This window comes from Nuphar pumila, chromosome 10 (assembly GCF_984573655.1).
Source record: "Nuphar pumila chromosome 10, dmNupPumi1.hap1.1, whole genome shotgun sequence".
Lineage (NCBI taxonomy): Eukaryota > Viridiplantae > Streptophyta > Magnoliopsida > Nymphaeales > Nymphaeaceae > Nuphar > Nuphar pumila.
The window spans coordinates 111,286,295-111,430,473 of NC_143258.1; the positions used below are offsets into that span (position 1 = coordinate 111,286,295).

The 144,179-nt window shown below is 38.0% G+C and overlaps 5 protein-coding genes across 5 annotated transcripts; all 5 read left to right on the plus strand.

Annotated features, from left to right (window-relative positions):
• Positions 1-7,379: 7,379 nt before the first annotated feature.
• On the plus strand, positions 7,380-7,865 carry LOC149827913 (VQ motif-containing protein 25-like). The gene has a single exon (XM_090018596.1). It carries the CDS (start codon positions 7,380-7,382, stop codon positions 7,863-7,865), a length of 486 nt encoding a protein of 161 aa, XP_089874722.1.
• A 30,168-nt stretch (positions 7,866-38,033) lies between these two features.
• LOC149827914 (aluminum-activated malate transporter 14-like) lies at positions 38,034-41,872 on the plus strand. The gene is made up of 6 exons (XM_090018597.1): positions 38,034-38,259; positions 38,643-38,783; positions 40,236-40,505; positions 40,599-40,714; positions 40,911-41,054; positions 41,351-41,872. The coding sequence occupies exons 1-6, from the start codon at positions 38,034-38,036 to the stop codon at positions 41,870-41,872; spliced, it is 1,419 nt and encodes a 472-aa protein (XP_089874723.1).
• Positions 41,873-56,646: 14,774 nt separating this feature from the next.
• On the plus strand, positions 56,647-64,100 carry LOC149827915 (aluminum-activated malate transporter 14-like). The gene is made up of 6 exons (XM_090018598.1): positions 56,647-56,872; positions 57,889-58,029; positions 62,436-62,708; positions 62,803-62,927; positions 63,127-63,270; positions 63,576-64,100. Exons 1-6 carry the CDS (start codon positions 56,647-56,649, stop codon positions 64,098-64,100), a joined length of 1,434 nt encoding a protein of 477 aa, XP_089874724.1.
• Positions 64,101-79,493: 15,393 nt separating this feature from the next.
• On the plus strand, positions 79,494-82,657 carry LOC149827916 (exopolygalacturonase-like). Its single transcript, XM_090018599.1, has 5 exons — positions 79,494-79,613; positions 80,402-80,674; positions 81,198-81,487; positions 81,923-82,151; positions 82,304-82,657. The coding sequence occupies exons 1-5, from the start codon at positions 79,494-79,496 to the stop codon at positions 82,655-82,657; spliced, it is 1,266 nt and encodes a 421-aa protein (XP_089874725.1).
• A 6,022-nt stretch (positions 82,658-88,679) lies between these two features.
• LOC149827917 (exopolygalacturonase-like) lies at positions 88,680-106,638 on the plus strand. The gene is made up of 5 exons (XM_090018600.1): positions 88,680-89,219; positions 103,357-103,671; positions 103,771-104,060; positions 105,086-105,317; positions 106,411-106,638. The coding sequence occupies exons 1-5, from the start codon at positions 88,680-88,682 to the stop codon at positions 106,636-106,638; spliced, it is 1,605 nt and encodes a 534-aa protein (XP_089874726.1).
• Positions 106,639-144,179: the final 37,541 nt, after the last annotated feature.

Below are 144,179 nucleotides of genomic sequence, written 5' to 3' on the forward strand. Positions count from 1 at the left end.
CATTTTTTTGGCACCAATGGAGGAAAGAGTACTTAAGTCTTTGCAATCGCATCAAACTCCAACACTAAGTGATGTTGACAAACATGGGGATACGATCCACATATGCTTACATACGTGGTGCTCTTTGAGACCCTCGAACATGAGATGTAGCTACCTCCCTGTTTGAAGGGGGGGGGGGGGCATATAACCTGCTTCACTATTTTGCCAATAAAAACAGAGTTCAGGATGGGACTTCCATCTCCATTATGAACTGTGCTGGCATGAATGAGGTGTGGCTCTCGCAAATCTGATGGCTTAAGGGGGGGGGGGGGGGGTGCATGGTCCCCACGTCCATGCCCAAGTGCCGTTGCATGCCTCCTTCGCCCACAAACACAATCGCCTCCATCGGGCCACCATGTGCCACTCCTTGTGGCCGGTGTGCCTCTAACTTTCTCAACTACTTGTGGGACGATGAGACCTGCTTAGTGGGCTTCCTTGTGGGAGCGCTTTGGGTTCCACTGTCTTCCCTCGACTGTGCTCTGCCACCACCTTCTTCTCGACCATTGCTACGAGCTGTGGGCTCCTTGCCAGAACTCGGGCCATCGACACCACGGACCCTGAGGGTTCTTCGCCGATGTTCGTGCCTCTGGCACCAGATTGCAGGCACTATAATTGCATCTGGACTTATTTCCCTTCAGGTTAGCCTCCCACATACCAGAGAAGTGCGCGTGGGCTCGGGGTCCATCCCCTGGCTGGAGGTTCTTTGCCTGGTTGGTGATCATGGGTGGTGTTTTGAGCCATGAGAACTTGGCTAAGAGAAGCTTTTGCATGGTGGTTTAGTGCGGCTTCCGAATCAACCTCACACTTGCTTTGGTATTGTTTTTTCTTTCAATCTCCGTTCTTGAATTCATGGCAGTAGCTACGCACTCCAGTTTGCTAAGAAGTGTTTGCTAGAGACCTTATCATTACTTGGTGGGTAGTCTGGCGGGAGAGAAATGCTAGAACGTTCGAGGGTTGGAGTCAGCCTGGTTCATCGCTACTCATCCATGTCCTATCATTTATATTTCATATGGTCGTTCTTAGGTAGCCAACTACATATTTACAGTGAATGGCCTTTTCGCTGGTTGCCCTGCTCTTTTTGTGAAGCTGGGGTTGATTCTGCTGATTCTTAATTTCTCTCTTAATAAAATTTGAGTTTACTTTCCCCTAAAAAAAATTCAATTTCTCAAGATTTTTTTGCTTTTTTTGTAACGCCCTAAAATCCTGAACTTATAAATTTTAGGAAAATTTTTAAATTTTAACAATCGATCCTTTTTTAGAGTTGAAAATAATAATTCAACGAAAGATAATGTTCAAAAAGAACAAGTTGATGAACCTTGGATGGATTACAAGTGAATTTTTTATCCAACAAATTGAGTCCTCAAATGTCTTGGATTTGGATCCGCATTTCTATACATTCATTCAAAACTATCAAGGTTCAAAACAAGGTTTTATATAGAAAAAGTTATTACAAAAGCCCTTATACAAAATTAAAAACACGTGCTCAGAAGTGAATAACAGAAAAAGTATATTCTTGATATCATCGCGTCATCACACCATTGCCTGCAGCACCAGACTATTCTTTACTTATATCCTATAAAACGGCCCAGATTCATGAAAGCCTAGTAGATGCATCAATATCCGATAAGACTAACATATGCATTAACATATTTCACAACATTCAGTTTCAAGAGAAGTATAATGAACATCATAATCTTGTTTCGATAATTAACGACCTGTGGGTACTCAAAGAACAATATGTAGAAATAACTGAGACTATTCAAAGGTTTATTATTTCATGTATTTTGATATCCCGAACGACTAGCTGAATCTGTTTCAAATGAGATGGCATAATGATCGAGAGAGAATTTTCGAGCGGCCACTTGTAAAGAGGAGATGCATCCAAACTTCTACAAAAGTTGTGGAATCTACCACCTAAGATAATAATTGGTAGCCCAGTCCCCTAACTTTGATGACCGGCGACGCCGAGCTATGACACTCGAGGAGCATAGTTGTTAACAACTTATGAATCAGAGATTATACCTCTTATCCTCTCTCTTGATAGAACCAAAAGATGAATGGGTGTGTGAGGTCTTATTTTATCCGACAACTCATTCAATATGCTCTAGTCTTTTAAACTAAAATGTGCATCTTACCTGTGAAGACGATTATCTTTGTTTATTTGTTTTTTCTATAAAATGGTTCATTATCGCACAATAAGGTTTGTCATAAATCTCAAAACCATTCATTGATGTACAAGCATGTCGTGCATGTCTGATAGTACCACAATGATGAAAAATGATATTGGTTTCTCAGAAGAAAGATCAATTACAACACTGAAAATCACAATTTCTCTCGCCTTAGGTCGGAGGCATAACCGGGTCATTCCGAAAGCAAAAAGGAAGGACAGACATACATACAACCAAAATCTACGTAGTCGAAGTCTTTAAGTTATATTTGTTTGAAGAGAAGACTCAGTTGTAAATGCTTGAGTCATGCCAATCTCAACTTATGTTAAAGTATGAACAATGTTGGAAAGTGTAATGAAGTGAATTGAATCTGATACACATGCAAGAACACACTTTCAATCAAGTGAAATGCTTGATTGAATCACCAAACCACCCACACAAGGGTCTAACAAATGTTAATATTGCATATAATCACTCAAGAGAGTATTAAAAGACTACAAGACCTTGAAGGTCAATTTATAGGAGACATGAGCACTTGGGGGCAGCCCAAGGTGACTGTTGCGCTGCTCCCAGTCTGACCATTGGGAGCAGCTCCAACAATCACATTGGAGTTGCTCCCAATATTACAAAAATCGAGAACTAAAAAGAAATAAAAAATAAAAAGTAAAAAAATAAAAAGAAACAAAAGAGAGAATTGTCAGCCCCTATTGGGCTGACGCCCATTACAGTGAAAGTATCGAAATACCCTTGCTGGGTATTTTGGTTTACAACACATTTAACATACATATACATATATGTATATGTAACTCTTAGCATATCTTAACAAAAAGGTGTTTTTGAAGAACACTTTTAGGAGCTGTTTGATAAGAATGGACACAACAACCATGATGCATGATCACATATGCATTTTGTTTTGTTCGTAGTATAAGCAGCACATATATATGCTAAATATCACCAACATATGAGCCTGAAACACTTGTTTTATTTTACGCGACATTGGGGCATGCAAACTTGAAAACTCGTATGAAGATTTTTTTAAAATTGAGTTAAAGTAGGGATGCACAAATCTGCATCTTTAAATAAATACTAACATAATCTAAAGTAGTTCGAAGTAGAGAAAACTACATACTCTAAATAAATGCACGCGTAATTGAAATAAAGCAAGAGTATGCAAAACTGCGTACTATATATAGGATCCATATATATTAAAGTAGAAGTCTGTGTATATAACAACGCGATGACAAAGTAAATAGCGTAGAGCACAACTCGGTGTTTGAAACCACACATCAGATTAAGTAAATTGCGTAAGCTGGGCCTAATGTATGAAACCACACATCAGGCTAAGTAAATTACGTAAAGCAGGAGCCTGTGCACATTACAACGCGATGACAAAGTAAATAACGTAATTTAAATGAGACAAGAATACACAAAACTGCATCATTGCGTTAAAAGTGTATATATATTTGATGTAAATTTAATATATATATATATATATATATATATATATATATAAACATTTCACCATCATCATCAAATGCAACTTTTCCTTACCTCGAAGATGGTCTGAATGTCTAATGATTCTAAGCATAGGTTCTTAAAAGCTCGTGCCTTGGCAAACATGTCTTATCCATTGGACCGATATGGAGCGCTAAAAGGATTTTATCGTGTTGCATAAAAAATGATGTTAAAATCCTAAATTTGTGGACAAGGCGACAATTATGTTGTAGGAGTCGAACCTGAACCTAGTTCAAGCCGATCAAACAGAGTCGGGCTCAGTACAAAAAGTTGAGTCAGCTCGGTTCAAAAGAAGACAAGCGACTCGGGGCGCAAGATCGAGCTGATCTCGATGGCTAGTCAAGCTGGTCTAATGAGAACCGAATTGGGCTCGGTGCTAGCCGAGCTTAGCTTAACTATGTCTGACAAGGTAGGCTGAGGGAGGACTGACAGGGTTCGATCAAGCTGCCTTGGTGAAACTGAGTCAGACCCGAAGCACCTGAGCTGGCCCAGGGGTGCTGGACTGAATCGAGTTGAGCTCGACCTTAGTCGGACTTAGCTCGGTTCGGCCTGACTCAAGACAACAACAACATAAGTTGCTGCTGCTCGAGCATATCAAGGGGACGAGGTTGAGGGCTCAATAGTCAGGTTGAGCTGTGCCTGGTCCCAAACCAGGACAGGACCGACCCTAACTCGGTCCTCCAACAGGTTAAGAGGGGAGGGCCGACAGCCAGGCCACTGCTAAAGGCAGTGGTTTCTGCAGCCAGCCGAAAGTGCAGAGGAAAGGGGTAGAGCAGAGCCAAACGCCTCTGCCCGCCATTGGTGGTGCGGTAGAGAGGCGGAACCCGATCCCAACTTGAGTTCAAGAAGACCAACCACCACTGTTAGGGTGACTGAAAAAACAAAAGCAGAACAAATTGAGGGGAGAGTGACTGTGGAGTAGGTGGCTTCGCCGTGCCCTCTAGAAGCTCTGCCCCCATCGAAGGTAGAGAGAAAGAAAGTGAAAAGAAAAGTGGGCCAGAAGGGAAGTGCCTCAGCCACTCTCTTCTGGCCGCCCTACTAAAAGTGGCAGCAACATCCTACGACTGCATTTGTAATAGAGAGAAATCATGGGAAAGGGTTCTAGACACCCTCTTACCTGGCAAGCCAGAGCCACCACTGCTGGTGGCTCTGGTTTGTCGGTGAGCTAGCTGGAAAGAAGAGAGGGGCAGTAGGGTGGCACCCTCCTGTCGAAAAACAGAGAGAGAGAGAGCTCACCTCTGTACTCCAGCGAAGTGAGCAGGGGGAAGAAAAAGAAAGAGAGAGAGAGAGAGAGAGAGAGAGAGCATGTTCGTCTGTAAAAAGAAAAACCCCCGGTAAGGGGTTTAAATAGGGGAGACAAGAGGGGATCCAGGTTGGATCCAACCTGGACCCGACCCAATGATTTGGGTTAGGGATCAATTTTTGGAATATGTTGGGTCCAATAGGACCCAACTCAATCCTCTATTCTAATATATATTCTATATTTATATATATTATAATATATATCCAAAAAGAAAAAATGGTGTTTTGGATTTGGATCTTTAAAATATCCAAATAAAAAATAACTTTAAAAGAGAAAATTTAAGAAGAGGTTTGTAGTTGGATCGGGTCACGTTTGAATTCTGATACCAACTCGTGTATGGGTGTTTCTGTTTTTAATTGGTTTGGGTCTGAAAGGACTTAAACCCTAAGTATTTTATGTGAGACTCATTTTTGTCTTATTTGAATCTTGGATCCAACATAAGTATCTACGTATTTCTTTATATATACATATATTATATATATGAATTAGGTCTTAGCATGTTTTGATTTGGATTGGGTTGGATCCATTTGAATCCAACTCAATCCTAATTATATATATTTATTACACACACACATATATCTATATATATATATCTATATCTATGTCTATGTCTATATCTATATATCTATATCTATATCTATATCTATCTCTCTCTCTCTCTCCATATATATATATATATAATTGCATGGAGTGTGGTTTGGATTTGAATAGAAATCCAAATCCATTTCCAAAACTTATGTCTAGGTTATATGCATTAAATTTAGATTGGATTGGATCCAATTCGGATTCCAATTTTCAATTCAATGCAATGCCATTTGAGTTTTGAGTTGGTTTGGGTCAGAATGGATCTAAAATCCTTATTCTCTTATGTGAGATCCAACTTAGGACTTGTTTGGATCTCGGATCCAAACATAAGCATTCATGTATATATATATATATAAGGTTTTTACAAGTTTTGAGGATTGATCCATCTTTCTGAATCAAATTCTTAATTTATTATGTTTATCGATATGGATTTATATTTGGATCTAAATTGTTTTCTAGGATTGGATCTTTATTTTTTATGGATCCAATTGCATGCCTTAAAGGTTTTGAGAGATCCGGCTTTGAATTATTCTGAACCTGTACTGGATCCACTAAATGGATCCGAGTCTTTATAAGGTTTTCTAAGTTTAGATCTATCCTGGATCCGAACACTTTTAAATAATTAAGGGATTAAGTGAATTCCACATGTGTCAAATGTACTGTTAGAACTGGGTTTCATGATGTCGATCTTTGTGGATCCCTTGTCGAGATCCAGATCCAGAACAAGTTTATAAAAACTAGATACTTTTTAATATCCGAAAGTTCATTAATTCATTCATGATCGATGATTTTTTTATAAAAGTACCGGAAATAGTCCTGTATCATTACTAAAAAACCCAAAAAAAATCACGAACTTTACATTTTGGTTATTAAACTTTTGCCTCTATGGTCCCAATTGCACTTGTTCCACCATAAAACAACCAGTTTTATTTTGATCTTTCTTTTTTAGTTAGAATTTGGCAGCGTGGAAATTTAAAGATACCGACAGTTGTTTTGCAAGATGACTCCATCCCCTCCGTTGGTTGGACGGTCAGATCGAGGGCGTCGTACAACGAGCCATGCGGCGAATCCTGGAAGGAGGAGTGAGACATTTGCCTGCAGGCACAAGTCTCGTGCCCACTCGCTTATGCAATCATATCCCCCAGAATCACACCCACCCACGTGCAAAACCGTAGGTTTCTTGCCGGAAAACGTCAGAACTCGCCGGCAAATAACTGACTACATGCGTTAAGTTACCATCAAGTGATGCTCATATAATATAATATCTAGAAACCATACCAAATTAAAAATATGAGTATCTTAATCGATATAGTAGGTGAACAACTAATAATTACTATAACCAAATTAAATTGATCATGTTGTGATTGTAAACGAAAAGAATGCACTGCTTCAATTAATCAATAATAGTACTTCTACCAAGTGCCAACTTTCATGGCAGCGGTGTACTCTCTGTGTTAATTATCGGTTAACTCTATCATCAGTTGAAGTGTTAATAGTGAAATATAGGTGATTCCATGATTCTAATAAAATCATCATACAGCTAATCTGAAATATAAGTAAATGAATAAAAATTTGAGGGGTCATTACTTTGGAATTTTTGGTTCTTTTGAAATCGAGCCAATACATCGACACCCATCTTCCTCCCTCCCCTTGTCAGACTCCCCGCCCTCTTCATTCACACCTTGTCTTGCCTCTATATATTATCATAGCCTTCTTTTGCTTTCTTCCATTCAGCATATCTCTCTCTCTCTCTCTCTCTCTCAGACAACATGGAAGGTGATCTGAACTACCGGCGGGCGCCCGATTCCAGAAAGCCATGCACCATGCTTGGCACATGCAAAGATTCGCATACAATCACAAAACTAAGACAGGGAGGTCTCCCGAAATTTCCATCCCCAACAGTCAGAATCATTCACGTATTTGCACCAGAGATCATCAAAACAGACGCTGCCAATTTTCGGGAACTGGTTCAGAAACTCACCGGGAATCCGACAACGCGCAAAGCCACAAGGAAGCTGCAACATTGTGTTCGAGCCGAATCATCTTCATCATCATCATCAACAACAACAGCAGCAGTGCCTCGTGTTGCAGAGATCAAGGAGGAAGGGAAGGCGGCATGGGAACCTGCTAATTCGAGCTTCTTCAGTGGCCTTGGTGATATAGACGGCATTCTAGCCGGCCTCATGCACACGGGTTCTTCTGATGGTTCGCAATCTTCAATGCTTCCATTAGACACTTACCATCATCTGTTCTAAGCGGCTAATAACACACAAAGTTATGCAGGGAAAAGTTTGGCTCCCTGTGGGTTTTCATCTCTATTAATGTCTACAGAATCAATAGGTTTGCTAACAATATTTGATAGCGGTGTTTCTGCATGCTTCTCTGTTAGTAGGAAAGATGGCTTGCTTTTGTTTGTCTGTCTCTGTTGATTTTACAGTTGATTGGAGTTGTTTAATTCATGAAAAAGGATATAATTAGCATTCTCTCTCTTCTTTTATCGGTTCGCTTCTCACCTCCCTTACATGGGAAATCTTCATTATCGTAGTAGCAAAGCGTGGCATGTTTTTTGCTGATCGTTGCAACTTGTACACTAGGAAGTTTGATAGAGGCTGAAGCAGCAGGTGGCAAATGGGGCAGTCAGTCCAGGGGTTACAACTGCTTGGTGGTAGAACAAAATTAAGAAAAGAGCATCAATCTCTTCCGAGGTTCACCACTTGAGCTGGCATTTCCCCTCGATAAATATAAAAAAAGGGAAAATTTTGCATACGAATTAAAGGTCATCATGTGCAGAAAGAATTCAGATTAATTAGCTAGTCACATTTACACTATTGTTACTCTAAGTTTTTTAATTACCAGATACAAAGCCTAAGCAACCGTGGGCATCTTTGACATGACGTGTGTACTGGATGTGGAGACAGTTCATTTGCCCAGTACTACCTTTGTCTAGCATTCAGTTGATCCACTCTTTTTTGTTTTTGAGAGAACAGTTGATCCACTCTCGCTGTAGTTTCTTTGTTTTCTTTACTGTTCTCTGCTGTTTTTCAGTTGTTCCCTTGAAAGGTGACTACTCATCACCTTCTGTTGCTCTTAATTCTTCCTACCAATTAATGAAATCTTTTAAATTCTTTCAAAAAAATATACTAGGAATGTTTTGCTGAGTTCTTGTTAGTTGACGACGGTAGTATGTAATTTTTGGCTTAAACAAGACTAGTTTGAACTAGATTTTTGCTGAATATTCTTGATTAGGCTAAAATACTGCATAACTTCATAAAAATTATTCTAGTACATTTTTATGGAATTCTTTGTTTTTTAAATTCTAGTAAGCTTCTACTGTACTAGCAGCTACCAACCTCAGATTTTGCTTCTTTTGTTTGTTTGATATACTAAATTAGGACGCCTAGTTTTTTAATATTTGTTTCCAATCCTATCTTCTGAAATTAATTAGTGACTGATGAATATTAGCAAATGTCAATGACCTAGATTAATCATGAGGAAAAGGTTACGAAGATGAGTAAATGGTGAACAAGAAGCAAAGAGAGGCAGCTGATCAATTTGAAAAATCCAATATTTTTTGTCTTTCATGTCTTGAATTGCATAAAATTTGACTCCAAAATTAAATCAAGGAAGAAATATGAGCAGGTTTCTACTTAGCTGGGCCATAGTAACAATATCATCTATGTATGCGGAAGAAGGTTCAATATACAATGATACACCCAAAAACCTAGCCAATACAAAAAATATAGATTAAAACTTGCTCATAACAATATATTACGATATTGTTGCCCGATATTTACCTATTTTAATAATGTTTACCTGCAAATATATGTATAGGTTAGGTCATGGAAACTCGGGTATTTTCCTGAGGATTTTGATAGGGAACAAAAGATTTGAGATTCCTTAAATCCCTCTTCGTTTGATCCATCTCGATTTCAATTTTTAAAAATTTAACCTTCTTTCTTCTTGTAGTCTAACTTTCTTACTCAATTTTTTATTTTTATATATGCATTAAAATTTGTCAAGTTGATGAAAAACTATGTATACATTGTCGACATATATCCGACATTGATGGTAATTGATAGATTGCTTGCATATTGGTTGTCACATAGGGCTAGACGCTATAATAGCCTTCATCAAACTGGCTCTCACGTTTCCGTACGTAGATGAGGGGAAGGTCAGGTGCAATGCGATTTTACACTTTTTGTGTGCTGTTGCACCTGATCACCCTCCATATGCTGTTGGGGGCCACAGCTGACTGGCTGTATCCCTAACATGGAGGGTGATCAGGTGCAGCAGCACACTAAAAGCGTGCAATCACATTGCACGCTGATCCTATTTGAACATGAACTTGGATTATAGGTATTTCCCTCCCCATCAGTATCCTTTTATTCCCCACAGAGGAAACCCAATCCCCACCTAGAGAGGATCAGGTCCAAGGAGCCTTCGACAGAAAACTTCCCAAAGCTCTTTGGATGCCGTTCATCATGGAAATGGACAGCACCAAAAACTCATCTAAAAGGATGGTATTTACCTAGATGGGCCCCACAAAATTTTCTGATGCCGATGAATAGCATCAATGATGCAAAAAATGGACGGCTGAAAATCATCCAAAACAGGGGACATTCAGTAGGTTTCTAGGTGCCGTTCATTTTCATGATGAACGGCATCCAGGTGCCTTGGACAGTTTTTCTGTCCAAGACTCCTAGGCCCTGATCCTTTCTCATCCCCACCCAATTGGGTTTATTCTCTTTTTCTTTGAGCCTTGTGCATATGAATAGTAGAGAGGATCAGAGTCGATAAACCTTGTGCAAAAGCCATTAGAGGTACACTGCATGCCATTTTTTATGCACCACAAAACTATGTGGTTTGCTTCCAACAGTAACATTACATGGGTCATCCCAAGGGTGTTATAACGTCATTCAAGATGTAGTAGGTAATGAAAAGAGTATCATTTAACATAACAAGGAAAAGAAATGATTCCCTGCTAAGAACATCACGTGATAATTCAAAATCTATTTCAAAATAAGGAATTTTAGTGAAAGAAGTAGAATACAATATGAAAGTCAACAATTTAAAAGATTTATTTTCTAAAAATATGTATTTATCAGGGGTAGCATCAAATTGTTCTTTGTCAGAAGGAGGTATTAGTATTCAGTGAGTGGAGGAAGTTAACAATGCTTGTATTGCTAAATTAGCATTGGACATATATGAGAAGGATTCAGTTTGGGCTTCATTTTCTAGTGCAAAATATTTATGTAATAGAGGCTTCTAGGACTTGCATAAATCCTGCAATGGTTCTGGTGCATGGAAAGGCATAGTGTGGGGGATAGTTGTGTATCCGAGTTTTTGTTTCGTGTGTCATGAAAGATGGTAGAAATATAAATTTTTTGACAAAACACATGGGTTGAAGCTCCTCTTATTTCACTTATTGATGTGAATGAGAGAAGGTGCCTCTCTAAATTTAACAATTTGTTGGTGCAAGAAGGCATGCATATATTCAGTTATTGTTATGATCCTCAATTTCATCCTTACATAATATATGAAGCAGTGTTCATTCATTTGATGTTGGCCATGGTTTAGACGAGATTAGCTAGAAAGAAAATTGTAATCCTATGAATGTCTCTCATCATGAGATTTGGAACTCTATCAAGGTGGATACAACCCACCATCAATGAGTTAATCACATTTGGGCGAAAGGAGTGGTTCCTAGAGCTTCTCGAGTGTTTATACTTGGCATATATGGAAAGATTTCTTATGAAAGATAGATTAAGAAAGTTTGGTATGATTTTTTATAATAGACATTATTTTCGTTGCAAAGATGAAGAAAACCATGGTCATCTTCTGTTTTTGTGTCATGTATATGATGCAATGCATCTAGGCGATCTCGAAGAGAACGTAATGAAGACTCCTTCGGGCAAAGAATACCAGCAAACTTGAATGCGCCAACCTATCTCACACCGGCTTAAATCAAGCCCGCAAGCCAAAAACATCAATTTTTGTGTATTTTGGAATTTATTTTTTAGAAAATAAATTTTATTTTTGTCTAGAAACGAATTTTTTAAAATCTAGATAATATTTAGGATTTTTGAGAATTTTTATAACAAAAATTCTAACATTCGGATCTAGTTCCAGTAGTCCATCTAGGCTACTCTAAGGTGTAGTGGGTATCTCGGTAGATTTTTTATTTTTTGGGCTTAGCTTTGTAAGTGTGGACAAATATTAGACCTTAAATCTAGTTGTTGGGATCTCAAAACAGACGTTGGATCTTGAAATCGTCCATTGGAGGCTTAGGGCGGTTCCTCTTGACACAAAAGAGACATTGGGTCTCTTGCTTTATAAAATGCAACCCTAAAACGTGAATGAGAACCTTCTTCATTATTATTTCTTTAAGCTTATGAACGAAGGATGGGTTTTTCTCCTTCGCTTTGCCTCGAGTGGAAGCCACCCATGGGCCATGGCCAGATGTCGACCATTGAATTGGTCCTTCTGCGTGCTGTTGGAGTTGGGGAATGAGGAATAACAACTTGGCCAGTGTCCCCCATAGCCGGAGCTAAGTTATTTTGCCTCCCCTCTTCTTTGTAAATGTTTATTTTAGAGATTACTTGAACTATTTTTGCTTAAAAGTAGACTGTTAACGTATATCAGTTGAAACCAATTGAGTTTTACTTGTTCGTTGACCGTCTAATGGATTTATGCTCGTATATTTGTAAATTTGTCATTGCTTCATTAGATGCTATCATGTTTAGGACAGATCATTAATTCTTCATGAAATTTTTGTGTTGGTTGATGCACCAAATCACTGATATTCTGCTGAATGTAGGATGCACACCAAGTGTTTGGTGAAATGTCCTATTGACCCAATTGAACCGATCTAGTTTCAAATTCTCACCCATACTTTCCCTTTTCCTATTGATTATCTATTGTTTGCATTCACACCTATTTTGCAGCATTTTGTTAGGCATCATCTTGTTGGTTGTATTCATTTTTGTGCTCCATTAAATAGTGCTCAATCAACACCTATATTCAATCTTTGTGTTGTGAATGTGAGTTGTCAATGTGCCACGATTTATAGCATGATTTCTCAGCTTAGTTTGTTGTTCCTTTGTTTAATTAAATATCCTAGTGTTAGCATGTGCTTGTTGTTGTTTTCCTTTACTTCTAGTTGTTGTCACCTTCTGTTTGACGTTAATAGCACTGCATCTCCAATCTTTAAAATCATTTTGAAAGCACAACACTGTCGCCTGGTCTGAATGGTTCTAAGCCCTACTGGTGCTTATAAGTAACGGTTAACCCATTTTGAATACTAATTTTTTTTATGAGATAATTATTTTTCAAATTGATGTTATTGAACTGAATATTTTTGTGTTAATTTACTTTTGAATGTTGGCCTGAACATTGGTGATCGATTACCTTTGTTTCGTGCTTGAATACTTAACAAACCCATTTGTCATGCACATAGCCTTTGTTTGTCTCGTAGATCATTCTCATATCCCATTGCCGTTTGTTTGGTATATGAGCTCAGCTTACTGAGTTTCCTATTTTGATACGGTCTCTTAGCTGCCAACAATGCCTTGTAAAGGAAATGACCTAGGCATAAATTCAGAGTTCCTCCAGATTGTTCAGGAACTTCAACAACAATACCATGACCAACGACAGATCCGGGTATTAGAGTCCTGTAATTTGAGTAGGTGGATTGAATATCTAACACAACATATTGCTATGCTAGAAGGATGCTATACTGAAGTAGAGGTCAAGAATGTTGTCCAGGAGGAAGAAGATGTTTATGCATGCCTCCATGGTTTTTAGAGAAGGGCCTCACGATGAACCTCTTTACGAGATCCATAGTGATCCGATCTTCAACGAGATCGAAGATAGTGAGGAAGAAGGGAAAGGCTCATATGTCGTTCTCAGTGATGCTGAGCCTCTCATGGGTGATGCAGCTTCCTTTTCAACTGAATTTGACTCGAGTACAAGGAGTGACGTCAATCAGAATGTCTTTATCCCTAATTTTGGTGATATTTACTCAATAGATACAAGTCATCTTATTTTGGGTAGACCATGGCAGTTTCATAAGTATGTTATTCATAATGGTCAGGCCAACACATATTCATTCGAGTACGAAGATAGAAAATTTTTCATAATTATGGCTGATGGTGAATTTATTAGTACTGCTTTTTCTAAATTTTCAGACCATTATAGTATTAAGAAAATTTTTCATAAGTATGTTATTCATAATGGTCAGGCCAACACATATTCATTCGAGTACGAAGATAGAAAATTTTTCATAATTATGGCTGATGGTGAATTTATTAGTACTGCTTTTTCTAAATTTTCAGACCATTATAGTATTAAGAAATGTCTATCATGTTTGCACACTCCCGAAAAGAATGACAAAGAAGATGAGAGTATCTGGATGAAGGAGCGAATTTGGGTGCCTAATGATCCTTAGCTGAGGGAAGCTCTATTAGATGGGGCTCATAAGTCTAAGTACACCATTCACCTAAGAAGCACAAAAATGTTTAAAGACTTAAATGAAGGTATTGATGAAACGATATGAAGTGAAAAGTCACAAGGTATTTCTCGAAGTACTTGACTTGTCAAGAAATCAAGATTTAGCATCAAAGACCTAGCAATTTGATGCAATAGATAGAGATCCCGTAGTGAACATAGGAGGACATCACCATGGACTTTGTGATGAGTTTACCTAAGACTCAACGACATCATAATGCTATTTGAGTGATCGTTGACAGACTCACAAAATTGTCACACTTCCTGCCCATCCAGATTAATCAATCCTTTGAGAGTCTGGCCAACCTATATGTTCGAAAGATAGTTTGACTGTACAAAGTACCAGTCTCGATCATATCGAATCATGACCCATATTTTACCTCTTGATTTTGAGGACAATTGCAGCAAACCTTGAGTACAAAGTTAAAATTTAGTATGACCTTTCATCCAAAAATTGATGGTCTATACAAACTCTAGAAGACATGCTACGAGCCTGTGTTCTGGATCGAAATGGTGATTGAGACATGCATGTGGTACTTGCCAAATTTGTATACAACAACATTTATCAAACTAGTATCAGGATGACTCCTTTGAGGCTTTATACAGAAAGCCCTACTGATCTCCCGTGTATTGGGATGAAGTTGGTGAGCGAACTCTAGATTTACCAATCGTACTGCAGTATTATGCTCAGTAGGTGTAAATGATACATGATAGGATATGTACAACTCAGAGTCTACAGAAGAGTTATGTAGATGAAGGTATCTTCTGTCAAGAGTGTGTTTCGATTTGAGAAAAAAAAAAACTAAGTCCTAGATTTGTTGGTCTTTTCGAAACCTTGAAATATATTAGTAAACCAACGTATCGTGTGATACTACTTCTTCAGTACACACATATCCATAATGTCTTTCATGTGTTTATGTTGTGAAAGTACATTCATGATTCATCACATGTTATTCAATACAAGGATGTAGATATTAGAGAAGACTTGACTATGGAGGAGAGGCTAGTGGAGATTATGGACCAAAGAAAACAAGTGTTGAGGTCGAAGACTATTCCTCTTATTAAGGTGCACTGCCAACATCATGGTATTGGGGAGTATACAGGTCGAAGACATCTCTCTCTCTCTCTCTCTCTCTCTCTCTCTCTTCTCTCTTCCTTCTTCCATCTGCATGCCTTTCCCTTGGAGAGGTGCTTTGAGGCTGGTGTGGTTGCATCTAGGTGGTACATACATAGGAGGAGGAATTCAGTTGGTGTTCACACTTGCATGAGTCTTTTTCGGTTTATTCAATGATTTTAAGGTAAATATATCATAGCTTTGCACACGTGTATGGGGTTAGATATATGAGCATACATTGAGGATGATCCCCAGATGTGTATCAACATACATATCGGCCTAGATTCACCTAGGTACTAATATGATTTTGATCATGGAGGTTTTCATAAACCCAAATTTCTTTTTTGAAAATCCATTTTGAGAAAAATATATTCTCTTAAGTAAAAATGTTGGATCTTGCATTTGATTCATGATATGTATGATATCTCTATATTTACAACATGCATAGATGTGTATATGCATGAATATGATGTATTTTTAATGAAACAAAATTGTTAAATGTATGTTCTTGGTGTTTTTGATGAAAAACATGAAGTTCTTGATGTATTTTCTTGAAAATTGTATATTTATTCTGACCTATTATAAAAATAAATATGGTTCTATAAAATGGTGAATCCATAAATCTTGAAAAAATTATAGAGATGATTCAGATATATGAAAGCAATTACAAAAAAAAACTTTGGACTCAAATAAATCATGGTTTGGGAGATAAGACCTTTGAAAGTTGACATCAAATTTCTTTCTTATCTGAAAATCTATGTAGGTTGTGTGTTTTAAATCATACCTCCCAAAATATTCATGATTTATAGTTAAGAGTTTTATGTGTGTTAATTTGTATATGGAAGAACACATTCTAAAAATCTTGTAAGTTGATTCTTCATGAATTAAAAATTAAAAATCATGGAAGTTTGATCTAAAACCTTTAATTTTTGGAAAATAGTCTGTTAAATAATATAAATAACCTGTATCATGGAATTTTTAATTATTTATGAAAAATAAATTTAAGTTTAGGTTTTTGGGGACTTGTATTAAACATACCAAACCACCCATAATAAAAACCTCAGAATTTATTCTATTTTATATGATGCATGACTGATTTTCCATTGAAAAGAGTGAATCGAACAAGACTGTTATATGAACAAAAAACAATCAGTGTTCTTAAAAGTTTTATTTTCTGATCCATAATGAGTTTAGGTTTGAGTTTTTTCCTATATATAGTTAACATGTGTATGAATCTACACTAAAAGTCTCAGAGCCAAAACCATTCTGTATGATTTATGACAAAATTTCTAATGAGTGAGAAGTTATGTCCGTAAGGCCCGAATTGAGATCTTGTGATTGAATGCATGTCATGATTCTGAAAGTGAATCAGATGGACATGACTTGGTTCCAGAGATGAACCAGATGAATACACGACTTCTAATGTATGTCGGTCTAATGAGGTTGTAGGGTTGTGTCATCACTTGTGAACATATTTTTAATGCTATGCTATAAATTTCTATCATAATGATATAATGGGCAGCATGATGTGTTAATGTTCAACATGAAGTGATGATGTGCAACATGATATGTTGACATGCAATATGATGTTATGATATGCAATATGATTTTATATGATGTTATGATTGTGTTATAAGACATAAAATACATTCATGCACTTGTTGATATTCCAGAATGACCTTGCGATTTAGAAAAACCAATGTGGTGATATAAGTAAATGAATATGTTGTGTGACATGTGATGATGATGTGTTGTAAGGCATGAAAAACATGCGTGTACATGAGATCGCTCCTGAATGAACAAGGGGTTGATGAGAACCCATGGAGTGCTAAAAGTACATCAAGTTATAAAAAAATACATGCATACATAATAATTTTGGAATCGCCTTCATAATCAAGATGCTTGACTGATTTAAAGGTACCAGAGCATACTGAATGAGTTATCAATATGCTGAGTTAATAAAATTGTTTAACTACCATGAATGGGTAGAATGATGCTCATGCCATAAGTCAATGTGTAAAGTTACCCTAGAAGGGTACTTGGGCTATTGAGACATGGAGTGCTAAATGACTTACAACACGTGAAAAATGCAATGATACCTTTAATAAAGATGACCTAATAACATATTCAAACTGTAGCTTACCTTAGAGACGGTAGGTGATACAAAACTTCGCTGGACCATTATGTATTTTTTGAGAGTAAGGCGTCTCACTTGGTTCCTAGTCTTTGGAGTTAGGGGGCCGAACTAACAATGTGTCCTAAGTGGTATGTTAATGTCTTCTGCAGAAGTTTATGATGCATCTTGTTATTGCTACGCTGTCATTGGTAAAACTTTTTCGCGATCACGGACTGTCGATAGTGAGAGCGATTCGATGAGGCACTTAAGAAATTAAAATACATAGCACAGTAAACACCCAAGTGGGCTCTTCATCTCAACGTCTGATCCTGTGAGTATCCACAAGGATACATACAGGAGAGAAACAAAAGCCTTAAACTTGAGCACATTTATTCTATGAAAATTTATATTGAAAACATGCCTTAATAATGCAAATGCTTAGTCATAGATATGTTCATATTTTAAAATATGTTGTATGGATTTGATTGTTATACTTGTTCAGTTGAATGCATGAATTTTATGGTTATGAATATTCAATTGAATGCATTATGATATGATATTGCATTGCACGTGTGTTCTAAAAAGATATATGTTTCATGTATGCTAGATCATGTATACATATGCATGGTTATTGTATTTTTACTGAGATGATGAGTCTGACCCCTATATTACCAATATTGAGGTAATGAGTAGGAAGTTGGAACGATGATATGATGCTGTGGGTGGTGTCAATAACCAAATGCTTAGATTTTGGATTGTTTTGAAAATAATTTAATAAAATTTTAAGACTTGTTATTCTATTTAATTATATTTTCAAACAATTCAATTAAATTCATGAATGATACTGTCTCATTGTTATCTTGGATATTGGATTTTTGAGTTGCAACCAAATTATGAGTTGGACCTGAACCCAAGTTCAATACGAGAATTGGATCTAATCCCATATTGAGTTATCCTATCTGCAACTAACCTGAAATTCTAACCAAACTAAAATAAATGTTTTTTGTTGTATTTTTGAATTTTCTTTGATAAATAGTTCTTGTCCTTGGTTGTCTCTTTTTTGAACTTAGTTCTAGTGGGTTAATATATACTAGTGCTTGCGCATAAGTAGGCTCCCTAGTGCTTAGTTTGGTTGGAGCTTTGCCATTGATAAAGCCTTTGCATAAAAAAAATTCACGTATTTTCGGGTTAAAATTTTGAATCGTTAGACCTATTACCTTAAATGGCTTTTTATATTGTCCAAATAAGAGGAAAAACTTTGGTCTAGAGTCATCAAGCATAAATATGACATACATGGCTGACCCTCTAATTGTGTATGACCCATAAAATTTTTGAAATTTTAATTAAAATAAAGAGGAATTTTAATATAAAAAATCTAAGTTGTGAAAAATATTGATTTAATGTTTATCTTAGCTAATTAAGGTTATTCATATTTTTAGAATTTAAAATTTTAGTATTAGTTAACCTGAATAATTAAACTAGTGTTAAATTATTAAATAATCATAATTAATTAGAAATTATTTTTAATTAACCTTAAGTGACTAATTAATTTTGAATGATTTCCTAAACTATGATTTTAAATTAAAAAAAATCTATTAAAGTGTTATTATAGAGTTTGGATCTAATTTGGATTTGGACTAGATCCTACTAAAAGATCCAAAGTAAAAAAATGTATGAAGTAGAATTTCTAAAAATAAAGTAAGGACTAATATGCAAATTTCATAAATTGAGGTTCCTAAAAATAATATCAACAAATAGTGAAACTAACTAATAATAAAATATATAAAAAAGGTAACTAAGTAGTTAGAGTTAGTTGAAATAGAACATACTAGAGGGTAACCAAGGGGGGGGGGATTTTGGTCTAATCATTGCCTTGGAATTTGTAGCCAATAGAATTCTACCAAGATCCCAAGCGAGATCTCTACAAATCATAGAAAAATCAAAAGAAGAAAATGCTAGAAACCTTAGCATTTTCTTACAATTGATCTAAACCATACATCTCATTGTACTCGTTACTTCTTGCCTATAAATACCACTCCAAAAGGAAGAGGAGAGGCATCCAAAAGCCTTCTCTATCTCCTCTCTATTTTCTCTCCCTTTCCCATGATTTTGGGGTTTACTCATCTTCTCCACTTGAGTGTAGTGTAGGGTGCCCATTTGAGAAACTCTATTCTACACCACTTATGAGTTGAAGATCAAAGAGTGAAGTGGTTCAAGCTATTTTGCAACAACAAAATAAGGTAAGTCAAATTATATTTGATGTATTTTGATAAACTCTTCTTTCTCTCTATCTCCTTAACCATACAAACACATAATTCATAATACATGTGGGATTGGAGAAGGAATTCTCATGGTATGAACCATGATTATTTTTACACTTATGTATACACTCTCTTGACTCACCCATGATTTTGGCAAAAACCATGGTTGAAATTGGTGTTCACCAACTCTAATGGTGTTTCATCATTTTAAAACCATGTTTAATTCAAGAATAGTGATTTATGTGTTTATAAAGTTATCATTATTGAAATTAATAGATATGCATCTCACGAATTATGCTTCTCTCTAACAAAGTCATACTTATGAGATTATCATGCTTGGTAAACCTCTTACAAGTAGGGGTGGCAATCAGGTCAGGTCGGCGGGTTGTCGGGTCAGAATACCTCAACACGAACACAACCCATTTATTAAACGGGTCAGATGTGGCAAATACGAACACGGCCCATTTATTAAACGGGTAACCCGACATGACACGGTTAACCCGTTTAATAAACGAGTTGGGTCGTGTCGACCCGATTACACGACACGGGTTCACGGATTCGTGTAATAAGTGGGGGTTGACGGGTTGACACGACAATCTCAACGACCTAAAAGTCACTAACAACAACAATTTCTTTCAGTACCAACCAAATCACAACCCAATAAGAAACACACAATTCAAAATTGAAATTTACCTAAAATCCAGATCACAGAAAAGAAGAAAAGAACATCAATAAAAAAACAAAGCAAAGAAGAAGAAACCTAGAACATACCGTCGGAAACGTGTTGCTGGTGTAAGAAATCAACATGCAGGTCTTCCCCACCGCTCCATCTCTCACCGTCACACACTTTATAAACCTCGAAGCACTCATCTTTAACGCAGAGAAAGTGAGACCTCCACCTTCAGCAACCAAAGTTCCACAACCCTACTCCTCACCTAAACAACAAAACAACGAAACCCCAACTCACCAAACCCAAACCAACCACGGAAATGACCCCATTCCGCATTCGCTTCACCTAAACAAAGGAACAAAGAGCAAAAAAAAAAAAAACCACATCAAACAAGAAAGATTACCAACAAGAGGCAAAGCCAAAACCCTAACCCTAGAAACGCAGTGAAACAAAATACCGGAAAGGATCGATCTGAATTCCTACCTGATCTCAAAATCAGAGTACAAACTACAAAGAGAGAGAGAGAGAGGAAAGCCGAAAAAAACAAAGATTTTGGGGAGAAATGTCAAAAGTGGAGGGATGTTTCTTTTTGGTAAGAGAATTTCACAAAAAATAGCGAGAAAATCGGAGAAATATGAGAGCGAGAGAGAGAAGATTAGGGCAGAAGGGAACACACCTTTTGGCCGGATCAAACTACTACTGAACTGGTCGCCAACCATGTGACAGCTAAGCCTCCGCTCCTCCTCTCTCCTCCCACCCTCCCCCGCCTATGCATCTTATTAATTTTTAAGGCCTTTATATAAATGGGTTGCAGGTTGACGGGTTCGTGTAAATGGGTTGACTTGCCCGCCTAACCTGTTTATTAAACGGATCGAACGGGTTGGCATACCCCTAACACGAACACGACCCGTTTAATAAACGGGTTAGGCGGGTCGACTCGTTTACGAAACGAACCTATTTAAGCCAAACCCTAACCCGGCTAAGAAGCGGGTTGGCGGGTCAGGTCAGATTTTGCCACCCCTATACATGAAGTTTTTCATTTATGTAGTAGTCTTGAAAATTCGTGTGAATGTGATAAATTCACAAAAGAGAAAACAGTTTTTATGATAGATAGTCCAAAATGATTTATGAATAAAAGAGTAATTGATAGCTATATTTTTTATTCATGTCCTAGTCAAATTTTTGTTTTTGGAATAATCATTTAATGAAGGAAAGAAAGTTGTCTCAAATGATAATGGTAGAAATGAGATTTGTTTAAAAAAGGAAAATATTTCAATATATATAAATATGTATATATTCCATATAATATTTTCTTACATTGCTTGGGATTTTACTCTTGAAATTTGAAACAACAAATGTATTTCAAGTGGCCTCACCATACGAATTTTTTAATCATTCAAGAAGAAGAAAAAATATAAAACGTTGGCATTGACTGGACAGACCCAGTCCGGACCCCAGTCGTGGTCCAGACCAGTTCTGAACCATGCCAAGACTGGTCAGGTCTGAACCAGCAAGCTGGTTCAGACTTGGTTCAGATGGGTCGGCACAAACCAACACGAAACCGAGCAGATCGGTTCGGGCGGTCTGCACTGAGCCAAGTCAAATCAGCCGGACCGAATGGCTCAGTCCAGCCAAGGTATAAACCGGGCCTGGCTGTCTGACCCAGAACCAGTCCAATGCTGGTTGGGCAGACCAGCAGCCGGCGGCTCCTTAGCTGCAAAAAAAAGAAAAGTAAAAGAAAAAGAAAATCGAAAGAAAGAAATGGGAAAAATGAAGAGGTTGCAATTCAAGGATAAGTTTTTGGCAATGGATAGAATGGAGCTCTATAGCTGCACATGCTAACCCACTTTTTCTAAACATATTTTGCCAAAACCTAAGCGAACTATATCGCAAAAATTTTCTTATGTGCATACTTGAAAGGTCTATGCATGAGTCTAAGTTTTCCATACTTAAACATGGGAATATCATTATATCGAGTCCATAGCGAGTTAGATGCTTATGCACCTTCGAAAATAAGAATTCAATTTCCTTGTGATCAATGCAATACGATCTTCATAAAGAATTAACTTGTTTTGCCTATACTTATGTGTATGACCAAAGCAATATAACATTGCACATAGAATCAATACGTATATGCATAGATGCAATATGATATTGCACATGGAAAGATCATATTTGACTATGCTCATACTTGAGATAGATGCAATATGATAAGGCACATGGAAAGAACATTCTTGTCTATGCATATGATAGATGCATTGCACACATTTATACATTTGACAAATGCAAGATGACATTGTATATGGAATGATCACACTTGTCTATGGCATGAAATTTGCAATATGACATTACTCATGAAAATTGTGTTTACCTATGCTCATATTTGTGATAAATACACTTTGACATAGTGAATGAAATACTTATGCTTATGCTTGACACAAATGCATTATGTCGTAATATAGGGAATGTCTATGCTCGGGCCGAGTGTCATATGATAACACTTGTTCATGTTATGCTAAATGCAAATTGCCTATGAAATATTATAGCTATGCGAAAATGAAAGATGCATATGACATGAGAATATACTTGATTTAAAGAACTTGCATAAGTAGCATATGATGCATAGAAGCATGTGATAATGATGTTCATGTTTTTAACATAGATTTTTGCCACCCGAATTAGCTCTAAAGCCTACACATAAATGATATACATAGTATGTTGTAGAGATACATTTATTTGTGTTTAAATATTATGCTATGACATGATACATTGAGGTGTGTATAAACATTATTAGACTTGTGTGTGGTTATGAATTAACTTTTGAAATGCATTGCTGGATTAATACTCTATTGTGAGCCTGGGTGGTGGGTTGTGACCCCACATTGTGAGAGGAAGTCTTACTTTGCATGCAAACATCCACACATTGAAGATTTTTATTGTTGCCTTTATCAGTGAGGTGCTCACGTGGGCTAAAGGCGTCAAAACATGTGAATTGGGTTGGACAAAACCATGTCATGACATGTATACTACCCTGAGGGGAGTATGAAAGTTATTGAGCCTATTTGCCACGTAAAGTGAGGGCATGAAATACTAACTACCTTAATAAAGATGAAATCACCCATGTAACTCATTCACATCATGGTCCACCTTAAAAAGGGCGGAACAGTACAACCCTTAGTGATGATGTTGTATGTAGGTTTGAGCTACATGTCATACCGACTTAAATTAAGGAGCAAAGGCATCCTTGGACCTTTTGTCACTCAGAGTTAGAGAGGTCGAGGTTGCCCAAAAATAATATACCTCAGTTGCTGCGGTAGTAGGGGATTGCAATCCTTTACAGTTTTTTTTTTACTTAATTTGGTCTGGGTGCGACCCAGACCAACCCAAGCTCAGTTTCATGTATAAGGGGAAGGGGTTGTGCCCCTTTCAACTCTTCTCCCTCTGCTGCAGAGGAGTTGATAACTAGAGCCGACCCTCTCTCTCTCTCTCTCTCTCTCTCTCTCTTTCTCTCGGTAACAAGGCCGACAACCATGGCTGCCGACTTTGTGGTTTTTTTTTCCTTCAGCATCTTGCCGGCAACCATGGTTGCCTGCCCTCTGAACGAACAAAAAAAGAAAAAGGGAAGAAGGGATGCATACCTACGGTGGTCACCAGTGATAAACTCCGGTAAGCCCCTCCCCCTCCCTCTGCAATTCTTTCTCGCTTTTTTTTTTCTTTTCTCTTCACCCTCTCGCTCTCTGCGTATCGATGGGTAGGAAGACTTATCATGAGGGTTTTTTATAGGGTCTTCATGCTGGGTGAGGATAAACCTCACCCAATCCGTCGATCATGGAGGGTGAGGTTTGTCTTCACCCCCCCCCCCCCCCCCCGTAGCGATAATGGAGAACCGTCTTCCCCCTATCTCTTTTTTTTACCCTCTCCACCCGACGTTCTCGTCGGGTGGTTTTACAAGTGGACTTTCGAGGACTTGAACTGGATTAGTGCCCAGCAAATGGCCATCTTAGCAACAAGCCCTCAACCTTAATATGCTGACCACATTTTTTGTTTACTGAACCAGCCTTCCAAATGATACCTCATCGTTTGGTTTGCCATTGCTACTGCTTTTCTGATTAATGAAATTATTCTTAAAAAACAAGATTACTGTTTGTATTGCAAACTAATTATTTACTTACCTCTATAGATTGTAGTTTGCTTGTGAAAAATAGTTATGATAATCATGCTTGTGTATGTTGATGATTTCATTATCATTAGAGATGAAGCTAAAGAAATTAAATGATTAAGAACTTGTATGTGAGATTTCAAATGAAAGAGCTCAGGAAATTCAAACAGTTCTTAAGATATGAAATTGATCATGTCAAGGAAGATCTTTTCTTGTTTCAGAAAAAGTATTCGAACAAACTTCTATACAAGTATGACATGGTTGACTGCAAGACAATTCTATAGCAATGGAGATGATCATGCATAATTTTATGCATATTTTTTATAGGTTTACATGCATGATTACGTGTGAAAATGATTAAAAATGCTTGTTTGTGAGTGGTTTCATTGATTTTAATCAAATTATAATTTGAGCAAATTGAGTCATCTTTGAGTCTTTTTGTTAAATTAATTAAGTTTCTAGAAAATACTTTTAGAAAATGGAGTCGTTTGAAAAATTTGAAAAATTTATGTACTTTTGAAAAGTTTTCTAAAAATCTAATTAGACCTAATTAAGAATTATAAATAGTAGTTTAATGGAAGAGGGGGCGTCTCTCACTTTGCCGTTCACGCCCCCCGCCTTTTCTCAATCTCTCTCTTCTCTTTCTCTTTCTCTCTCCCCACTCTCTTCTTCTCTCCCTATCTCTCTACCGGTTCTTCTTCATCTCTTCTCTCTACCTTCTTCCTCTTCTTCTTACCCTTTCTTCGTCGGTATCCTCGTTTCCTTTCGTCGGGGAGGTGTGTGCGACAAGTGGAAAGGCCGTTCTTCAACCCTTCCATTGGGAGCAGATCGTAAGGTTTGCTTTTTCTCCCCCATCTCTTTAATTGTTTTGTAGGTAGATTGATTTAAATAGTTTTTTTTCATAGATTTGCTTGTTATTTTTAGCATAGAATAGAGTCTAAAATTTCGTAGTAGTAGCTCATAGAGTCTCGTAATCTTGAATTTTATATTGCTGCGTATTTTCGGTTTTCATTGAATCACGCATAGTGTTAAGAAAAAAAAAATGAAAACGGTCAAAAGAATAACGCACGATCAAGTTTTAAATCAGAACATCAGCAATAAAACTCGCCGAATCATGTTGTTTAGTTACACAGATCGTGCATAAGTGAAGACAAAACTGCAGAACTGCGTTTCCTATAAATCTACATTTTATCATATTCTGCGGTTTATAGTCTTCACCAACAGTCCGCCAAATTCGCAGTATGTTGAGTCGTACATGTTTTTTGTTGAACAAAAAAAAAATATTTTTTTTTTTTTTGTGATTCATTAGCCTGCAGACCTCTGGAAGAGAAGGCACGGTCTGAACCAAAAACTCCACGCTGTATCATTCCTTGAATTGCAAATAACGTCAATCACGATCCAAAGTGATTGACGATAGTTGCAGATTTAATTACGTGCGTGATTCAGTTGAGTTTAAGTAGTTAGTTTTCTTTTTAGAAAGTTAGATGTATATTATATGCTGAGTTGACTTAGTTAGGTTAGAATTATATTATATTGTTTGGTCAACCGTTAGTAGTGAAATACTTCGTCTTACATTTTTGTAATTAGCCATTATCGTCTATACTAATTAGTCTATTTCATATAATTAGTTTGTTTTGGATGCATTAGTTTCATATTCAAGTAGCATAGTTAGTTTCTGAATTAGTTGCATGATTGTTCGTTAGTTTTACTACTTTGTCTTCTAGTGTCGTTATTTTGTTTAGTGCTTCACTTTTTGCTGATTTTTATTCAACTAACCTTAAGTTTTCGTCTAGTTTTGGTTTGTTTTTGTTTGTTTTATAATTTTGCTTTGCGTCTCCAAAAAGTTCCCTCAAAAGGCCTTTCAAGCTTCTCAAAGAGTCCTTTATGTGTATCAAATAAGCAAGAACATATATCGATTCAAAGAAGAGACTGAAGAGCACAAAGTTTTTTTTTTTTAATTTAGGGTTTATTTTATTTAATTCATTGGGTTTGTAATAAGATCACTTAATTATTTTTATTTGTTTAAGCTCTTTACAGAGGGTCACACTCTTAATTAATTAATTCTGTCAATTTTTAAGTCAATAAAGAGCAGATTTGTTTTTTTGTAGAATACAAAGTGTTTCTCTCATTATTCCCTGAGATCGACCCAGACACCATCACTTGTGCAAGCTGGTTTTTAGTATTTGATGTCTGACACTGTTTTTATTAAAAATATTATTTTAAAAATTTATTTTATAAAACTTACACTAGAAGATAAAATCAGAGTTGAGTGAATATGAAGGAGAGGCTCTTGCAAACTTTACTACATACCACCGTATCATATGAAGCTTGCGCTACCTTGAGTAGATCTACAATGCATATGTAGTTGGCACTGTTAGCTGATTCATGCAGGATCCTAGAAAAGCTCATCTTCAGGCATTGTATTGAATATTGTAAGGCTCTGTAAATTATGGCCTTCTTTATAAAAAGAAAGTTTATGAATAGACAACGTACTCTGAAGCTGGATTTTTCAGTGATTATACTAAGCATTCTACAGCTTCAAGCTCAAATCAACAACAATGTCATGGTGCATAAGAGGCAATCAACTGCTTCTTGTCAACCACAGTGGCAGTATAATTTTGCTGTCATTGCTGGACAAGTGTTGGCTAATGCAGTTGCTTTAAGATTTACAATAAGCGATAATGCTAGTCCCACCAATATTGTGACAAACATTTCACTATCAAAGTAGCTAAAAATATAGTATTCTATGTCGTGACCAGAAACACTGAATTATATTAAACACTACTTCAATGAGATCTCTAAGCGAACAAGAGTGCTACAAGAAGAAATTATGTTGACACCAGTCTGAACAAAAGACCAGATTGCTGATATATTAACCAAAGGACTAAATGCTTCAAAAGGCATCGTGAAAGACTTGGTATCATCAATTTACTGTTTGAAAAAACTTGAATCTTAACCAGTTGGTGTTTAGATATGCTTGGTCCAACATTATAAGCCACATTTCAATTCACCAAGGGTTTGGCATAGTGGGATGGGACCTAGGCCGGTGGTCTAGGTTCAAATCTCATGGGTGCCACCTATTGCGCAAGCCGAAGCATGGCGACTCCCTGAGGGAAAGGGGTAAGCTCATAGAGCCAGCACGGCTAGATCAACGACCATAAGTACGACAGGCAGAGCCAGCATGGCTAGATCTCTGATTTTGGGAGTGGTTTCTCTGTGTAAATATAAAAAAAAATAAGTTAAAAGGCAAACTATGTGCATTTGTTCATCAGCAGACCTAGAAAATGTGGTGCAATCATGCTTAACACAAGTATTAAGTTTGAATTATTGATAGCCACGTTAAAGATAAATTTGTCAAAAGGCTGCATTATATCATTTGGATCCACAAAGGGGGAGATGTTCAATATATATATACACTACAAGAAATCAGTGAATTAGCGATGACCCTACTCCATCACTAATCCGTCGGTAATCCGTCGCTAACGTGTTTAGCGACGGAGTAACAACGGATAGGTTTTATCGCAAAATTATAGTCGCTAATTAGCGACAACCACTATCTGTCGCCAGTTTCGTCGCTAATTTACGATGAATTAACGAACAACAAGTTCCATCGCAAAGCCGTCGTTACTATACAAAGATTTTGGTTTTGCGATATATTAATATATGTCACTAATGCCATCACTAATATAACGATGAACCCAACAACAAATTAAGATCTGTCGCAAAAACAATGACCAGCTAGTAAATAGTGAAGGAATAAAATCCGTCCCTAATTCAACGCTAAATTGCATTCCAGTATCAAATAGCGACGGATATTTCCGTTGCTAATCCATCACAAAAAAGGGAATAAAAAAAATGTTTAAAACATAAATATCGAGAAAAAATTTCTCGCAATACAATTTGTATTTCCTGTACAATCTATATTTCCTATCAAAACACATATAAAAGGAAACTAAAACAATTAATCAATCCACTACAAAATTCGCAAGTTATAATTATTTATAATTGAACATTTAAATTTTTTAAACAAAAAGAAGGTACACCAAATGCAACACATGAATCTAATCATCACCAAGATTCTGTTCATCATCTTCTTCATTGTCTCGATCTGCACCTTCAGCTCCACTACGCTGATTAGCGCCAACAACCTACACAAGAAAGGAAAGGTTAATATTGATAAAAAAAATATACTGAAATAAATTATATGCAATGCACCTAAGTTAAGGCAATCAAAGTAACATGAAATTTAACGACATACAATACATAACATGAAACTTTCATACCTGAGATTCATCTGCAAACAAAGTTCCCCTATTCTGAAAAAAACTGCTCAACTCATTACGGACAATGTCAGAAATTGCTTCATGTAAGTAGTCACGCATTGTGTCCTTAACGAGCTGACGTACACCATCCCAAGAATTAGGCGGGTCAGTCGGATGCTTGGAACTGATGCTAACGGGAGAACTCTGTGAGCCATGACTGGAGGAAGCAACGATTGGTGAGGTGTTCATATTACTCCCAAACCCGAACACACGACTCTTTTTGGGTTCACCTGTTGCAGTCACCCATACTGTAGGATCAAAAGGTGGATGCTGAGTGGAGTCATCGCCATATCGCTCTACCATTTGTTGCTCATATGACTCCTACAAAGTAATGATTATAGTATGACATAATAATTAAGAATTATAATGTTTATGATAACTTGTATATTACAATGATTATTATTACAATAAATACATACTGTTGTCGTTCTTGCCTTCTCTGATATGAACTCTCCCGTGGTCTTACGTTTATGTGTTTCAACAAACACATTCTTGTATGGCACAATGCCTCCTTTTTCTGCTTCCTGCGAAGTTAAATGATAAAAGAATTATTTATCAGGTTTGTAACAATACTTATAAAATTGACAATATATATTAATGAGTTACCATTTTCTTCAGGTGGCTCCCAAAAGTCCTAGATCCACCTGTGTGTAGATGAGCATCAAGAATTTTCGCTCGATTTTGTGTAGCCTTTACTGAGCAGTTTCAAAATTCATGCCCCGCCAACTTGTCGCACATTGCATCCTAAACATTTGACCTGATAGTAGGAGGTCCATGGACCTTCCATTGCAGTGGATCATTTATCTCGCGAGATGTTTTTTTGCTGCAGTCTTCATATTGTGTAACATGTCTGCAAATCGATTGACAGCCACCTTCTGCCACACCTTTCTTGCATCTTGTTCCTCCATCATAGTCGCGAAGCGATTCGAAGTCTATAAATATTTTAAGAAAGTTAGTAGACATGACTATAACAAAAAATTAAATATGAAACACATTAACTATAATAAATGATTGTATACCGTGATTGAAGACCGTAATCTGTCCAACACCTCCTTCGGGTACTCTTTCCATTGAGTTAGTGAATTCCTAATATCTCGTATTACTTCTTGTGACTCGAAGCGCACGCTGCACATGAATGGATACACATTAATTATCAATATATAATATTTATAAGATAAGTAATAAGTGAAAATGAAATACTTACGGTCGATTATCGATATATACTATTTGAATGAGTCTTCTTATGGCAGACTGAGAAGACCTTGCATCCTACGTTGACTCGTGACTTGTATGAACAACTGATGTAGGTGGGTCATGTATAGGCGAAACATCATCTGTAGAAAAATGTGTTAGAAATTCTCAGAATATGCATTTAAAATAATCAAATATACAATTAGTTAAAAAATATACCTATCAAAGCAGCTCGTGAAGATAAAGGTTGAGATTGACTACCACTGGATGAACGACCACTGTAACCTTTACGAACCATATTCTAACAAATCAAAGATGTCATACAATACATTCAAATAATTTGAAATCATTCACATCAAGTATTGCAATACATTCAAATCATTCAAACACGTTACAATACATTCAAATCATAACTATATATGTATTGAAGATACATAATCAAAAAATAAAAAATGTAATGCAATACATTCAAACATTGGAATACCTTCTAATCATTCACATCATTGCAATATATTTTAATACATTCAAATAATTTGAAACCATTCACATCAAGTATTGCAATACATTCAAATCATTCAAACACGTTATAATACATTCAAAAGAGGTTTGTATTACAAGATTTTGCTCACTAGCTCGAGAATTCTTCCTCATCACTTGTTTGACTTTCACATTCTTCTTCTTCCTCCGCTTCTTCATCTTCTTCTTCTTCATTGTTTGCCCATCCACTTAATATATCATTTGGATCACATTCTTCTATGAATGTTCCATCGACCAATGGAGATATGACATGCATATCATGCTCAACATCGTGACCATAAGAGAAGTCATAAATATCATCTGATTGATAGTACTCACTCTCCTCAGTTACTTTGTGTTCCTGTAACTGATCATACTCAGGGTATAGTTTGGACTTTACCTTGCAAACTGCCCATCATTCATTTCTATCTGACTTTTTTGTACTCGGATATTAAGTATAGTAAACTTGTTGAGCTTGCAAGGCTAATATGAATGGCTCATATGTTTCAAACCTTGATTTATGATCCACTTCCACAATGCCTGAGGCTTTGTCAGCTCTTTTTGCAGTTGGATCAAACCAATGACACTTGAATAAAGTTACCCTATTATTTATGCCTAAGTAAATCAACTCCATTATTTCTTCTATAACACCGTCGTAATCATGTTCATTTTCACAGTAGTTGCTACCCTTGACACACACACCACTATTCATCATTGATTTATTTATACCGTAGTCTTTTGTATGGAATCAATAACCATTTACGATATACCTGTTGTAACATTGCACAACTTTGGTCAGACAGTTTTGTAAATCACATATTCCTTGATCTTTAACATCATCACGATGAACCTATAAACATAAGCAATGATTCTGATCACGGCCAATTAAGTAACTTAATATTGTTTACACGTAGACAATTTATGTCATCGTCCTTACCAACTCTTTCAACCACTCCACAAACTTAGTTTCACGTTCTTTTTGCACTTCTGCATCAGTGAGATGTGAAACTTATCTTTGCAACTCCAGATCAAATCGTCCGTACTTAACAAATACTTATATTACTGAACCATGTATGCACGTCAAGAACATAAAAAGATTTAGATTTGTGTTGCATCTACATGTACTTACTCGATATATGGGTCGATCGCTGAGCAATTAAAAAAAATATAGATTTGTGTTGCGTCTTGCTCTCGATCTGCCAAGAGTTTTGATCGGCAACTACCAAATGCATGCTCAAGTGGTTGAAATATCGACAGTTTGTCAGCTACAATAAATTATTCTCCATCATCGTTACGAGGTGGACAAGTGTAACGTATTGGAATATGAGGTTCAAAGTACATAAATGAGAAATTTGAAATCTCTTCTAAAGTGTATGCCTCACAAATAAAGCCTTCTACTCTTGCTTTATTTCGAACCTTTTTTTTGAGGTCAAACATGCATCTGTAAAAAATATACATCTCAAATTTGAAATATTTGTCATTGAAGAGAATAATATAAGAAAAAATATACCTTCCAAATGGGTACATCCACCGATATTGCATAGGACCACCAACCCTTAGTTCATATGACAAATATATAATCAAATGTTCTATAACATCAAAAAATGCTGGTAGAAATATCTTCTCTAGCTAACAAATAGTAATGACGACAGAATCCTCGAGATTCTTTATCTCAGATACTACGACTTTCGATGAGTACAATGTTCTAAAAAATCTACTCAACTCAGATAATACCCCCCATATAGGTTTGTCTAACATATCGTGGAATGCTAGGGGTATCAATCGTTGCATAAAGATATGACAATCATGGCTCTTCAACCCATATAATTGTCCATCGTCGATCTTCACAGCCCGAGCAATGTTAGAGACATATCCATCTGAAAATCTCAACTATCTCAACCATTGACATACCTGCTTTATTTGATCAGGTCGAAGCACGTATCTTGCCTTTGGTTTCAGTACGTTGCCATTATACTCTTTGAGTTTCAATTCTGGTCTTTTATATATTACTTTTAAATCCATACGGGCCTTCAGATTATCCTTTGTTTTCCCTTTAACATTCATTACTGTATTAAACATATTATCAAACACATTTTTCTCTACATGCATCACATCTAAATTATGTCGTATCAATAAGGTCGACCAATATGATAGTTTCCAAAATATAGATTTCTTTGTCCAATTGTGATCTTTTTCAAATCCAAGGAAGGGCGTCAGACTACGGGCATCTATTAATACATCTGAAAAATATCACAATCTTCTTAAATTCTCTATGCTAGACAATCTTGTTGGTGGACCTTCTATTTCAGTTGTGCCTGCTCGAAACACAATCTTTTATCTTCGAAACAGATGGTCGCTGGATAGAAATCGACAATGACACTCAAACCAGCACAACTTCCTTCCATGTGTCAATCTAAATGATTTTGTATCCTCCATGTAGTATGGACATTCCAACCTTCCATGTGTGCTCCAACCAGATAGCATACCATATGTAGGGAAGTCACTGATTGTCCATAGAACAATGACCTTCATATTGAATTTTTTTTGTGGGCATTGTACGTGATAACACCGTCATCCCACAATACTTTTAGTTCATCAATCAATGACCTTAAATATACATCAAGATTTTGGTCAGGTGAGGTCGGACAAGGGATCAGTAGAGACAAGAAAAGATTCTGACGCTTCATACACAAGCTTGGTGGAAGGTTGTATGAAGTTACAAATACTGGCCAACATGAGTATGGAGTTGATCTACCCCCAAATGGATTAAATCCATCTGTATATAGACCGAGTCTAACATTTCTCACTTCCATTGCAAAGTTCTGATGAGTACGATCAAAGTGCTTCCAATCTTTCACGTCAACAGGATGCGTGATCTTGTCTTCATCATGTCAAACTTTATTTGCATGCCATCTCATGTGTTTAGCTGTCCTTGAAGACATATATAATTGTTGCAATCTAGGGGTGATAGGAAAGTAGCAGAGCGACTTGTATGAAACTTCTTTTGATCTCGTGCTACCATTGCCTCTTGTCTTTGGCTTGAATTGATGATGCTCACATGACGGGTATGATATGCTATTTTCCAGATCCTTGAAATACAACATGCAGTGATTTGGACAATCATCTATCTTATGATACCCCATACCTAGAGCGTTGACCATAACCTTTGCACGATAAAAATTCTATGACAATTTCTCATCTTTAGGCAACATACTCTTCACTATCATGTACAAATGGTCAAAACATGATTGACTCAAATTATACTTGGACTTCAAATTCAGTAGTTGAAGAACTGCAGACAAGATAATGTCACTCTCGCAACCATTCCAAAGTGGCTCATCAACATCTCGAAGTAAATCATAAAATCTATTAGCTGCATCGTTTGATGCTTCTTCCTCTATCCCAATTGTTACATCACTAGGACCCATAGCAGAACCCAATTTTATTCCTGCGGCATCAAATATATATATATATATATATATATATATATATATATATATATATATATATATATATATATATATATATATATATATATATATATATATATATATATATATATATATATATATATATATATATATATTATCTTGTACCACATCCACTCGTGCGTCAAAATTGTTCTTAAACTCTTCACCATGAAAGGTCCACTTCCGATAATCACTCATAAAACCCTTCTTGTATAGGTGATGTCTAACGCCATGAGGTTCTACAAATCGATTGTTCTTACAAATCTTGTAGGGACACTTAATTCGACCTGTGAGATCCACTGTACCGACACTTGCCGTTGCAAATTCAATAAAACTTTCAACACCATCCATATATTCATGTGATACCTCATTGTCAACTATCCCACGGTACATCTATTCACAGTTTGCAATCATTTTGTCGTATGATGTTACAAATAGTATCCTAACCAATTAAAAGAAAATCATCAGAATGCTAATCAATTAAGCATGCTTTCATTATACAATTTTACATGAAAGTTATAATCAAATTGAAAGTAACTACATGTAAGCATGGATACAATCACATCAAACATTGCAATACATCTAAATCATTCATATAAAAAAAAGTCAAACATGTACCTGCAACAAACACACTCCAATATCCCGCTAACTACTATCATGCCTAGCATGAAATCCGTACTCTAAAAATAAGAATACTTTTATTCACATATATTAAAAACATGCTCAGCATGATCTCCAAACTCCATCAAAACAGTCCTAGATATCAACAACTAAGTGAGTGTATGAATAGAAAAGTGTTGCATCCAAAAAACTAAATAACATGTGATGCGCTTGCATCACTTACTCACCACGGGTATTTACCCAATTTGAATTGCTTTTGCCTTTCAATTTTTTTCTTATTTCTTTTTGCATTGAAGATTTTACAGCATGTGATGCTTAGCAATAAGCATCACACAATTTGCTCAGCAACGTACCTACAAAAAATATATATACAAAACAATACAGGGAGGAGGTGAAAAAAAAAATTAATAGGGAGCCGAATATATATATGAATCATGCTTTTTTTTTCTACTAGAACTCTCGATTTCTCTATTTAAACGAACCGAGTAGTCTGAAACTTTGAGAACCAGAATCAGAAGATTACTCGTTCGATAGAGGTGGTGAAATTTTGCTCTAGGGGCCCATTTGATCTTCAGTTAACGGGATGGGGTTCAAATCCCATGGGCATCACCTTCCAGTGCATAGGCAAAGCTGGAGGGGGGGGGGCACGATTCAACTGTAGCCCAGTCTGCCCCCCGAAATAGTTAAATTTTTTTTTTTAAAACTCCAGTCCTAGCCCAACCCTGATTCCATATGAAATAGATTTTTATCCATTTTTGTAGCCCAGCCCAGCCCTGACTGCAACAAATAGTTTGATTTGTCCATATGAAATAGATTTTTATTAATAATTGTAGCTATTTTTATTTTATCTCAAAAAAAAAAATTGGGGCCGCTGCCCCCGAACCACCGACTATCAAACCATTTTTTTTTCCTACACCCCTTTTTGCCCCCCCCTAGCTACTACACTGCTCCTGCGTATGCCCAGAGGGTTTCTCCGAGCTAGTGCAGCTAGGTCTCTACGCCTGGGGCGGATTCTCCGAGCAAAAATAAAAAAACACAAACAAAGAGGGTTTTACCTCAGGGGTCGCGACGACGGTGGTGACGGTCGACAAAAACTGGGAGAGGGGCCCAAATCCAAGGTAGCCGGAGAGAGGGATGGGGCGGTCGACGGAGAGTGGGAGGGGGGCCGTCGCCGATAGCCGGAGAGAGGGATGTGGCGGTCGACGGAGAGCGGGAAGGGGGCGGTCGCTGGTAGCTGAAGAGAGGGAGGTGTCAGTTGCCGGAGAGCAAACGAAAACCAACACGGAGAGAGAGAGAGAGAGAGAGAGAGAGAGAGAGAGAGAGAGAGAGAGAGAGAGAGAGAGAGAGAGAGAGAGAGGCGCAGATGAGGGTAAAAAAAATTTGATTTCATGCCCTAGGGCGTTTTACATTGACATTTAGCGACGGATGGGCGACAAAAATATTCCGTCGCTACTCCATCGCTAAGTAGCATCGACATTTAGCGACAAAATATTTTCGTCGCCCACTCGGTCGCTAAGTAGCGACTGAAAAATTTTTGTTGCTACATTCGTCGCTAAGGGCGACTGGTTTTGCGACAAAAACTTCTGTCATTAATCCGTCGCTACTTAGCGACGGAGTGGGTGATGAAAATATTTCCGTCGCTAATTTTGTAAAAATTTTGCATGTTAACGACGGCTGGTCTTCTCTCGCTAATCCATCGCAACTTTGCGACGAAAAAAATCCATCGCAAAGTTCCGTCGCTAACTAGCATTTTTCTTGTAGTGATATATATATATATATATATATATATATATATATATATATATATATATATATATATATATATATATATATATATATAAAGTGGTAGCTGCACAATTTTGCTGGCCTTCCATCGCAGGCCTTGATGGATGGCCAGCGACAAACCATGCATTTTTTACTTTTAGTGGTGGTTTTTAACCACTGCTAAAGGTCCTTTTGTGACAATTTCTGACCGCTAAAGCTAAAAAAGCAGAAAACATGCATTTTTGTGTGTTTCCACATTTTTTTGTGACCGTCCATCACTCCTAATTTGATGGACGGCCAATATGGTTGCTCAGGTAGCTGCACACGCACTCTGTATATATATATATATATATATATATATATATATATATATATATATATATAGTGCTCTCAAGCTCCTTGATCTTTTCAACTCATGAACTATAAAAAATATTACTGGAGGGGTCGAGATATGGAATTCAACATCAAACTATACATATCCTGAAAAATTTAGATTTTAGATTAAAAAGATAAGTCATTATCAAAGATTGTATCAGATTGTTCAAGTGTTAGATTAAGGTGATTTTTTATGTATCTTAATTCTGTCTCTTATGAACAAGTCTAATTCCTAAGATTTTGTGGTTAAATTTTGAAGCAAAATTGCTGCAATATTATTGAAAGATAACTGCCGTCCTACGTTACTTGAATCATCGGAGCTTACAAACAGAACCAATTCACAAACTTTTCTCGTTTTGTTCTTTTAAAGTGCCCTTTGAAAAATGTTACAAAGTCACCACACTGTCATTTTAATTTATCAGAACCTTGAGCTTATCTATATGCAGATGTGGACATGAGTTTTAAATAACATAGCACTGTGCTAGAGTCAAAATTTCATAGTAATTTTAAGATACTGTGCTTTAGTGAAAGCTCATCTTAATAAAAGGACAAAAAAGATGTCATTACACTCTGCAGGAGTTCGGTTTGCAGTCATCTCTATCTATCGCTACCCCTCCTTGGAATCTCATTGATGTAAGTTGTTTCTATCAAATAGGACCGAGACGTGTGTTGTGTGAAGATTAATTAGCACTGGTCTACATCAGTTATTCAAAAGTCCATGGCAGAGAAAACATGAAAATTTTATTATTTAAAAAATCATATTTCTTATAAAAACAAAAAATGATTCACGGATCGATTTCTATTAAATAAACCATATGCTGAATCTATCTATGGGTCAGACTTGATCAAAACATGCAACTTGCATCAATGAGATCTTACAGAAGAGGGAATGACATAGGGGATGAGCGGCACCGGATCGAAGATTATGTACTCAAAACAGTGTAAAAATGTCACGTTTCTCTATTTTTTTTTCTAGAAGATAAAATTATACGTCTTCTTAACATGTTGTACCACATCTCCCAAACCCCTCGAGTCCTCGACCCTTGTTTATGTGCAGAATGTCACTGTCGGCTCCAAACTGCTGAACACAAATCCAACCATCTGTAGGTTGCATCCAATCAATCAATCTATGTATATATATATATTCAACGAATAAGACGGGCTAAAACGTGCAGGATCTTGATACTAATCCAATTTGGATAATGTAACCAAATCTTTTACAAGGTTAAGAGGAGTGTGACCGAAAGAATCGCATCATGGATGAACTCATGGTTGCCTTTAAATTGGAAGAAGCTGAGATCTCTCATATGTGCCTTTCTCATTAAGACAATATCACAACATGAGAGAGCTTGCAGGAACGGCGTTGTCCTGTTGGAAGGGTGTGGTGGATGGGGTTTTGAAGATTGGCAAGAACGACCCAAGAAGGTTTGTCCATTCCTTGAAGGTGGGCTGCGCACTGGCTGTGGTCTCCCTCGTCTATCTGGTCAGGCCCATCTTTGATGGGGTGGGCAATAATGCTATTTGGGCCGTCATTACCGTTGTGCTTGTCCTTGAATTCACCGCAGGTCAGTTTGCTTTCTAGCCTCTCTCTCACACAATACTAACGGACGTGATCAATGTCGCCATATTTTTTAAAATATCAAGACATGTCGTCAGCTTTTTTTTTTGTAAACAGCCAAAACACTGCGATGTTTTCAAAGCAACGAGACATCATTTTGAAAATTTTTACAAATTTATCCTGATATTTGAGTTTTTATTGGAATATGTTGGGATAAAATCACCAAAACCATCATTATTTCTTACATCACAAAATTTAAGTTAATTAGTTGACTAACCTACCACTGATTCTGCATGTTTTCAATTAACCATGTAGTGCACTAAGCTAATTGGAGTTTGTCGATGATCATTGTATCTTGAGTAAGACTTTATTATCTGCTGGTATGAACAGGGGCAACGTTATCCAAGGGCTTAAACCTTGGATTAGGAACACTTTCAGCTGGGCTACTGGCAGCCCTGATAGAGTACATTGCCGATATGTCAGGACCAACCAGCCAGGCTATCATCATTGGAGTCGCGGTCTTTGTAGTTGGTAAGCAAAACAAGTGAACTTATTCTGTACTTTGGGGCTTGTGCTGCGAATGGTTATCTGTACCTTCCATTTCATTTATTTATTATCTTTGATGCTGAAGATGATTAGGAACTTCCTTATCTGCCACATCTAGTCCTAACGTGCTTAAATACTCATTTTTAAATGTTTGACAAATAGAGTTTCATATTTTACTTTTATTTTATTCTTTCTTTTTTAGCCTAATATCTACGTAAACCCATGGTTTCGGCATCCCATGCCTTGAAAATGGGTGTACTCTCTGGTAATGTTATCAGTATCCGTATTGGCAGAAATTCGATACGCTGCAAGCCTGAATCGGGTATTCGAATAGTGGCCATCCAAAACCATGGTTGATCATAATCAAGAAGGCAGAGCCCTTCTGGAATAAGGGCCAAAACCTGGGTTTCTGCAACCCAGGTTTTGCCTCCACCTAGGGGATAGAGAAGACAGGGAGTACTTGAGGGTTTGAGGGACGGGGGGATAAACCAGATTGTTGTGTCATTTTCTTTGCATTTGATCCATTTGACCAATACCCACCGTTGGCATTTTGCCTAGAGCATGTGGCAATACTGCTGGTAGAAACATAGACATGATCATGCGAGTTTATGCATAATGCTTATCTGTTCACCATCTATCTCTTCACCATCACGGTGACCAATAACCGGTAAAATAATATTTGTCATCTTTTTTACATTGAAAAATTAGGGATCTTAGTTGGAACTCAGGTCGGGCCCGGGTATGGTATGAAACAGGGGCGTAGCTAGGGGGGGGCAGGACTGGGCTGTAGCCCAGTCCTACCACCCGAAACAGTTTAAATTTTTTTTAAAAGCCCAGTGGTAGCCCAGCCCTGATTCCATATGAAATAGATTTTTATCCATTTTTGTAGCCCATCCCAGTCCTAGCCCAGCCCTGATTCCATATGAAATAGATTTTTATCCATTTTTGTAGCCCATCCCAGTCCTAGCCCAGCCCTGATTGCAGCAAATAGTTTGATTTGTCCATATGAAATAGATTTTTATTAATAATTGTAGCCATTTTTTATTTTATCTAAATTTTTTTTTTTCGGGGGCGCTGCCCCCGAACCCCCGACTATCGCACAAATAAATTTTTTTTTTTTGCTACACCCCTGTTTGCCCCCCCCTCACATGAATCCTAACTACGCCCCTGGTATGAAATATCACAAGCCATGCCCAGCTCCGTATGAAATGCCAGATATAGTTGCAGCTTCTGCGGTATTCAGTCAATTGCCACTGAAACAACAGTGACAAACAAAGAGGTTTGGTATGTTCCAGTAAACACTGCCAGATCTGAAAGCATAAGTTGCTGATTTGTGAATCATGTTTGAAATATGAGTCCACTGAATAAAACAATATGATCTTGTATAACAGGAACCCAATTAACAATGCAAGCTCTTGTAATGTACTACAATCGCAGGTTTTGCTGTCTCTTATATGAGATTTGTCCGTTACATAAAGACGTATGACTACGGAGTACTCTTTTTTCTTCTTACGTTCAATATCGTGATGGTCTCTGGTTATCGCGTTCCGAATGTTCTAAGATTGGCTACTGAGATATTTTACACAGTTGCCATGGGTTTTGGACTGTGCTTAATCATGTCCCTTCTGCTCTTCCCCGTTTGGGCTGGTGAAGATCTCCACAATTTCACAGTAATGAAGCTAGAAGCAATTTCTAGTTCTCTTGAAGGTTTGCAATATTCTTCTTCATTAAGGCACAAAGAGAATAAAAAACAGAAAGAAAAGAAAAAGAAGATGACTTTCTTCCCTTGGAAATCTGCAGGTAGTGTATTACGCTACTTCGAAAGAAAGGCCAGGAATGATGATGACCCAATTGGAGAACAAATTTTTTCAGACTGCAGGATGGTTTTGAACTCAAAATCTACTGATGATTCAATGGTAAGGTGGAGAACAAATGCAGTTCATCTGTGCTTTTTGTTGTTTGTTTTTGAAGGCTTCGAGTACTCTCATGTGACCAAGCATGAAGTTCATGAAACTTGGTCTTCTTTAATTCCCAACAATGTCGTACCATACCACTCTATTGCGATAACACTATGGACATTGTGATCATGTGGATATTCGAATGCATTTTCAGGCGTTATATGCCTCTTGGGAGCCCAAGGCATGCAAATCATGGGGAGGGCATAAATGGAAACAGTACGTCATTGTTGGATCTACACTTAGGCAGTTGTCTTATATCATTGCAGCACTTCATGGATGTCGAAAACCCGATTCTCAGGTAAAATTTTATTTTTTCGCTCCTTTTGGTCTCTTTTTTGGTAAATTACAAAAACTGTCCAAAATATATCCATTAACAAAAGTTGCTCGTTTTCTTTACTATTTAACCACGCGCGCGCCTCAGTTTTTTATCTGTCTTTCAAAAAAAAAAAAGTTTTGATCTTTGTCATGAAAACTCGCCTGGTCATAAAGTCGAATAGTTGATCATTATTTAGTGAATACAACATGATTTTGCCATGGAAAATTATGTATAACATGGCTTCGTTTATTGCAATTTCATGGTTGCTATTGGTGCAGGCACTTGATGGTGCAGAGGTGCTTGTTAACCACTCTTTAACAATTGCATCAAATGCAGTAAAACTTCTCAATGAACTAGCCAACAGCATGAGACACCGACGAAGGGTCCCCTTCAACGTCCTAATCGAACAACTGAGGTTATCCCTCAGCGATGCGACGGACAACCTACCGTTCCTCTTCTTCAAGAAAGGTAGAAGTGATGTAGAAGAAACAGAGCTGCCGGAGAGAGGGTTAGGCTCAAAAATGCGAACTTCTGACACGTCGAACCGTTTGGAAATCAAGGAAAAGCCTTTTTTCGTGCAATTCTCCGAGGCCCTCCCCTATGCATCATTTTCATCACTTCTGATGGAGACTGCCTCAAGATTGGAAATGGTGGTCGAGGCCGTGGACAAATTGGCGGAAGTGGCTGAGTTCGATGAGGTTGTAGCTGATCCCGTTTGCTCGGTCACAGTGGAACTTCAGCCCCAATCTGAGATGATAGCCAAATTCCAAAGCCATTCTTTCGAACAATCTAAAGAATAAGGAGCCACATGGTCGATTCTAGCTTTTAGGCCTTTTGTTGTTTCCAGTTCTGAGAGTATGTAGATGGTATTTGCTGTAAATAAAACACTCAGTAAATAAAATGCACCTTAGTTGGCAGATTTTTACAGTAGGCTCACTACAAGAAAACTGGGGTTAATACGGGTTGGTATATGCTGGATTTAGGTCTAAGTAGGAATTAAAATGGGTTAATATCGGTTTCGAATAAAAGCTTAGAGGATGTATTTTTAGGCAAAAACGAGGTTGTTGGTGTTAGATATAAAACGCTGAAAGATGGTTTCATACTACACATGGTTTACGTGGTTCGGCCAATAGATGCCTACGTCTACGAGGAGCTTGCTCCTGATATGTTTTTTCATATATTATTGGAAGGATATATAGCCTATTTATAATGCAAGCAGAGGAAGAAGAAAATAAGGAAACTTCAAAATGGATAAGGCTAGAGCTACAGAGATAGACGATATCTTTGAGAGGGGATCACTTTCTGTTTTGAATTGACCAACCTTCCAAGAGACGTCTTGCTTTACACTCCCCTCAAGTTGGTGAGCTGATATCAATTAGTCTCAACTTGTTGCATATTCCTGTGAATTTATCATTTCCCAGAACTTTAGTAAATATATCTATCAGCTGATCGTTACTTCTGATAAAGGGTGTAGATATAACTTTGCTTTGAACTTTTTTTCTTACTGCGTGACAATCTACCTCGATATGCTTGGTCCTTTCATGAAATACTAGATTTGCTCCAATATGAATAGTTGCTTGGTTATCACACCTCATTTCCATTGGCCCTGTAACTTTGATCCTCATATCCTGAAGCAATTGTTTTATCCACACTAACTCACAAGTAGTTGAAGCCATAGCTCTATATTCTGCCTCGACACTTGAACGGGTTACCACACTTTATTTTTTACTTCTTCATTTAACAAAGTTTTTTCCAACCATAGTACAATAACCTGTAGTAGATCTTCTATCATTTGTATCTCCAGCCCAATCTGCATCACTCTACCCAACAATACCAAGATCATTATTCTGACCCATGAGAATTTCTTTACCAGGAGTAGCCTTAAGATACCTCAAAATTTTGTGAGCAAATTCCAAGTGTGAGGTTCGAGAAGAATGCATATACTGGCTAATAATATTGATGAAATACATTATGTCTGGCCGAGTAACAGTTAAATAAATGAGTTTGCCTATTAACCTCTGGAAACTTGAAACATCACTAATGAGCTCCCCAACATCCTGTTTTAATTTGTGATTGAACTCAATAAGAGTTTCAGATGGCTTGCATCCTAACATACCAGTTTCTTTTAAGAGATCTAAAGTATATTTTTGCCAACATATGAAAATCCGTTGTTCAAAGTGAGCAATTTAATTCTAAAAAAGTATCTTAATTTTCCCATGTCTTTAATTTCAATTTTTTTATGAAGATACTCCTTGAGATTTGCAATCAAAGAATCAACATCACCTGTGAGAATTATATCATCGACATAAACTAAGGCAATGGTGGTCTTGTTGTGTTGTGACAAACATTGAATGATCTGCTTTACTTTTAACAAAGCCAAAAGAGATAAGTGCTTTGTTGAGTTTGGCGAACCATGCTCGAGGAGATTGTTTTAGTATGTACAAAGACTTTTTTAGTTTATAGATCAAATTTTTACCTGAGTACTGAAGGCTCTGAGAAATTTTCATGTATACCTCCTCTATAAGATCACTATGCAGAAAGGCATTTTTAATATCAAGTTGATAAGTTTTCCACCTCTTATTTGTAGCTACGAAGAGTAGAATACATATAGAATTCATCTTTGCCACTTGAGCAAACATCTCATTGTAGTCTACACCTTCAACCTAGGTGTAGCCTTTAGCAACCACTCTGTCTTTATATCTTTCAATTGAACCATCATTGTTATACTTAATCTTATAAATCCATTTTCACCCTATACGTCTTTTTCCGGAAGGCAAAGGCATGATATCCCATGTATTATTTTTTTCAAGAACTGTTAATTCCTCTTTCATTGCAATCTTCCAATTTGGATCTTTTTTAGCTTCTAAATAATTTTGTGGCTCACTTTGGGAATATATTTTGTAGAGAAAGCCAAAATAGCTATTTGAGACTTTTGAAAAATCGATGTAGTTTTCAATAGAATGGGCATTAGGACTCCTTACAAGATACGTGTAAAAATCTCTTAGATGCACAAGAGCTTGAGTAGCTCTAGATGATCTGTGAGGTTGCTCGGTAATTTGATCATTATCCCCATTTTCACGAAGTTGACCTTCATCAATGTTTTCTTGAGTATTTGATTCAAGACTGTCAACTATAGGATGAACAATATTTTCTTTCACCACAAGCTCCCCCTGAATTTCATCCCTTTCCCCATTTTCTTGAGTTTAAAAATAAGTCTCACTTTCAAAGAATTCTACGTCTCTGGACAACTGGATACTCTAAGATAAGTTAAGGACATTTCTTTTCCCCAAATCAATTTCATGGGAGTCTGATTTTCATTAGTTGAACTAGGTATTCGGTTAATAATATATGCAAAGGTGGACACGTCCTCATTGTAAGAAAACTTGAGAATATTGCTTTGAAACATGAAAGCACAAGAAACATTGAGAAGTTACCGATTTTTTCTTTCAGCAATGCCATTCTATTGTGGCGTGCCGATGCAAGTATTTTGCTGCAAAATGCCTTCTTGAGCCATATATTCTCTAAAGGCCTTACTAACATACTCTTCACCATTATCAGATCTCAACTTTTTTACTTTAACATTGAATTGAGTATGAACCATGAAGCAAAAATTATCGAAACCGTTTAAAACTTTACTTTTATTTTTCAGAAAATAAATCCACGTAGCACAGGAATAGTCATCAATAAAGGTAGAGAAGTATCTGAATCCTAAATAGGAAGTGGTAAGGGCTGGTCCCCAAATGTCTGAGTGAACAAGCTCAAAAACTTTATTGCACCGACTTTCAGATGTGCTAAAAGATCCTCTTGTTTGCTTTGTATATTGACATGCATTGCATGAACTAATATCACTAGCCAATGATAGGAAGATAATTTTTAAAACTTTGTCAGAAGGATGACCTAATCTTTGATGCCATAGCCTATGGGAGTTACCTGTTCTCTGCACATTAAAACTCATGGGGTTATTTACAAGAACATATAACCCATTATGCTCTTGTCCTCTACCAATCACTCTCTTGCTCTAAATGTCCTGAAACACAACTTGATCAACTGAGAAGATAGCCAAGCAATTACATGACTTGGTTATTTTGCTAATAGAGATTAAGTTAGCTGGAAAATTAAACAGCAATAGAACTTCTTTAGCCTATCCTTTGAAAAAGGAGGCATGATTGATCCCTTGAACCGACACAAGAGCATCGTTAGCAATGCGAACAAGATTTTTGGAACAAAAAAGAATGTCACTAATCAATGTATCTTGCCCAGTCATATGTTCGGTGGCTCCTAAATCAAGAATCTATTTGTTTAAACAGGAAATAGCATTATAAGTTAGAGAAGTACCTAGAATTTCTTCTTTGCTCACTTGCTGATCGGTTGCAGATGAAACAACCAAATTTGAATGGGCGAGTTGCTGGAAAAGTTTGGCAAGGTCGTTCATATTGGTAGCTAGTCGTCCTTCATTTTCATTGGTTTTAATTTTAACGGGTTTTCCATGAATCTCCCAGCATCGGTCCCTGGTGTGGCTAGTTTTTTTGTAATGAATGCATTTAAATTTGAGCCTGTTTTGATTTTGATAGTTGTTGCCGTCAAACTTAGAACCGAGCAGATTAGTAATCATGTAAGCAACTCTATCATGGGTCTCTTCCTCAGTCTTTTATTGGGATTCCATAACAGTTTTACGAGTTTCTTTCCTTTGAATTATAGAACAAATAATATTTAACGAAAGTGGAGTACTAGTCATCAAGATTTACGAATGCTCTCATATTCTTGACTCAATCCAACAAGAATTTTAAAACCTTATCTTCTTCTTCTCTTTGTTTCAACATATTAACATCATTGGTAATGGGACGATAATGACTGAGTTCATCCCATATACCTCTTAGGGTATTCAAATAGCTATGAAATGGTTTATCTCCTTTTTGAAGTTAGGCAATTTGTTGTTAGAGTTAATAAACTCTAACAACATTGTTTTGTTGCCCATAAAGGTCTTTCAAGGCGTTTCATAAGTTCATAGTTGTTTCAATAAATAAATAGCCTTTTGCTATGTTTACTTCCATAAAATTCAGAAGCTAAGCCATTGCTAGATGGTTAGAGGATTGCCAATCATCATATGCGGCGACATATTGGGTTTGGGAGTTTTACCTGTGATATGTCTCAACTTTCCTTTGCCTCTCAGAAACAACGTAGCCACCTTGGACCATGGCAGATAGTTACTTCTGTTGAGTAGGGTTGTAGTAATTTTCAGACTAAGATTTTGCTCTTGAATCACCATTTTTGCCGAGTTGGTCCCATCACTAGCCATTGTTGCGAGAAGAGAAAGCACGAATAACTATTGTTAGACCTCTCGCTCTGATACCATGTTAGATATAAAATGCTGAAAGAACTGCAATCACACTACACTCGATTTATGTGGTTCAACCAATAGATGCCTACGTCCATAAGGGGCTTGCGCTTGATATGTTTTTCATATATCATTGAGAGGCGATACAACCTATTTATAATACAAATAGAGGAAGAAGAAAATAAAGAAATTTCAAAAGATAAGGATAGAGCTACATGAGATAGACAATATCTTTGAGAGTGGATCACTTTTTGTTTAGAATTGATCTACCTTTCAAGAGACGTCTCTCTTTACAATTGGCCCCAACTTGGTGGATCTGCATAGTGAATAGGATCCATTAAGGCAAGAATTGGTGGGCTTTGATTTAAAACCAGTCTTAGATCCAAAGAAATCTGGGGTTGGGCCTCTAAACTGGCATGGGTTTTGGTTTCCCCCAGAGAACTAGTTCGTGGAATCGGTACACCGATTCTCCACTCACGTGGGAACCCACCCACAAGGGAAGCCCACATGCTACCACCTCACCCAAAGTGGAAGGGTGGAGGCCCTCCACCACAAAAAATAGGAGAAGATCTCCTGGCTGTGGGTTAGGCTCTCATCGGTGGACCAGGTCTGATGGACATTAGCCGGACATGCCGACACCGACAACTAGACCCTAGCCTACCAAAAAATAAATGAAAGAGGAAGGGGGGAGGGACGACAATGGCCTTCCCTTTACCCCTTCCCTCCTACATTGATGTTGGCAACTATTCATACATTGGTTGGGTCATATGAATTGAATTCCTTGTAAACATACTAAATCGTACATTGATTAAAGGACTAAAATCTGATAAGCTAGAGTCACAAGTAGTCCAACAGCGCAACCTTTGCCCTCTATACTTTGATTGATATAAGCAATTTGCTCCTTCCTTGATGATGTCACTATTACTTTCGAGGATGGTTGAATCAGTTGCAATATTTTCTCCCAGCTACCATAATCCCTTCCTCAAATACTCCCTTGTTCAATCATATACCGTATTGCAATGAAACTCCCTCCAGAATCATGAATCACATAACCAGTTTGCCACCTATTCTTTTACATATTATGAATATTCATCGTGATCCAACCAATAGGTGGCAGATCCCATTGCCCATCATGATGCCATCTCCATATCACTAAATGATCGACATCATGACACACCCGAAGAAAAACTTCCTTCACACAACCCTTTTCACATTGATCAAAATCAAAATGCTTTCCTTCAAAGATTGTTGCGTTACAAATCGCCCAAATTTTCCAAATAATAATTTGAAATGAAAGAATCCAAATCCGATAGATCTTCTTATTTAATGGACCACATCTACTCCACCTAGTGAGAATATCATGGATGGATCTACCTGATAGAAAGCGCCTTCTGAACATCCTGCTGACATGTCTCCATATCCATGTGACAACCGAACACATGACAAACAAATGGGCATGTGACTCTTCTTGACTTTTGCAAAGTGCACAACAGTTAGGCATCAAAACACCAACCTGTCTTGAGTAAGTAGATGCCCTTCCACTCTTAGATAATATTGTTTACACCAGATAAAGTCTACTAAAGGAGATTTAAGGTAAGCCATCCTACTCAACTGCCATATCAAAGAGGTAAAAAATTCTACACCATTTCTCAAGGAGATCTGTCATGCTCAGTCTCATGAAGTTTGATGGCCTGTAGTGGACGTCCTACATTGACAGGGAGCTGATTAATATGCTCAGAAACATCATATCAATTTCTGAATTCCTATTGATCACATCAACCACTGTAAGTGGAAGAAGAAACTTATTCAAAGATTTTAGGATGGGAATATTAACGTACTCCACCAATGGCTTGGACAACAACCACGATTCCAACCAAAAAAATGTGTTTCAACCACTACCCATATTCCATTTTAACTCATGTTGAATGGTAAGGATGCCTTTTACTAAACTTCACCAACCGTGGGAGCCCAGAGTAGAAAACTTAGGAAACCAAAGAGATTGATGTGAAGATATTTATGCTGGATGAGCGAGACCCAGGGATTAGAGAATTTTTGAAGAACCACCCATCCTAGTTTTGCCAAACATGCCCCATTATGCTCACTTAAAGGTTTAATGCCAAACCCACCCTCCTCTTTAGGCATACAAACTTTATCCCAAGCAATGAGATGAATATGATGATGATTATAAGAGTCACACCAAAGAAATTGTTTCATAATGCACTCCAATTGGGTAATCACCGAACTAGGTAATAAGAAGCATGACATCCAATAAATGAGAAATGAGGCTAACACTGACTTGATGAGAGTCAATCGACCAGCCCTCGATAACAGCCTGCAACTCCAACCCTTCAACCGTTGTCTGAATTTAGACACCAATTAATCACAATGACTTCGAAGCATCTGCCCTTGAAAAGAGGCAAACCCAAATATGTTAGAGGTAGGGACCTTCATTGCCACCCACTCCAAGCACCAATTTGGTTAGAATGTCCAAGTGAAAGATTAAAAGGAATATAAACTGATTTTCCCATAGTCACCATTAGGCCATATTTAGCTTTAAACTCCTTGATAATGGTTAGAAAAGACTGAATTGACTATTTTTTATCTCAAAGAAAGAATAAAGCATCATCCAAAAATAATGAGTGACCCCACAAAAAACACCGACAGAAAACAAGAGCAATGGAACCATGATCTGTTGCTTGACTCAACCTATGACTAAGCCTCTCCATAACCAAAAGAAAATAAGGGATCTCCTTGTCTAATCCCCTCAAAAAATCTAGACCAAGTTCCCCATTAATTACCACTGCAAACTTCAGGGATGATATGCATCTCATGATGCAATGGATCCACTCCTCTACAGATCCACCCGATCATAGGCCTTCGCTAGATCTATTTTAAAAACAATTGTTGGTGAACTGCCATGCTCCATATGGTCTACCAATTCATGCGCAATAAGAATACTCTTCTGAATACAAGGCCCCTTCAAAAAAGGCACTTTGGTTCTACGAGATTATCCTTTGAAGGATAGGGGACCTTCGATTAACCATAATCTTAGTAATGATCTTGTAAAAAACATTACATAAACTAATGGGACAAAATTTGGTAAGTGAATAAGCTTCTTCCTCTTTAAGAATAAGAACTATATGTGTGTCCCCAATGCTAGATCGAAGTTTTCCTTTATGAAAAAATCTTTCACCGCCACATATATATCCTTATTAAGAATGGACCAAAAGAATGTAACCTAGAAAGCCATCTGAACCAGGGAAGCTGTCACCATCTAAATCAAACACCACTTTAGTCACTTTCCCATCTGTAATAGGGCTCGTCAACAACCGGTTCTCTTCTGCATTCACAATAGGGCCTTCAAATCCAAGAAGATATATAGGGCCATCAAATCCGTGAAGCTTAAGTTTAGAGAAAAAAATCAGAAGCTTCTCTAAAAGGAGACTTCCAATCAGACACACATCCTATCCGCTCTCTGCAACCAACCAATATGTTTATGTTGAATGTTCATATTCGCTAATATGTGAAAATAATGAGAATTTTTGTCTCCCTTTTTCAGCCAATGACAACGCGTGGTTGGGTCATACGTTGGCTATTGCTGGTTGTGTAATCATAGTTTGTCATGTTTTGTTTGCGATTTTGATGCTTCTCATGCAGATTTTTCACATGCCAAGAGGTGTGAAAAAACATCTTGTAAAGATGATCAAGCGATTCATATGGTATAATAGCAATAAAGGGAAAGCTCTCATCTTGCCTATTGGGATATCATGGCCAAGACTCTTGATCGAGGTGGCTTGGGGCTGTTGGAGCTTGACGCAGATGAATAAGAGAAGGATACAAATATGGAGGCATCCACAACCACCAACATTCACAACAAGTGAACACAATATTAAACTATGTCTAAAACTAAACAAATATATGCTAACAAGGCCTAAACTAAAAATGACTATAGGCTGATTTTGGGAAGTTGGTTTAGGCACCTAAATGATTCAACAATAGCATCATAATGCATGCAAATGTACTATTAATTAATCTAAGAAGGATACAAAAAAAATCTAGTCCAAAAAGATACTCAAGTTCGTTGAGGTATTTCACCGAACACTTGGTGAGCGCCTCTTAAACACACAAAAATAGCACTTTAATGGCCAAGATTTAACTTGAAAAATTCATGAAACATTGATTCATAAAATTAGAGAATGTTTATCAGCCCACATTCAAGATCCTAAACAGTTAAAATCTCTAATTGAATGTACCTTGTTGTAAACAATTAAAATCTAATGCATGCAACAAAATAAAATGCATAACCCAGCCACAAAAAGATTACCTTCTAGAAACCGAATCCAAATTTCATTCACACAAGTAATCAACACTTTAGATAAAACATTCAATAGTCAATCATATAAATACAAACCATATTCATTAACTAATCAATAAGAAACATCAACATATTGATTCAACCCTAACTAATCAATCCACAACATACTCACAAAACAACAAGCACTTGGGTTGGAAGAGGGAGAAAACACAAACCGACAAATCGTTTTATTCAAAGCAGGGATCCAATGAATGGGGAAGGGGCAATGAATTCAACATCACACACTAGCTGACTAACTTCGCTCCAACAACACACATGTCTCGTTCAACAAGGAGGAGCAGCATGACCACTTCTCAATGGCTTATGCACCTCGTTGGCGACAAAGGAGGTATGAATAGGGAACTCGTTCAATAAAAGGAAGGGTTTAATCAACAAAAATGTCCTCCATTCTTCATGTTTTATTCTTTTTAAGCATCACAAGGGAGAGAATCTCTCTCTCTCTCTCTCTCTCTCTCTCTCTTTGTCTCTCTTGGGGTTTCACACTACTGCCCAAGAGACTAATAGGGAAAGTTCTTCCCCAACAGGTAGGAGTAAGTCTGGAATGGGCAAAAAGTAGACCAGTGGATTAAAACCTGCCTAAGGAAGTGATCTAGCTTGGTTGGGTTTTAAGCAAAGATTAAAATAAAATAAAAATTAAAGAAAACTACCTAAGAATCCCACGTACAATCCCCAATGGCCTAAATGGATCCTAACGAGCCATTGGATCTAAACCTAAGAAGATAAAATTACAAAGATTTAAAGAAATAAAATCTAATTACTTAGAATCTAGTTGCAGATGAAATGCTATCGAGAATGGTCCAAGATGAATTCCAGAATCTTCAAGCTTCCATGAGATTGGCTTTTGCATGCGGGATCGATGATACATCTTCCCAAAATATGTCTTCATCATGTTTTCCTTGACATCATCAGGATGCACTGCATTGGTCCCTCCGAGCTCAAAAGGCTTCGTCCTTGGATCCTACTCCTCATCCGTTAATCTCTATAATACCTAAAAATATGTTTAACATTGAATATATCAGAAGCATTATAATGAGAAGGCAGGTTTAGTCTATATGCATTTTCATTAATTCTCTCAAGAAACTCAAGAGGATCAATACAATGATTTGCAAGTTTACCCCACATATCAAGGGGAATTTGTTCTTTAGACAATACAACCCAAACAAAATCATCGAGTTCAAAGATTAACTGAGGATGCTTTTTATCTATAACTTTTTTATATTTTTCTTTGTTTCAAATGAGATTGTCTTACCTATTCATGTACTTCATAAAGTTCATCTAATCTTTCTTGAACAAATTTATGAACTGAAGGAACTAAGGCTAAATCAACTACAAAGAAAGGGTTAGAATCATACAAAACTTTAAAGGAACTAAAACCAGTAGACCTACGAAGAGATTTACTAAACGTAAATTCAACTTATTACAAAATGCTAAGCCAAGATTTAGGTCGATCACCTACCAATGCACACAATAAGTTTCCTAGTGATCGCTTGACAACCTCAATTTGGCCATTAGTTTGTGGATGGTGCACAATGCTAAAGTGTAATGAAGAGCCTAACCTTTTTTTATGATTGTATAAAAAAATGTTTAATAAATTTAAAATCTCTATTTAAAGTGATAGTCCTAAGAATGCCATGAAATTTATATATTTCCTTGAAAAACAAGTCAACTATATGAGATGCATCCATGGTTTTTTGTATAAGGTATAAAATGTGTCATTTTTCAATACCTCTCAACTACCACAAATATAGAATCCAATCTGTGTGTAGACTTGGGTAGTCTTAGCATAAAATCCATATTAATGTCTTGCCATGGTTTTTTAGGAATTGGTAATGGTAAGTACAATCCAACATTTGTCGTGGATCCTTTAGCCGTATGACAAATTCTACACCTATCTACATATTTAGTGATGTCCCTACAATATGAGGCAAAAAATGTGAGGCAAAAATAAGTTGGATTTCCTTACCAAAATATCCCGCATTATGCATTTCCGTAATAAGTCTATTTTGCAAGGAACAATCGACAATATATAGGAGGTTTCCCTTAAAAAGAAATACATTTACAAGAGAGTATTCATCATGTGTGTCATTAGATAGATCTGATATAATTTTAGAAAAATAGGGATCACTACTTTAATGAGAAGCAAATTCATCAAGTCCCCACACATAAACTCTTATGGTGGATAAAAGCGATGATTTGCTACTGAGAGCATCTGCGACAAGTTTATCTTTCCCTACTTTATGCTTTAGAATAAAGATAAACTCTTGCAGGTATTCAACCCATTTGGCTCTTCATGAATTTAGTTTATGCTGCCCATTAATATACTATAAAGCTTCATGGTCCGTATACATAATAAACTCATGCTGAATTAAAAATTAATGCCAATGCATAAGAGCACGGACGATAGCATAAAACTATTTGTCGTAGGTGCTATATTTTAACTTGGCATCATTTAGCTTCTTGCTAAAATATGCAACCAGTCTACCTTCTTGACTTAGGAGAGCTCCTATTCACATGCCTGAAGCATCACATGACAACTCAAAGACAAAGTCAAAGCTGGGAAGAGCTAATATAGAGGTAGAATATAGTTTGTACTTTATAATCGCAAAGGATTTATTTTCCTTTGGTGTTCATTGAAAAGTACTGCCTTTAATGTAATCTGTGAGATGCACTGCAAGACTACTAAAATGGGGAATGGACCTATAGTAAAAATAATCTAAGCCATGGAAGCTATGGACTACCGTAACAAAGGTAGGTGACAATCTCTAATAGATTTGACCTTGACTGGATCTACAAAAGTTTTCTTACTAGGCACTACGTATCCTAAAAACAAGACCTCATCCACTAAAAATGTACATTTACCGAGAGGAGCATAAAATTGTTCTTGCCTAAGAATGGTAAAGACAGAGTGTAAATGAGACAAATGTTTATATTCATCCTTGCTATCGATCAATATATCATTAAAGTAAATGACAAATAATTTTTATATATTCAACCTCAAAACATAGTTCATGATTCACATGAAGGTAGATGGTGCATTTGATAATCTAAATGGCATAACCAACCATTCATATAAACTATCTTGAGTCTTAAAGGCAATATTATATTCATCTCCTAGCCTAATTCTAATCTAGTGATAGACACTACAGAGATACAACTTGTAAAAATTTTGGTGCCTGCCAACTGATCAAGCAAATAATCTAGTTTTGGAATAAAAAACCATCCTGTTGATGTCTCGACTATCAACACACATACTCCATGTTCCATTCTTTTTGGGAACTAGCAATACAAAAATGATGCATGGGCTCAAACTCTCCCTCACATAACCTTTTTGTAATAACTCCTCAACCTGAGTACACAATTCCTTATTGTAACACTCCAAAATTTTTAACTTAAAAATGTAGAATTTTAACCATAATTTATTTTTTGAAATAGCACAGTCAATATAATTTGGGTTTTAAAAAGTTAGACAATCTTGACGAGTTATAGAAATAAAATAGTCGCTTGAAATAGAGATTCATCCTCATCTCACAAACTGAAAGAAATTATTTTCATTCCATGTCTCATATAGTTTGAAATATTACAAATCCCCAAATATCATTAAAATGTCTCATTTATAATGAGACACCCTAAAGCTTGTTCCAAGATCATCAGGTTAGTTAGGAAAGGATGGTTGATGGCCTCGCTATACCTTCACGCCACATCATCATTCATCACCCGTGCCCCATGAAACGGGGTCAAAACTCTTGTGAATCGGTAAGCAAATTTATATAACATGCATCATGATAATTAATCAAACACCTATCATGCTTCATGACAATCATATAATTGCAGATAATTCTTCATGTAACTTCAATATCATATCATGGAATTTCAAGTAATCTATATGAATTGGTCTGCTCAATTTTGGGTTGGTCTGTGCCGACTCGACTGGACCAAGTTTGAACCAGCTGCTGGTTCAGACCTATCCGGTCTTGGCATGGTTTAGACTTGACTGGATCTATCCAATCCACCAATGTTTTATATGCATTTTTTTTCTTTTCTCCTTGAGTGTTTCAAAAATATGTATGGTGAGGCACTTGAAATACATTTGTTGTTTCAAGTTCAAGAGTAAAATCTCAAGCAATATAAGAAATATTATATGATATATATATATATATATATATATATATATATATATATATATATATATATATATATATATATATATGTATTGATTTCTTTACCTTTTTGAAACAAATCTCATTTCTACCGTTATCATTTGAGACAACTTTCTTTCATCAAATGCTTAAATAATTTGACTAGGACATGAATAAAAATGATAGCTATCTATTACTTTTTTCTTCATAAGTTATTTTGGACTTTCTATCATAAACAAAAAAAATCATTTTTTCTTTTGTGAATTTTATCACATTCACACGATTTTTTAAGACTACTTTACAAATGGAAAACTTCATGTATTTACTTGTAAAAACTTTATTAAGTATGATAATCTCATAAGGATGACTTTGTTAGAGAGAAGCAAAATTTGTGAGATGCATATCTATTAATTTCAAGAATCACAACTTTCTAAAAATATAAATTATTATTTATGATTGAATATGGTTTTGAAATAATGAAACACCGTTAGTGTTGGTGCACATCCATTTCAACCATGGTTTTTGCTAAAATCGTGTGTTAGTCAAGAAAGTATATACATAACAAAATAATCATGGTTCTGAATCCAATCCAATCCATGGTTTTTACTTTCATCAAACCATGGTTGATGAAAGTAAAAATCATGGATTGGATCAGACTGAATCTGATCCATTTGATCCGAGTTGACATGGATCTAGACCCATATTAATTAAGATTTGATCCAGGTTGTGATCCATATATATTTGGATCTTAGACCCATATTCACATCCAAAATCAAAGTATAACCAATTTAAAACTTTAAAATCAATTTAAAGGTTACATTGACTAAGAATTCTGCTATGATAGGACTTCCAAGGAGGAGCGACACTCTCTCTCTCTCAGAAAAAAAAACATAGCAATGTGCTAGAGTCAAAATTTCATATTAATTTTAAGATAAACTACTTTTTAGTAAAAGCTTATCTTAATATAATGACCAAAAAAGATGTGCTGCGTGCAGGAAACATTGATTATTCAAAAGTCAATGGCTGAGTAAACATGAAAATTTTATTATTTAAAAAATCATAATTTTTAATAAAAAAAAACGATTCACGGATCTATTTCTATTAAATAAACTATATGATGAATCTATCTGTGGGTCATACTTGATCAAAACATTCAACTTGGATCAATGAGATCTTACAGAAGATATGACGTTAGGGGATGACATAGGGGATGAGCAGAACGGGATCGAAGATTATGTACTCTAAACAGGTATAAAAATGTCACGTTTCTCTATTTTTTTTCTAGAAGATAAGATTTTGCGTCTTCTTAACATGTTATACCACATCTCCCAAACCCCTTGTTTATGTTCCGAATGTCACTGTGGGCTCAAAACTGCTGAACACAAATCCAACCATCTGTAGGTTGCATCCAATCAATCTCTCTCTCTCTCTCTCTCTCTCTCTCTCTCTCTCTATATATATATATATATATATATATATATATATATATATTCAACGAATTAGACGGGCGAAAACGTTCAGGATCTTGATACTGATCCAATTTGGATGATGTAACCAAATCTTTTACAACGTAATAAGAGGAAAGAATCGCATTAAGGATGAACTCATGGTTGCCTTTAAATTGGAAGCTGAGATCTCTCATATGTGCCATAACTTAAGCTTGCTCTAATCCCTTTAGTACTCTCCATTCGTTGCTTTGTTCCTTTCTTATTAAGACAATATCACAGCATGAGAGAGGTTGTAGGAACGGCGTTGTCCTGTTGGAAGGGTGTGGTGGATGAAGTTTTGAAGATTGGCAAGAGCGACCCAAGAAGGTTTGTCCATTCCTTGAAGGTGGGCTGCGCACTGGCTGTGGTCTCCCTCGTCTATCTGGTCAGGCCCATCTTTGATGGGGTGGGCAAGAATGCTATTTGGGCCGTCATGACCGTCGTGCTTGTCCTTGAATTCACCGCAGGTCAGTTTGCTGTTTAGCCATTCTCTCTCACACAATACTAACGGACGTGACCAATGTCACCATATTTTTGAAAATATCACGTCAGTTTTTTTTTTTTCTAAACAGCCAAAATACTGAGATGTTTTCAAAATAACGAGTCATCATTTTGAAGAATTTTACAAATTTATCGTGATATTTGAGTTTTTATTGGAATATGTTAGGATAAAATCACCATTTACATTATTTAAATTATTTGTGTTCCTCCTTAATTTCACATATATACATATTGCTATGTGTTTCTGATAAAGACCAAATAAATAACAAAAATTTTAATGCTTCATGAGAAATTAGAAGTTGTTCCTTGGAGGTAGGCAGTGCCTTGGTTAATTACCTTGGCTTAGCCCCCCCCCCAAAAAAAAACTTGTTGGGTTTAAAAATGGTATAAAACATCATATTCAAGTCAACTTTAATACATGCAAATAATAAATAGAACATGCTAAATATTTTTCAATGGTTAGATTTTGCTTTTAGCACTTAGATCTATGTAAATCAAGTGTGTACTACAATAAGCTATCATTGTACTGTACCACCATAGAAGCTCCTTATTTTAAGTATAAAAACAATGGCTTCTTTTGTTAATTTAAAAAAGAAATAATTTTTTTTTACACATTTAGAGTATTAGTTAGCACTTGTCTTACTACTATAAGTAACTTTGTTTAAAGATTATAAAAAAACAAAAAAAAAACTTAAATAACTCCATTAGTTCATCGTTAGTGCGGCATCAAAATTATTACTTATTTATATTTTCTATTTATGACGAGTGAGAAGGATTTGTCATGAAGGACTATGCCGGTCATCTTATAATCTCAAAACCATCATTATTTCTTACATCACACAATTTAAGTTAATTGGTTGACTAACCAACCACTGATTCTGCTTGTTTTCAATTAACCATGTAGTGCACTTATAATCTAATCGGAGTTTGTCGATGATCACTGTATCTTGAGTAAGACTTTATTATCTGTTCGTATGAACAGGGGCAACGTTATCCAAGGGCTTAAACAGAGGATTAGGAACACTTTCAGCTGGACTACTGGCAGCCCTGATAGAGTACATTGCCGATATGTCAGGACCAACCAGCCAGGCGATCATCATCGGCGTCTCTGTCTTTGTAGTTGGTAAGCAAAACAAGTGAACTTATTCTGTACTTGCGGGTTTGTGCTGCTGCTCATGGTTATCTATACCTTCCATTGATCATTTATTTATTATCTTTGATGCTGAAGATGATTATGTTGATGAACTTCTTTATCTGCCACTCGTAATGATTATTTATGTTGATGAACTTCCTTTTAAGTGTATGACAAATAGAGTTTCATATTACCAACGGCGGGCTCGGCTTGTCTGTCCGGCGCAGTTAGTGCAGGTCACCTTGTGTTGGGAGTTTACAAGTTCAAATCCCAATGGTATGGTTGTATAACTGGTAGGGGTCTGCCTAACCCCATTTTCTCTATGGAAAGAAATACTTTTTTTTTTTATTTTTGCATGTCATAATAGCATGTAAATTTTTTCTTCTTCTTTTTTTCACCTAATATCTATGTAAACCCATGGTTGTGCATCCCTTGCCTTGAAAATGGGCGTTCTCTCTGATAGGCTAAGAGGACATGTGGTTTCTATACCAATAAGCTTGTATTGTAGGGGAGTGAGGTGGCTTTCTTCAGCTATATATAAAAAACAAAGACAATATAATTTTTTTTTTTTAACTAATAGACACACGGGCCTGCACTCTGTGGGCCCCATACAAATTAACAATGCTGTTAAGTGATTAGCTATTGCACTTACCTTTCCGTGTCCACATGAAGCCGGACCAGTGTTGACCTCGTGGCAGTAAGAGACACCCCGTGGTTTTCGAATTGTGGCCATCTAAAGCCAGGGTTGATCATAATCAAGAAGCCCACAAGGGGCCAAAACCTAACCCAGGTTTTGCCTCAGTCTAGGGGATAGAGAAGAGAGGGAGCACTCGAGGGTTTAAGGGACTGGGGGAGGGGGAGGGGCGATACCCACCGTTGACATTTTGCCTAGAGCAAGTGGCAATACTGCAGGTCAAAACATGCGAGTTTGTGCATCATGCTTATATCTTCACCATCACGGTGACCTGCTTGTGTTGTGTGATTCGTTATACTGAAGATACCGATCGTCAAGACTCTTTTATTTGTGTAAGGTCACTAAGATGATCGTCATCTTCATTTGGTAAGCAAGACTTGTTGTACTCATGATAAAAATGGAGAGCGCATCAGGTCAGATACAGCTCAGTTCTGACGTAGTGTTGCCGTTCATCCATGTCATCAACGGCAGCCAAAACACCATGAATCGATAGGTAGTTTCTTGGATGGGTCCAACGATTTTCTTGAGTCATTCATGTTTTAGATGAACTGCATCTACAGAATAAAAAAATCAACGGCTGAAACAAAAAGAAGCTGAATGCTCTTCTGGCTGCCGTTCATCACATGAATGAATGGCAGCCAAGGGAGTCACGTTGCTTCGGCATTCGCAAAGGACATAAATGCGATGAGGCGAAGCGAGGCGTTGAGCCTGCGCTTCGCCTCTGAGGCGTACGCCACTCACAACTGGAATGGAAGTGAAGCGGTGGGAGAGGAGGCAGTAAGAGAAGGACCACCCGCCCAGCTGGTACGGAAGCGAGGGATATGCCGGTCGTCCGGTGGTCGGAGAAGACTGAGCAGCAGCTGCAGCACAGCAACTCCGGTGGTCGGTGGTCACAACTGGTCGGAGGTTGATGAGGGGCGCATCACAGCAACGCCTCAGTACCTTGAGCGTGCGCCTCGCCTCTGAGGCGTACGCTTCAGGTACTGAGACGTACGCCTCTCACAACACTGGACATAATGCCCTTGCACCTTCTTATATGCAAAGAGCTGATTAGGGATGTCAATGGATAGGGCTTGGTTCGGACCCTGGTGGAACCAGACCCAAGCCTACTTTGAGATGATGGTATTGGGTCTGGACCTGGGTCCAATCGGACCCACTATAAGAGAAACCATACATGGATCCTACAAGGATTATATAAGTCAGACCCCAACCATACCCGATAAAATCATATTGTTTTATCTTTTTTACACTGAAAAAATGCAGATCTTAGTCAGATCTCAGGTCGGGCCTGGGTCTGATATGAAATATGACAAATCATACCTAGCTTCGTATATTAATCAGACCCTTTGGGTCCTACCCGGATTCTAATCGGACCTTCTCATTTATTACCAAACCCTGATCCTATAGGGTTTGGTACGGGTCAAATCCGTTTTCAACCCAACCCATTGACACCTTAGGGCTGATGCTCATGGGAATGGAACTTTGACAACCAGTCTAGCAGCGCCCAAGGGCACCTCTCACTAAACAAACCCCTTGGGGTTGGATTAATAGAGGTTTACTTCTCATAGAAGTAGGTCCATTGACTCTGAATTCCTAGGAAGGTTCTTAGTCATGAAAAAAAGAAAAAACTGTTTCCATGCCATTCTGATACTTGGTGAAGGATTAATGGCATAATTACTGAGTCTAGCGTTTTAAAGCATAATCGTGGCAGGAGACCCATGGTAGGTAGGGGTGGGCAACAGGCCAGGCGGCCCGATGGGCCAATCCGACCCGGCCTGCCATGGGCAGGGTTTGGGCCAAGGATTTAGGCCCGGGTCCATTAGGTACTAGGCCGAAACCGGCCCGCTGTATACATGGGTGGGTTGGGCTTGTGAGGGCCCATGGGCTGGCCCGATGGGTCTGAGTTATTTATTATTTTATTGAGTCCTAATAGAGTCTACAAATTCCATTTGATGAGGAACCACTCGAGTCAGGTATAAAAAAACAGTCAAGTCCAAACAAATTCCAATCTTCATTTGCAATACCTAAGACCCAACCGGTTTTCTTTATGGGTTTATGTTTTGGACTCGAACCAAACTCAAACGTCTACTAGAATTATGTCGGATCAGGTATGATTGGTTGGGAACATAAGGTCAGGTCAGACCCAGTTACATACACCCCTAGCTAGTAATAGTGAAAGACCAGAGTATAGTTTGCTTCAGGTCAAACGGAATATCAAATTGTCTTAGTTGTTAGAGTTAAGGGCGTTCATAGAAATAAACATACTACCATAAGGGGTGGGCATTGGGCCGGCCCTGCCCAGCTCGGGCCCATTAAGAGCTCAGCCCAGCTTTAAGTGCGGCCCGGCCCGGATATGGCCCGGTTCTTAATGGGATCGGGTTTGAAAAGCAGCCCATAGCCCGGCCCAGTCTGGTTAAGCCCGACCCAAATCCATTTGTAAATAGTAATAATTAAAAGTTTTCAACTTTTCATACACCCAATAATTAATTATCTTTTTAGTTTTCATAAAATTAATGTAACTAATTAAGTAAATAGTAATAGTTTTCAATTTACTATGCAATAGTTAATTTTTTATAGTTGCAAATGTCTCTTGCATAATGTAAACCTTTAGATGCGTTTGTCATTGCTTATTTATTAAAAATCATGCCTTAAATTGAACTGACATAATGATAAAACTTGAACCTTTATCATTAAGTACAATCTGCAATATGAGCCATTGATTTTTTAGCTCTCCAAAAAATACACATGGGTATAAAAAATACCTAATTTAATGCACGTTTCCTGCTAAGTATCCATGATAAGCACCTACTTGTTTAGTTCAAGTGAAAAATACATGGAACAATTGTTTTCTGCAAAGTGCTAGGACTCTAAAAGAGTGCTTGTATAATCCGGTGCACCTAGAGAAGTTTGGTTGTCTCGGATCGGATCATTGCTGGAAGGATAGACCACCTGATTGGGTTCCTTCGATTGTCTAAGGGATCTTCCTGAAAAGTCTGATTGTAACTGGTTGGGCTTTGGCTAACCCCAGATTGCTAATCCAAAAGAAAAAGAAGTATCCTGATGAAAATGGATTGAGAGGTAAACCCCAGGTGGGGTCACTGGGACCCAAGCCCTTACGAATTAAGGGGTCAGCACTAGGGGTGGCAATTGGGTCAGGTTGGCGGGTTGGCGGGTCAGCATACCTCAACATGCCTAACCCGTTTATTAAACCGGTCAGCCAGGTTGGTGGGTTGACCCACCCACCTAACCCATTTATTAAACGGGTCAGCCCGGTTGGCATACCCCTAACACGAACCCGACCTGTTTAATAAATGGGTTAGGCGAGTCGACCCGTTTATGACACGAACCCTTTTAAGCCAAACGGCCCAAACCCGAACTCGGCTAAGAAGCGGGTTGGCGGGTCGTGTCAGATTTTGCCACCCCTAGTCAGCACCTTCTCTGCTGCCACTCGGGGGGACCCAGTGAGTGTCAGAAATGCCTGATTTTGTTGTAGCTTCTGCGGTATTCAGTCAATTGCCACTGAAACAACAGTGACAAACCTACAGGTTTGGTATGTTCCAGTAGACACTCCCAGATCTGAAAACATAAGTTGCTGAATTGTGAATCATGTTTGAAATATGAGTCCACTGAATAAAATAATATGATCTTCTATAATAGGAACCCAATTTACAACGCCAGCTCTTGTAATGTTCTACAATCGCAGGTTTTGCTGTTACTTATATGAGATTCGTCCCTTACATAAAGAAGAAGTATGACTACGGATTTCTCATTTTTCTTCTTACGTTCAATCTCGTGATGGTCTCTGGTTATCGCGTTCCGAGTGTTCTAAGATTGGCTGCTGAGAGATTTTACACAATTGCCATGGGTTGTGGACTGTGCATAATCATGTCCCTTCTGCTCTTTCCCGTTTGGGCTGGTGAAGAACTCCACAATTTCACAGTAACGAAGCTTGAAGCAATATCTAGATCTCTTGAAGGTTTGCAATATTCTTCGTCATTTAAAGGCACAAAGAGAATAAAAAACAAAAAGGAAAGAAAAGAAGATGACTTTCTTCCCTTGGAAACCTGCAGGTAGTGTATTACGCTACTTCGAAATAACGGCCAGGAATGATGATGACAATGATGACCCAATTGAAGATCAAATTTTTTCAGACTGCAGGATGGTTTTGAACTCAAAATCTACTGATGATTCAATGGTAAGGTGGAGAACAAATGCAGTTCATCTGTGCTTTTTGTTGTTTGTTTTTTGAAGGCTTCGAGTACTCTCATGTGACCAAGCATGAAGTTCATGAAACTTGGTCTTCTTTAATTCCCAAAACTGTCATACCATACCACTCTATATTGAGATAACACTGTGGACATTGTGATCATGTGGATATTCGAATGCATTTTCAGGCGTTATATGCCTCTTGGGAGCCCAAGGCATGCAAATCATGGGGAGGGAATAAATGGAAACAGTACGTCATTGTTGGATCTGCACTTAGGCAGTTGTCTTACATCATTGCAGCACTTCATGGATGTCGAAAACCCGATTCTCAGGTAAAAATTTAAATTTTCTCTCCTTTTGGTCTCTTTTTTGGTAAATTACAAAAACTGTCCAAAATATATCCAATAACAAAAGTTGCTCGTTTTCTTTACTATTTAACCACGCGCGCGCCTCAGTTTTTGATCTTTGTCTTTCACAAAAAAAAAACTAAAAGTTTTGATCTTTGTCATGAAAACTCGCCTGGTCATAATGTCGAATAGTTGACCATTATTTAGTGAATACAATATGATTTTGCCATGGAAAATTATGTATAACATGCACTTCGTTTATTGCAAATTCATGGTTGCGATTGTTGCAGGCACTTAATGGTGTAGAGGTGCATGTTAACCACTCTTTAACAATTGCATCAAATGCAGTAAAACTTCTCAATGAACTAGCCAACAGCATGAGACACCGACGAAGGGTCCCCTCCAACGTCCTAATCGAACAACTGAGGTTATCCCTCAGCGATGCGACGGACAACCTACCGTTCCTGTTCTTCAAGAAAGGTAGAAGTGATGTAGAAGAAACAGAGCTGCCGGAGAGAGGGTTAGGCTCAAAATTGCCAACTTCTGACAAGTCGACGAACCGTTTGGAAAGCAAGGAAAAGTCTTTTTTCGTGCAATTCTCCGAGGCCCTTCCCTATGCATCATTTGCATCACTTCTGATGGAGACTGCCTCAAGATTGGAAATGGTGGTCGAGGCCGTAGACAAATTGGCAGAAGTGTCTGAGTTCGATGAAGTTGTAGCTGATCCCGTTTGCTCGATCACAGTGGAACTTCAGCCCCAATCTGAGATGATAGCCAAATTCCAAAGCCACTCTTTCGAACAATCTAAAGAATAAGGAGCCACATGGTCGATTCTAGCTTTTAGGCCTTTTGTTGTTTCCAGTTCTGAAAGTATGTAGATTGTATTTGCTGTAAATAAAACGCTAAGCAAATAAAATGCACATTAGTTGGCAGATTTTTACAGTAGGTTGATGCTCCAAGTCATGGGAGACGTGGCCTGTTATGTTGGGTGCTGCGAAGAATTGTGTGGCATTTTCTATTTTGCATGTGCTATCAGTAAGAGTGTCAACGGGTGGGGTTTGTTTTGGACCCTGGTGGATCCAGACTTGGACCAGATTTTCAAGTATGGTATCGGGTTTATTCGGGTCTACTATAAGAGAAACCATACCAGGACCCGATAAAAACTACATGAACCAACCCAGACCATACCCTGTAAAATAATATTTTTATCATTTTTACGTTGAAAAATTGCGGTTCTTAATCAGAACTCGTGACGGACCCAAGTCTGATATAAAATTTTGCAAACTATACCTGGGTCCATGTATTAATCGGACCTTTGGGTCTGGACTCGAGTCTTAATCAGGTCTTCTTATTTGTCACCATACCCAGACCCTCTAGGGTTTAGTCTATGTGGGTCTGGGTAAATCAGACCCATTGACACCCCTAGCTATCAGTGGGAAGTTACTTTGTTGTTATGTCAAAATATTGGATAGCCACGTTGTTGGTTGGTCATGTGGTATGTGGGTTAGACTGACGTTGCGGTTATGCTTAGGGTGCTTAGTTGGTGATGTAAACAGGAAGCCTAAAGCCTGATTTATGGGAAAAAATCTAACCAACTATGAATTATTCTAGAAAAGCATGAAATATAATAGAAAATGCAAGAAAATAACTAGAAATTCGAAGAGAATTAACTGAAACTGAAAATAAACAAAATAAACAAATCTTAAATCCAATTCAACTCTCCCTAATCCTAGATTTTTCTTTAGTTATCGGAAAAGAATCTTAATCATAGTGAACCTAAATTACCATTTTTGATAAACATTAATTAAGAAACTTGTTAATTCTAATGAAGTACCAAGCTGGATATGGATCAAGCATTTAGATTAGATATCCTTTACAAGAGATCTAAATAAAAGAAGAAAATCCAAAACTATAAAACATATCCAAATGAACCCTATAGACTATGTGTAGCTTTGCTCTTGCATTATTGTCTCTGAGTTTGAGAAGACTTGACCACAAGTTTGAGTTCGGCTTGCGCTTCTTCCAATCCCACCCGACTTCTAAGAATTATAAAAGTGATGCAATTTTTAACAGTTGTTGATCTATTAAGTATTGATCTAGAGAAGTTAACGGTGACCAGACCCGTTTTTCAAAGATCCAAAGAAAGAGAACATATGAACTTTGTTGCTCTTTGGTGGCTGGTGCAAACCAACTCCAAATGGATATACTTGTAGTGTATGAGCCAAGATAGAAAGATCCATATGCAAGTAATCTAAGATCCACTTATACCGGATCGGGTCCAAGTATGTGCCACCTGAGTCAAATTGGTAAGTTAAGGGTTGTTTAAGTAATGGATATGTGTGAATGGGTATTGGTGGGTTTTGAATAGCATTTGAGTTGGTATAGGCTAGGAATTATAATGGGTCAATATGGGTTTCTAATAAAAGCCTAGGCAATGTATATTTGGACAAAAAACACGTCGTTGGCTCCAACCTGGTGGATTTGTGTAACGACCCCAACTCATACTTCATAAAAATACAATTTTTTTTTAACCATAGAGGAAATCTTCCCAGAAACCCGAGCCTTTACAGTTTCACTCCCAATTGGGTAAAGCAACCAACCACAATAGAGCTTACACTTATCATCCACTATGAGAAAAATATGGATTAACGACAGACATTTGCGACATATTTTTTTCGTCGCAAATGTGCGACAGATTAGCGAGAGACAACTATCTGTCGCTAACATTCAAAATATTTGCAAAATTAGCGACGAAAATATCTCCCTCGTAATTCCGTCACTAATGAGCGACAAAATTTTTTCGTCACCAACCACTACAAGAAAAATGCTAATTAGCGATAGAATTAGCGAGAGAATTATTTTGTAGCTAATCTATCGCTAATTAAATTAGCGAGGGAATTTTTCCCTTGCTAATCGTCGCTAATTAGGGACAGATTAGCGAGAAAAAAATTCTCTCGCTAATTCCGTCGCTAATTTTTTATTTAAACTGTCCCATCTAAGGCGCAAAATTTTTCTTCTCTCCCCATTCGAAATTTAAACTGATGACTTCTCAAACGATGATGACTTCGTGGCGAAGGAACGCGAGGAAGAAGAAGAGCCCATCATTGATGCCAACGAGCGTCTCGTGGCTACTCTCCTCAGCAATCGCTCTGTTCTTCACCATGACGATCACATCGGCGCCCCTGGTCGTAGAAAGGTAGTGGGTGATGGCGATGGTTGACCTGCTCACCATCACTCTGTCCAGTGCCTCCTGGACTATGCGCTCCGACTCCGCATCGAGTGTAGAGGTGGCCTTATTGAAAAGGAGGATCTTGGGGTCCTTGATGATGGATCTGGCAATGGCGATCCTCTGCTTTTGCCCGTCGGAGAGTTGGATGCCGCGCTCGCCCATGCGGGTGTTGTAGCCCCGTGGGAGCACCGAGATCAACCGATGAGCGTTCGTTGCCTCCACGGTGGTGATGATCTCGTCTTCAGAGACAGAGCCATGCTTGCCATAGGCGATGTTGGCGCAGATGGTGTGGTTGAGGAGGACGGGCTCCTAGCTTACCAACCATTGTGTTGTGCAAAATCGAAGAACACACTGGTTCAGAGCGTGCCAGAGAGTGTGTCAGAGAGCGCAGTGGAGAGCATTTCGGTTTTGTGCAAAAGACCCTGCAGTGGCGGGCCGGGCCGCTCGGGTGAAATGCATGTGTGGTGCTGTACAAGTCTGGCCTATTGTTGTCGGAATACCGCTCGTCAGGGAGCAATTTTTTTTATTTTTTATTTTTAAAAAAATCAGCGATGGATTAGCGACGAATAATGTCCGTCGCTAATTTAAAATAGCGACAGACTCGCGATGGATATTATCCATCGCTAATTTAAAATAACGATGTACTCGCAACAGATCATGTCCATCGCTAATCTATCACAAATTAGCGACGAAAGTAGCGACAAATAAGTTCTATCACTAATTAGCGACCAGGATTATGCGACGGACGCTATCCATCATTAATCCGTCGCCAATCTGTCGCTAAACTATTTAGCGACGGATTAGAGATGGATTAGCGATGGATAGCGTCCGTCGCTAATCCACATTTTTCTTGTAGTGATCCCAAACCATAACAACTTATTATTTATTAATCATGAAAGAAAGATTATCTAACAATAATTGCAAAAGACATATCAGAGTTATTTTAATGACATAAAAGTAAATAAGAAAAAAGATTGAGCCACATTGTCCCTCTGTGATCTGTTTAGCAAGTGTGTGACACCCATGACTCTTCCAGAAGCTAGTTGCTTCACTGATCAACTGCGGCTGCAAAAAACCATAGAAAGAGGGGGTCAGAATTCGAAGAATTCTGCATACAGATCCCTCTAATGAAATAAAAGAGCATAAAGAACACAGATACAATTTCATGCAATAATTCAGAGGAATGCAATTATGACAATTACATAATTCAATTAAGCATTCATGCAATATGAAATATTTATTAAGCATGAAGGACACAACTCAATAATAGGAATCATGATGTAAGTAAGCAGTATGTTTAACATGCATTAGAACTTAAACATCATGCATCCACCAACATGTAACAATTAAGGAAACAGATAAAAGATGCATATCCTAATGCATAGCAGGAATATGCATGATTTATGTGCAATACATGAATATTTTATTATATTTTATTAAAGCTTTCCTTTCCATATGCATGTCCTATTAAATGCATACAATTTAAGTTCCTCTTTTTAGTTATCGTTTCTCGTGGATACACCAAGCAGGTATAATTTTTTCGATGTCAAGTTAGGTTTTCAGGATAGCTTAACACATAAGTTGTATTTTATTACTGGGTTCCAAACTCAACCCTCGACCGAATCACCTTCAGAATATTAAACCTCCGCATCTAATGTTGGGGACAATCGGGACACTCCACGCTCATAAGTCCCACTTTCTTGGTATACCAAAACAACAACTATGTCAAACACATCACCCTCAGGTAAAGTGACGACCTCTCCCTAAAATCGTGGCCAGAAAAAAGAACCTCAATATCGAAAAGTAAAACAAACAAAGTTTTTGTATCCTCGTGGTCCCCCAAAAGCGAATCTCTAAGATTCTCATTCTTCCGATGGAAGATCCCAAAATGTATATTATAATGTTCTTATTCATTATCTTTTTATTAAAAGCCAATTACTGAGTTTTGCAATTCAACATGCAAAAGCAAAGGCAAGAACTCGCATCTACCTCTGCAAGAACCATCACGAGACTCTCGCCCGTGAAACCACATAGAACAATACAATATAGTGCAATAAAAATAAATGTGATTTTTGTGATGCATTTAAAATATATAAAGAAAGAGCAAACCAATGCTCGAGGCCCACTAGGCCCATGATGATTCATTTCGAACATCGATGCATCGTATGCAAAAATTATAACAATATGCAATTTATGCAATAATACAAATATGATTTCAAATACACATTCATTCATACCAATTTAACAATATGCATGAGCTGCCACAATCATATGCATGTGCTCTCCATCCATGTGAAATTGCTTTTGTAAAATCTGAAAGTGTTGTAGGATCGAGGCAACGAGCACTAGAGGGGGGGGATAGTGCTTTTAAATAACGTCTTTGAGATTTTGAAGGATTTTGAGATTCGCAAAGCAATCACACAAAGAACACAAGAATTTATCCAGGTTCGGTCTTCCAGACTTACATCCAGTCCCCCAAACAAAACCCGTTTGAGATTTCTACTATCAACCTTGTGTAACCACAAGAACATACAAACCAAATTCGGTCTCACTTTCAGTAATAAACCTACTGAAAGCAAACAACTCCTTTAAACCAAAGAGTCATTTCCTTTTACAGAAAAAATATAAGCAACTTATAATCAACCTATGAGCCTTTCTTATGAATGCAAATGGAATGCAATTGGCTTTTGAGGTTGTTGAAATACTCAACTCACAAATTCACTGTCACTTAAAAGAATTTGAGTGAAAAAATGAAGTGAAAATATCAAGTGAGTGAGAAAATAAATACTTGAATGAATAGGATTGAAAAGCAAAGAATTTGATCTTTGTAATTCAATGTAATTCGATATGATTCGATGTTTTTTAGTGGAATGCATTCATATTTATAATTAAAAGATTCCATATGTTAAGGGTATGAAATGGTGTCAAAACAGTCACTTTTGAACGATCAAAATGTTTGAAAAATGAAAAGACATGCCTTTTAAAAGTTTCAGGAAAAATAGCAAAATTAGTCGACTGGAACAGTAGTGAGTCGACTGAAATCAAATATTAGCAGATTAATAGTTATTGTCGGTTGACTAATGTGTTTATCATAGCCGTTTGAAAATCTAAAGTTTTGAAACTTAGTCAACTGATAATATCATCAATAGATTGAAAAATCTTTCAGTCGACTGTTGCAAAATTGTTCTGAAAACACACGTTCTGTCCGATCGACTGATAAAACCTTCAGTCGACTGCTGATAAATTTTTTAAAAACACACATTTTGTCTGGTCGACTGATAAAACCTTCAGTCGACTAATTCAGAAAATTGATGTTTTTGCTTTGAAAAATTGGTGCAAGAAAGTTGGTCGACTGGTGAGTCTGTTGGTCGACTAATAAACATGAAAAATTAAGTAAAGAGATTTCTAAAATGATTTTCATCAAGGGTTCTTTTAGAAAAGTTTTTCTAAAGACTTTTTAGGTGAAATGCAATTGAAATATGCACTCTAAGTAAGGCGTTTATAAGAATCTAAGACATTTAATGAATTTTACATTTGCACACTAGTCTTCATAGATTCTTTATCGAATTCTTTAATTCTTGTCATCTTTCTTCATTGCCTTAGCTGAAATGCAGTTGATTCACTTGTTCATTATCAAAACCTTGTACTTGAAGTATCGTGTACGACTTCATTGTCATAACAAAATCACTTAACACATATGCATTCATTCATAATTCATAAGTACATGAGAACATTTATGCAGGATTGTACATGATAAACACACATCGATTTCATGTATGCACATGCACTTGAAACAAATCCATAAATGCATGATAATTAAACATGTCCCATAAATGTAGGCGTATGAAACTTTTCATTCATAACATGTGTTAACATCCACACACATGAACATAACCCGAATCTAGAAATTGAATTTTAGGGCTGCACACATTCATATCATGTATGCACTTGTACCAAAACAAACTTTGTAATAACACATTAACAGACATGCATTCATATCCAACATGCTAAATTCAAACTAAAGCATAAGAAGAAGTCCATTCATCAGATTACGTCCACCATACTTAGCAAAAATCTGGAAAATAATCACATGATTAGGCTTATTCTTTTTAAATGTACACGAGCACTTGGAATCACTTGAGATAATATATTTCTAATGCATATCATATCAATTCCAAGCATATGAAACCAAACCCCATTCTTTTGTACACAACAAGTCAGCTTTAATTTGATTAACAAGTCTGAAAAAAAAAGTAAAAAGCATAACTAAATACCCAATTTTTTTTTAAGAGGGTTTACACCCGACTGCCAGTCGACTGAGGCTTGGCTCCAGCCCAGACACAAAACATTTAAAACAAAATTCTTTTCAGAAACAACTAGACATGTATCATGCAAGGTTCCATAACATACCATAATTATTCTCAAGGTTGTACATACAAGTTTTTACAGATTTAAGGCTTAAATATGCAGAGATTAAACATGGTTACATTCACATATGACAATATCCAAAATAAATTATATGCATGTTCATAAGTCTAACAGAATCACTAAGCCACTTGTGTATGCTTATTCCACAATGCATATGTGTTCAATGTTTTCAGCAAGCACATCATTACACACATATATCTACTCTTTTACCATGGTTTTTTATTATGATATAGCACGAGAATTGAATCGATATTCAATTTCTCACTTATGTTAAAAGAAGAGACCTGTACCTCAAAATCGATGCGGGGCGAGCGTGCTCTGTTGCGCAAATCTATAAACAAATAAAGGTGATAATTAACATACATTGTTTTGACTGAGTCAGGGTTGACCCATGTAGTGGAAGTAGGGGCGGCATATGTGGGCTCGACAACCTGGCGAGCCCAGACCTGACCGGCTAACCCAAAGGCTGAGGTTAAGCAAATCTCTACCAGCTATACAACTATACCACTAGGATTCGAGCTTGCCAAGTCCCAACACAAGGTGATGTTCACTAACTGCTTCGGGCAGACAAGCGGAGCCCCCGTTGGTCCTACCAAAATAGGAGAATCAGGCAAGGGCATTGCCCTTGCCTGCCGGCCAGAAAAGAGAGGCGACAGGGGAGTGCCCCTGCCTGCTGAAATTACAGAAGGGACAGAGGGGCGAGCCCCTGCCTGCCGAGAACTGAGAGGCAGCAGGGGGAGTCACCCCTACCTACCGGAATTAGAGGTGGCAGGGGGTGAGCCCCTGCTTATCAAAAATCAAGAGGTGGCAGGGGGAGATCCCCTGCCTACCGAGAACAGAGAGGCGGCAGGGGTGTCACCCCTGCCTGCCAGAAACCAAAATGTGGTAGCCAGCCAAAAATAGGAGGGCGGCAAGGGCGAGCTCCTGCCTGCATGAAAAGTGAGAGGCGGCAAGGGCGAGCCCCTGCCCGCCTGAAAATTTGAGGGCCTTAATTAGAACTCGTGACAGGCCTAAGTCTGATATAAAATTTTGCAAACTATACCCGGGTCCATGTATTAATCAGACCTTTGGGTCTGGACTCGGGTATTAATCAGGTCTTCTTATTTGTCACCATACCCAGACCCTCTAGGGTTTAGTCCACGTCGGGTCTGGGTAAACCGGACCCATTGACACCCCTAGCTATCAGTGGGGAGCTACTTTGTTGTTATGTCAAAATAATGGATAGCCACGTTGTTGGTTGGTCATGTGGTAAGTGGGTTACACTAACGTTGCGGTTATGCTTAGGGTGCTTAGTTGGTGATGTAAATTGGAAGCCTGATTTATGGGGAAAAATCTTACCAACTATGAATTATTTTAGCAAAGCATGAAATGTAATGGAAAATGCAAGAAAATAACTAGAAATTTGAAGAGAATTAACTGAAACTGAAAATAAACAAAATAAACTAAAAATTAACAAATCTTGAATCCAACTCAACTCTCTCTAATCCTAGATTTTCTTTACTTATTGGAAAAGAATCCTAATCATAGTGAACATAAATTACCATTTTTGATAAACATTAATTAAGAAACTTGTTAATTCTAATGAAATACCAAGCTGGAATATGAATCAAGCATTTAGATTCGATATCCTTTATAAGCGATCTAAATAAAAGAAGAAAATCCAAAACTATAAAACATATCCAAATGAACCCTATAGACTATGTGTAGCTTTGCTCTTGCATTATTGTCTCTGAGTTTGAGAAGACTTGACCACAAGTTTGAGTTCGGCTTGCGCTTCTTCCAATCCCACCCGACTTCTAAGAATTATAAAAGTGATGCAATTTTCAACACGTGTTGATCTATTAAGTATTGATCTAGAGAAGTTAACGGTGACCATACCCATTTTTCAAAGATCCAAAGAAAGATAACATGTGAACTTTGTTTCACCTTGGTGGCTGGTGCAAACCAACTCGAAATGGATATACTTGCAGGAGCCAAGATAGAAAGATCCATATGCAAGTAATTTAGGATCCAATTATACCGGATCGGGTCCAAGTATGTGCCACTAGAGTCCAATGGGTAAGTTAAGGGTTGTTTAAGTAATGGATATGTGTGAATGGGTATTGGTGGATTTTGAATAGCATTTGAATTGGTATAGGCCAGGAATTATAATGGGTCAATACGAGTTTCTAATAAAAGCTTAGGCGATATATATTTGGACAAAAAATAGGTTGTTTGCTCCAACCTGGTGGATCTGCATAGCGAATAGGACCTATTGAGGCAAGAATTGGTGGGCTTTGGATCAAAACCAATCTTAGACCCAAAGAAACCAGGGGTTGGGCCTCTAAATTGACATGGGTGTAGTTTTCCCAAGAGCACAGGTTCATGGAATCGGTTCACCAACCCACTCACAGGCTACCTCCTTACGTGAAGTGGAAGGTTGGAGACCTTCTAGCATAAGAAACATGAGAAGGCCTCCTGGTGGTGCATCAGGCTTCCCTTGGCGTCGTCCGACGGACGGTCATTGGACATGTCGACACTGACAGCAGGGTTATGGCATACATAAAAAAATTGAAAGAGGATGGGCGAGTAACAACAATGGCCTTCCGTCCACCGATGTTGGCAACACCGACAATGGTTGTGTCAGGTAGGCTAGCAGCGGTGGTGGGAACGACGGTGATGGGGCTGGGAAGGCTGGTGAAAGTGGTGGTGGATGGGGGTGTTGGTATTGTTGGGTGTTTGAAGGCACCGTCAGTGGTGGATGGAGGTGATGGTGTTGGTGGGTGTTTGAAGGTGTTGGCGGTGGTGGTGGGATAGGCAATTGGTGGCTGACTTCCATGAATGAATCATCATCAACACTTTGAATATCAACCGACCTCAAAACATTAGGACCATGGTCGCTCATAAATTTCATTGGATGTGCTGGTTCCTAATCTGATTCGCCAGTTTGTTGGTCAGCGGCTAACCTGTATTCTGGCTTGAGTATCACCATCATCGACGCTATGTGCTACTTTATTGCCTTCAATTTTTGCTCCAGCTCATCTAATATTTAATTCATCTTTGCATCAGATTCTACACTGACGATGAGCGCTTCTATGACTTATCCCCACTTGTTCCTTGAATTGTGAGACATCATGAAAACACAATCAACCTGAGGCTAGGCTCTGATACCAAATCAATGTAAATTGAAAGCCTGGTTTACGAGAAAAATCTAATCAACTATGATAAGAAAAACATGAAATAAATCAGAAAATAACAAAAAATAAATGGAAAATTATAGAAAAAATGCAAGAAATTAACTAAATATAAGAATGACTGAAATAAAATGAAAATATCCATTTATGAAATCCAACTTAACTATCTCCCTTTACTTATAAGAAAAAATCCTAATCTTATTAGTACTAAACTACTATTTTTGATAAACATCAATTAAAAAACTTATTAATCCTAGCGAAATACCAATATGGGATATAGATAAAGTATATATTCATTATAAGAGATCTAAATAAAAGAAGAAAATCCAAAACTATAAAATGGATCCAATTAGACTCCTGTTGACTCAAAAATGTGTCGCTTCACTCTTGCATCGGTTGGTTAGTCATAATGTTTAGTTACACATGGTGGGTAGTTGCTTAGGTGATCTGATAAAGTGGGTTGGCTATGTTAGTGTTTGTGGGCAGTACTTATGAGGTGAAGTCGCATAGCCACGTAGTAGTTCCTTGGTTATAAATATGTATGGTTTTGTTTTATCATTGAATGAGAAGTCTATCCTTTAGTTGTAGCTTTCATCCATGAATTCTCTCTCCATTTTATGTTTCTTGTCTTTCAGTAAAGAGGCACCATCTTCCTATTGTTTTTTTTTTCAGGTTGGCAAGCTGGGGTTAGGTAGACCCCCACTAGTGCAAGGAACAAAGGAACTTATAATTAAGGGATGGTTGGAAACCACTCCGGTGGTGTATCCTTTCAAATTCTATTATCACAAAAAGATCCCATACATCCCACATTATGACTCGCATAGTTACTTGATTTCATAATCAATCAACATTTGAATCTCTAGAATGTGTGCATTATGGTAATGATGGTATCCAATGTGGAACACGTGTTAAGGAAGCTGAGCTGATAGTCTCAACTTCATCTAGAAGGATCCAAGTTGAAATGTCATCCTTAGACCAAATTAGAAAGGTCCAGAACTCTTCTCAATTGTCAAGTGGGTAAGTCTTCAAGATAAGGAATATGAAGAGAACTCCCAGCTCATCCCAATGGAAGGAAGTGCTTGTAAAGGAACCCAATAGAGGCAACCTGTGAGACATGACTTGAGGAGCAAGATCTCTCTATTAGCAAGTTTATATTTTCTTGTTGTAACTTCCTAAATAAGTAGAGAGATACCTATTGATGGAGGCTTATTATTAATAAAAGCTCTCTCATATGGGAAGTGTGAGAGAAAATGGAGAGAGGAGAGTTGATTATCGTGGATGTGCTGACAAGGCTGAACCACGTAAAATCGTTGTCTTCCTGAACCACGACGTGTAATAATGCTCAAGAAAGTGGAGAGATTTCCAGTGAGCATGACAAGCCTTTCTCTTCCAAAGGATATAACAATCATAAAGAGTCACATGTAAAGATTTCCAGTGTAGTAATGCTTCCTTCAGGACAAAACCCAAAAGAAACATGAAAAAGTATTAAATCAAAAGAGAGTTTTAAAATTTTAGTCTAAAAGCAAAAATGTTCTCCTTGTTACTTCAAAGTTAGAGAGATGCACCAAAACAACCAGCATGCAAAACCAGAATAGAAGAAGAGATTGAGATGATGATGGTGGTGATGGTCATTCTCAAATAAGAAAGATGATGATGATGGTAGTGAAAGTAAAGAACCATCATATAACCTTTCTCTCTGTTTTTTCATGAAGTCTGGTCCATATTTGAGGAACTCAGTGGTCTCTCCAAAGATGGGCCAACCCATAGTACCAGGGGGCAACCCCTTCTTCCTATATGGGTCCCATCAAACTTCAATGGGTCAAGCTAAATCAACTCTCCCTTTTCCATAACAAACCAAATCACAACCCCCACTACACCATAAATTTCATGAACAAAACCAACAAAAACAGTCACAAAATAGCAATTCAAGACAACTAATCACCACACCATCCAAGCCACAAATCTGTATTAACTCAAAATATTTATTTCCATACATGATAATCCCCAACTACAAAATTTTAACTCCTGCACCACCACGCAAATGCAGCTATACAAGTGCAATGATATACAAAATCAGATGCACACACATCAAAACAATCACTATTACCAAAATATGCTTTTCAAAATACCAATGAGATGCAGCCAATAGCACAAACAATGTATGAGCAGCAATACTAACCCAAACTCATCACAATCACAACGTGGTGCAATATAAGCACCCAAATCAATTCAACATCAAAAGCATGCATAATAACCCCAAAAGCTTGCAAGATAACCCACAAATAGAGATTAGACTGTAGGATTTTTACATCAGGGAAAGGATAACACAATGTGTAGTCATATTAGGGCAACTACAATGAAAGATACCCAACAAAATTCCAAAAAACAAGTTACCGCCCCTATACGACCCTCCGAAGTTCCTCAAAACTCTGCCCAAAATGAGATAATCCTTGCTGCGAGATGCCTGTGAGTTTCCACCTCTACACCAGAGAGAGAGAAAGAGAGAAGAGAACCTTGCCGTTTTTTTATCCAAGGTCCTGGGACCTGATTCTCTCTAAATTGGGATTCAGGGATCACATAAGTGCCTGCTTATATGACAGAACCCAACCACATGACAGCATTATGAGTGGGGTCCATGGAATTCTGTCATATGATTGGGCTGTGTCACATAAGCAGGCACTTATGCGATCTTTGTATCCCAACTCCTTGTTCCCAAGACTATAAAAAAAATATTTATTCCCAGGTGAGATGTGCAGTGCAAATGACCTTTTATTATTCTATATTACGCGATCTGCTCTTCACGCACGCATTGGCCACAAGAAGCTTTGACATATTGAGGCAATAATAGATGGGTGGCAGTGGCAGTGGCCGTGTTCCACATGTTTAAGTTATTGCTTAATTATGCCTACACCACATGACCAAGCTTCTAAAATTTATTTCGAGAGAGAAGGAAAAGCTATCATTAAGGCCCTCTATCAGCTTTTTTGACGTCAACATGCCTTAATTATAGCTGCACTCATATCTTGGAAAGGGATGCATGTAATTAAGTATCAAATCTAAAACAAGATCTAGATGCAACCATTTACCTAATTTTTTTTGCTTTAGGGGAATTTTCAAAGCAGCAACTTAGTTTTTGGTATAATTTGAAATTCCGCTTAATAGTTAGAAATTTTTAGAAAAAGACATCAAACTTTTGCTTATGAAAGATAGCTTCAGACTGCAGTACTAGTAACCTATCTTGGGCGTTGTAATGCAAAACATATCAAATTTTTGCCGTGGAACAATTGCACTATACTCTTGGTTTTACATGCCAACCGGGGTTTGGAAATCCCATGAATTAAGTGGTTTTGACTTGATATCTTCCTCCCTTAAATTTTTATTTTCGTTTAGATTTACCCTTAAAATGCATTGATCATTTGATCAGATTGTGCTCCCATTAGGGGTGGCAAAATTTGACACGACCCGCCAACCCGCTTCTTAGCCGGGTTCGGGTTTGGCTTAAACAGGTTCGTGTCGTAAAAAGGTCGACCTGCCTAACCCGTTTATTAAATGGGTTGGGTTCATGTTAGGTGTTTGCCAACCCGTCTGATCCGTTTAATAAATGGGTTAAGTGGGAGGGTCAACCTGTTTACCCAAACCCGACCCTCTAACCCATTTATTAATGCTGGACATCTGCTCGAGAAAACCCTAAGTTCGAGGGATGCTCTGTAGTGGGAGATCGAGAAACAAAAGATCCACGTAGAGTTGATCGCGGTGGACATCGAGAGAAGGCGCCAGATCGAGGAGGAGGTCTGCAGGGAGATCGCGCTCGAGCAGGAGCCTGTGCTTCGGTAGGAGAGCCGGATGCTCGATGTGATGGCTTCTTCAGTCCCAAAAATTAGGGCGGAGAAGTGCTTCTCGCTCGCTCCGCAACCATTGTTGGAGTTGAGGTAAGTGATCGACCGGTTTTGGCTCGAGGTAGGAGCTTTCCGACCAGAGTCGGGGGATTTCGATCGGTGGTTTTTGGAGCCAAGGGCTGTGGAGAGAATGCTGGCGGCCCCACCTCCTATGAGTCTTGTTCAAGAAAGACTTTGTTTCTTTCCTTTTTTCCATTAAGAATTACCTGCATTGCTTTCATAGGTTGCTTCTAGAGACATAGCTCGTTCAAACTTAGGGTTTTCTCGAGCAGATGTAGCAACCCGCCCGCCAACCCGTTTACCCATTTACCTGAACCCGACCCGCCAACCCGTTTACCCGACCCGACCCGTTTATTAAAGGGGTTAACCATGTCATGTCGGGTTACCCGTTTAATAAATGGGCCGGGTTCATGTTTGCCACAGTCGACCCATTTAATAAATGGGCCGGGTTCGTGTTGAGGTATGCTGACCCACCAACCTGCCGACACGACCCGCCAACCCGACCCGATTGCCACCCCTAGGTTCCATGCACGACAAATTATTTCAACTTATAAAAAAAGAGAGGTGGACAAATGAGGTAGCTGGATGCTTAGTAGGAACCATCGTAACCAAGGGGAGTGTGAATCCCATGGGTGTTATGTTCAGCTTGTCTATATATATGAGAAGAGAGAGAATAGTAATTTTTTGAAGGTCATGTTGAGATTTTGCTACAAATTGAATGTCAAAACCATTCATGTCATTTTTTCTTCAATACCCACAATAAAGTTTAGGCACATTTTGGAAAATTTTCAATAAGCAATGTGATATTTTTGAATTATGCCAAAAACCTAGGCGCTAACTTGAAAATTGCTTTAGTAAAAATGGGTCCATGAGGACCCATGCAAACCAAATCGGGAGTTAATGCAATCAAGGTTCTAGGTTTGGGTCCATAATCAATCATGTCACTCGTTTGAACTACTCCACTCCACTTGTTCTCTTAACCCTTTCCGGACATCTAGTCCAATCAGCCAGCCGAGAGGTATCATCAGAAACGGAGGATCCTTGGGAAAGGCCCTACGGCTTTTGTGCTATAAAAACACAAGACCATGGGCAGGCTTTTGGTTGACATCAAAAGACTTGGCCCAGGCCGGTCAAGTAGGGAGACGGACACGAGGTGAGGTTCTCAAGACTTGATTGTCATGGTGTTTGTTGGGGGTTGAGGTGAGGTTTTGAAGGGGCGAGCGACATGTCATGTCATGTTTAGCGGTTAAAGTGCAATGGATGGATTCAAGTGGTGATAGGTCCCTGCAGTTACGGTTGGTTTCTAGTTTCTGCACCTCCCAAAACCCAGAGACCACGCCATGGATAAATACTCCTCCGTCCCCTTCCCTACTCCCACACGTTGTCCAACGAAACAGTAAGAAGCAACCATTTCTTCTTCTGAACTTCTTTCTTCCTGATTTGTTGCTTTTCCTTTTAAAATCTGCCTTCTCCCCATCAAAAATGGGCTTCGAGTACATTCTTCTATTTTGCTTCTTCGTTCTCGGTGCCTTCGCTGGCTCTTCAGTGTTTAGTGTTGATAGCTTCGGCGCTAAAGGGGATGGCCGCACTGATGATACCAATGTGAGTCTTGTTCCTAATTTGCTTTCTTCTCTGTTTCTTTTTCTTTCTTTTAATTTGTTGCTTTCTTTTATCCTTTTTTCTTTTGGGTACTCTCGACTTTTACAGTTGTGAGCTTTTAAATATGCTGCCTGTTTGTTCTTGTCATTACCGTTGTAAGTTTTCCTTTTCTATAAACTTTTATACTTAATGGTTCCTACCAACTTAGTTTATTAATATAGCTTTTTTAAGGATTTGTCTTGTGGCCATGCATTGAGCCATGAAACAAATCCTTTTTCTTCTCAAAAAAAAAAAGGATTTGTCTTATGGTTCAATGCATATGATTAAGATTTTTTTGGGATTAGCAAGCTGGGGTTAGGCAGACCCCTTATCAGTGCACCAATAACACATTACAAGGATAGCAAAACAAAAGGAAACCAATTGGGAGGTTTATCCTTCCAACTGTGATGTTCACCCATGATTAAGTTGGTTACTACATTTCAAGCTCTTTTTCAACATTTTCTCAATGAGATATGGTTCTTGATATCACTTGGTCGATATTTTGTACTCGTTCAATTTCAAGCTAATACCGTCAGGGAAGAAGGTTATCCTTTTTCTCTTAGATCTGCCTACAACTACCAAATTCCAATTACCGGTTTCTTACCTCAATACCATGAACCAAATTGATGGCTTCCACAGTTGCCTATCTTCATGTACCTTTTTCCGGTTCCAGAGTTTAAGATTTTGAATTGAATTATTATTAAGCAATAATGCTTTATTGGATTTTTAAGTTTTCTTTATTTTTCTGGCAGGCATTTATAGCGGCATGGAAAGGGGCGTGTGAATCCACAGGCTATCCAACAATGTTGATCCCAAAGAGGGATTACTTAATAGGGCCAGTGAGATTCGCTGGACCGTGCAAAGCCATTTACATAACAATGCAGGTGAACGGCAACGTGAAAGCATCAACCAATATCCACACATTTACGAGCGATGAGTGGATACTCTTTGGGTGGTTAAACAACCTGAGACTGACAGGAAGCGGCACCTTTGATGGCCAGGGAGAATCAGCTTGGCCCCTCAACGTTTGCCCTTTTAAATCAAAATGCAAGATCCTGCCATCTGTAAGCACTCTCTCTGTCTCTCTCTCTCTCTCTTCACGACCTCTTCTCTTTCCTGGTTGAGCTTGGCTTTGTTGTATGTTGCTATATGTGTTTGTAGTTTCTTTTTCTTTAGCTTTTTATTTTTCTATATTTTTATTTCTGTTTTCTATCTTGTTCGGTACATGGGTTCAACATTTTGTTGATCTTCATGAGCGGTAATGTTGATCTTCTTTCGGCTCTCTTTCTTCATGACAAGGAACCCTTGCTGAAGCGAGAAAAACCCTGAGTGGGGCCCTACAACCACTGTTTCTTACGTGGCTCACCTGTGAAAGTTACGGACACCCCATGAGCTAATAGGGTTTGATTTGGTGCCTTCATCTCATCACCTTGACAACCACCCCTGGCCATGCGTTCTCTCTCTCTCTCTCTTTATTGCAAGAGTGGCTTAAAGCATTCCAAGTTCTATCTTACTAAGTTGAGTGGCTCTTGGTTATGGTGTTTGCAGTCTCTCAAGTTTGTTTATACGAACAACACTGTGGTCAAGGGAATAACCTCACGCGACAGCAAGTACTTCCACTATGCGCTCTTGGGCAACAACAACTTCTACGCGTACAATCTCAAGATTGAAGCACCAGACGCGAGCCCAAATACTGACGGGGTGCACTTAGAAGGCTGCAAAGGGGTCAGGATTGTTGACAGCATTATTCGAACAGGCGACGACTGCGTCTCCGTAGGTCCTGGCAACTCGGACGTGTTGGTCAAGAACATCAATTGCGGACCAGGACATGGAATCAGGTAAACCAGAAAATCAACAAAACAAGATTCATACACCTGCCAGGGCAGCTCGAGTGGCAGCGGGCTTGGGGAGAAGGTGCTGACCCCTTCATCCTAGGTTTGACTACTACTGGGTATGCAGGTGCCTTTAAATGATGAGCTTTGTATAAGAGTTTGGGTTACCGGTGACACCATCTTGGGGTTTGTTTCAGGGATGCAAACAGTTCTGATTTTTTATCATAAAATACATTGGTGAGTCTGATCAGATGGGATCCAGAACAGCCAAAATTTGCAAAATCCCTATCTTAGTGAGCAGGCCCATTAAGTGAACTGGTACCCCGGCAAGGGTTCCTTGTCATAAAAAAAAAGGGATCGATACGAGAGAGAGAGAGAGAGAGAGAGAGAGAGAGTTTGGACTTTGGATACTGAGTGTTGTATTGGATGGTGATGAAACAGCGTGGGCAGTCTGGGAAAGTATCCCGAGGAAGGAAACGTGGATGGACTGGTAGTGCGGGATTGCACGCTCACTCGCACCATGAATGGTCTGAGGATCAAGACATGGGAAGGTTCTCCAACGAGCACAATGGCCAGGAACATGACCTTCGAGAACATCATCATGAATGCCGTCTCCAACCCCATCATCATCGACCAGACCTACTGCCCTTACACAAGTTGCCCCAAATCGGTAAAAAACAAACATCTCAGTCTCAATACATTTTAGCTATATGTAAGATCTGCATATGCTAAACCCCAAAGGGGTTAGCCTAGTTGGAGCAGGTCTCTGACTGTTGGACAGAAATTCGGAGTTCGAAGCAAGCATAAGCCCTGGGGGTGAAGGTACTCACCCCAGGCATTTACTGCGCCAGGCCGGTGACCATGTCTCCGGAAACTATAGCTGGTTTCCACAGGTTAAATATTGAAAAAAAGTCTCCATATGCTAGTGCCGCTAACTTTGTGCATACATGGCAGTCTCCTTCACAAGTCAAGATTAGTAGAGTTACTTTCAACAACATTCGAGGGACGTCAGCCACGGAGATGGCAGTGATGCTGGAGTGCAGCAGGGGGTTCCCATGCCAAGACGTGACCATGAAAGACGTGAACTTGAACTACTACGGAGGGCAACCAAAAGCTACTTGCTCCAACGTTAAAGCCACGTACAGCGGCGTCCAAATCCCACCTCCCTGTAAGTAGAAAACAAGTAATTATGTACGTAGGTGAGCTCACTCGCACCAAGGAAAGTGCTGGAGTGTAGGAATTCTAATAGCTTGTCAGGCATGCGCTGCCTGATATTCTTCGATTTTTTTTTTCCTTTGATTGATTGAGGCGATGTACCTCGCATGGAAAAGAAAACGATGTATTGGGTTCTCATGTAACAACTTTTGAGGAACAGATCAATTTTTTCATGTAATGATTTTAGGCAATTCTCAATGCCATTTTGTGTTAAATGGGACAGAAAACTCTCTCTCTCTCTCTCTCATCGACTTTCATTCATAAATTCGCTTGTACAGTTGAAAACCTGCATTGTATCCTTACGTGGATCAAAATCTTGGCTCCTATTCCTAATATGAATCTTTATGCAAAACAAGATCTGTTTCCCGGGTAAGTGGATGCTATAAGAGCATGAGAGATCGATATGAGAATTAAGCTTTAAGTTTGCTGGTTGAAGTAGGATAGGATTCTCGGACATTTTGATACCAAAATTACATGATGCATGCTTGGATGTGCAAAAGTGACTATAGAAGCCTGTAAGCAAGTAAGATTTCGTGAAGACTTTTGGAACGATGAGAGGTAGACTGGGAGGTTTATTTACAATATTTAAGGCTGCTGGGATAAGGGAACTCAAACGAGAGGCTTCCTCCCAAAGATTTAAGGTGTTGGATTGTTGTTGTTGGAGAGAGATTTTCTTGCTGTGGTGGTTTCTAGGTTGGTGTAGTAGAGTTCCATCTCCTGAATTCTTCTTTCGAAACGGTGGTCACTGTGTCTGGCCACAGGGAGAACCGGCTCCAATGTAAACCAGTTTTTCAAAGAGAATCGTCAAGGGGTTCTCTCACCATAAAAGGGGGATGGTGGTGGCTAGGGTTTGGAATCCCACCAACCACCACCATGTTCATCGCACTGCAAGATAGGGGTCCCTCCATCAAGCGGGGGTCACGACGTCTATACCAGAATTGAAATCCCACGAGCCTCACCCATCCTTGCTGGGGCATCGAAGGCAGAATCACCAACCATCTTCCGGGTGTCCCGTCGGCCTAAGCTTGCTGACGATAACCAGCTAGCCAGCTCCCCACCGGTCTGCACCCATCTGTGAGTGGTCGGATCAGTGGGATGCGACAGGCAAAACGGGGAAATGGAAATTGTTGTAGGAGGGCTTGTTGCCGGCAGTGCTAGTTCCCACCATCCTGCCCTGTCCGACACATGGTCACTGAACTGGGTTGGACTGATGGTCAAGCTCTTGGTGGCTCCGTGAATGATTGATGGGGGTGAGGTATGCCTTAGATGCAACTTGTGGCAAGAGCCTCCATGCACTATTTCTAGTGACTCTAGGTTAGAGAAATTGTAATGCCATAGATTTTCACAACCACACTTTGTCCAAATTTCATAGATATCTTTTTGCAGCAAAATTTAAAAAAGACTTTAGCAACATAAACAAATGACAATTAGTCATCGATTTTAGAAGATGTCGGGAGAGTCATAAATATGTTGTCAATCATTCATTGTCCACCAAAATATTTTATTTAAGTAAACCAAAATGAGTTATTTATTACAAACAGTACTGCTTGGTAAATTGAGTTTGTAAACAAAATATCTAACAAAGTTTAGAGAAACCCTAGATCTTGATGTTGCCCTTCTTTGCATCTCACATCGTAGGTTCAATACCTGTATCCCCTATAAAATAAGGATAGAACCATTCTCGGTTTGGTAGAAAAATATTTCAATTTTAATAAGTATAATATGTTAAAGATATTGGTTGAACTTTTGAAGTGATATTTTTAAAACATTATTTTTAATAAAATCATTTGGAAAATCGTCAACCAAAGACAATAAAAACTGACCTTTCACAAATGTAGCAAGTACGGGTCGAATCCTCAGAGAACGGGATATATTCATAATTATCTCTAAAAATTATAATTTATTAATATCAATAAAGTTTACAACTAAGTTATAAGTACAATTCTAATTGAATTACAAACTAAAAATAAAAATGAACTGAAATAGATTGCTAAGTCTTCTTCGGATTGCTAGGGGTAATTTTGTCTTTTCACCACACATGCATTCTTACTCATATTTTAACACTTGTTGATCTATTTCTAACTTATCAACCTCAAACAACAAAAATAAAAAGTCAGTATGTAATTAATAATTAATTTTAAATTACAACTAAAAATACTTAAGAAATTAATGAATAACTAATACTTCAATTAAGCTACAATTAAAATACAATGCAAATCAAACTAAACTAGCTACTAATATCAATTCTAATTAGTCTAACTAATGTTAATACATTAACTAAAATGAAAAAAAAACAATAAGAACTGTAAAAAATCAACTACTTAATCAAATGACTGTTTTACCCTTAAATAATACAAAATTGGATTCTGACATGTTTTTTAAAACAGTAACTTTGAAAAAGCAAATGAAGTTTAATTTTAAATATTTTTATTTTGTTCTCTTTCTTATAGATTCAAGAATCTGTCAGACTTTACGGAATTGAAAAACTCATCCGGGAGCTCCGGATATAAGTGTTTCAAGTTTGTAGAAAATCTGGAAATCGTTTGTCCCGAAATTTAAAAATGCGAAAAACCTAATTTTGAAAAACACTTAAAATTCAAACCAAATCAACTCTAAATGAGATGATTTTTTTTTTTGTAAATAGCTAACTCACTAATGAATAGAATAGAATAGTAATTTCAGAAAAACTCAGAAAAATTTTACATAAAATAATTAGTGTAAGTCAGTGAAAATTTTGGTTTTTATTTCAATGTACTATTCATTTGTTAAAATCCAATTTGTGCACTTTTTCTTAGAATACATGCAATAACAGTCATTCACAGTCCTAATACTAACTAACTAACAGAAAATAAAATTAATTACACTAAGAAAATAAAATCTAAATTAACTACCTACATTACTTGTGAGAAATATAAATTAATGCTAGAATAAAATGCTAGAATGCATGCAAAGGTTAAGCTAAGTTAAACTAACCTACAAGTAAGAGTTAAAACATTTAACTAATGAAATCAACTATTCCAATGTAACTGAATTACTGTGAACCAACTAATTAATTAACTAAAAACACGAAAATTAAATCTAAAGATACTTTTAAATTAGAGTTAAATATTAATTTAAATCTAATAGGGTTAGTACCTAACTAGGGTTAGTCAAGGGGATGACTAGGGTTTTGGAAGTTGGCTTTGGTTCACACCCCTAGATGGACCCACTAAGGTTAGTACGGCTTGGACAAACTTCAAATGGACACCTACACGGTTTGACTATCTAAGGTGCAGTCAATACTTACCAAGAAAAAACAAAAATGAAAGAATCCAAGGGTAATTAGCCTACCTAAGTTAAGAACATACATGGAATTAAATCTATCACTAATGAAGACACCTAATACTTACCTAATTTGTTAGCCATGATTTTGAACCTAGCTAAAAGGTCAATCCATTCCTAAAATACTTAATGAAATAAGGAAACACTATGTTAAGCTATGTAATCACTTGAAGGAAATTCAATTGCACTAAGACTCAAATTTGGGAATCAAGTGGGCCTCATTTCATTCATTATCTAAGGAGAACACTTGCCTAAAGGTGGGACTTGCCTTTCAAAGCCAAGGTCGCCAGCCCCTATGGAGGCCCCACACGTTTTTTGGCTATAACTGCAATAAAGAGAAGGTCTTTCCCTTCTTAAAGGGTTTGAATATTTTAGGAAAGATTCAAATCCTTTTGAATCTCTTGCCTAAATTGCTTAAGGAAAGGAGATTCAAAGGCAGGACCAGACAAGAGAGGTCAAGACCTTCCAAAAATGAATTCCACGATTTTTAGAAAATGCACAACCTTGCCAAAGAATCGCCACTCTAGAAATTTCCTCATTTGTCTTTTCTCCCAAAACTCAAAAATCCCTAATTATACTAACTTAGGCTAATTATCTATATGATAATTTAATCACTAACTAATTAAATTTCTAGACTCAAGGGGACTGAAATGAAAATCGTGAAATGCTAGTAGTTGCCCTAAGTACAAGAAACCTAATTAAGTTAATTATGAACTACCCTAATAAATGCAATGAATCTCGACCCTAAAATGAGCATTCCTAATCTAATGAAACTTACCAAATAGCATCTAGACCTTGCTGGACCTCTAATGGCTGCCGTCGTCTTTGGAGAAGATGGCAGCCTCCTAAGACTCGATTTTACAAAATTACAAAAATCTAAGTTTTGACTAACAACATAAAGCAAATGAAAAAGAACCCCCAATATGGCGGTTTAGATGCATCCTACTATTGTAGTAGCGAGGTCAACCTCTAGGTCTAAGGGATAACCCGATCTCCTAACCTCCAAGTGACTGGAAGACCATATAAATTCTTTGTTTCATAAGATAAAATATATCACTTAAGGTAGTACCATCATTATTTTCCTTGATGAGCATAAGTCTTGAAGGGGTTCGACAACATAATCTTTATTATTAGAACATTGAGTACTACATAGGCAACTAGTGCATTATGCACAAAGAGAAATATGAACCTAACCCCCAACCAATTTTCTGAAGCATGGGTTGATTTCCATGTGGACACATACTATCATTATGTTTGTTTATATGCATGTAGACATCGCTCTTGGCACCTATGGCCATCATGAGCACTTCACCTCTTGCTGGTGGATAACTAACTCTGTCACAATGACACTTACGAATACTATTCTTGTAAGAGTAGTTTACAGAGGTTTGCATAATCAAGGACTACTTTTGATCGACTGTTTGGTAGTATTTAGCCACAATGAGCACCAACATAAAATAATTGTAAGACCCACAATTTTTCTGAAATTTTAATCCAATAAAGAGAAATTTTAATGTGAAAAATCAAAGTTGTGAAAATATTGATTTAATATTTAACTTAGCTAATTAATGCTTATATTTTTAGAATGTAGAGTTTTTGTATTAATTAACCAAAAAGATTAATCCTGTGATTATTTGTTAAATGATCTTAATTGATTAGAAACAATATCAAATTAACCTTAGAGTAACTAATTACTTTTGAATTATTCCTTAAGCTATGATTTTAATATTAAAGTATTAATGTAGAGTTTGGACCTAATTGGATCAGAGCCAACTAGAAGATCCAAAGTAGAAAAAAAGTAGTGAAATAGAATTTCAAAAAAAATAAGGGCTAATATGGAATTTAAAAAAAAGAACTAGTATGGAATTTTTATAAATCGAGGTTCTTAAAAGCAATATCAACAAATAATGAAAATAATAATTAATAAAATATGGTAAAAAGGTAACTAGGTAGTTAAGATAGTTAAATTAGAATTAAACTAGAAGACAACTAAAGGGGGGGGGGGAGATTTTTGCTAATCATTACCTTAGAATTTGCAATCCAAGCGTGATCTACTAAATCCCAAGTAGAATCTCTATAAATCCTAGGTAAAAAAAAAAGCTAAAATCCTTAGCTTTGGTGTAGGTTTTCATCTTACACTACAAGAAAAACCCTGATTAGCGACGGATATTTACGGTGGATTTTTTTCGTCGCAAATTAGCGACGGACTTAGCCAGAGAACATTATCCATCGCCAATCTTTGAAATATTTTTGAAATTAGCAATGGTACAAATTCTGTCTCAAATCTGTCGCTAATTATCGACAGATCGACGACAAAAAAATTTCGTCACAAAAACTGTAGAAAATTAGCCACAGAATTAGTGAGGGATTTTTTTCGTCACTAATCCATCTCTAATTAGCGATGGATTAGCGACGAAAAAATTCCCTCCTAATTCTGTCGCTAATTTTCGATTTAAACCGTCCCACCTAAGGCACAAAATTTTCCCTCTCTCCCCCGTTCAAAATTTAAACTCATGTTCAATTTAAACTGTTCCCAAACGAGCGTTCTTGTGAGCAATTTCCTTGCCTTCGTCCTGATCTTCCCCTTTGGCCCCATCGGATCCCTGGCGTCGAGGAGGTCAAGCGACCACTGGCAAGGCTCACCGGATGATCCTGCTCACCGATGATTCCGCTGGTCGATGAAGCAGAGCCTCGTGCTTATCGCCATAAGGCTCGCCGGACGATCCCGCTGGCCGTTGAGCCGTCGTTCAACTCCGACGCAACAGATGAGGGCGGGGGAATCTTGATGAAGGGCGTGCGGATCACGGGGTGGCCATTGTACTTGGACATGCATGCGACATCGCCAGTGGACCCGCGGGTGCTGGACGCGATGTTGCCCTTCTTCACTGGCCGCTTCGGCAACCCCCATTCCCGCACTCACCTCTACGGTTGGGAGTCAGACGAGACGGTCGAGCGCGCTAGGGAGCAGGTCGCTTCCACGCCACCTACCTCCCCGTCGGCTTCGACGGCCTCCTCGACCTCGATCGCCTCTGCGATGCCATCCACCCTGACACCAACCTCATCTCTGTCATGGCCGTCAACAACGACATCGGTCCATTCTGACCTTTGCGAGACCCAATCGGAGATCTTAGGGCCGAGGGAGTACGGCTTGCTGGGATCCGGTGGTGGGTCGTCTTCCTCCTCCGCCTTCGCCGACAAATCGGTCCAAGTCCGGCCTATTGCTGCCGGAATACCGCCTGGTAGGGAGCAATTTTTTTTATTTTTTTAAAAATTTAGCAACGGATTAGTGACAGATATTATCCGTTACTAATTTAAAATAGTGAAGGACTCGCGATAGATATTATCCATCGCTAATTTAAAATAGTGACAGACTCGCGACGGATAATTTCTGTCGATAATCCATCGCAAATTAGCGACAGATAAGTTTTGTCGCTATTTAGCATCAAAAAATTCATGATGGAAGCTATCTGTCTCTAATCCGACACTAATCCATCGCTAAACTGTTTAGCGACGGATTAGCGATGAATTAGCGACGGATTTAGGTCGTTGCTAATCCACAGGTTTCTTGTAGTGTTAGAAAAAGTCTTCATGTGTTATGGAAGTCAAAGGTTATACATGGGAGATTATTTTTGAGAATTGGGTTGCACAAATCCCAACCTTTCAATCCCTCCAAATGATCTAAGCCACATATCTTTCTCGTAATCATTAACTCTTGCCTATAAATACCACTCCAAATTTAGAAGGAGAGTCACCCAAGAGTTCTCTCTCTTTTTCTCTTTCTCTTCCACAATTTTGGTATTTTGCTCATCTTCTCCACTTTAGTGTAGTGTAGGGTGCTCATTGAGGAAATCTACTCTCCACCATTTGTGAGTTGAAGATCCAAAGGTGAAGTAGTTTAAGCTAGTTGCAACAATAAGATAAGGTAAGTGGATTTATGTTTTATGTACTTTAATATTTATTCAAACTCTTCTCTCTCTTATTCTCTTTCTCCCCTCAAACCATATAAATATGTGTTTCATAATACAAGTGGGTATGGTGAAGAAATTTGCATGATATTAACCATGATGATTTTTTTTATGTATACACTTCTTATTACTATAAGTAAAATTTGAAATTAAAATATATTATCGCTCGTTCTACCTTGACTGGCCCGCCACCTGACTAGGGAATCACCGAGGCAACCGAGTAGGGGTCCACACACACCCATCTATACACAATTAGGGAATAAAAATGAGATGAAATTAGTCAAATCAACATTTGTAAACAATAAATAAGCACTCAAACACCCTATCCAAATCTGGTTGAAAATGATAATTTTATCTCATTGGGGCATTTCACCAAACGGTTGGTGAGTGTCCCCAAAATAGTGTGCAAACAACATAGAGGTTGTCCAAACACAACACGGAAATTTTGTGAACTAATTTTCTTATTACACAACAACAAAATACAAAATGGACTGAATTTAATTCACAGTATATCATGTGATATTCAGTCTAAAGAAAAACAGAGTCAAGGTTAACGTTGATCAGTTTAGGCACAACTTGGGAGTCATAGACGTCCCTATTTGCAATAGGTAAAATGTTCCCATTTTTGGACCCATATTCTCCATGGCACCCCAATGGATCATATCCACTAACCCAAGGTCCAAACACTCAAAACAATATCCATTTTATGAAACAAACAAATGGATCAGATCCCTTAAGCTAAGGTCGAGCCACCCAAATCCAATCCATGCAGGGGCATTCTTGGTATTTTGAAAATTCATGGCTCCACCTTGGAGGGTGCTCAACCATATTGAATGTGGCCTAGATGGGCATGTGATGGTTTATGAAGTTCCTTAGGTGTCATGTCTTTTTGTTTAAGTCTTATATAATTTCAGTTTTTAGCATTAGTTAGGGTTTCTAATTCCTAAGTAATTTTCTCTTTTCTCCACCTTTAGATTTATTTGAATCTTGTAATCGGTGATGTTTGTTAATGCCTCACCCTTGTCCTATATATATGGCCATCCCTTTGTTATTTGCGTATAGAAAAGTATATTTGAATTGAGTTGTAAACTCTCTCTCTCCCCTTAGGCATGCCTCTCTCTCTCTCTCTCTCACCAAATTCTGACCCCTAGGTCCTCATCTGTGCTAGGCTCCTCTGCCTTGATCCACCTTGACTTCTTGTAGGTCAAGCAATCTTGGACAAGGTTGCAACCTAGTCCATTGAGCATGTGAAACAATCAGGTACTCAGTGATTCGATAAGTCACCCTGGCGAACCACTGCTCTGACATGTTCTAGCCCCTGGCCAAATGTGGTTGACAACAGGACCAACTTCGGTGAGTCAAACCTATCATAACCCCTTTCCAAACATGTTGAACCTTACCCTAGTCAGGTTCTTCTATGTTATTAACTACAGAATCCGAACCAACCTGTAGACCTTATATCTCCCTGACCAAACATCATCTACCTCTCAAAATTTAACCGTAGGTGCTCTCATGTGTTCCCAAGATATCCTCTAGAAATCATCCACATACCATTCTCTAGTAGTGAGATATTAATTTGCTATTGAACTCTGCGAGGCTCAAAACCCAGTCCAGTCTAGTCCTATTCCCTATTTTGTCCCCCTTGTTCTTGAGCCCACTTATCCCTAACCAGAATGAGTTTGACTCTGCAATTTTTATAGTCTTACCCCACGTGTGTAGATGCCACACTAAAAAAACTAGCAAGTTTTGTTTAGCCAATTAGAAGAAATTATCTTTTTTCCTAAAGTCTATAAGAACCAAACAAAACCTATTTTGAACTTAACCCTGTTTTTTACCTACCTGACCTAACCCAGACCTAAGTTCAAACCCACTCATGTGGGCCGACTAGGAATGTAGCAATTGGTATCACAACAAACCTAGAGCAAACCAATGCCGACAATGTGAGTCCAAGTCATTCCATCTGAGATGAATTCCAAATTGATCTGTAAACTTGAGGGAAGGTCTAACACCAAATCCGATGGTGTTTGCACAGAGGATGTCAAAGCTCGCCTTCAACAAATCTTGAGCATGTTTGAACAATTCCAAGTGGACTTACAAGCCACTCGTTAGCTGCTATAACCCATTGAAATTCATTATGGGATGCTAAAAAAAAAGCATGATAAGCGAGAGGAGATCATGCAAGAACCCATTTGTGAGAAGTGCACACGAATGGACTAAGTTCTTGTAAATGAGAATTCAGAGCCCAATCTTATTGATCCTATTGATGCACCTCTGCAGTCGGTTGTGCCCTCTCCACCTGCAGCCAACGGAAGTGATTGCAACCACCCTTCCAGCAGAGTTCAAAACTTCACAGGAGGAAGCATAGACCAAACTCTAATGTTATTGTGGCTTATGAACACTTCGGCAAGGCACTCCCTAATCTAGAGAAGGATCTAGATGGCTTGCTTCACTCAAGGGGTGATGAGTCGAAGGTTCAAAGCAAGGGTCACGGTGAAAGGCAACTCGGTTGCCAACTATTTACTACAAACCTTGAGCTTGTAGCAAGATCAAAATTAGGCCGTGAGTCAAGGCCTATTCCCTAGATGGCGCGCCTCAAGCGCATTGCAGTTCCCTCCGGGTTTGATGAGATTGTGTCCAATCCCAGTTGCAGCATAGGAGGATTCACCATAGCAAGGAAACAAACAAATTTATGTTAGTGATGGAAGCAAAGGCAAGGGGTTTCGTACATCCCCTATTGGCACATAGAATGTATGTCTATTTGAGTTGTGGACTATGAAGGAACCTTATGGAACTCAACTTCTACATCTTCAAAATAAGGAGAAGAACAAGGGAACATTGGCACAAATGAATAGAGCAAATCAAAGTCATGTGTTTGATCACGGGAAAGGCCAACCATGGGTGTACCACAAGTGAAGGTAGATTCATCAGTTGGAGGCTCACCCTAATAGGCCACTTGCATACGTGAGACACGCAAGTGTTGTGGGTGCAGTTGGCTGGAAGAGTCTGCGGAACCTTTGTTTTTATGTTCTTTCTTTTCCCTGTTGTTCTTTCCTTTGTTCTTTGGTATGTATGGTCATGTAACACCTCCTAACTGGAACCAAGCTTGTCTTCGACCTTGAGAGAACCTCAGTCCAATACCCAACTCATTTTCCTTAGCCCAGCCAAGTAAAAACCCACCTGTATCCAAGTGTGTCCAAACCTGAAACCCGTAGCAACCTAAAACCTTATCAAACTTCAAAAAATTCTCCAACCTAAACTATAAAGAATCTAGATCTAAAATTTGGACCCTAGATTTTTAAAAGTATGATTAACTTAACTCCAAAATTTTAGGATTATTTAGTTTCTAGTGGTGAGAACTCGATTTTACTATCCAGTTGGTCGCTATCCAAACCTAGCATGTTCCTGCATAATTTTGAATTTTTCACTAGACCATTTGGAAGAACTATATTTTTTAGTGAAACTTGTCCAAAACTAAACCCAATTTGTCTTGCACCCATCTTGAATTTTTGATGTCTAGGACCATATCCTCAAATTTTATAATTTTATATTGTACTATTCAAGAGAACTAGACTTTTTGTCAAAGGCTACCTGAACTAGTATGTCTCACCTAAACTAGCCTATCTCTTTATCCAACTTATCTAAGTTAAGTCTATTAAATCTAAGCATATGTCCCTAACAAAAAATCTATGACCCTTACCTGAGTCAACCTATGTCCAGTCAGTTGGGGTGGAGGTGCTACATTAATAGCTAGATAAAGATTCATGAGTAGTTTGATACTTCTACCCAGCTTGGAGGAAGTGGTTGTGATGATATCTCGATCTTTGAGTGTCGAAGATGAAGTGTTATGACAATGCTGATTGATCATCATAAGAGTTGCACCTTGCTGAGTATTGATCAAATTTTTGAAAACCAACGGATCAAACTATAAACTCGGTTATAACTTATGACAAGGGAAACATTGCATTAAATAACGAATTATCAGAGTAGTGGAGTGAATGCACAAAGGGTGTCACCTTGAAATGTTTCATTGCCTAAGATACTAGGCAAAACTTAAGGAGAAGGGATTGATACATTCCTATTTTGGGTCCAAACACTCAAAACAAGATCCATTTCATGAAATGGATCCCCTTAAGCCAAGGTTCAGCTGGCCAAGCCCGATCATTGTAGGGGCATTCTTGGTATTTTAAAATTTTATGGCTCCACCTCAGAAGGTGCCCAACCCTATTGAATATGGCCTAGATGGATGTGTGATGGATTTTATGAAGTTAGTTGGGTGTTCTCTCTTTTGGTTTAGGTCTTATTTAATTTCAGCTTTTAGCATTAGTTAGGTTTTTTAATTCCTAAGTGATTTTCTCTTTTCTCTAGATTTATATTTATTTAAATTTTATAATTGGTAATGGTTGTTAATACCTTACCCTTGGCCTATATATATGGCCATCCCTTTATTATTTGCATATAGAAAAGTATTTGAATTGAGTTGTAAACTCTCTCTCCTCCTTGGGCGTGTCCCTCTCTCTCTATCTCTCACCTACCCCTGGCCCATAGGCCATCACTCACATTCCCCTTGGCCCCTAGGTCCTCGTCCACCTTCAGTCACTCTAACCTCTAGTAGGTCAAGCAATCTTTGAATAGGCTACAATCGAGTCCATGAGTCCATTGAACATGTGAAGCAATCATGTAATCAATGGTTCGACAAGTCACCTTGGCGAACCACTGCTCTGACGTGTTCCAGCCCCTGGCCAAATGAGGTTCACAATTGGACCAACTTCGGTGAGTCAACTCAGCCTTGTCCTAAGCTCAGACCTACCTTAACTCCTTTCCAAACCCGTTGAACCTTACCCCAATCAGGTTCTTCTATGTTGTTAACTGAAAATTTTGAACCAACTTGCAGACCTTGTATCTCCCTAACCAGACCTTATCTACCTATAAAAATTTAACCCTAGGTGATCCAACGTGTCCCCAAGCTACCCTACAAAAATCAGCCTCAGACCATTCTCGAATAGTGATATATTAATTTTCTACTGAACTCTGCCAGGGCCAAAACCCAGTCCAGTCTAGTCTTGTCCCTTATTTTGTCTTACATGTTCCTGAGCCCATTTCTCCATAACCAGAATGAGTTTGACTTTGAATTTTTTATAGTCTTCTTCCATGTGTCTAGAAATTCCACCTAAAAAATCAATCATTTATGTTTAGCCAATTAGGAGAAATCACCTTTTTCCTAAAGTCTGTCAGAACCAAACAAATCTTGTTTTGAACTTAATCTTGTTTTGAACTTAACCCTATTTTTGATCTACCTGACCAAACCCAAACCTAGGTTCAAACCAACATAACAATAGGGTATGATGCAACACATAAATTTAGATTGTTATCTCGAGATAATATCAGTGCACAATCAGTTGATGCAATTGATCGACACTCAACAGATTATGCGTTATGTTGGGGGTGCCTAAAATCCTCCCAAAAAAAAACAGAGATTTGATTGAGATTTGTCAATAGCGACTTTACAGTTCAAATAGACTCCCAATAACCACAGTCTTGAACATTAAACAGGTCAACTATGAACAAATTCAACAAAATTCTAGTTCTGTACAAAAATCTAATACGCAGGAAACATATAACTCTATCATAAACATATGCTAAATCTAACAAATCTGATTGAAATTAGAACCTACAGAATTCAATCCAAATACCTCAAACAACAAGCTCAAGAACACATTTCTATCATAAACAGTTTTAACAAATATGGATTCACCAACACGCGCATTTCTGATACATGCCTGCATGACAAAAATAATCCAAGACAGGTTCAATAGTGAAGAAGGCAAGATTTAACGCAACCCTGGTTGGGCATGTGAGTTGTTTGTGCGTGATTTTATCAATGTCAATTAAACATGTTTTAACTCTAAATAAAATCAAAATATTATCATAATAGCCAAATTGATGTAAGTTGTATTTGACAAAAACTAACCAACCTTAAAGAAAACACTTCAAATAACCACACACGTTAAAGGAGAGATGAGGAACAACTTAGCTTTGTCATCCACCAAGCTAACCAAGCAAAATGGGGGTTTTGTTCACCACTTCAACAACTCCCAAAAAGACCAAGATTGGTTCACGTTTGATCAAAGAAACATGTAGTACATGTAGCTCCGGCCACGACCACCATAGAGACGACGATGAGGAGTCTCTTCCACTTGCATGACTCTTCTAAGAAGAGGTTTTCTCATAACATACCAAGAAGAAGTAGAAGATATTCCTCACATTTTTTTAGGGTTCTCTTTTATAAAACCAAAAAGAGAAGGGTAGCCCAACATTTTTGTGGACTTGAATAGTCGTCCAACCCTACCCAATGGGCTGGGTTGGGTCCAACAACTATGTTGTTGCCTAATGAGAGTTCTTTAGGATCTAATAAATAGATTTTAGTCACCCTTCAGATCCAGTCAATTCAAAATAAAAAATAAAATCTACCTTGAAACCCTATAGTAGCCCAAATGGATCCTAACAGGCTATTGGACCAAGATCTAGATGTGATAATTTAATTAGAAAATAGACAAGTCCTAAAAAAAATCTCAAAAATCACAAATAAAATATAAATCCCACATAACGCTTTTCGGATAAGAATAACGTGTAATTTATCCAAAATAAATTCTGGAAGTTTTCAAAATTACCAAAAAATATGAAAAATAGGCATTTTGACCTGCGGGCTCGATTTAAGTTGTGTAGGAATGCGTCTTTATCATGTTCTCCTCTATCTAGCCAAGATATGTTGCATCAATTCCCTCGAACTTAAAAGGCTTTGTCCTCGAATTCTGCTTTTTGTTAGTTGGATTACCATAATATCTGAAAAAAATATTTGGATGGAATATTCAACTTGTAAACTAATTTTGCAAATTTAAGGGGAACAATATGATAACTCACTAAATTTCCACACTTATATGGTACACTTTTTGTTACCAAAATAACAAAATCACAAGATTGAGAGATTACCTTTCATCGACTTTATTAAAATACTTGTGAACTTCTTAAAAGTTCAGAAAATAGATGAAATGGATTATGTCCTGATTAAAATTATTTTCTCTATTTACTTATGCAAAAAGACTAAATTCCAAAGGACAATATGAAATACAAAGATTTTCTTTACACAAGATTTTATTGAGAAGAGCATATTTAACAATTTGACCTCATGATAATGTTGTCAAAACCTTAGAAGAATCTAATTGTCCACAAGTAAGAGTTTGTCAACTAACATAACAGATAAAAAAATGAGTTTTGGTTAAGAATGTCACATGATAATTCAAAACCTAATTCAGAATAAGAAAGTGTAATGAAAGAAGTAAAACACAATCTAAAAATTAACAATTCAAAAGATTTGTTTGCCAAAAATATACACTTATCAGGGATAGCATCAAATTGTTCTTTCCTTAAAGTAGAGAAGACCGATTGCAAATGAGACACATGATCAAAAACCAAATAGGGATAGCATGCAGACACTTTAGACAACGGTTCTTCCATCTCCTGCTTAACTAGGAGTGAAGTAGGAGGGTTAGTTGGGCTAGGCTTTGGTGAGGTTGATTGAGTGGGTATGTCTCTAGAGGATTCTAATACAATTTTCCTATCTTCATACTTGAATGAGTATATGTTTGTCCAACCACTATGAATAATGGATCTATCATATTGTCGTGGCCTACCTGAAATGAGATAACTCATATCCATCAGGTAAGCATCACCAAAATTAAGGATGAACATATTTGGATTGTCCTCACTCCTCATACTCGAGTCAAATGCAGAGAAAAAGAGAGTTGCAACGCCCATGAGATATTTAGCATCACTGAGAGTGATGTATGAGCCTTCTCCTTCTTCCTCACTGTCGAAGATTGGATCATTGTGAATCTCGTAGATAGGTTCATCGGGAGGCTCTTTCGTAAAAAATATAGAGGTATAAATGACCTCTTCCTCCTCATCATCCCTTTGTGCTCGGTGGACCTCCATAGCAACTAATCATAGCTCCATGGTGTCCAACTGGTGTTGGATCTTGTGGTTCTGCTTACGCAAAATATGAGACTTCAATACATCCATTCTCTGCATCCATCTGATGCTGATGAACGTAGTATTGCTAATCAAGTTTCTGATTGATTTCAAGAAACTCCATAACTATACTTGGGTCGTATGCTCTTCGAGGCATTATGGGAAACTAGGGACTTTACCAAATTAGAAAACTCGGTAACCATATGCTTTGATACCAACCTGATGACTCCTATGTGTCAAGGATACCAGGAAATAACTTAGCAATGCGTTTAAGTATGAATACAACCCAAATATGTCGAATGTGGGGGTTTTCCCTGAATGAATTCCACCTCTCTTTGATGTGTTCATATGCAGGAATTTCAGTGATATCACAACAAGTAAAATTTAGAATTAAAGTATGTTATTGATGGTTCTACTTTGACCGACCCACCACCTTACTAGGGAGTTATCGGAGTAGCCGAGTAGGGGTTCTTCCACATCCATCCCATATAGGATTAGGGAATCAAAATGGGTTCCTAATATACTATTTTTTGTGGTCAAATCAATATTTGTAAACAACAAATAAGCACTCAAACACCATATCCAAATCAAGCTGCAAATGAACCTGTCTTGGGGTTCCTAATATACTATTTTATCTCATTGAAGTGTTTTACCGAACGGTGGGTGAGCATCCACAAAATAATGTGCAAACAACGTACAAGCTGTCCAAACACAACAAAAAAATTTCATAAACTAATTTTCCTGTCACACAGCAACAAAATACAAAATAGAATTAATTTAATTCATAGTAAATCAGGTGTCCTTTAGTCAAAAGAAAAATAAAGTCAAGGTTAACATTGATCAGTTTTGGTGCAACTTGAGAGTCACAGACATCCCTATTCACAATAGGGTATGATGCAAGACATGAATTTAGATTATTATCTTGAGATAATATCAACACATAATCACTTGATGCAACTTATTCACACTCAACAAATTACGTGCTATACTAGGGGCACATTAAATCCAAGAAGAAACAAAGATTTTATTCATATTTGTCAATACCGATTTTTGAGGTTCAAATGGACTCTCAATAGATGTAGTCTTGGACGTTAAACAAGTTAACTGTGAACAAATTCAGCAAGATTCCAGTATTATACACAAATCCAATACACGGAAACAAATCTGATTAAATATACAACCTGCAGAATTCAGTCGAAAAACCTTGAACAACAAGCTCAAGAACACATTACTATCATAAACATTTTTAACAAATATGCATTCACCAACACATGCATTTTTTATACACGTCATGCATGACAAAAATAATCCTAAGATAGGTTAAGTGTTGACGATGGCAGGGATTATGGCAACCCTAGCTGGGTGTGCATGCCATTTGTATATGTGATCGGGTCGGGTTGGCGGGTTGGCGTGTCAGCATACCTCAACCCGAACCCGACCCGTTTATTAAACGGGTCAGCTGTGGCAAACACGAACCTGACCCGTTTAATAAACGGGTAACCCGACAGGACCCGCCAACCCATTTAATAAATGGGTTGGGTCGGGTAAACGGGTTTTCAGGTTCGCGGGTCAGGTTGGCGGGTCGGGTTGGCGGGTTGACGGATCGGGTTGGCAGGTCGGGTTGACGGGTCGGGTTGGCGGGTTGGCAGACGGGTTGGCGGGTTGACCCACCCGCCTAACCCGTTTATTAAACGGGTCAGCCGGGTTGGCGGGTTGGCATACCCCCAACCCGAACCCAACCTGTTTAATAAACGGGTTACGCGGGTCGACCCGTTTATTAAACGGGTTGGCTTAAGCCCAACCCGAACCCGCCTAAGAGGCGGGTTGGCGGGTCGGGTCAGAAATTGCCACCCCTAAATACATGCAATGGATTTTTTATTTCATTTCCTTTAAACATGTTGTAACTCTAAATAAAATTAAAATATTATCATAACAGCCAAACTTATGCAAGTTGTATTTGACAAAAATTAACCAACCTCAAAGAAGACACTTCAAATAACCACACACATTAAAGGAGAGATAGGAATGGCTTGGCTCTAGCATCCACCAACCTGACCAAGCAAAAGGGGGGTCTCGTTCACCACTTCAACAGCTCCCAAATGGACCGAGATTGGTCCACATTCGATCGAAGAAACAAGTAGCACATGCGCTCCGGCCATGACCACCATGGAGAGGTTGATAGGGAGTTTCTTCCACCTGCATGACTCTTTTAAGGAGAGGTTTTTCTGACAGCATACCAAGAAGAAGAAGATCTTCCTCACATTTTTTTAGTGTTCTCTTTTATAAAACCAAAAGGAGAAGAAGGGGAGCCCAACATTTTTGGGGCCTTTAATAGCCGCCCAAACCTACCCAATGGGCTGGGTTGGGTACAACAGCTATATTGTTGCCTAATGAGAGTTCTTTAGGATCCAATAATTTGATTTGAGTGATCACCAAATCCAATCAATTCAAAATAAAAAATAAAATCTACCTTGAAACCCCAAACATTCTCTAGTAGCCCAAATAGATCCTAACGGGCTACTAGACCTAGATTCGGATCCAATAATTTAATCGAAAAATAGACAAGTCTTGAAAAAAATCTCAAAATCACAAATAATATCTAAATCCTACAAAACGATTTTTTGGATAAAAATAATGTGTATTTTCTCCCAAATAAATTCTGAAAGTTTTCAAAATTATCTAAAAATACCAAAATTATGTGTTTTGGCCTGCAATCTTGGTTTAAGCTAGGTGCAAACATGTCTTAATCACGTTCTCCTCGAGCTTGCCCAGATGCACTGCATCACCCTTTATTAGACCCTCTCTTTTCTATTTAAGAATTACAAGTGGGTTTTTGGGATCAGCATTCTTAATATTAATTTTATTTTTTATTCTTAATAATTTGAGTGTTCTTTTGTAGCCTCCTAACTGCAGTTGGAGGATCATTCTATGAATTTTAGAGTTCAAGGCAATTCAAGTGCTCTTTTGCATAATTATTTTACGCTTTCAATGGTCGTGCAAGCCTATTCAAAGTGCATCTGAAAGGGTTAGCTGATTGTATCCTTAAGGTAGACGTCATAACCTTTTGCACCTTGTTAACAGTGTAACCGGATCAGCATGTCCGGCTCCATTAGATCCAGATCCAATGTGTGAAAATAAAAAAGATTCAGACCCAAAACATGAAGAGAAAAGTTTTCATCCCAAGGATGGACTCAAATAAAGAAATCTTCACAAGCACGGCATCAAGACTTTTCATTGTAACAAAGGAGATCAAAATTCTGGAAACGTCCAGATTGGTACTTGTCTGTGAAAATATATACAATTGCGCTATTAAAGGATTATCAAGGAAAGGAGGGGCGAATATCCAAGTTTATTATAAAAAAGAATCTAGAACTCTCTCTCTCTCTCTCTCTAAACTATTTTAGAGCCCTACCCAAATTTGCAGGGTCCGTAACCCTCAACCTCCAACCGTAGCCAAGTAAGATTTTTTTCTTTGGATTTTGTTAGCTTATATATATTTACATACGCGATGCCACCCATTGGCTGCCTAATTTCTTGTCAATCTAACACAAGATGGTACCACAAACCGCTGGAGTTGCATCAGGCAAGCAACCAGCCAGCTTAGACCTGTTTTTTCAATTCAACATACAATTTCTTTTTTCCTTTTCTTCCGTTGCATAAGGAGCCAAATGGTGGTTCTCACCTGTTTTTTTTTTAAGTTTTGAATATTTAATGCGCTGTTGTGGTACAAACGATAAGTTGAATTCGTTTTTTAGAGGCGTGGTCCTTTTTTAGGGTAAAGCACATGCTTTTGCAAACTTTCTCATTTCTCCTCTCTTATTTTTTGACTTTGGAATTGATTCCCCTGTTTAAGACTCAACATAATAGAATTTCCGAGTTCAAGGTTTTTATATCATTATATAGGCTACTGAATCAATGATTAGGGGTAGTGGCAAGTTATTCTGCCTTTTCCGTCCATACAGACCGAACATGAAATCATTACTCAAGGGCAGAATATCAGCTACCATGATCCAGATGCATACTTATCCCAATAATTTGAAACCATTGACTTGAGCCTTCCGAAGCATATATGTTTCCTTTCATCATATCATATTGATATTTTTGGTACGGCATCGTAACAACGATAATCTACTAAAATACAACATTAGAAGAGTAAAGCATCGACTGCATGCTAAAAATATGCAACAAGTTTTTCTGACAGAAAAAAAAAATTATGCAACAAGTTATATATAATGAAAACGAAACCACAACGGCGAAACGAGAACAGCTGCAAAGCTTATGACAAATCAAGATATCCGGCACCTTTGCTGCTTCATCAATGCATTTGAGAAGCACCAAGTAATAGCGGGCATGTTTTCGCCATCAAATTTAATTTCGTGGTTGCTGGATGAACGATTAGTTTCGAAAACTTCCAAGACCAACATATAAATTCTCAGACCTCCCTCACTGAGCATTTTGGAGGAAGAAAAAGAAGATATCGATTGTCTTCTCCATCTTCTTCAAGTTGTTTTCTTCTTTCGTTACAATGGATATCAGGTTTGCTTTTCTGCTATCTTCCTTTGCTCTTTCTGCGTACTCTGCCATCTCAGGAGCAGCAACAAGCTCTGGAGTTTATATTGTAGACTACTATGGTGCCAAAGGCGATGGTGAAAGCGACGATAGCCAGGTCAGTTTTGGTCTTTTCAACATTTATACTTTTGTTGCTTCCTTTGGATCTTCCTTTAGTTATCTGTAATGTACGCCTTGATGACCGAATTTTTCTTGAAAGACGCACTGATGAAGGATGACCAAATAAATAAATACATAAATAATTTTGAGAACTTATAAGAATTCCAACTACAGTCTACTTTTTCTGAAACTTTTCCATTCCGTAACTGAACCTTTTCGTTGTTTCACGGCATCTGTTTTTTCTTTCCTGAACTGTTACTAGGCAAATGCCAGTTGCCAGGGTCTATCACTAGCGTTACTTCCTTTTGTTTCTCCAATTCAAAGTGCCCCGTTTTGAAGACAAAAGTTTAAGTTGTGATTTTGAGTTGACATACGTGTTCAGTTTTTCCTTTTTTTTTGACGAGGTACCCTCACCGGCTACCGGGTCACTTAATGGACCTAAACCTGAGTGGGGTCACGGGCACCCAAGTCCTTACAAAGCCCACCAGTTAAAGGCACCCGCACACCCAGTAAAGGCCGAACCTGAGACAAAAAGAGTCGTCACCTTATCCCCAAGCCCACGTGTGATACCTGTGATGAACTTATGATCCATGACAATTATAACAATTTTATTGATGTGCTTGGTAATCAAAACTTTACTTTTATTATCACCTTTGGTAATTAATCGTGTTGGAATTTTAGGCATTTATGGCAGCTTGGAATGATGCTTGTGGATCCTCCGGGAGCCCAACTCTTGTCATCCCCACTAAGAAATACTTGGTGGGACCCCTTCAGTTTTTGGGGCCATGCAAGAATACCGGTGTTCTTACGGTGCAAGTGCAGGGAGTGGTCAAGGCATCAACCAACATGACTTCGTACATGGGCCAGGAATGGATACTCTTTGCTTACGTTAACAACCTCAATTTAACTGGAACTGGAACCTTTGATGGGCAAGGAGCAACAGCTTGGCCACTCGACCAATGTCCTTTCAAGTTACAGTGCAAAATCTTACCAGTCGTAAGTTTAGTTTGGTATCATTTGGTGGTAGACTGAGAGTGGGAGTCTCCTTTCAGATTGATTGACTGGTTATTGTTTGGGGTTCTTGGCATGTTGCAGTCGCTCAAGTTTGCTTTCTTGAACAATACCGAAGTTGCAGGAATAACGTCATTGAACCCCAAGTTCTTCCACATTGCTCTCCTGAACAACAACAATTTCAAAGTCCACGACATCCAAATCACTGCACCAGGCTACAGCCCAAACACTGACGGGATCCACCTTGAGGGCTGCACCGGCGTCAAGATCCTGCAGAGCAACATTGCAACCGGAGATGACTGCATTTCCGTTGGACATGGGAACACTGATGTGTATGTCCAAGGCATTAACTGCGGCCCCGGACACGGAATTAGGTAAAAAAATTAACAAAAGCAAAGAACAAAGATAGAGAGAGAGTGTAACCGATGAATGTTTTCAGCTTAGTTGATTGAGAAAAGATCGTAGCATGCAGAAACCCCTAACAGTCACAACATCTGAGCATTGTCAAAATATCAACATAGCAGTACTCAACATCACACAAAACTGCCGCTTCGAAGTCGCTGCCAATGTGTATGTGTCGTGTATCAGTCGCGTTCACTGTTTTTAATAGATGCCAACAAAATTAGTTAGGTTTCCCTTTCCCCGCAACTTTACAACAAGGCTTTGCAGATCGGTTCCACTCATCCCCTATGTCATCCATATCCCTGCTCCCTGCTTGGGAATGAATGTAGGTTATTTTGATCAAATCGGACTCCAAAGACGTGATCTGCATCATTCATTTATTGAAAATAGTCATTTAAAACGCCTAAAACTGACTTGTGTGCAGCATTTTTTTTTTTTTTTGCGATTCAAAAAATAGTTGACAAAACACAAAATTTTGTGATTTAAAAGACCTGTCAACAATCAAATGCCAAGAGACACTACTAGCACGTCACTCCTTAGTGCTCAAGCATCAGCATCCTTCTCTAGGAATTGAACCATTTCCATCGGTTCTCTTCAGCCGCGGCTCCTGCTAGCCCTCTCTCTCTCTCTCTCTCTCTCTCGCTCTCTCTCACAAAAGAAACTAATACCAATGGCTAAGCTAATAGAGAACAAAATCCGAATTACTAACTTAGTACTTGCCCCCCAACAGCAGTCTGCCACGTATCCTGCTGCTGGGCTCACTGTGCCCATGGTGGTGCTCATCCGAGGGTGGGCTCAACGGTGGTGGGGTCCCCTGCTACACCAAAATGGACCTGGGAACAGTGGGCCCAAGGCGCATGAAGGCCACCATTTGGGTGGACCCCATGATATATTGGCCCCATCCAGTGGGCCGAGTACTTGCTAGGTACACGGCACTAGTACCAGAGCTGACCTGGAATCCACTAACATGTTATGTTTTATGGGTATGTCAAACCAGTGTGGGCAGCTTGGGCAAGTATCCTCACGAGAAGGATGTCAACGGGTTGGTAGTAACTGGATGCACCCTCACCAACACCATGAATGGCATAAGAATCAAGTCATGGCAAGCATCCCCACTTATCACCTCCGCAAGAAACATGACTTTCAAAGACATCGTCCTCAGGGGCGTTCGCAACCCAATCATCATCGACCAAAACTACTGCCCTTTCAGAACTCCCTGCGCTACAAAGGTAAAACCTTTTTTTCCCCATTCCCGTTTCCCCCTTTTTTGCTCACATAAGCATCAAATGTTCAGGAAGGTTGTATACTGCATTCATCAACAAGATAACATACTCCCTTTAATTTGGATACCATGCTTTTCGTTAATTTGCACTTCCATCCCCACTTCTCCACCTTCTGTATTCATTAATTGAATTTGGTGGTCTAGATGGTGGCACCATCTGCCAATGTAAGCAAGCCAAACCAATCTAGGTAATGGGTTTGAATTGAGATCAGGTGCTATGTGATTGCACACTTTAAGTATGCTGCATCATCTCGCCACCCATCATCTGCTGTTGGGCCCCATAGCTGGCAGGTTGATGCCAAGGATGGTGGGAGATCAGGTGCAGCAGCACACTAAGGTGTTCAATCACATTGCACCTGATCCTCCCTCAGTGGGTTAATTACTTGCTCTTGGCTTTATGCATCTGACAATAATACAAATGTTCCCTCTGGACATAGGGAAGGAAGTCGAGAATGATATCCTCAAACCTTGCAGTCACCGTCGCCTCATGTTCTTTTGGATTTTAAAAGAACATATATCTCGGAGTGCAGAGATGGTTTCTAACCTTCTGCCTTTTGCATGAAGTGGCCACCCTCAGAAAAACCCACCACATTGTCAAGATGACAAATTACAATGGACTCGTTTGCAAAAGTTATAGCGGCTAGCGTTTTTCTTGCTTAATCTAAGCATGCAAGTTATGAATGCATCCTGCATTGTTTGTTTAATAGAAAAACATGCTCCGAATCAAAAAAATTTAACAAAAAACAGTGACCGTTTTTGTAAAGTCATGTTATAACGGTCTAAAATTAAAAAAAACTTGGAAAAGCTTTAATACATCTTTTCTACCGAGTATAAAATGGAGACTCTATTTGTAGAGACTAATTCACAACATCAGCTGTAATTATGACTTACTAAACAGTCCATTCTGAACTTGGTTCAAAGGGAAACTGAGCTTCATGGCGTGAAGGTTAAGCCAAGCCCATAGGGGCTCAGTTGCTGCTAAATTTCTTTTGGCCCAGGGTTTTATTGCTAACAAGAAGCTAACTAATCTTTTTCTACAGACACCATCACGCGTTAAGATCAGTGACATCATATTCAGCAACATCACAGGGACATCAACTACACGAATGGCAGTGAATCTGCAGTGCAGCTCTGAGTGTCCTTGCCAAAATATTTTTTTTCAAGATATTAACCTCAGCTACAATGGCTATGGAGGGCCTGCAAAATCTTCTTGTGCCAATGTCAATGCCTCCTACAGTGGGACACAGGTTCCTCCTCCTTGCAACTGAAGAACCATAATTGTAAACATGAGTTGGCTTACTCTCTTGCATGAACAAGTGATTGAGTGTTGTGATTAGTAGATGGCACCCACGGCCTGGGATCCATTGATTCTTTTGTTTTTTTGTCTTTTCCTCCTTTCTTATTAACATTTCTACAACCCGATAATTGTTGGGTTATTAATTATGTATTACTAATTTGCAATTGGAAATACCATTTTCTTAGCATGTATTACTCTCCCTCAGAATTTTCATAAATATTCAAGCATCTAAAAAATAATCTTTTTTTATCGAAAATACACAGTGCAACAGTCAATTCTTAGAAAATTCACCATGCTGAACACGTCTGCATGGTCAGATTGGAAAAAGAAGTGTTGAAAATGCACATGGTAGTTTTTATTATTCTTTTTCTTAAACCTGTCCATACGGATGTGATGTACATGCTTAATTTTAAAGGGACTTGCTCTTGGATCTTCCCATTGAGATTCGTATCAGGATTTTTTAAGAAATGAAAATTAATTCCTCAGAATTTTCTTAAATATTCAAGCATCCAAAAATCATGTTTTTCTTAGAAAACATATGATCCAACAGTTAATTCCTAGCAAAAGGACTATGTCAACTACATCTCCCAGGGTTGGATTTGGAAAGAAGTATCGAAGATGCCTAATTCACACTCTAGTTCTCATATTTTTAATTCTCATATTCTAGTGGCTATATATATATATATATAATGCAACCCTTAGGTGAGCAGCTACAGTGGAATGGGCCTGGTGTCCATCACTGGGCGGGATGGATGGCCAGCTCACAAAAATGCTATTTTTGTGAGTTTTAAGTTTTATACTTTAAAAGCACTACTAAAGATCTCACTTCTGCCAGACCTTTAGTGACACTTTAAAGTGTCTCTATTCAGGCTTAGGAAACGTACACATCTTTTTAAAAAAGATGTTTAGCGCTGCTTTAAAGTGCCGCTGAAGGCCTAGCAGAACTGAGACCTTTAGCTACGCTTTAAAGCACTAAAAGGGGTAAAATGCACAAACAGCGTGTTTTAACGTGTGCTTTTTGGGCAGTGGCGTGATGGACAGCCACAATCATTTCATTGGTAGCTGTGCACCTAAGGGTTGCTCTCTCTCTCTCTCTCTCTCTCTCTCTCTCTCTCTCTCTTTATATATATATATGTTTGCGTCTGTGTGCATGAGTTCATGCACCCGTGCTAATAATTGTATATATTTTAACATTATCACACATCATGTTGAATCCACTCCCATCCAAATGAAACCTAGAAGCTGATTAAGGTTGGCTCAACATCTTCACATATTTAACCAGGAATAGCACCAATGTTAAGGGCTTATTTGTATCATTCCCATGGAAGGGACAGGCCTTTTATGGGAAAGGGGCACATATTTATAAAAAAAATCCTTTCCACTCAGCCTTTCCATCAGAACGATTTCACAAGGGATCGAGAGGTATGAAAAGGATTTAAACATAAAAAGTGAGTGATGGTGGAAAAAATTGGAGCCTACTTGTACCAGCATGTGACTTTTCCACCATGATGATTTGATGTTTATTTCATTCATGGTGGGAAATGAAAAAAGAGATTGCCAGTGTCATACTTTCCTATGAAAGTTGCTTGGAATATATGAGCCCCAAGTATATTTCATGTCTTTTGCTATGGGCAAAGAATAAAAAAGCCAAGAAAAATCCGTTTGGAGTCCCACCAGTACAAAGGTAGGTATTATGTTTTCTAAAATGGCATTTTAGGACTTAACTTTTACTGAAACTATCAAATATAGACCTCAGATGGAGTAACTGAAGTTATCTATGAGATATGTTACAATACAACTATTAAACTGCCTCTATTGCATGATAAAATTGGCAAAACACATATTTCATCAAATTTGATATTTTATGTAGAATCTCAACCATGGAATTACTGAAAACATGTTACTCTTTTTGGCATTTTAGGCTAAAGGTAGGTCCTCATCACTCTTTCTTTGTATAAGCTAATTCTTTCAATCAATATAAATCTCATATTTTTCTTTCAGAAAAAAAACGCCGGCCTCTAAATGGAAATTTTTTGCTTAAAAGGATTCCAAAAACATAATCTAATTCTAATAACCATCGCCAATGTTTATTGCAAAGAAAACTAGTTGTGCTTATATCTACATATTACATGAAAACTTAATCAAGCTCTTAAAGTAACAATATCTCTAAAACAGAAATCTAAAGTTGAAGAACATGGGGATATGCTTCAAATTTCTTACCTTGTTAGAGTTGTTAAAATTTGGCAGCGTTCAAAAAGACAGCCCAAAAATGTTCTAGTATTTAAAAAGGTTGGAATACTTCTAGAAAATTCTCATCACCTTCAACTGGATCAAATTTTATTCCCATTTAAGCATGTATGTATTTGATAAACAATTATGTTTTCATGCATGGTAGATTAATTAAGACATCTCTAACAATATACATAAATTACTGCAAATTATCCTCAAAAGAAATCTGAATGTGCTTTATGTATGGACTATTTTTTAAAGAGGCAAAAATGTATTAGTCAAATTAAAGGTATTTTTGCAGCACAAGGCTTATAATTTCTAGGTTTTGCAGAAACAGACCTCATTCAAACTCTTTTGTATAGAAGGAGCTCAGGTTTTACCATTTTGCAAAACAAGTAAAGGTTGTTATTATTTACATATTTGGATTTGGATATTAGATTTTAATTTTATTATTTATTTATTATTGTGATTGAGGTTATTATTAAACTTTGGATGTATCCAAGATCCATTTTAAGTTAGGGTTTCTTGGTTTTCTCTTATAAATACACCTTGTGTGGATTCTATAGGGATGATTAATGAAGAATTGTTATTTTCCTTGATTTAATTGCAGTTTATTTTCCTTACTTTTCATGGTAGAGTAAAATAGCTAGTAGTTTTTGTATCATAGCTTGATCTTTGTAACCTCGAAGTTGGTATCAGAGTGGGTTCTCCTTCATCACATTGTTTGGGATGGTAGAAAGTCTAAAAAGGGAGTAGGCGATCATGGAGATCAATGGTCATTTTAATCAATTGTATATTGAGGGAAAACACTTGGATCAAATTGAAAACGCCTGAGATGCAAGAATGATTCACGAAGATAGACCAAAACCTTGCAAAGATGAGAGATTTCATGATGATTGATATATTCATTAAACCATAAAAAAGAAGGACAAATGAGGGAGTTGAATCATCGAATCATGTGGCACACAATTCTGAGACCATTCCCGAGACCCTAAACATGGTGGATCTAGTACAACCAAATCATTAACTTACACATGAACATATCATATGCATGCATTCAATAAAAAATATAATATGAATGCAATTGCATAATTAAAAAGTATTCTTAATCAACTAATATGTTGGTTCTCTTGATTACCAACCCTATCGGGTACATGAAGGGTGCCACTCGAAATAAACAAGACTCACTTGGGTGTTTACTAAGCTGTGTGTTAATTTTTTTCCTAATTTTTGTCGAATTAATTTTTGATTAAATTCAATTAAAAAGCAATTCCAATTCATTTAATTGATGGATGGTTTAAATTGGTTCATGAATTGTATTGTCTCTTTTCTGTTTTGAATTTTGAATTCCTAAGTTAAACTCGATTCACAATTTAGACTTAGACCCAAGTCTGTTATAGGAAATGGATCTGGTCCTATGTTGAGTTAGAATACTTGTAACCGGCCTAAAATTCTAATCGAAATCAGAATGAATATTTTCGCTGTATTCTGACGAGTTTTAAAAAAATATATATGAGATTTTAAGTATATTTTTGGGTTAAAATTTTAGGGCATTACATGAATCAAGTTGGATTTGATCATATTCTATTGGATCTTGCTTGGATTAATAAAGTTGACATGGGAGCAAGGTTGATCAAGTTAAAACATGTAGTATTCTAGTAGACCTGATTAGATTCGATAAAATATATTGGATCTGAATTTGAATATATCTGAGTAGATTCAGTTGAATGTATTTGGATCCAAACAATACCATTAGATTCAGTGAACCTATTGGACATGAACCTAGTTATGATCTGATTGAAATATGTTCATGATATAGGTGAGTTGAATCCATATTGGCACCATTAGATCCAAGAATATTTTTAGATATGTTTTATAGATAGCTCTTGTTTTATTATATATTGATTTATTGTGGTATCAAATTAGTATAATGGCATTTAATTTTATTTAACTTGATTATGTGGGACTATGCATAGTTTGATGCATGTTTACTTTGGGTAGTTCTTTATTGAGTCATCTTATTATATGAATCCAGTGATGGATCTAAAATAGCATAATATCATATATGGGGTATGAATCTCTTTCAATTTAGAACCTTAAGATATGGATTTGGACTATGGACAAATCCTATGTGATCCATGGTTTTGCTTGAGCTATTTAAGTTTGCATGTAGGTCCATTTTTTTATAATGGATCGTGTTGGACTTGATTATAACATCTCAAGTTAGTTTTTGATATTTTTTTAATCTGATAATAGATCTGAATTTATACATTCACATGCTTGTGGTTTGATTATTTATTATCATATTTGATAAGATCATAAAGCTTAAAAAATGAATGGACTTATCATGTTTGGCATATCTAAATGGTAATAAAACATAAAGGATAACTCATTGATTATGAATCTAATGCATATCCAAATTGAATATGAAGATGAGAACTTAAGTTTTATTACTAATGTATATTGATTTTAGTTTGCAATGTCTTAATATGCACATATTGCTTAATTGCAATTCATGAGAAAAGTGAGAGTTGAATTATTATTTGCGCATAACTATGTGAGAAATAACCCATAGCATGTGTGAAAACTTCATACTTGAAAATGAATGATGAAAACCCCGCATAACTATGTGGCGAAATAACCATAGCATGTGTACAAAAATCATACTTGAAAATGAAGAAAAGTGTGCATAACTATGTGAGAATAACTCACAGCATGTGTGAAAACTTTTTACTTAAAAATGAATGATGAAAAAATCCACATGATTGAGAAAATATAACTCATAGCATGTGAGAAAAATATTATACTTTGATATTGATATAACCTAAGGAATTTTGTTGGTGCATATTTTATCTTGAAGTATTTAAATGCTTGTTCGCCCAATATAGTCAAGTGAGAGATGTTGAATCTTAGTAATGGATCCAATGTGATCATAAGGGCTTACAAAGATAATCCAAGGAGCCACACAAATGGTGGGCTCAATAACTCATGAAAAACACAAAAATGTATACATTGAAATATATTAACATATATTAAATTCAAGATGTAAACTTCTACAAGGGAGTTTAAATATCATCCGTGCACACACGCTCAAAGTGTGGGTCGTAGTACGAGCAATCCCTCTTGATGCATGTCATTTATGAGAAAACTTTTCCTCTTCTTCTCTCTCTCTCTCTCTCTCTCTCTCTCTCTCTCTCTCTCCCTCTCTCTGTCCACACCCTCGATCCCAAAATCGAACAATTTCAACTTATTTCCTTTCACATTACTAAAGGTGGAGGGTACATAAAGGAAAATATTGCAAGTTGCTAAACAATGGAAACAAGAATTTTGTTAGATATTGAGCTTCCCAATGATAACATACTTATCATTCTAATTCAAAATATATTTTCTCAATATATATTTCTCTTTATCTTGTTTCATTGCCAATTCTAAAATGGCTGCAGCTATGAGTTGTTTCTCATTACGTTTTTTCTGCAATCTGAATATATATGGAACTTGGTGATCACACACACACACATATATATATATATATATATATATATATATATATATATATATATATATATATATATATATATATATATATATATATATATATATATATATATATATTATGCATGAACCATTAAAAAAATGAATTAGTACCCATTATTGTCAATGTTTTCGATAAATTGCTTTAAAATCAAAATAAAAATATGCATATTTCAAACCTTCCATGCATGTTTCACAGTAGTTCAAGTGATTTAGGAGTTTTTTTATTAGTGTTTTAAATTGTTTAGGAGTGCACACTTTTGAAAACAGGTTTTTAGAAGTGGGAGTTTTTAGAATTTTTAAACTTAGTTGGTTTCTTTTACAAAAATTGTTTTAACCTAGATTTTTTAGCATAAAAACTATTTTTTAAGAAGAGGCTGGCATCTTTCTTCTAGGGATTCATGTCAGCCCCTTCCCTTCTCTCTCTCTTCTCTTTTCTTCCCCTTTTTCGATCCCAGCCAGTTCTCCCTCTTCTCTTCTTCTTTCTCTCTTTTTGCTCTTCTAGCTTTCTCGGCCCATCTGTAGCTGGCTTCTTCTTGTCTCCATCGTCGGAGGCACATGCAGCCCAGAGAAAGGTTATTCTTCTTCTCAACCCCTCCGTCGAAAGTGGATAGGGAGGTGTGTTTCTACTCCCCCGTCTCATTGCTTGAATAATACGTAGTTTAGATCTATTCTTCTAGTATTTCATGGTAGACAATTTATTCCTAGTATTATTGTGTTATTTAGAATAGTCGATTTATGTTTTCTTGTTTATGCATAACATATTAGAAACATACTATTTCATAGATTCACTTTTTTTTTCATTCATACGTCGTTTCATATTAGTTTTTCTGGAAACTGCAACCCATACAAGTTTGCAGCCATTGTTAATCTCTAGCATATTTGTGTAACAGTTTGCACAATATCACAATCAGATTTGTATGATTTTCATATCAGACCTGATAACGAGTGACAGAGCTGGCCGGACTGTTCTCAATAACCACGGATTTGACCTAAGCGAGTTTTGATCAGATCTGAATCGACCCGTGTGGTTCATCGATTCATATCTTGTTCACGCTGCTGTGCGTAATCACGATCTGACTGATGTATTGATCGAATTAATGTTGTGTGGGCCTGTGACATCAAGTGGTTTATATGCATGAGCTACAGATCACGGTTCAGCGTGATTCTCAGTTGAGAAATCCTGATTTGGTCAGACATAGTGCATGCTCAACACGTGATTTGATTCACGAAGTTCTGCGTTTGAATACTCTAATTTTGTTTTATTGAACCACATGAATCAGATCAGGAAATACTGATCGTCCACGAGTCTGCAGAGTATTAACCTTACTGCATTCTTTGAGTAGCGTGTCTCTAATATATTTTTTTGGTAATTAGTTAGGAGTCATTTAGTCATAGCTATTCATAATTAAAAAAAAATTATGCATGATTAATTAGTCGTTGGTCTCAAGTTTCAATCCACTTCAATTCAGAATTAGTTTGTTAGCTACATTTTGTTAGGAAAGTTTTAAATTATTAATGGTTACTACCAAAAGTGTTTTGGAAAAAGTTTAGTACCATATCTAAGAGAGAAAAGTTTTCCAAGAGGTTTAAATAGAGAGTTTGTAATCTATACTTTACTTTGGTAAGCCTTGAGTATTTAGGTGGATTGCGGACGTTGCTGCGCATCGTGCAGCAACGGACGCGCCGTTCGCGCACACGCACACGCGCGCAAGGGCGCTTGAGGCGCTTGAGGCGCAATGTGGCGTTTTGATGGCGCACTTCGCACGCTCGCAGCGGTGCGAGGTGCATATGAGGCGCAAATATCCATTTTGATTTTTCGGTTTTGAGACATCTGGCCGTTTGAAAGGTTTAATAGCATTTATATTGAGTTTAAGGCGCTTTGTGACTGTTGGACGGTTTTGGAGGCCTTTGATTGACAGTCAAAGGTGGGTGACCGTTCAGGTACCTTTTGTCCTATTTTCAAACTGTCAGATTTATGGCCTTTAATCTCATTTATCGCAAAACGTTTTGGCCTCTCTAAAAGTCTATAAATTCTTCTATTTTCGTCTTTTTGAAGATTATCAGAATTTCTGACTCTCCAGTTTTCTCCTTTCTTTCTTCTCGGTTTGGCTTGCAGAGTTCATGTGTGGGAGAGGTCATCTGTTCTTGCGAAGCAGTGACTCTCTTGAGGTTCAAGCCTAGTTGTATCCTGGGAACTCAGTCGTAACAAAACCCTTTTTCGCATCTTCGGAATTTCCGGAGTGGGGCGATTGAAGTTCTAAAGATAGCGATCTTAAGAACGTGCCTCTAGGCTTGAATTCTCTTTTCTGAAATCCTGTTTTCACTAGGTTGGAATAACAATTTTAGAACTTCAATTATGGCCTCTGGTTCGACATCCAACTCCATAAATCTGCTTAGCCGTGACCTTGAAAAACTCGATCGATTTGATGGGTCAAACTTCAAGCGGTGGCAATCAAAGGTATCGTTCTTGCTATCTGAGCTGCATATCGACTATGTCCTCAAAAAGCCCTGTCCCACTGTCGTTGCTGGAGAAGTTGAGACAGAAGAACAGAAGAAAGAGCGAGAGAAGTGGCATACTGACAACTACAGATGCAAAGGGCATATCCTGAACACTTTAGCCGATTCACTCTTTGACCTGTATTCACCATTGGAGTCGGCTGGAGAGTTGTGGAATGCTCTCGAGATCAAGTACAATGCAGAAGATGCTGGTAACAAAAGGTTTATAGTAGATCAGTATGTTAATTTTTCTATTGTTGATGATAAGCCTATACTTGCTCAAATTCATGAGATGTAAATACTGGCCTATAAGATCAAAGGAGAAGGTATGTATCTTGATGATGACTTCCAAGTTGCTGTCATCATTGGGAAGCTACCGGATTCCTGGAAAGAATATAGGAATCACCTAAAACATAAAAATGAGAAAATCACTTTAGATGGCCTTCTTAAGGACATCCGAATTGAGGAAGAGACTCGTCTTCGTGACAAAAAGAATTCGAGTCCTAAAGAAGGTTATCCTAAAGTGAATTTTGTTAGTAACAAGGGTGGCAAAATCATGAAAACCCAGAAAATCAAAAAGAATTTTGTGAAAGGGAAAAAGCCAACTGATAAAAAGAAAATTAGTTGCTATGTTTGTGGCAAGTTTGGCCATTTTGCTAGAGAATGCAGAGAACGGAAGAGGACTGGTCCTAAGCCAAATGAGTCAGAGGAGAGGCTTGTTGCTGTAATCTCTGAAACCTTTATGGTGGCTGCAAATAAGGACTGGTACCTGGATACTGGAAGCACTGTTCATGTGGCAAACGACAGGAACTTGTTCAAGTCGTATGAAGTAGTGGGGGAGGGATGCAATCTCTTTATGGGAAACTCTTCCTCAACTAAAGTGCTGGGAAAAGGGAGTGTGGAAATTAAGTTCACCTCCGGGAAAGTCCTAACACTTGAGAATGTCCACTATGCTCCAGAAGTTCGAAAAAATTTAATCTCTGCAGATCTCCTGTCACGAAATGGTTTTAAGATTGTTATTGAGTCTGGGATTGTAACTGTGACCAAAGGGAAAATCTTTGTAGGAAAAGGGTTTGCCACTGGTGGTATGTTCAAGATGAGCATAAATGAAGCTACTACTTCTGTTTATATGGTTGACTCTTATTTTCTTTGGCATTCAAGATTAGGACATATAAATTCTCGTTGCATTCATAATATGAATAACTTTGGTCTTCTTCCGTGTCATGTGAAAATAGAACATAAACATAAGTGTGAGACATGTATTCAAACTAAGCTAACTAGACTCCCGTTTCCTAGTGTAGAAAAGAATTATAAATTGCTTGAATTAGTGCATTCTGATGTGTGTACGATGGATAATGTTTTGAGTCGTGGTGGCAATAGGTACTTTATTACCTTTATAGATGATTACTCAAAATTTTGTTATGTTTATTTGTTGAAACATAAATCTGAAGCATTTTCCAAATTTCTTCTTTATCTAGCTGAAGTACAAAATAGGTTTAAAACAAAGGTTGTACATTTAAGAACAGATAGAGGAGGTGAATACTTAGGTGGAGAATTTGATAAATTCTGTGAAGATAATGGTATTATCCATCAAACGTCAGCTCCTAGAACTCCTGAACAGAATGGAGTAGCAGAAAGGAAAAACAGAACACTTGTAGAAATGATGAATGCTATGCTTCTTAATACAGGTTTGCATTCCAACTTATGGGGAGAAGCTATACTTTCTGCTTGTTATATTCTTAATCGAGTTCCTTATTCTAAATCTGATAAATCACCTTATGAATTGTGTTTTGGTAAGAAACCTAATCTTAGTTATTTTCGTGTTTGGGGTTGTTTAGCATATGTTAAAATTCCAGAAAATAAAAGGAAGAAGGTTGGACCTAAAGCATTTAAATGTGCATTTGTTGGGTATGCTGAACATAGTAAAGCATATAGATTTTTGGACATTGTTAATGATGTTATTTTAGAATCTAGAGATGCATCTTTCATAGAACATAAAAATGCATTTGATTCTCTTCTTGATGGCAGCCGGATTATAGTAGATGAACTTCCTGTAAATGACATGATTGAATATTCTAATGAATGTGTTGATGAACCAGAAACTGAAGTTAGACTCAGTAAACGTATTAGAAAACCAACTAATTTTGGTTCTGACTTTTATACATTTCTAATTGAGAATGATCCTGTGTCTTTTCAAGAGGCTATGTCTTCTCAAGATGCTGCCTTTTGGAGAGAAGCTATTAATGATGAAATAGAATCAATTATGTCTAATAATGTTTGGAAATTAGTGGATTTACCTGTTGGTTGCAAAACTATTGGCTGCAAATGGATTTTCAAAAAGAAATTAAAAGCTGATGGTACAATTGATAAATTTAAAGCACGTTTGGTTGCAAAAGGCTTTAAACAAAAAGAAGGTATTGATTATTTTGATACTTTTGCTCCTGTAACCAGAATATCTACTATTAGAATTCTGATTGCCATGGCTGCCATATATAAGCTTCAAATCCATCAAATGGACGTGAAAACGGCCTTTTTGAATGGAGAATTAGATGAAGAGATATATATGGAGCAACCTGAAGGTTTTGTAGTGCTAGGGCAAGAGCGCAAAGTTTGCAAACTTGAGAAATCCTTATATGGATTAAAGCAAGCCCCTAAGCAATGGCATGAAAAATTTGATAGTTCTCTGGTGCATAATGGTTTTAAAATTCATGATGCGGACAAATGTGTCTATAGTAAAGTAGATAGTGACTCAATTATTATTATTTGTTTATATGTTGATGATATGCTTATTTTGGGTAACAATAGTGAATGCATAAATCAAACAAAAAGATTTTTATCTTCCTTGTTTTGTATGAAAGACTTGGGTGTTGCAGATGTTATTTTAGGAATCAAAATAATAAGAAATAAAAATGGCATTATATTATGTCAATCACACTATATTGAGAAAATTCTTACAAAGTATGGATATCTTAATAGTTCACCAGCATGCACCCCATATGATCCAAATATGAAATTGACTCCTTATGATGGTGCTAGTGTTCAACAATTAAAATATGCCAGTGTTGTAGGTAGCCTTATGTATGCAATGAACTGCACAAGGCCTGACATTGCCTATGCAATGAGTAAAGTGTGTAGATACACTAATAATCCTGGTCATCAACACTGGAATGCAGTGAACAGGATTCTTAGATATCTAAAGCATACTTTAGACTATGGAATTCACTATACCGAGTTTCCTGCTGTTATTGAAGGGTATAGTGATGCAAGTTGGAATACTGACTTTGAAGATTCCAAGTCTACGAGTGGTTGGGTTTTTACCCTTGGAGGAGGAGCAATTGCATGGGGGTCTAAGAAACAGACCTGTATAACTCATTCTACAATGGAATCTGAGTTTATTGCTTTGGCATCTGCTTGTAGAGAAGCTGAATGGCTTAAGAATATGCTAGTGGATATTCCACTAGGTGAGAAGCCTATACCTGCTATTTCAATGTTTTGTGATAGCCAATCAGCTATATGTAAAGCAGGTAATATGAAATACAATGGGAAGTCTAGACATATTAGTCTAAGACACAGTTTTATAAGACAAATGATTGATGACAATATTATTTCATTGAAATATGTGAAGTCATGTCAAAATTTGGCAGACCCATTTACGAAAGGCCTTTCGAGAGATGTCATCAATAAAACATCGAGGGGAATGGGAATTAAGCCAATTAAGTCATCACCTAAGGATACCCAACCTAGAGCGTTGGAGATCCCACATGCATAGGTTCAATGGGAAACGAATTGGTGAATGACAGATATTGAGCATATTTATGTAAGCCCATTACTAATGTGTGCTCATGAGCTGTAACTAATATGAGGGTTGAGCTAATAGCTCTTAATGAGTTTGTAGGCCTTAAGGCTAAGGTGTGTGTTACAGTACACCTAGACAAACTCACCTATATGAGTGTAGAAATGTGAGCCGTTTCTTATGAGAATTGGCAATTCTCTAGAGCACTCATGAATCCAGGAAAGCACAAGGCTCTAAATGTGCCAACATGAAATCCACACAATCGAACTTTTGGAAACCGATGTATGATTGAAAACTCCGTTAACAATATAAGGGGCTAAGTTCAAGGTAAGTCCACTTAACACCTTGGTTAATTTAGGTTTTCTTTCATATAGTGGGGGTTCAAGTCATGCAGACACTCTCACTAATGCATAAGTTTCTATGCAAGCCAAATATATTTTAAAACTAGTGGGGGATTGTTAGGAAAGTTTTAAATTATTAATGGTTACTACCAAAAGTGTTTTGGAAAAAGTTTAGTACCATATCTAAGAGAGAAAAGTTTTCCAAGAGGTTTAAATAGAGAGTTTGTAATCTATACTTTACTTTGGTAAGCCTTGAGTATTTAGGTGGATTGCGGACGTTGCTGCGCATCGTGCAGCAACGGACGCGCCGTTCGCGCACACGCACGCGCGCGCGCGTGCGTGCGCAAGGGCGCTTGAGGCGCAATGTGGCGTTTTGATGGCGCACTTCGCACGCTCGCAGCGGTGCGAGGTGCATATGAGGCGCAAATATCCATTTTGATTTTTCGGTTTTGAGACATCTGGCCGTTTGAAAGGTTTAATAGCATTTATATTGAGTTTAAGGCGCTTTGTGACTGTTGGACGGTTTTGGAGGCCTTTGATTGACAGTCAAAGGTGGGTGACCGTTCAGGTACCTTTTGTCCTATTTTCAAACTGTCAGATTTATGGCCTTTAATCTCATTTATCGCAAAACGTTTTGGCCTCTCTAAAAGTCTATAAATTCTTCTATTTTCGTCTTTTTGAAGATTATCAGAATTTCTGACTCTCCAGTTTTCTCCTTTCTTTCTTCTCGGTTTGGCTTGCAGAGTTCATGTGTGGGAGAGGTCATCTGTTCTTGCGAAGCAGTGACTCTCTTGAGGTTCAAGCCTAGTTGTATCCTGGGAACTCAGTCGTAACAAAACCCTTTTTCGCATCTTCGGAATTTCCGGAGTGGGGCGATTGAAGTTCTAAAGATAGCGATCTTAAGAACGTGCCTCTAGGCTTGAATTCTCTTTTCTGAAATCCTGTTTTCACTAGGTTGGAATAACACATTTAAGTTAATCTTAATTTTAATTGGTTAGATTAGACCTACATGTCTGATAGTTTTAATGAGTTATTTATAAATTAACATTTTCTTTAGAATTTGTTTTAAGTTGTTTACAATTAGTTAAATTCAATTAGATTGTTAAAATTGGTTAGTTTAGATTCAATGTTTTTTTTATTTTTGTTATTTAAGTTGTTTTTGGTTTGTTTCATAATTTGTTAGATTGTTTGTGACATGTTAGTTTATTTGTTACAAATTTTTTTAGTTTGTTACAAAGTTTGTTAGAGTGTTAGTTTTTATTCTTGTTTTTGTCAAACTATCATTAGTTTTAGGGATAGTTTGTTTGTTTTGTGTTTTGTCTCTTTTTGTGTTTTGCAGATAAGTGTTTATGGGTAAAAAAAAAGTCTCTCAAAAAGGTCTCTTAAAAGAGCCTTCAAAGGTCCTTAAAAAGCCTCTCAAAAGAGCCCTTATCAAGTGAGCAAAGAGTAAAAGAGCCTACACATCAAATGCCTTGTAATTAACATAGAGCAGTCCAATCAACAAGATCCGATTCAAACATTTCAACACCAAACATTTCATATTCCTATTCAAATCTAACAACATCCGTCTTATATCAAATCCCCGTTTGTTGTGGACCTATTGTTCATGCTACATGATGCAGTCCAAGTCACCCTTTTTTGTACTTTTTAAAACCCCTAAGGTCACGTTTGGCGCCCTTTTTAGGGCCTGGAAGGCCTTTCAAACGTGGGTCCCACTATATTTCAGATGGGAAGGGGTTTGGATGCCTCACTTAAGGGCTCCTTCCCATCTAAAAACCATGATTTTGGGAAGGAGAAAATAGTTCCTTCTCATGGAAAAGGAGCATACGATCATGGGTGAGAAGGAAGAGCGAAAGTGCTGTGAACATCGACACCCCTAGGTCTGCTAGAAAAATTACAGCATGCCATCCTATATAAAATTACGCTCATTTATTTTCTTCTCGTCTCCCTCTGATGGTGCCTGCCATTCTCAATCCTTCGTCTCCCTCCACTGGTGCCTCTCCCTCTCTCTCGACTGCGACCCACCTCGACTGTAAAGGTAAACTCTCTCTCTTTCTCTCCCTCTTTGGTTTTTCCCCAAACCTCTTGAGTTTTCCCCACTCTTTCTCTGGTTTCCCCCCCCCCCCCAAAACTTTGTTTGTTTTTTGTTTTTTTGCAAATTGACTACTGTATATTTCTTGAAATTTATGTAAAAAGAGTTATTTTTGAATCCTGGATTTGTGTATGCAATTTGATTACAGATGATTCCCATATATCTCTGATGATTCCTATATATCTCTGAGTATTTTTCGTGTTGAAAATATACAAAAATTTTAATATGTTTTTTGCGTGGACTTCTTTCTTGTGCAAAACAAGAGGATGAAAAATGAGAAAAGATGGATGATCAGGATTTGGGTTTTCTCCTTCACTGTTTGTTTTGCAATTTTAAGGGTTCCATGTCATTATTTCTTTTGTAATATGTAGAGTTTATACTGTCGATTGAGTTTTTCATTTTGGGTGTCATTGAAATTTTGTCTTTTTTTTTTTGTATTTTGTATGTCATTGCCCTGAATTTATCATATTCTCGGCTTTAAGTTCCAGGCAGTCTTGGTACTTTTCATGCATGAACCTTATTATATGAAAGAGAAGAAGAAACGGGATGATTTCTTTTATTAGGTTTACATCTTTTCTTTTCTTTTATGTCTATCAATTTTGTTGGTTGATTGAAACTAGAATACTTGACTCGGTGCTAGTTTCATGTAGAAGTCAACAGCTTGAGTGATAGTGTCATCTACGAACACTTTGTGAAAAATTGCTTCTCACTGATTTCATTGGCATAAAACTCTAAATTTAACCTATACCCGACACAGACCCGACCCACCTCAAGTTGGGTTCAGGTTGGCCGGAGCCAATGACCAAACCCGACCCACCTCGAGTTGGGTGCAGGTTGGCCTGACCCATGATCCGACCTGACCCACCTCGAGTTGGGTTCAGGTTGGGCTGAGTGGGTTTAACCTATAACCCAACCAAACCCAAACCATTTTAGAAGGTTGAGGGTAAGTTGGTCATTTACTACAAAAAACAGTGTTTTAGATGTGCCAAACACATCATTAATGTTTAAAAGTCTTTTCAAATTACAGTTTACAAACAACTTCTTCATTATGCTTATAAACTGTGTCATCCCTAAAACTGACCTACAAAAGTTCATCCTCAATATGGGGTGTCAAACGTGACCTAAATAGGCTAAAAGGTTTGACCCTTTTTTACTCCAAACAACTGTACTTGTTTGGAAGATAACACCAATTCCATATATTGCCAAAACCACCTGAAAACCATAGCTAACGCCAAACAACTCAAGGAGTTGGGAGTTGGCAGCTCTATAACTTTTCAAAACCATGTCTTCGTAATGCATGAAAACAGCTTATCCCAATGCACAACTCCCAAACACTCACATTGCACTTGATCTTCCTTTAGGTGAACTTGAGTCAAATCCTAGCATTATCCACGTCCAACCTGGTAATCATGAATGCCTCAAAAAGATTTAGGGCATCTATGTGATTTGGAATCTCGAGATTTGAAATCTCATGAGAATCAAAATCATTTGATTTGGAGTCTCATGAGATTTCATTTCTCATGTTCGGTTCGCTTGATGAAAAGAATCCTATACAAATGACATCAATTTTTTGTCGGTTACTATGACATGGATTCATTTTTTCATGTTTTAAAAAATTGGATTATAGATTAAATCTAATGGATCATGGATTGGATCAATATTTTTTTTGGATTTAATGATCATGGATTAGATCACAACTTGGTTCGATGAATTTTTGGATTTATAATAGATCATAATTTGGGTTTATCATATTTGGATCCAGTTAAGATTAAGCTTGGATCCAATAAAGTGATTTTGAAAAAGACTATGAATTTTTGGATTTACTAGATTAGAAAAACCAAATTTGAGATGATGGTACCGGGTTAAGACCCAGGTCTAATCAGACCCACCATAAGAGAAACCATACCCTATAAGAACTACATGAACCAGCCTTGAACCATAGCCGGTAAAATAATATTTTTATGATTTTTGCATTGAAAATTTATGAGTCTTAACCGGAACTCTAGTCAGGCCTAGATCTGGTATAAAATTTCACAAACCATACCTGGCTCCATTTATTAATCGAACCGTTTGGGTCTGACCAAAATTCTAATCGGGTATTCTTATTTATCACCAAACCCTGACCCTATAGGGTTTGGTACGGGTCAGTCTGGATCAAACCCTATAGGATCTGGTTTACCCAGACCAAAACGTATGGTGATAAATAATAAAACCCACTTAAGACCCAGATCCAGATCCAAAAGTCCAATTAATACATGGATCCAGGTATAGTTTGTAAAATTTTATACCAAACCCGAACTCGAGTACCGATTAAGACCCATAATTTTTTAATGTAAAAATGATAAAATAAAGTATTGTTTTACCGGGTATATGGTTCATGTAGTTCTAATTGGGTTGGGGTATATTTTTTCTTATAGTAGACCCAAGTCTGGACCCAATACCATACCTGGGTCCAAACCCAATCCAATCCATTGCCCTCCCCTCCTTCAGCTGCATCAACGCGATAATGGATTCAGGTGAGCTCCTCCCTCTCCACCCCCTCCCCCTTCTATCTCAGCCATGAAAAAAAAAACCATTTTAGCTGTTTTTTCCAGCAAGCAGGTACTTCCTCCAGCAACCGATTTGGCAACGTGCAGCGCAGTGGAGCTCCTTCCTGCATCGTCTTCATCTCCTGGTCTTCATGTAGGAGAGAGGAGGAAGAGAGAGCCGTTGCAGACCCGTGCTTCACAGGGGTGATTTCGAATCAGAATGATTCTAAATCACAAACCAACCCGTAAGAATAGAAATCTCACGGGTGCTTGTGATTTCGAATCAGAGATATTCGAAATCCTCACTGCCTGAATTAGAGGGCTGTTAGAATCACTTTCTCTAGGAACCTGAGAAAGCGATTCTGTTCGGAACCAACCGAACGTGCCCTTAGTATTCTGGAAAGTTTTGGCTCTAAAAATGATTCTCATGATCCTATTCTTTCCATCTAAATAAAATACAAATGCAACTTGCAACCATAACGCATCCAACACCTTCAGTTTGTATATGGAACTTAAATTAAAAGACCCGGATGTGTGTGTCGATCAAACTGGACTTATCAAACTGTTTTCAAAATCAGATGTACCTTGTTAGCTTTTATTGGATCTTCTTTTTAGATCCAAATAAAAAGTTCCATTTTACATAGAGTGGGGATAAGGAAAGGGAGCCATCATCAATCATGGTGAAGGAATATAGACGACGCAAATAGGGGATTTGTAGCCCCCACCCAATCATCATCCTTCTCAACTCCATTTTTTCCAATGAAAAATAAAAACTATAGGGATTCTCAAGTACTCGACTTGACATCCCTTCTTTGTGTGTGTATTATATACTCAAATTTCTTAATCTAATGCAACAAAGCAAACATGTCATCTCAGGTGCAAATTTCTAAACAATAAATTTGAGCAATTATGATTAATAACAGTACAACACAAAACAAACGTTGAAAATCATTAGAAGCAAAATAAAAAAGGACACAAGAAGTCAGAACCTAGGGACTGAGTGTTGGGACAAGATGGAACAAGTGCAGTCATCGCCGAAGGACGGTCAGCACATGTAACAATTGACCCATTTCGATCTACCAGACCTGTAACTGTAACTACCAAGCGCAGTTAAACTGGAGGGTAGGTACCTGACTATGTCTGGCTTAGGGTGTGTTTGGGTGGCCACTATCTCTTTGGATCTTAGAGATCTTTTCGTGATTGGTAGAATCCAACCACAGTTCGTTGAGGTTTATGACCTTTTGGTTGGGCACCAAGAGAGACAAGGGAGCCCATTCAATCCTTCCAACAAAAGATAAGTTGTAAAAAAAAAATCAAACTGAATAAAAATTCCCCAAAAAGGAAAAGCAGAGGAAAGAAGACCCAAGAAACAAAATGTTTCAATGTTGACAGGGATGACATTCAAGAGTGAGGAATCTTTTACCAAAGACTCATATTGCTGGGTATGGAAGGCGTTGAGAAAAAGAGACGACCAAAGGATCATAGTTCTCAACACATCACCAGCTTCCCCATACCAACCAAACGATTTTCTTTCTAGAAGAAAGAGTTGAAAATTGTAATTTTCCATAATCTGACCTGATCAACACACGCACACAGTGTGTGTGTGTGTGTTTCGAATCTTGACAAGAGCGAGACTCATGAGAAGGAGAGAGGGAGAAACGCTCGGTCGGATGATCGAATCGGTGTCAATGGTCTCAGGAAGCGCTCGACCATTAACCCTTGATCGACGCTGATTTACCAGTCCCCTGAGAGAGAGAGAGAATGGTTATGCACGTTCGATTTCCTTTAAGCTGGTGGCGATGAGATGATGCAGAAAGCCCAAGACAAAGAAAGATAGCCTTCTCCCTTTATGGACGACGGTAACGATTATAAAAGGACGCTAGGGTTTCATGATGGGCCGGGGCTTTTGCTATGAGTGGCATTCCACCGTTTATCTGAAAACTAGCACTACATCCGCCCGTCCACGTGACAGTGCTGTTATAACGTTGAAGTTGTCATTGAGATGATACAAAGCAATGTTATCATAATCGAATCGGCCCAAATCGATTCACTTTACGGTCTTGGCTCAATTCAATCCTGAATAGGCAGAATCGGCCTAAATTGGGATCGAATCATACCTTTTTCTGTAATTTTTATTTTTTTTAACGATTTTTTGAGTTTTAAAAAAGAAATTTAAAACAACCAATTCAACCTTATTCAATTTGAGCTGGCATCGACCAAATCTTTGTTTTTTTAATCAATTCAACCTTATTCAATGAGAAGGTGTTTGAATGGTTACTTTAGGGTTCCTTCCCATCGGAAGACCTATGATTAAACCATCAAAATTGAAAGGAGAAAAAAACTCCATGGAAAAGGGGCAGTTCTTCACGGATGGGATGGAGCAGGAAGGAGAGTGTCTTGTGCAAACAGCCGCGTGAAAGCGACAAAATTATATTTTGCCATCTATATAAAAGGAAAAATGCATTAGGTCGTCTCTGAGACTCTTGATTGTGATTTACCACCAGCTTTTTCTTGCAAGATGCTCGACTGTGATTCACGACTACTGGTGCAACTCTCTCGACGATATGCTAGTCTTTGGAAGGGCTTCACTATAAGAGATGCTTCGCGTAAGGCTTATTCTCATATTTTTTGTAGCTTTGTCAGGGTTGAGGCCCAATAAAAATAAATGTTCGGTCACGCTTCTGAATGACGATCCGACCAGTCAAAACGCTGTGAAAAAAATTTTAACTGCGCTTTAGAGCTTTTGCCGATCAAGTACTTGGGGCTCCCCTTACAAGTCAAGTCAAACTCTAAAACATCATGGGCACAAGTTGTTGACAAGGTGTGTCTTAAGCTCCAGTCTTAGCGTGCTAGATATTTGTCTCTTGCAGGCAGAATTACTTTGATCAGACATGTTTTGTCAGCGATTCTAAAATTTTTTATGCCAGTTTATGTCATGTCTGTCAACGTTGAGCAACAGCTTAAGCGCGTCTTGTCAAGGTTTTTGTAGCGTGGTGTAAATGAACCTTATAAGAGACACTTGGTGGGAAGAGACTTCATCGTTATGACAAGGACTATGGTTGGCTTAGGAATTTTTGCTTCGCGTAAAAGTAGTGTGACATTGGTTGTGAAGCAGTGTTAGTTGGCTCATACTTCACAGGATGCATGTGCAAACTTCCTCCAGCTGAAATATGGTCTAATTGATTCGCTTGCTACTCCATTCTCTCTCTCTCTCTCTCTCTCTCTCTCTCTCTCTCTCTCTCTCTCTCTCTCTCTCTCTCTCTCTTGGTTGCTAGTTTGGTTGACTACGATTCACCATCAGTTCACTGTTTTGGTTTATGTTCTCTCAAAAAAAAAGTGGGCGAGAATGGAGTTATTTAAGGGTTTTCCATATATTTGGGATTATTTGTGTTTTTAAGGGGTTTAGAGGTGGATGCATCATCTTTCTTTTTCTAGGGTTAGGTTTCAAAGGTAGATGCATTGTGTTTCATTTTCTAGGGTTAGGGTTTCATAGGTGGATGCATCGTGGTGTGGATTAGGGTTTGGTGGCTTTCTTTTGGCTAAATGGTCCTTTGAAAATATTGTTCTGTTCTAGCCAAATGGTCCTCTATGCTATTACTCTACCTTATCTATTAGATAGATTTAGATTTTATTTAATTATTTTATTTTATTTATTTATTTGTTTTATTATTTAATTTATTATATTATTAAATATAATATTCTATGAAATATTTCAGAGGGTGTCGTCCCTCTTCTGGAAGCCTTTTTATGATAGAGTTTTACTCTAGGTAGAACTCTACCTACTCAATTTAACTTTTAAATTTATTTTAAAGTTTTAAATTGGTCATATTTGGCTTTTGAATCCATATCCAGATCCAAGATTCAAATTCAAAATCCATATGGATCCTACCTTGACCAGATCTTAGTTAATGTGGGTCAGTCCAGAATCATATCAACTTAGATCAAATAGAATAGATCCAGTTTGATCAAATCCAAAAAAAGGTAAAAATAGAGGCGGGTCATTTTTGAAAAATACAATTTTTGAGCCAACTGTAACCCGATTTCAGAAAAATAGAACACCAACGTACTTAGAATTATGAGGCGCATCTAAAAGTATACATACCTAATTTTTGCCTCCGAATTTTGCATGAATTTTGCTTGATTTTTACTCAAATTTAAAGGTTAAAAACAAAAAAGTTCTCAAATATTAATAGTCCCATTTTGATCTTGTTAGTGGGCTCTGGGCCATGCCCAGATCCAGCTGACATCACCTATATTCAAAGATATTATTTCATAATTTTATCATTTTTCATTAAACACTTAGTTCGAAAATCAAAATTTTTGAAATTAAAAATCATAGAAAAACACACGATATTATATCCCTACCCCCTTAAAAGAATTTTATTCGCAAAATTAAAATGTACCAAATAAATGTGGGTAGTGGTTACGTATATCGACCTCGGGCTCCCAAGTGCACTCATCGAGTCTGTGATGCTGTCAACGCACCTTCATAAACAGGATCTACCTCCTACGAAGCGTCATCTCCTAGTGATCTACAATCTCCACTGGCCTCTCCTCTATCATCAAGTCAGGCTATACCTTGACCGCCTCATAGTAGATCACGTGTGAGGGGTTAAGCACAGGCTTTCTCAACATCAAGACGTAGAAGACGTTGTGAATCTTGGAAAACTGTGGAGGATGCGCCACACAGTAGGCCGACTCACCAACACGCTCAAGAATCTCGAAAGGTCTAACAAATCGAGGGCTCAAATTTCTCTTCTTCCCAAACCTGAACACTCTTTTTAGATGAGATCTGAACAAACATGTGATTGCCCACAACAAAACTAAGTTCTCTACGCCACTAATTGGTGTAACTCTTCTGCATGCTCAGCATCGCAACCAAATGTTGTCGGATCAACCATGCCTGATCCAAGTAATGCTAGATAGCCGCTTGAGACTCTGTTGCTTGCATTCCAACTTTATCCTAGCACACTGGAGATCTGCATGATCGACTATACAAAGTTTTGTACGGGGCCATACCAATATTGGCATGGTAGATGTCATTGTACGAGAACTTTGCAAGCTTCACGTACCTATCTCACTCTCATGCCCAATCCAGTGTGTATGCTCTAAGCATATCCTTAAGCGTCTGTATCATACGCTTTGTCTACTTGTCAGTTTGTGGGTGAAATATCGTGTTGAACTTAAACGTGATATCTAAAGCCTTCTGCAATTTGCACTAGAAATGATACGCAAAACTCAGGTCTGAGTCTAACACAATCAAACGTGGCACTCTGTGAAGACAGACAATTTTATCCATATAAAGATTTTCTATGCCCTTCAGACTCTGACTCACCCTGATAGGCAAAAAATGAGCACTCTTTGTTAACCTTCCATAATCATCCAGATGGCATCGTGCTGACGATGGGTCTTCAAAAAACCCACAATAAAATCCATCGAAATGTCGTCCCACTTTCACTCTAAAATACCCAATGGCTAAAAAACTCTACCAGGTCTCTGATGCTCGATTTTTACCTGTTGGCATGTGAAACACCGAGATACAAACTCTATAATATTTTGCTTTATCCCGTTTCACCAAGAAGTTCGTTGGAGATCCTTGAACATCTTGGTAGAACTAGGGTAAACAAAATACTTAGATTTGTGGGCCTCACTCATCAACTCCTCCCACAGTGCTTTTGAAACCCACCATTTGTCTTCAAACATAATGGTCCCATCCTTCTCACGGTTGAACTGCGCATCTAACTTCTAAACACTCATGCATAACTTACCGAAGTCTGGATCAGCCTACTGAAGGTCCTCGATACGACCTATGATCTCAGGTTGTGCCTTTATCCTTGCACAAAGAATGTGTTTGGAATCATTTGTAAACGGCTGCCACCTGACGAACTCCTCAATCAAGTTCTAACTATGACCAATCAAGTTGGCTGCCATGATTAAAGTCTTTCGGCTTAGCGCATCTGCCACTACATTCACCTTGCCAAGGTCGTAGGAGATGGTGAACTCATAGTCCTTGACGAACTCCAACCACCTACGCTACCTCAAATTAAGATCTCGCTGCGTAAAAATGTACTTGAGGTTCTTGTGATCAGAAAGGATTTTGAACTATTCTCCATACAAGTAGTGACATCAAATCCTCAGCGCGAAGACAATAACTGCTAACTCCAAGTCATGTGTGGGGTAGTTCTTCTCATGTATCTTTAATTGCCAAGAAGTGTACGCAATGACTTTCCTGTGTTGCATCAAGACACAACCCAGTTTGGTACCTAAAGCATCATTGTACACTACAAACCCTCTCATCCCAAAAGACAAAAACAATACCAAGGTTGAGGTCAACCTCTTCTTCAGCTTCTGAAAGCTCTCTTCACACCGAGGTGACCAAACAAACTTCCTCCCCTTTTGCAAAAGCCAAGTCATCAGAGTAGCTATATGTGAGAAGTCTTGTATGAATCGATGGTAGTAGCCTGCCAATCACAAGAAACTCTTAATCTCTGACACCGTCTTCAGCTGCTCCCAAGACCGCACTGCCTCTACCTTGGTTGGATCAACCTCAACACCCTTCTCTGAGATCATGTGGCCGAGGAATATCAGCTTGTCAAGCCAAAACTCACACTTTGAAAACTTAGCGTATAGCTTATGTTTTCTCAGTGTCTACAACATAATCTGTAGGTGCTCTCGGTGCTTCTCCACGCTCTCAGAATAAATTAGAATGTCATCAATAAATACAATGATAAAAGAATCCAGTCACAAACTAAAGACTCAATTCATCAAGTTCATAAATATTTTCGAGGCATTGGTGAGTCCAAAAGACATTACCAAGAACTCGTAGTGCTTGTATCTAGACATGAACGCAGTCTTCAAAACATCCTATGCCCTGACCCGTAACTGATGATACCCAGAACAAATATTGATATTAGAGAACACCTTTGTTGTATGTAACTAATCTAACAAATTATCAATCATGGGCAAAGGGTACTTGTTCTTCATGGTTACCTGGTTCAACATGCAGTAGTAATCTATGCAGAGTCGCATGGACTCATTCTTCTACTTGACAAAGAGAACTGGTGAAGCCCATGGTGACACACTCAGCTTGATGAAACCCTTATCAAGCCGGACACTATCTTCATCGAGAACTCGATCTCCCTATGAGGCGGCGAACCCTGCAAATCCTCAGGGAAGACATCCAAAAATTTATGAACTACGTCCCACTACTCCAAAGGTGTCACCTCACTGTCCATGGCGGACACACTGGCCAAGAACACTATACAGCTCTGCTTGTGGCACTTGAAGATCTTCATAGCCGAGACGATCTTCACCTCACTCACAGGCCTAGTTGCCTGAAACACCAGTGTGAACAAGTTGGGACGCTCCAACAAAATCTTCTTTTTCCAACACTAAAGAGTGACATTGTGTCTATACAACTAATCCATACCTAGAATGACATCATAGAAAGCCATGCCTAGTATGACCAGGTCGACAGACAACTCGTGGCGCTCGATAACCACTCGAATTATAGGAAAGTACTTCTCATAACGAGTAGACTCGCCCATAGGAGGCATAATGTCGAGAGTCTTCTCTAGGCTAGACGAAATGAGGTCAAGTAAATACGCAAAAGATGATGAAATAAAGGAATAGGTAGCACCTAAATCGAACATAACATGAGCAAGATGATCAACGACTGTGAATATACCTTTGATCAGGTTAGCCTGATCACCCTACTCGGTAGTTGTGGCAGAATAAACTCTCTCATTCATCTTCTATTGTGCCTACTACTAAGGTCTCTACTATTGCTACTATGGTTGTTGGCCGCCCTGAGACGCCGGCTTATTCGAACAGTACTATGTCACATGTCATGGTTGCTGGCACTGGTAACACACACCCTTAAAGAGAGGGCAATGACTAATGGGATAACTCTTATTATAACACTTGCAAACAAACTGAGCCTTCCCCTACTGTTGTCTAGGCTAAGGTCGACCCTACTAGTTCCCCTGTTGTTGTCTAGGCTGAGGTTGACCCTGCTGGTTCTCCTGTTGGGTCATTTGTCTTTTTGTCTTACCCCCATGCGCCTTGCCCCCCATAGGTGGGTTCTTCCTCATGCTACCGATGTCGCTCTCATTGCCTCCCTTCTTTTGCAATCTGCCCTAGGTGGGTTCTTCCTCATGCTACTGATGTTGCTCCCATTGCCTATCTTCTTTTGCAATCCGCCCTTGAACTGCTCACACTCCTCCTTTAGGATGGATGCAGACTTTATCACATCGCTGAATGTAGTAAGACAACTCATCATGACACAAACTCGGAGACCATCCTTTAAACTATGAATGTACTTTGTTGTCATTGTCTTATTGTCAGCGAATAAGTTTGGGTAGTAACACTCGAAACTCTAGAATTTGGTAGTGTAATCCACCAAACTCATGTTCTCCTGAACCAACTCGAGGAATTGTTGCTATATACGCTCTTAAGCATACGGTGAAAAATAAACATCCAGGAACTCCTCTCTGAACGTCTCCCAGAGAACGTCTTCCACTCAAGCATACTTCACCCATCGTAAGGTATCTTACCACTTCTTGGAATTGCCCTTCAGTCGGTACGTACCAAAATTTGTTTGTCTATCTTCGTGCACAGGCAGAACACAAAACGCTCGCTCGAACTCCTCGACCCAACTCTCAGTTGCCTCTAGGTCAGCCTTTCCTGAGAAGGTTGACGGATCCAGCCTCAGGAACTTCTCAAACGTCACAGCACTGAGGTTCAAAATAAGCTCGGTGGGATGGACACACGTCATTTGTTGTGCCGCCTACGCCTGGGCGTGTGTAGTCACGATCGTTGCTAGGGTGTTGAGGGCATTTGTAGAAAAGTCCACCTGCTCCTACCAATCAGCTAGAGTGCCAGAAGATGAAGCGCGGGCATGGGTATATATCTATAACATAAAGAACTATTAGTAAATTCATACCTTGATCAACTTACCCCCTTAGGATTGATCCACAACAACAATCACTGTCATACAAACACAACAATTTAATTCACACATATGGAATTAAATAGAATTATCCTTACAGTTAACAATTTAGAAATTCAATAATTTAAAGACAGTAAGGAAAATTTTACAAAATAGCTATTACCAGTAATGTAGACTGCTTATAGAGTACGAGTTTGTGACTTTCTGATAATGGTTCTGACAGATCAATAGGGCTCAAATACTAACTATGTCTTATATAAAGATAAATTGATATCATAAAAATAGTTTAATGCATAGTTTTGTAGTTTGACTCTAATACCAATTTTGTAATGACTCTTACTAATCCTCGTAAAAATAGTATAATTTTTTTTATATAATTATGGAGACAAACCCAAGGTTCTGGGGTCTTACAGATTTAATATACAAAACCATAACAAACTATGCATTAAATCAGCGAAAAATAATCAACTTTATTAATCAATGAATAATGTCAATTAACTGAAATAGTAAAATTGTTTATCACAAAGAGTCACTCTGTCAAGAACCCAAAAACTAGTCACACATGACTCGCAGTTTTTGAGTAGCAAGTCAAATCATCACTAAGCATCCAGACCTGTAAAACAGTTTTTGAAAACAAGTAAGAACCAAGGTCCTTTGTACGAATTCCTCTAAAAATTCAAACAGTAAAAGAATAACATAAACCAAATTCATGTATAAATTTTAGAGGAATACCTCAATAACAATTCACCACAATCAACTTACCATTCAAGTATTTAAACAAATATCATGCAATAACAATTATCATATGAAATAGTAAATATGCATAAATGCATGAACTAATGCAGAATAGTAAATATGCATAATTCAATGCACATGCATCAATAACTTATTAAGTTATTTATCAGAGTTTCTTTTATATGCATGTCCCTATTAAATGCACACAAGTTTAGTTTTCACTTTTTCTTAAACTCGTGGATACTCAAAACAGGTATAAATTTTGAAGTCCAAGTTAGGTTCCTAGTTGTAACTTAACACACAATTTGTATTTTATTATTGGGTTTCACACTTGTTTCTCGATCGGTATCAAGAATCCTCACCTTTCATTAGAATATTAGAATTTTTCACCTAATATCGATACATCAATGAAAATCTTCAACCATTGACGACACTTTCTTAGTGTATAAAAACTACAACTGAGTTAACAACAACACCCCTAGGCAAAGTGGTTGAAATCGCTCTAATATCGTGGCTGGGAGGTGCGGGTTCAGTGGCACAATCACACAGAGTTTTAGTATCATCACGGTCTCCCATAACCACTATTCAAGATTCTCACACTGTAAAAGAGACATCAAGGAAGAGATTAAATACATTGTTTGGTCTCTTTTACTATTTTTTAAATAAATTTTAAGTTCTTTACACAAGAACCATTTTAAAAATCTACTTGCAAAACCAACTTCAGGTCCTGGCCTGCCACATTATAACAGTGCAATTAATTTTGAAAAACCAATAATTTTTAGAAACAAATTTTACAGTGCATAAATAAAATCAAAAAGTAGAGCAACACATGCTTCTGGCCTACACGACCTACAGTGGTTCACATCTGACCACTACAATGTCTTAAAAGTGGTTTATACATCTTTTGCAAAATTTTAGTGAATATGCAACACATACCTTGTTTTCAAACCATGTTCATAATGCACATTTAAATACACAACATGAATGCACATAAAGTCAATTGCATACGCATGTGAACAGATGCTTCCAATATGCATTACCATGATCAATTCCATGCATAAACACCCAAACATGCCCATGATCATATTTATGCAAACATCAAAATAAACTTCAGATTCATGCGTATGATATGCACATTTGCAACATGGTATTCAAATGCATAAGCATGCATAATCAAATCGCATCAGATATATATAATCATGTAGTCAATGTGAATACGGGTCTGAACGTAGCAAATTGTTCAAATTCAACATCCAATATACTGCCAACCTGACTAGATTGCAAACACCCAACACACTGCCAACCTGATTAGATTGTAAACACTCAAACACTACTAACATGATCAGATTGCAAACACCCAAACATGTCGGCAGTCTGATCAAATTGCACATGGTCTACCCATTAGCAGTATGATCAAATTGCTCATGCTCAAACTGTCGCCAATTTGATCAGATTGTGTATGCATAAATGATGGCAAACTTGATCCAGATTGCTTACACACGAAAAGTGGCAAATCTGATCCAGATTGCACACACGTGAAAAGTGGCAAATCTGGTCTAGATTATACTCAGCGAAAAGTGACAAATCTGGTTTAGATTGCATACACGCAAAAAGTGGTAAATCTACTCCAAATTGCACACACACACACAATGTGGTGCAGATCTGGTCCCAGCATCATCATAACATATATCCAAATTTGATAGTAGTCAATAAAATGACATAAGTTAAATCTGATAACAATCAACATGATAACATAAAATCAAATTTAATAACAATCAATAAAATAACAGGTAAGCATATTTGATAACAGTCTACAAAAATAACATGTAATCAAATCTAATAACAATCTTCAAATTACATATTTTGAAATATGATAACAGTCATCCAGTAATGGCATATTTTTTAGTCTGATAACAGTCATCAAATTACACATAATCAAATTCAATATCAACCATAAAAAAATAACATAGTCAAATCTGATGACAGACATCTACATGACACATAATCAGATTTGATATTAGTCATCCAAAAATAATAGTCAAATCTGATAATAGTCATCAACATGATACATAATCAGATTTGATATCTGTCAACCAAAAATAACTTAGTCAAATTGGTAGACAGTCATCAAAAGTATCATAATTAGATTTGATAACAATCATTAGATACAACATATTGTTAAATCTTATAACAGTTATCAAATCCAACATGTTTTTAAATATAATAGTAGTTAACAAATACAACACATTGTTAAATCTGGCCAACATCAAGAAAAAACCTAAATAGGCAGATTTAAAATAGCATGAAGAAAAATAACTTGTTGGCAAGTCTAATCAGACTTCACCCACACAACATGTAGGCCAATCTGATCAGACTACACTCATACACATAGTGTTGATCTAATCAAATTGCACATGCCCACATGCATCAACAATCTGATCAGATTAAACTATGTATGCCCATCAACAGTCTGATTGTTCATGCAAAACCATCGGCAATCTGATTAAACTGCTCTTAAAGGCATATCAACAGGTCTTATGAGCCTACCACCATACCAAACTGATAAATCAAATGGATTTCCAAAAAAAAAATGTGAAATAGCAAGATCGATCATGGAATATATATATATATATATATATATATATATATATATATATATATATATATATCTGTGTGTGTGTGTGTGTGTATTCATCATGCTTGGCAAAAACAAGAAATCAACAACATGTATCTATGCATTTCAAAAATCAAAATTTACTACATGTATACATACCTGATTTTTGCCTTCGAATTTGCCTAAATTTAATCTGATTTTTGCTCGAATTTAAAGGTTAAAGACAAAAAAGTTCTCAAATATTAATAGTCACATTTTGGTCTTGTCAGTGGGCTCTGGGCCACACCCAGACCCAATTGACGACACCAATATTCAAAAATATTTTCCCACGATTTTATCATTTTCATTAAACACTTAGTTTAAAAATCAAAATTTTCTAAATTAAAAATCATGAAAAAACACGTGATATTACATATGCAAGATTTATGCTAATATTAAACAAATAAAATTAATAAATATATAAAACTAAGTATACATCTAAAATAGATTATTCTTAAAATAAAGTATATGGAAAATGTGAAGAACAGCAACCAACCTTTTATACCACTTGTTGATGAAGAAAGTCTAAAGGATTAACCAAGCATATGTGAATATGTGAGAGGAAGTCTCTCTCTCTCCTTTTATATATATATATATATATATATATATATATATATATATATATATATATATATATATATATATATATATATATGACATCTGTACCCACCCTAATTTGGATTTTTGTCTCCGCCTTCTTATTACCCTTACACATGATATGTTAAGAGTTGCCAAGATTCATGGCAAGGTCAGATCAGGTGCAATCACATTGCACACTTTTATTGTGCGGCTGCACCTCGTCGCCCCCCATTCTGCCAGATGCACCTCGTCGCCCCCCATCCTGCCAGATGAAGTGCAGCCAGGTGCACACTCACATGATCTGCTGTTATTCATGACCGGTTTCACCTTCTTCACATCCACTTACATTTCTAATAAGCACCAATAGGGTATCTATTGCAACAACTCAAAGTGAACACATATAGGTGTCTAGAAGCATAAGTCAGCATTCCTTCATGGGTTCCTTTGTGTTTTTTCCATGTTTGCATTGTGCTTGAAGATGAATGTGGGAATGCATCAACTTAGGGTGACCAAATGAACATTTAAGAGTTAAATAACTATGTAAACTTAGTTGACTCCTACAGGATGTAAAGGCATATGTACACATTGTTGGCAAATCCAGTGAAACAAAATGCAGAAAGCGTACCTGAATTCGCCATGGATCGCAACTACGCATAGGAAATTCGGCGTTCTCCTCAGTTGGATGACACCCACGATGAGTCCAGGCCAAACAAGTCATCAATGAGCAAGACCCTGAACCCAATGGTGATTATGTGGGTTAGGCTGAGGCTATGCAATGGCTTCTCATCATCCATTGCAGCCTGCCTACACTATATATATATATATAGTGGAGGAAGGGGAGGTTGTACAGTGAATGTGGACACTCCACATTCACATAACCCCCCTTCATGGCATTAACTGCCCTCAATCCACCATTACACCCACTACCCCACTACCTTTTAATGTCAAACCGGGTCACCCAATGGGTTGGGCCCGGTCCAAATGTCCAACATTCTCCCACTTGATCCATTGACACTAAAAGTGCACTAAATCAAGGTTTATATCGTTATCTCGATTTAATTCTTCATGTAGGTTCACATGCTACTCTTTATCACAAGAATGAATCAAATGAGTCATGGAGATGAACATTCCTTTATGAAATGTCATGTTCTCATGTACTATACTATAATTCACCTTCAGTGCTTAAGCATGTTGAAATTATCTTTATGAATAGGTTGGTCTCTTACCTATTCTATTGGTCCTTTAATATTGTTATTATGTTATTCTCTCTAACCCATATGAGAGATTCTTTATGCAAAATCAACAATAACACAAAACCTTAGAGAATAAAAAACATAAACACAAATATGATCACATAATGTATTGTTATACATCAGAAGGAATCAAAAAGACTTATCCCCTTTACATGTTGGGAATACAATCCCGGTGCTAGCCCTTTAATAAGGGGATCCGCAGTCATTTCCTTCATCCCAATTGTATCAATACATATCAAATGATTCTCAGTCCTTTCTTTAACAACAAAATATTTTAACTCCATGTGTTGACACGATGTTGAGCTCTTGTTGTTATTTGAAAATGATACAGTTGCTTCATTATCACAAAAGATCTTTAGTGGTCTCTCAATAGAGTCCACTATACCATGACCCATAATGAAGTTTCTTATCCAAATGACCTGTGACGAATTCTCGTATAAAATCAATAATTTCTGTCCCAATGGATTTCAGAAATTCCTTCACTGTTCTGTAGTGAGAAATAACACCTCGAATATTCTGAGTCACTCACAATTGCAAAAGCAACAGGCTAAGATATTTGAATACTCTCACTTCTCATAGACATCATTTTGAGCGCTCTCACTTCTCATAGACAACCTTCAAAACGGTTGTTCTATTCTCCATATGAGTGGGAGATAAATCGCTCTATACGAGATTCATATTGAAAAGGTAAATATGAGACCCCTTATTATTCACCTTTTCTGAGACAAGCACGGTTGAGCCATTATCGTTTCACTTTGGTGGAAACGACAATACTCATAATTGTTTCATCTCTTCAATTATCAAGGAATTGACTTCAGTTGGTGAAACTAGCAGATCATGTATCCAGAGGCAATCCAGCATTGTACCTTTGGGTACAAATATGCTTCATGGGCTAGACAACACATCTACTATGACACCCTGTGTAAATTTGGAACACAATGACCTACCTTTGGGTAGAATCGATGTTTCATAAATTCACACACAATCATAATGACGAATCTTAATATGGTCTAAAGAATTCTCAATCAACACGACTTAGATCACTTTGGTGATTATATGAATCGGTCAATCAAAATCTTTTACCGAAAACCTATTCGTATTATGGAGCACACTCATGCACACATTTTAATGCATGTATATTCATGACATAATACGAGTTCATGCTTCAACTAATATACATAAACTAAATGTCATGAATTTAGTTACAATTCATGTTTAAAACCATCATGCACAACTTAACCAACACAAAATATATGAATTAACATGCATAAGTCATGCATTATACACAATAAACACTTTATAAAGCATGAAAAATAACAAAAGCATGTTCATATGGGTAAAACCCATGGTCCAAGTAGAAACCAATCTGAAAACACCATGAACCGGACTGAAACTGCCCCGAACCGGTCATCAAAGGGTCTGAACCGGTTCTAAACCTTATGAACCGATACTAAATATGAACAAAAGTTCATAAAAACTCTATGACCAAAAGCCAAAATCCCTGTATCTTCATAGATTCTTGAAAATAGGGTCTTAGCATCTCGAAACCTGTGAAAAATTGGAAGGAACCGGTCAAAAAGCGGCTCCAAAAGGGGCGGGATTAGGTTCTTGATCCGGTGTAGGCCAAACAGTACTTGGATCCAATCTGGTCCTAATAGAGTCCGGGTCTGGCCCGATCCGAAAGGGACCCAAGTCTGAACCGGTTCGAATTGAACTTGGGTTAGACCCAGTCTGAAACGGACCCTAATCAAACCCGATTCAAAATGGACCCAGGTCCAACCCAATCCGATAGGGACCCGAATCTTTCCAGATCAGACCCAGACCTGGAACCATTATGGATCCATGTCAAATCCAAGAATAAAGGACAAACCTGATTCACCCAAAATGGGTTTGGATCGGGCCTGTCACCGGGTCACCTCATCGGACCCGATCTGGTACCCAAGCCAAAAAAAAAAACCAAAAGGGCATTCAATTTCTGAGAAAACCGAAAAATCCTTTCGATTTTCACAGACACTGAATCGCCCCCTTACCTGGGTTTACGGTGATCCACGTTGTTCTCCCGACGACCCACGTCGTCGTACGATGATCGACGCCAACAACGTTCCTCCGGCGACAGCCCCGGCACCGACAGATCCAGATGGCGACGTCAGCCGATGCATTAGAGGAGCATGAATGCCCCCAACGACACCCCTATAGCGCCGGCAAGGCTGCTGGCGACCGACAACTGCCCCTGTCGGCATATTGCCCCACGACGATCTACCTCGTCGTACGGCGACCGACGCCGATGCGCAGTCGGCGACGGTCACCACCTTAGGCGACGCATCTACGCCGATGCCCATCGGCGACCGACGTCGCCCCACGATGATGTGTGATTCCTCTGCTGTCCGATGGCTGAAGGGGCAGAGGAAAAAGGGCATGACACCAGCAACAGTGCTGGCAAGGTCGCCGACGACCGACAGCCGATCCTGTTGGCACATCGCCCCACGGTGATCGTTCGATCATCCAACAGAACCCACTCCCGACGACAGGTATAGGTTACAGATTTTTTTCTTTTTGTCACCGGAGCTGTCGGTAAACCGACGATGTCACCGAGCAGCCAGCGGCACCCGCACCTCTCTGGCCAAAACTCTCAACCCGGCGACTGAAGGGTTTTAGAGAAAAGGGGTTTTTCAACCCTTCTTTTTTCGGCGAGCTGCACAAGAGGTAAGGGGTTTGCCGCACTCCGCCAGCAATCCAGTCGTCCGGCAAAAACCCCCTTCCTCGAGCGACATCTCACTACGATCCCGACGCCGACAGAGTTTTGCTGCTACTCAACAGTGCAGATTTAACTCTTAGCCTCCTACTGGGAGAGTTGTCGCCTCATGGCAACGGTTTCCATACTCCAGCAACTGTCATCGCCCCACGGTGACAGACGGTCATCGATGAAAAGGCACTATCGCCGGTGAAGGTTGTCGCCCCATGGAGACAATCTGTCGAAAAGGGGGTGCCCGACGACTGTGTTTCTGAATACAAATGAGCTAGACATGCTCAATCTGTTACAGTCACCGGACAGCGACAATAGTCGCAAAAATGCCGAAAAGGCCCTACACAACCACGCACAACAGAAATGCGTGGCGTGGGCCCATAACCCAATATTGGCAAATCCAGTGAAACAAAACGTTGGAAGTGTACCTGAATTCGTCATGGATCACAACTATGTATAGGAAATTCGGCGTTCTCCTCAGCTGGATGACACCCACGATGAGTCCATGTCAAACAAGTCGTCGGTGAGCAGGACCCTGAACCCAATGGTGATTACGTGGGTTAGGTTGAGGCTATGCAATGGCTTCTCATCATCCATTGCAGCCTGCCTACATTATATATATAGTGGAGGAAAGGGAGGTTGTAGAGTGAACGTGAACACTCCACATTCACGTAACCCCCCTTCATGGCATTAACTACCCTCAATCCACCATTACACCCACCACCCCACTACCTTTTAATGTCAAACCGGGTCACCCAATGGGTTGGACCTGATCCAAATGTCCAACATACATCTCAGTTATTCCTACTAAAAGCAATTATATGATCATATTTATCAGGGGGGGAAGGCAATTAGCATTTATTAGGTAGAAATGTTCAAACAATGATGTCCTTCAAGGCAACTAGACTGCTGATGGCTGTGGTGGCAATGACATTGACCGCAGCAGTGACGGATGAGGTGGTGCTGTTGGCATTGGCAATCCAAAGAGACTCTTGGTCTACTGTGCCATCTCGATAGAAGTATTGCCCCTCATCCTCTTGGAGTCTCCGGAACTGCTCTAAGGGTCGGTCGCTTATGGGATGAAGTGGCATTCCTCTATAAAATGGATCAAACACAATATTAGACAGAATACTGTAAAAGATTAATGTGGACAAAGAAGGGGGTTTGGCTTTAATGAAAGACTAAAGAGGGATCACAAAAGTCTATGCTACGATCTAGAATCTTGTATATGCTAATAAATTCTAGAGCAATTTATCAAGGTAGAAATCAGAATTTGGACAAATTGCTGCATAAATTGCCAGGCTTTGCTGGTTTGCAAATAAGGAACCAGTACAAAATCACTTTAAGAAGAGTGCTATTAATTTGTTCTATAATTTGGCCTTCTGTTAATTTGAATTTATGCTACAATTCGGTACCCTCATTGTTTTTATTTCAATTTATATTTTGCTAAAACCTGGTAGTACTCTATGAACTTATAATTTGATCTTTTTTTTTGTCAAGCTGGGGTATAATCCTCATTTGATCCGCTGTTAATTTGAATTTGTGCTATAATTTATAGTCTAAAATATACTAATGTAAAGTTCTGTAAGTTTGAATTGGCGCTACAGTATGGTACCTTGATAATTCAAGGTTAAATTGCAGTCACCTTTTTGTTACTAGTAATGTGTATGTGCAATGCACGAAAGTATGCACAAGTGCACAAAAAAATGGCAATCATAAATTTTATATTAAAAGCATTGATTAAAAAGAATGACTACCTTTAACATGATTTACATGCTGAATCAAATTTACAATATAAAAAGAAAAAGAAAAACTATGTTTGGCTCCTTGAAAATAGCCAAGAATTTTCATTGGCTAACTTCATGCACTTTTATATATAGTAGTTAGATTAGATGTAATCTATTGATCAAGAAATTGTCGTCTTATCCAAAGCTAAAACCAAAGATAAACATGGCAATGAGGATATTGTTGATTTAATTTGTATTTTATCTGAAATTAAGGTCTAGATAAACCTGGGCAATAAGTTACTAAGTTCGTATTGTTATATAGAAGTTAATGCACGTTTCACCCTTTAACTTTCTGGGAAAAGTTTAAAACAATTCAAAAAACAATGAAATTATGACATACTAATCTAAAGGAGTACATGACATTCAAATGTTTGGTCACCGGTGACGCTTTTTGTCAAATCCAGCATTTGAAGTAATAAATTGAAAATGTTATTTCACTTCGAGTGGCTCAATGAGCTTAGCCATGACTCCCTATGGAAATCTATCTTCCTATCCATTCAATAAAGAAAGATGAGAAAGTTGGTGAGGCATCCCTAGGTGGGGATGCCTCCATCTTCATACCCCTCTTAAATCTTATTGTTTCCATAAAAAAATATGATTTTTGAAGTTACAAAATTTCATATTTTGTAACGGTTGATTCTTGAATTGCCAAAAAATCCTGCACACAAGTTATATTTAAGTAACTTAAATGTCGATCTTCCCTAAACGAATGAAGTAGTATGGAGTTCCATTTGATCAAAACAACTTGCATCAATGAAATCCCGAGAAGAAGGGTATGAAGATAGGGATGAGTGGAACTGATTTCAGGCGAGGGATCTTTCCAATTTTAGAGATATTTTTAAGTGGTAAACGAATCTTACAATAGATTCGGAAGCCCTAGAATACCATGTGCTTTTAACCGTTGTGAAAAGACTACGACTTAGATCCTTCCGTACTGAAAAAAAAAAACTAAATTTTATAACATGAAACCTAAAAGAAGAAAACAAGTAGAGACTAGTCGATTAAGCCCCCCCACCCCTTGTGGGTCTTCGTCTGACTTATTGACCCAGACACCAAGCGGGCCTTGGGCCAAGTTACTAAGCTTTGGGTTTGGGCTTCCGACAGGTTTGACGGAGCCATAGATAAACAACTCATGCACCGGGCCAATTGAGGCTTCTATAGTGAAAGGTCTAGGCTTAGGCCTATGTAAATCCAGACCCGGTCAGATGTTGCATCTCCTCCCAGTCAACCACCGAAGCAAATTCAGTTTGGTAGGGTCAAACATCAAGTCGAGCAGATGGATGTAACTCTCGAAAGGGTCTGGCAGGCTCAAGACATTGCCCAGAGGCTTCAACCACTCGTCAATGAGAGATCAAGTCAACTGTGCCAATTGAAACCTTCCCGAACCCAGTCAGCGTTAGACCAGACCAAGTCATTAGAGAGAGAGAGAGAGAGAAAGACCTAACGTGGAAAATATCGGCGATGTCAACGGCGGCGAGGTGGATGGCGACGGCCTCACAGAAGGCACGGTACGTGAAGACGTGAAGGCCGTCGATCCTCGGGAATGGAAGGCGAACCCTCGGCATCGCCGGACCGGCGTCTGCCTCCGGCAGCCTCTTCTTTCCACGGAAGCTGTATTCCTTCCACCAACCGGCGGTGGTGGAAGCGACGTGAGGGAGGCCTACGAAGCCGAGAGTGGCCATGATGGGCTCCAGCTCGTCGTGGGTCATGATCGGACGGAACGTCTTGGTGTGCCACAGTGCCAACTTCCGGGAGAACACCGCCACCGGCTGTTCCTCCATGATCCCTTCCAACTATGA

Bases quoted from the DNA above. Each gene is read 5' to 3' on its own strand.
- LOC149827913 (XM_090018596.1), top strand. From the start codon at position 7,380: ATGGAAGGTGATCTGAACTACCGGCGGGCGCCCGATTCCAGAAAGCCA.
- LOC149827914 (XM_090018597.1), top strand. From the start codon at position 38,034: ATGAGAGAGCTTGCAGGAACGGCGTTGTCCTGTTGGAAGGGTGTGGTG. The intron at 38,260-38,642 runs GTCAGTTTGCTT...TGGTATGAACAG, and splicing joins TGTCCTTGAATTCACCGCAG to GGGCAACGTTATCCAAGGGC. The intron at 40,715-40,910 runs GTAAGGTGGAGA...ATGCATTTTCAG, and splicing joins AATCTACTGATGATTCAATG to GCGTTATATGCCTCTTGGGA.
- LOC149827915 (XM_090018598.1), top strand. From the start codon at position 56,647: ATGAGAGAGGTTGTAGGAACGGCGTTGTCCTGTTGGAAGGGTGTGGTG. The intron at 62,709-62,802 runs GTTTGCAATATT...GGAAACCTGCAG, and splicing joins AATATCTAGATCTCTTGAAG to GTAGTGTATTACGCTACTTC. The intron at 62,928-63,126 runs GTAAGGTGGAGA...ATGCATTTTCAG, and splicing joins AATCTACTGATGATTCAATG to GCGTTATATGCCTCTTGGGA.
- LOC149827916 (XM_090018599.1), top strand. From the start codon at position 79,494: ATGGGCTTCGAGTACATTCTTCTATTTTGCTTCTTCGTTCTCGGTGCC. The intron at 79,614-80,401 runs GTGAGTCTTGTT...TTTTTCTGGCAG, and splicing joins GCCGCACTGATGATACCAAT to GCATTTATAGCGGCATGGAA. The intron at 82,152-82,303 runs GTAAAAAACAAA...CTGGGGGTGAAG, and splicing joins ACACAAGTTGCCCCAAATCG to GTACTCACCCCAGGCATTTA.
- LOC149827917 (XM_090018600.1), top strand. From the start codon at position 88,680: ATGATTCCGCTGGTCGATGAAGCAGAGCCTCGTGCTTATCGCCATAAG. The intron at 89,220-103,356 runs GTCCAAGTCCGG...TTGGAATTTTAG, and splicing joins CCGCCTTCGCCGACAAATCG to GCATTTATGGCAGCTTGGAA. The intron at 105,318-106,410 runs GTAAAACCTTTT...CTTTTTCTACAG, and splicing joins GAACTCCCTGCGCTACAAAG to ACACCATCACGCGTTAAGAT.